The sequence below is a fragment of the Armigeres subalbatus genome, chromosome 1 (assembly GCF_024139115.2).
Source record: "Armigeres subalbatus isolate Guangzhou_Male chromosome 1, GZ_Asu_2, whole genome shotgun sequence".
Taxonomy (NCBI): Eukaryota; Metazoa; Arthropoda; class Insecta; order Diptera; family Culicidae; genus Armigeres; species Armigeres subalbatus.
In genome coordinates, this window is record NC_085139.1 from 186,328,396 (window position 1) to 186,452,618 (window position 124,223).

Below are 124,223 nucleotides of genomic sequence, written 5' to 3' on the forward strand. Positions count from 1 at the left end.
TCTCCGGAACCCAATGTCTAATTGCAAAAACAAAATACAATGGGTTCAATGGCAAAGTCATTGCTTTCGTTTAAAGATAAAATCATGCAAATTGGTTTACAGACGGCTGAGATATTCATGTGATATTATTTTGTAAGTTTTCTGAAAATACACTTCGTGTTCGTATTTCTCACATATCTCTGAAACCAAATGTCCGATTGCAAACAAAATTAAACTTTAGTGTTAAAATCGTGCAAATCGGTCCACGGACGGCTGAGATCTTGATGTGACATTTTTGTAACGCACACACATACGCACACACACACATACATACATGTGCTCAGTTCGTCGAGCTGAGTTGATTGGTATATACGACTTGGGTCCAGTGGATTAAAATGTACTGTCTTAAACTGTAAATCTGTTGATGGTCACGTGCTGCATGTGTGACGGTCGTGTAACACAAATTATTGTAGCATGACAGACAAAAAAAGTCATGAGCTACCGTGACATTTTTCTATACGACATAATATGTGTCACAAATAAAACGAATGGAATATAATTTTGAAGGTGATGAATGCATTACCAATGGAGTTAAATACTTGAAAATGATAGAGTTAATTATACGCTGAGCTCGCTGTTGGTGCTTTTTTTACGCGGATTGTGGGATTTATAAGTTAAATTTCCTATTTTCCGGGTATTGGCCACCCGAAATGAACAATAATTACAATATTATGAAAACTTGATTTGCATATACACAGCAAGTGAAAGATTTAAGAAAGATGAACGGTTTAACGCTAATTTATACAAAATGTTTTTTTTTTCACGCGAGTAAAAACCACTAGAAATCGATTTCGATGAGCCATTTCTTTCGTTTATTTGAAAATTCGCGTTTACTGATTATCGATATTTACACCCAGTTTTTTTTACGCGGTAGGAATTCGTTAATTTCTCGGTTAACCTGAACTTTCACAGCTTTTTAAATACCCCCTGAATTTTCTTTGATTTTTTGTGAGTTTTTTCGTGGGGTTGACTCATTATTTTTTGACGCTGAAGGTCTTAGACGACTAAAACCAAACCGTGTAAAAAAACCTGGGTGCTTTTTCGGTGTGCATCTTTTTCAAAATCAATTAGGACTATAAGCTATTTTACGAGACAGTTTCGATCAGTTGATCGAGTCTTTTGCATCAATTGAGTGAACGGCTCGGCGTTTTGTTTTGGTAAATTTGCACGGCAACCATCATCATTTCGTCATCATCATCATCATTTCGTTTCATTTTCGCAAGTGTTCCCTACCAAAAGTAAATATTAGTGTTTGGTCTCCTGTCATTTCACCCGTATTGTAAAATAGCTTATTTGAAAAAAAATATATATTTTTCAAGAAGTATACTGTTTGGGCTGACGACGTTCGTTCTCACATTAAAAATTCTAGGCTGACATCCAGCGTTGACTACGACTTCAGCATATGTGACTACCATATTATCAATAAACGGATCATTATCCTGAACTGCAATCAAGTTACCAATTATGCTTATATCAATCATTCCGTTATCACGACCTATTGTGCCGTGATCCGGGGGAACATTGATATTTTTTTTAATTGTTTTGTACATATTTCCTCCGTAAGTGGCTTTTCTCATATTTTCAAAACAAGTACTGCTCTACATGTCTAACGTATTAGGCAGTTGTTCTTGATTATTGTATAATTTTAAACTTGTTTTAAAAATCTTTTTTGTGGAGTTTTTTACTCTTCAATTTGATTAACTTTTATCATCAAACGTTTCAATCATTTATCTATGTATAAACCAAGCGTCGGTAAACGCCTTAAGGCAGGCAATTATAGTTGGAATACATCGATTGTTTGTACAAATGCATCATCACCGCTAGTGGAATTAGGGGTAACTGGGGTATTATTAATTATTATTTCAATTATTTATCTATGTATAAAGCAAGCGTCGGTAAGCGCCTTAAGGTAGGCAATTATAGTTGGAATGCATCGATTGTTTGTACAAATGCATCATCACTGCTAGTGTAATTAGGGGTAACTGGGGTATTATGCACCTCCTGGGCAAAACGACTTTTAGGCATATTCGGCGATGTTCCAGGAATATTTTCATTAATGTTTACTACTGGATCGCTAGTTCGAGATCCGAACTACATGCGCTGTAGTAAATACTCTGGAAAAACAAATGCAAATGGGTCGTTTTGCCCCGAGGGTGCATATTACCCCAGTTTCCCCAACCTGGGTTTTCAGAAATAAAAATCAAAATTTTGAAATAAAAAATGTGGATCAACCAAGAAAATTAGATTACTTATCACACAATTATAGATACGAGCCTATTTTTTTATTATTATATAGGTTTTTGGTGCTTTTTTGAAATATATCTAGAAATATCATTTTTTATTTAGATTAGATAATCAAAAACAGGTTAAAAATAAATCTGGATCGAATAGTTGAAATATTGAATGATTTTTTAAGCCTGTAAAAACGTTCTTTTTTTCAGAGCAGCAATAGCTTTTAAATACATAAGAAGTGTCTCATCGTTTGACGATTTATTGTTTTGAGAAATCTTACTCGGGATATAAAATGACGATACACTCAGTACGAAAATGAATTCTCCGGGGTTTGAACCCCCTTCCCTATGAAAAAATTGTTTCATTATAAATTATTTTTTGTTCATTCCCCACCCGCCATAAGCCTTTACGTAATAAGTGTGCGGCCCAAAGCAGCCAAACAAAACAAATTGTTTGTTAATTTACTTTTTTCTCTAAACATCATAGCTTTTATGACTGCTCAGAACATTCATTTTGCACTACCATCATAATAGATAACGATACATTCACAGGCGGCACGAATATTGTCACATGATACGAACGACTCGCGGGTAATACATTCATTGCCATGAATGGCATGTGTCTACAACACTATAATTGTCACAAGAGAATATTGTGCAACATTCTGTCCGGTACAAACAATGTGACATGGTAATAGCAACAAAAATGTACTGTACGAATCACTGCTTGGGTCTCCGAGCCTCGGATAAAAAGTCGCTTTTTCAAGCGATCTTTATGCCCTTCTTAGGATGTAAGAAGGGTAAAAACAACATTTTGTGCAAAGTACATTTCCAGGAGTTTCAATTGGTATTATACACTCGATTTGTTTACATTTGCGTCTACGGACCTTATGAAACAACGGTGTCGAAATCAGCGTTTGAATCTTTGTTTACAAAAGCAGATAAGTCGTTTTGAAAATTTGGTGTTGACTACTTTATCGGCATCCGAATCAATGCATGTCATCAATGATGATAATGATGATAAACAGTGATGACTCCATCAAACAAAAAAAAGAAAATAAATCAAGCAAAATTTTTCATAACGACGTATGTAACAAAAGTAAACAAAACGGGGTTTTTAATACAACGTGACAATCACACGCGGCTTTAAATAATACGCATCGATTTTACTGATTTTAGATCTTAAAATTCTTTAATTCGATCTTTTTGCGAATCGACGTATGTAAAAATTTCTATTTTTGAAGTCTCACTGTTACATACGTCGCTTTAACATATGGGAACTGAGAGCGACCTATGTAACAAAAAAGCAAAACAAAACAAAACTGCAGTTGCGTCAATCGTGCAACTATGGAAAACGGGCCAATGTACACCGACGTACGTGTAGCATACCGGTGTATGTATAATTTTATCGTTTTTCACAGTGAATTTGAATGAACTGAGCTTTGCTGTGAAGCACGCTTATTACGTGTCATGTAATGATGCATGCCAGCGGAAAAAAGTATTGAAAAAAGATTTAGTTTTAAAACAGTTTTAGAAAAAGTTTTGCCAACTTTCTGCAAAGGATTTCTCGAATCCTCATAATTGTTACATACGTCGTTATGAAAAATTATGCTTGAAATCAACTTTAAGAGTTTTTTCAAGTTTGACGGTTTTGGCAGGAAAGTAATTTTGTTCAGTAAATTTCTATAATTTTTGCAATTAAAGCCATTTCAATTGTAAATAGTGCTGTAAATTGAATTGAATAACAAAGAAATCAGGCTCAAAATATAAGGCAAGGCAGTAATCTAGGTAATAAAGGTAGGTGGAATAGAGTCGTGTGGGTCCATTTTATTCTAATTTTCAGAAGCCATATGGTCGGGGTTCAGCCAAAACGCACCAACCGCCAACGAAAAATTACCCATTTTTCTGCCTAAACTTTCGTTTAGCAGATTTATTTAATCGCAAATCGTATCGGATATCCCTCAATCTAATAAATGACGTAAGCTGACCTGCATAGTAGGCGAAAATGCGGGTTGTGATTGTGAACTGCCCATGCGAAATGTCCATACAAATCTTTATTTTAGTTTCTCATGATTTTCTCAACTTGGACAAACAAACTTGGAACTGCTCTTAAAACTACCTGAGGAACTTGACTTGATACATATCGTGAGTCGTCCATAGTTATGTTTATTTGGTTCAACACACACATAAGTTTCGAAGACCATCGTCCTGGGGGGCCGTTCAAAAATTACGTCCAAGGTTTGAGGGGGGGAGGGGGGTCAGAGTTTTGTGACAGTTTGTGACAGGGGGAGGGAGGGGGGTTCGTCTTATGTGACGTCCGTTCACAAGAAAAAAATACTGAAAGCATTTTAGAAACAACTTGCATTTTAAAAACATTCAAACTGTTAGTAAGGGACATAACTCACTATGTTATTGTGAAAATAGTGTACGAAAAAGATAAACCACAGTAATCGCTAAAATATAAATGAGACATGTACGTACAGGGGGAGGAGGGGGGTCAATTATTTGTGACAGTTTGTGACAGGAGGGGGGGAGGGGGGTTGAAAATGCCGAAAAACGATGGACGTAATTTTTGAACGATCCCTGGACTAACTTTATAAAAATGTTTCTCGAGCTTAGTAGCATAACTGCATTGATCGATTGCTCTTCAACGAGGTCTGTTTTCAATAAAAACTCAACTGGACTAAAATTCATAACTATGATTATTGCAATTATCCTATATCGCACTTAAGCACAAAATCTATGGCAAATTGCTGAAAGTTGAAATTAGAAGAAAACAAAGACAGAAACGGATCGATGCAGTTATGTACAATCTTATGATATTGAGCGCGAGATATAAAAGTCTATTCTGTTGTTATTGATACTAACTAGACAATATGTGCGGTCCTTATTACGCATTTGAGCATTAGGTACTTTGTAATTTAAACTGTTTGCAAACTTGACATACTTACATGATATATAATACTTTGCTGTCGCTTTGCATGCTACTGCTATATCGTGTTGCATTACAATGTATTGAACTTCAGCAATGACTTTGACCGCCATTTGTCTTCGCAATGATACCAGGGTTTGTCTTCTTCATCAACAGACTACAATTGGCCCTAATGATGTATCCAGTGGCATTCTAACGCCATGTCTGTTCTAGTGAAACTATTTGCGGTTATTTTAACACATACGTGTATCGATCCCATCTTGTCTAAGTACAATCTCCAATTTTAAGCATAGCATGGCAGCTTTTTTAATTCCTTCCTTTTTTATTTTTTACAGAGCGCCGAACGAGTGTACGAGCAGCAAAAAGAGCATGCTGACAAAACCATCACCGAGATAACCGACTACTTCTTCTCGCTGCACAACGTGCTACAAACGGCCGAACAGGAGGTTTTGGTTTCGGTACGAAACCAATTTCAGAAGCTTCACGCGGAAACTGAAAACGTTCGAAAGGAACTTTCAGCTTCGGAACGCAATTTGACGGTAAGTGATGATGAATTTACTCATAGCTGAAGAAATGTATTCACTATCATTTTTTGTATCAGTCTATAATATAACTATACTCAACCAGCATATCATTTTTACATTCACAGCGTTCGATCGAGCAGTTGAAAACATTCGAAATAGCTCTGCCCAAATCTACACTGTTGTCCGATATAATTAAGGATATGAAGAAAACACTGCACATCGCGCCCGTAACGGCATACTTTGAAGAACCAAAGGAAAATCCATTCCAGTTTCGTGAACGTGAGCCACTTCGAAAAGAAATTCACAAGTACTTCGCGTTTGAATGCAAGCCCACCAGTTACCATCCGCAATTGATGCCATTCTACAGCGAGCAGCCCTTTCCTGTGCTGGAACCCATAAAGTCACCGGATATACCGCATTCACCGGAGCCTACATCCGTTCCGAATAACACCCCTTGCAGAAGCTGGCACAGCAACCGAAAACGCGGATCCGAAGCAGGTGGAGTGTTGAATAAATCCTCGGTTTCTTCGAGCCATTCTGTGAAGGATATGGAAATAAGTCGAATATCGGAGGAACCGGAAAATGTACAGTCGAATGCATCGAGCAAAGAGGTCGAAAATCAATCCAGATCCAAGAATAATGATGGCAAGTCCGCAACTACTCGCCATTCCAGTGCATCGTCACGATCAAGAAAAGCTAGACATGCCGACGAAGGAAGCAGCAGCGTCTCCGTGTATGGAAAAGTTTCCAGTACTACTTCCGTGAAAGTGAGTATATTATTTTTGGGTGTGTTTTTACGTTGGTTCGACGACATTTAGCGGAAAACCTTTTCGAGCTTTATTTTTTTGCGTTTAGCATTATTTTGTGGGGTAAAAATTAAAAGGGAAGGGGTTTCAATACCAGAATTGGAATTAATGGCAATCAAATCATGCAATTGAAAATGTATTGAACATTGTTTCGAACTATGAAAAAACAAACTAAATTAATGATTTTGTGTGTGCGTGAAGTTAAACGATTTACAATGATATGGAAATGCTAATATCATCTTTCAAACTTAGACGTACATGTTCGTGATAGAATTAGAGGCGAAAGTGTAGAATTGATAGTTCCGTTAGGATACGGCAGGCATGAAGAATGTCTTTATATAGAAGTCGATTTGAAAGCGAGCGGAGGGCATAAATTTGTGATGGCACATATCACACGACCTTCCTTCTGCCAAGCTCCCGTATGAGGGGAGGGAAGAATATCAGTGTGGAATGTATTGATGTTTTTTAAAGCTGTTACTAGATCAAATCTAATACATTTCAATTCATGCGTTTTAATTCGCCATAATAATCATTAGGCGATAACAACAAGCCTCACCAACGAGCATTATTTGTTTACTTTGCTTGATAGGTAGACGGTTTGACAGTTCAATAGGTAGCTTCACTCTTTGCGCAACTCTATATAATAGACCTCTACCTTTCCCGTGCTAAATTTTTCGAATGTGCCACATTCAGCTTCTCCTTTTTCTTGAAACGCCAAATCATCACTCGTCCTTTATGATTTATTACCTCTATTATTCAAGCATATATAATTTTGTACGATACTGTATTTTATGCTTTCGTTCGCGCGAAAGCTCTGCAATGGGTTTATATTTGTATTTGATATGGTTGATAGCATTGTTGTTAACGTATCGCTAGCATGTCGTTTCATTCTAAAAAATACTCAAAGAGATTTAAAATTGACCATACTTTGTATTCACAGGAAAAATCTCAAAGTCCAGATGTGGAAATAATTACGGAAAGCAAGCATCGTTCTCCATACAGTCACAAATCACATGGAAATCGACCAGTGCCAGAAAATAAACGTGCCTCCGTAGGTCGTTTGAAGTCTCAAGGATCAACCTGCTCCGACCGTAGCAACTCAAATCAGCCAGGACCATCGTCTGTTTCCCCGGCCGATAACTCTCGTGCTGATAGTAAACTCGTTTACGAGATAAATCCAATCAATCCGGATAACGCAACGTTTATCAAGTATAGCCAGAAGGTCAACGTTACGCACGTGATAAATCCGCACAAATTCTACGTCCAGAATCAGGCCTTCAAGCAAATAGTCAATAAGTTGTGTCGCGATGACGGCGAGGACGCGGAAATTCCCCAGGAAGTCAAAATCGGCACACTGTACTTGGCGCAGCCGACTTCCGAACGACGCTGGTATCGGTCCCGAGTCCTCGGTTGGTCGAAGAAAACCAAAAAATATGAGGTTCGCTTCGTCGATTATGGTCGCACGGAAGAGATTCCACATGAAGCTCTTCGGGTGCTGGAAGAAGATATGCACGGGTTCGACGATGGAGCATTCGAGTGCTCTTTGTACGATATCGTGCCTGCTAAAGGAAGTAAGAAATGGGCTTCTGAAGCGAAACAGATCATGATTGACTTTATCGAGAAGTATGTTTCCGAGTTTTAATTTATATCTAAACATCTAATATTATTTGCTGCAATTATTTCATTCCAGCAAACAATTGATCATGTACGTGGTTCAAACTGAAAAGGGGAAAGCCGACCAGGTGGATCTCGTCATGCAAACCATCGACAGCCCGAAATCGTTGCGTGAGTCTCTGATCTATCTGAACTTTGCCGAACCGGATCGGAAACCGCCTAAGCGTAACGAAGACGCCTTGCGGCGAATAAGTCAGCTGCAGAAAGTCAAGAAACGTTGGATTCAGGATTACAAACGGCGCATCCCAAGTCGGCCCTTGGACAAGGACGATGTGTTCAAAACGAAGATTACGTTCTCAATTTCACCGAGCGAATTTTTCATTCGTAGAAGTAGCTTGCAGGATTCGTACAACAAGATGCAAATCGAACTAGCGGACTATTGCTCCAAGGAGGCCCGAGTTGCTTATTCGCCCCATGTAGGAATGGTGTGCGCTTTTGCTGAGAAGGATCGCGATGAGCTGCTGATCTGGAAGCGAGGACGGGTTGTTAAAGTTGGTGAAGGTAAGTTGATGTCACTATAGTATCTGTTATGTGTAGGTAGACGGAATATGCAAAGGATTATTATCCATGAATTAGCAAAAAAATATCCTCTTTGTATTTGCAATCAATCTCATTAAAGAATAGGAAAACATTATGAATTAATCGTTTTCTTATTTTACATTCGCCATCATATTTGTTTTAGGAAACTGCGAGTTGTTTTCAGTGGATACGGGTCACACATTAACCATATGCTGGCAGGATATTCGTGAGCTCCCGAAGCAATTCATTTCCCCCTTCGAGTTTGCCGTCCGTTGCCGGCTAATGCATGTTCAACCATTTAAGCAGCACAAGTACCGCTGGACGGAGGAAGCAATCCAAAGCTTCAACCGTATCGCTGTGTCGTCATCCGTTTTCCAGCTGATTGTGGGAGAAAAGCAGGACGAGTGCTACGACGCTGCTCTGTACATTTTGAAACGCTTTTCCGACACTTGCGTCAATGCTTTGATGGTGAAGAACGGATTTGCCGTCTCTACGGGACCCGAAAGTGCGGTTGTGGAGCGCTCCAAGGAAGTCGAAGAAGTCCCGGTTAATGCATCACAAGGAAATACCAGTGATGGAACTGCTTCCAATAGCAGAAAATCTGTGTCCGAAAGGCGACAAGTGAGAGTTCGGGTGGACATTCTGCGAGTGGTTAACCCGAACGAGTTCTACGTGAGCCTGGTGAAGAACACTACCGGAATTGCGCGGATGCAGGAAGAAATCCAGAACAAAATGGATGAGAAAATGGATGACGGTGACGACAAAACCAACTGGAAGCAAGGGGAAATGTGTTTAGTGTTTCCAACGACGATGAAAGGTCGTGGTAACGAAGCCATTGGCTGCGAGTGGTATCGGGCTAAAGTGTTGGAAATAGTCGACGACAATAACTACACGGTGTTCCTGATCGACAAGGCGTTCATCATGAACTCGCATTACTCCAACATGAGTACCATTCCGGTAGAATTGAAAGAGGTAAGCAATTTTTACATGTATTTTGTGGAGAAATGCTTCATATTAATAATTATGGTAAACTTGTTCTCTTTATGTATTTTTATATAAATGTTTCAATTATATGATAAAATATCTGGAAATAGTTAACACATGAGGTTAGTAAATTAATGTTTCTAAATTGAGTAGTACATTATGGTTGAAATTTTTATAATTTAAAATTATGGCACGTCGATAAATTGTAGCAAGATTGTATTAGTAGAATTCAAATTACACAAATTAAATTTTAATCCAATAAACTAATGATATCAACTATTGCAGGTACACCCGGCAGCAATTCGTTGCTTTCTTGCTTGCATCAGCCCCACCGCTCAGCAGAAGATCTGGAGCTCATCCGTGATCGACGCTTTCAAGGTCTCCATTGAAAAGTTCAAATACTACTCAATTTCCCTGCACGGACAGAGCGTGAACGATTCCCTGCCCGTGATCCTGTGGGGTATGACAATGGAAAACGTAAAGGCCCTCTCACCACAGATGTACAACTACACAAACATCAACAGTAAGCTCGTTGTGTACGGTTATGCGCACCTTAAGGAAAAGTTTCCACCCCTGTCGGCTGCCTTGTCGGTGGAGGAGGAGCTAATGCGACACTACAAAGCATTCGACAAGTTCATCGAGGATCTGGATGTGGAAATGGTAGACCCCACTGATGAACCGAATTACAGCGAATCGTCGGATGCCTACAATGTAAGTCCAATTAAAAATGCAACTCGTGCTAAACAGTACGTCACGCAAAATTGAATGTTTTCTTGCAATCCTTTCTGTCTCTCCGCGTTTTTTTTCTTCTAAACTAGCGGTTTTTAACCTTTTTCTTGAGAGGTATCGCTTCGAACTTATTCTTTCATTGAGGTCAGAGGTACACCCGATTTTTTTAGCTGTGAATGAAAATAAGCGTAGCTTATAAGATACATTAAAAACGGACCTGAAAACTAACGAGATAGGGGGAATGACGGCTTTGGCAGGTTTTGTTCTATTATTGTCAGGGGGGTTTTCTATAACTAATTATGCTCAAATTTAGGCAACAAAAACCCCCCTGACAATAATAACCTGCCAAAGCCGCCATTTCCCCTATATGGCTCTACAAAATTTTGTCTCAAATTTTCTTAATTCCGTGGAACTGTCTAAGGACTTTTGCAGGCTTCCGAGCCTTTTGAAAGGAAGCTTTCAAGCCTCCTGAAAATAGGATTCCAAGTCTCTTGATAGGAATCTTCGAGTCTCTTGAAAGAAGGCTTTCGAAACTCGTGAAAGGTGGCTTCCGAGCCTCTTGAAATGAGGTTATCGAGTCTCTAAAAAGGCGGAACTTTGAAGGAGGCTTCCGAACCACTTGAAAGGAGGCTTCCGAGCTTCTTGAATGGAAGCTTCCAAGCCTGTTGAAAGAATGCTTCTGAGCCTATAGAAAGGAGGCTTCCGAGCCTCTTGGAAGGAGGCTTCCAAGCCACTTGGAAGGAGGCTTCCGAGCCTCTTGGAAGGAGGCTTCCGAGCCTCTTGGAAGGAGGCTTCCAAGCCACTTGGAAGGAGGCTTCCGAGCCTCTTGGAAGGAGGCTTCCGAGCCTCTTGGAAGGAGGCTTCCGAGCCTCTTGGAAGGAGGCTTCCGAGCCTCTTGGAAGGAGGCTTCCGAGCCTCTTGGAAGGAGGCTTCCGAGCCTCTTGGAAGGAGGCTTCCGAGCCTCTTGGAAGGAGGCTTCCGAGCCTCTTGGAAGGAGGCTTCCGAGCCTCTTGGAAGGAGGCTTCTGAGCCTCTTGGAAGGAAGCTTCTGAGCCTCTTGGAAGGAGGCTTCTGAGCCTCTTGGAAGGAGGCTTCCGAGCCTCTTGGAAGGAGGCTTCCGAGCCTCTTGGAAGGAGGCTTCCGAGCCTCTTGGAAGGAGGCTTCCGAGCCTCTTGGAAGGAGGCTTCCGAGCCTCTTGGAAGGAGGCTTCCGAGCCTCTTGGAAGGAGGCTTCCGAGCCTCTTGGAAGGAGGCTTCCGAGCCTCTTGGAAGGAGGCTTCCGAGCCTCTTGGAAGGAGGCTTCCGAGCCTCTTGGAAGGAGGCTTCCGAGCCTCTTGGAAGGAGGCTTCCGAGCCTCTTGGAAGGAGGCTTCCAAGCCTCTTGGAAGGAGGCTTCCAAGCCTCTTGGAAGGAGGCTTCCAAGCCTCTTGGAAGGAGGCTTCCAAGCCTCTTGGAAGGAGGCTTCCAAGCCTCTTGGAAGGAGGCTTCCAAGCCTCTTGGAAGGAGGCTTCCAAGCCTCTTGGAAGGAGGCTTCCAAGCCTCTTGGAAGGAGGCTTCCTAGCCTCTTGGAAGGAGGCTTCCAAGCCTCTTGGAAGGAAGCTTCCGAGCCTCTTGGAAGAAGGCTTCCGAGCCTCTTGGAAGGAAGCTTCCGAGCCTATTGGAAGGAAGCTTCCGAGCCTCTTGGAAGGAAGCCTGAGCCTCTTGGAAGGAGGCTTCCTGAGCCTCTTGGAAGGAGGCTTCCTGAGCCTCTTGGAAGGAGGCTTCCGAGCCTCTTGGAAGGAGGCCTGAGCCTCTTGGAAGGAGGCTTCCGAGCCTCTTGGAAGGAGGCCTGAGCCTCTTGGAAGGAGGCTTCTGAGCCTCTTGGAAGGAGGCTTCCTGAGCTCTTGGAAGGAGGCTTCCGAGCCTCTTGGAAGGAGGCTTCCTGAGCCTCTTGGAAGGAGGCTTCTGAGCCTCTTGGAAGGAGGCTCTGAGCCTCTTGGAAGGAGGCTTCTGAGCCTCTTGGAAGGAGGCTTCTGAGCCTCTTGGAAGGAGGCTTCTGAGCCTCTTGGAAGGAGGCTTCTGAGCCTCTTGGAAGGAGGCTTCCGAGCCTCTTGGAAGGAGGCTTCCGAGCCTCTTGGAAGGAGGCTTCCGAGCCTCTTGGAAGGAGGCTTCCGAGCCTCTTGGAAGGAGGCTTCCGAGCCTCTTGGAAGGAGGCTTCCGAGCCTCTTGGAAGGAGGCTTCCGAGCCTCTTGGAAGGAGGCTTCCGAGCCTCTTGGAAGCCTCTTGGAAGGAGGCTTCCGAGCCTCTTGGAAGCCTCTTGAAAGGAGGCTTCCGAGCCTCTTGAAAGGAGGCTTCCGAGCCTCTTGAAAGGAGGCTTTGCAGGCCTCTTGGAAGGAGGCTTCTGAGCCTCTTGGAAGGAGGCTTCTGAGCCTCTTGGAAGGAGGCTTCCTGAGCCTCTTGGAAGGAGGCTTCCTGAGCCTCTTGGAAGAAGGCTTCCGAGCCTCTTGAAAGGAGGCTCTGAGCCTCTTGAAGGAGGCTTCCGTGCCTCTTGGAAGGAGGCTACCGAGCCTCTTGGAAGGAGGCTACCGAGCCTCTTGGAAGGAGGCTTCCGAGCCTCTTGAAAGGAGGCTTCCGAGCCTCTAGGAAGGAGGCTTCCGAGCCTCTAGGAAGGAGGCTTCCGAGCCTCTTGGAAGGAGGCTTCCGGGCCTTTTGGAAGGAGGCTTCCGAGCCTCTTGGAAGGAGGCTTCCGAGCCTCTTGGAAGGAGGCTTCTGAGCCTCTTGGAAGGAGGCTTCCGAGCCTCTTGGAAGGAGGCTTCCGGGCCTCTTGGAAGGAGGCTTCCTGAGCCTCTTGAAAGGAGGCTTCTGAGCCTCTTGGAGGAGGCTTCCGAGCCTCTTGGAAGGAGGCTTCTGAGCCTCTTGGAAGGAGGCTTCCTGAGCCTCTTGGAAGGAGGCTTCTGAGGCCTCTTGGAAGGAGGCTTCCAGGCCTCTTGGAAGGAGGCTTCTGAGCCTCTTGGAAGGAGGCTTCTGAGCCTCTTGGAAGGAGGCTTCCTGAGCCTCTTGGAGGAGGCTTCCGAGCCTCTTGGAAGGAGGCTTCCGAGCCTCTTGGAAGAAGGCTCTGAGCCTCTTGGAAGGAGGCTTCCGAGCCTCTTGGAAGGAGGCCTGAGCCTCTTGGAAGGAGGCTTCCGAGCCTCTTGGAAGGAGGCTTGAGCCTCTTGGAAGGAGGCTTCCGAGCCTCTTGGAAGGAGGCTTCTGAGCCTCTTGGAAGGAGGCTTCCGAGCCTCTTGGAAGGAGGCTCCTGAGCCTCTTGGAAGGAGGCTTCCGGAGCCTCTTGGAAGGAGCCTTCCAGGCCTCTTGGAAGGAGCCTTCCAGGCCTCTTGGAAGGAGGCTTCCGAGCCTCTTGAAAGGAGGCTTCCAAGCCTCTTGGAAGGAGGCTTCAAAGACTCTTGGAAGGAGGCTTCCAAGCCTCTTGGAAGGAGGCTTACGAGCCTCTTGGAAGGAGGCTTCCGAGCCTCTTGAAAGGAGGCTCTCGAGCATCTTGAAAGGAGGCTCTCGAGCATCTTGAAAGGAGGCTTCCGAGCCTCTTGAAAGGAGGCTTCCGAGCCTCTTGAAAGTAGGCTTCCGAGCCTCTTGAAAGGAGGCTTCCGAGCCTCTTGAAAGGAGGCTTCCGAGCCTCTTGAAAGGAGGCTTCTGAGCTTCTTGAAAGGAGGCTTCTGAGCTTCTTGAAAGGAGGCTTCTGAGCTTCTTGAAAGGAGGCTTCTGAGCCTCTTGAAAGGAGGCTTCCGAGCCTCTTGAAAGGAGGCTTCCGAGCCTCTTGAAAGGAGGCTTCCGAGCCTCTTGAAAGGAGGCTTCCGAGCCTCTTGAAAGGAGGCTTCCGAGCCTCTTGAAAGGAGGCGCCAGCAAAATAAAAAACTGATATTCCGGCAAAAATGATGTTTGTTAGCTGATTTTCGGCAAATTATTTGCTAATTTTCAGCATTTTTGACAGATATCTCGGCAAAAAACATGTTTGCTGGGGCACGGCTGTGCGGATGTCGGTAAAAGTTGGCCATTTTGCTGAGATCCCAGTAAAAATATTAAGTGTGTACCCTGCATGCCTGCTAACCATCTACGTTTCCTTCCTTTCCTACCTCCGGTTCTTTTACACCATTTCCCCTTTTTTTCCCCACCACGTGGCTACTCACGAACACTGTGACTGTTCCGCTGCTTCACGAACTCGCTGCTGACTACCACCTGTTCTCGCTCCCAGAAGCAGTGGTTGGGGGAGGGATGCGGCCAGCCGACTAGTCCACTCCTTAGATCGTTCTTTGGACCACTTCCGACCGCACGGCGACTCAAACGAAGACAAAACCAGAAACAAAAGCCTCTTTTGATTGGAATTTTGTCTTCCGTTGAAAATTGGGACAAACAGCACGCTCAGACTCAAGCCTTTTCTTTCCGGATTATTCGCTTCGCTGCCTGCGTTTCCTGCCGTGATTCGCTCCCTTGATTAGGCTATGCGAAGCCGCGTTGTCTTACGTTCGGTGCTGTTGCCCTACCCGAGTTCGCTGCTTTTGCCTTGGCCTGGCTTATCTGATTGCGCAGATCCGGACGGTTAACCCTTTGCTTCGCTTATGTTGTTCCTTCGTGCGTTTTCCCGCTAACAGCGTTTCTACTGATTCCGGGGTCAATCGTTTTTGCCCGGTTGTATAACGCATCACTTCGTAGTTGCGATCATGTTGGCCTTTATTTTTTATTCTTTGATTCATCAGCAGACAACTTAGGTCCTAATGATGTTTATCTTAATACTAATAAAAGTAATTATAATAAAGTCTTCTTTATGTTTCCGCACTGGCCTTGTGACAGCTAGCGGTCCAAGTGGGTGACGAACGGAAACGACGCGTTTTGGGTGTGTTGGTTGTGACCGACATATTGCATGACCTTATTGCTGAGATCCCCACGAAATAGCAATCATCCTTGATCGGGATCCTTCAAACTTATTTTTTTTTACCGGGATCTCAGCAAAATGTTAAACTTTTACCGAGTTTCGCACAGCCGTGCCCCAGCAGACATGTTTTTTTGCCGAGATTTCTGTCAAAATTGCTGAAAATCAACAAAAAAAATTTCCGAAAATCAGCTAACAAACGTCATTTTTGCCGGGATATCAGTTTTTATTTTGCTGGGCAGACGGCTGTGCGGATTTTTGCCGAGGTGCAGAATTAAAAACTGAGTGTGTTGATAAACACCCATATAAACCATTAAAATATTCTAAGTCTAAGTGTTTTTCCTTGAAAAAGACTTACACACTTAGTTTTTATTTCTGCAGCTCGGCAAAAATCCGCACAGCCGTGCGCCAGCAAAAAAAAAACTGATATTTCAGCAGAAATGACGTTTGTTAGCTGAATTTCGGCAACATATTTGCTGATTTTCAGTAATTTTGACAGAAATCTCGGCAAAAAACATGATTGCTGGGGCACGGCTGTGCGAATCTCGGTAAAAATTGACCATTTTTGCTGAGATCCCGGTAAAAAAAATTAAGTGTGTAGGCTTCGGCGGTCCGATTCGCAAATTAAAATCAAATTAAACTTAAAAGTGACAGTTCTGAAATTATGAAATCTCCCGCTCATAAGAATGGCTGGTGATACCCAGCAAGACCAACAAAATATCTATCAAAAATGATTCAACATCTTTCAAAAGTAATCTTGCTCTGCGAGCAAGAAAAAATTTGAACTGTCATTTTTAAGTTTAATTTGATTCTAATTCGTGAATCGGAGCAAAGCCTTAGAATAGCTTTTTGAAAACCGAAATCCAAAATCCGCGTAAAAAACGACTTCTCCAAGCCAAAAAACATTTTTTCACGTGTTTTCCGACCTTTTTGAAAAACCGCGTAAAAAACTGCGTAAATCCCGAAATCCGCCAAAAAAACGACCCCAATAATGTAATTCTGATTTCCGTGTTTTTCCTTTCTCAATCATGAAATATACACTGGCCTTAGGCCCGATGCTCACGTAGCGTCTTTTCAACGCTGCGTGCACACGGCGTTAAAAGGACGCATGTGTGCATCGGAAAAAAGCGGTAACGCAGCGTCGCCGCACCGATGCACACCTGCGTTTTTTCAACGCCACGTGCACGCAGCGTTGAAAAAACGCTACGTGGGCATTGGCCCTTAGATCGATCAGATGCATGCATTCACATTTTTCAGTAGGCAGGAGACCTTTCGTAGCTGAGCGATAAGGCGTATGGTTTTGTACGAAGCATACCATGCTGATCCCCGAGCAGCAGAAAATAACTCAATAATACTTCATTCTGTTAGTATCGCGCGAAACTGCCTGTCACTGTGTAACTGACAGTCGAACAATAACGTCCATCAGAACACGTAAACCTATTATATCCAATTACTTACTAATTTGATGGGACAGCTCCTATTCGATGAACCTACGCTTCCAGTCGCCCTGCACGTGTAGCGCCCTCTGGTCCTCTCTAACTACAAAAAGCTATCATGTACGCGGCTCTTCCGGGCCCTCTACTAACGTTCTTCGGGCATACGAAAAACGTGTCCAGCCCACCGCACATTGCCGTGTTTTATGAGCTTAACAATAGCCAGCCCTTTATACACATGCAGGGTTCGGATTTCTCACTCACTCACGCGCCAACAGATCTCTCCACCATGCATTTTATCCGGATAAATTACAGTGCGATAAACTCCGGTGCGAAAAATTGTTATCCTTTTTCCCATGTTTCGCGAAAATCAAATGCTGCTTACTTTGCTTTTCCAAACTGATTGAATCTGATAGAGTTTCCATTTCCCGGTAATTTTCGTGTCCCGGGATTCGGGATGAACTTGTACGTATATCCCGCGAAATCCCGGGATCCCGGGATTTTTCTATGTTTCCTTAGAAAACTTATTTTTTGATTTAAAAACTATTTTTTTCAATGTTCAGGGGTGAAGTTCATATTTTAGAAAGACCAGAAAATACAGATTTCAAAAGTTAATTGTGTTCAACGTAATCGCTTGCTGCGATAAAGGTGAATCAACTCAATTATTATCGGAGTTCGATCATTTAACGTAAGTTAACTCGATAATTTAACGATAATGGGGTTAATAGATTACGCGATTAAAGTTGGTATACGATTTTGACAGAAGCCGAGAATTGGACAAATTGATTGCAGCCTGTTGACCAGAGTTGATTTTGATCGAAGCGATACCGTGACCTGCCCTAATTCCGCGCATTGCCTAATACCGTGGATTTTATCCAAATTGATGAATATAGAGGTACTGTCTGTCATACACATCACATTATTTGGTGAAATACACAAATATATATCAGAAAATGTTAGCAAATTATTATTGTGGGTATTTGTGACGTAAATTAGGCGCTAAAAAATAAATGTGAAAATGTATGGCTCGACCAGCCAAAGTTTGCATCCGCTTAGCAAAACGCTTAAAATTATGGTTATATTTCCAAGTCTTGTAACTTGATTTTTAAATGATATTTACTTCCAATATCTCATTAAGCCCAGTTTTACAGCTATGAAAAATGAGCTGGGTACTGAAATGGTATTTAAATTTCTTGTTTTTGCATTTTTATTGATCAAAACAAATGTCGCGGTATTAGGTCATCTTCTTCGCCAGTAGTGCCTAATACCGTGACTAGGCTATACCGTGAAGTTGATACTCAGAAAAATAAAACGTAACCATCACATTGAATACATAGACCACTAGACAATATCGTATAGGTATTGAAACATTCATATTAAATATCTACGACATTTTATGCGTAGGATTACTAGCGAAGCATCATTCAGATGAATTATATATTGCAATATGTATTACATCCAATACTTCCTCAAAGAGAAACTTCTGTTGGAAGACTTGAAGGTGGTATACATCTAATGAACATACAAATCGTCTTTATTGTGTCGTTCAGCACATACGAATACAATATCTTTTATGCGATATTTACCACAGACTATAGACGTAAATATTTTTCCTGTGCAGTTTCCTTTAGAAATAAAGATAGAGTATTTTTTATCTGAATACAAATCCTCCCATTGTCTTCAAATTTACTTAGACACTCGATTGGATATCATCTATCTAAAACCTAATGAAATGTAAAGCAAATTATTTGAAAAATTAATAAACGCTTTTATTCCGTCAATATAGAGAAATTCCTAACTTCCCAATGAAATGATTCTTTTCCCAGTAGGTATCTGTGTAAAATAGTAAATTTTTATGACGTTTTTTAGTATGTATGACCTAATAATTTAATTGAAATTTGTATATGTTTCAATTATTTACTCATTTTATTGTAAATGTGCTCTTAAGCTCATCATTTGAGCTTGTTTGATAGGGCACGGTATTAGGAAATTTTCTGCGCGGTATTTGGAATCTTTTTCGGAATGTATGCGGTATTAGGCATATTCAAAGTCAAATGTCGAATACTATTTTCTTCATTTTTTATGAGTTAAAATACAAAACATATTTTTACCTTCAAATGTATTTAATATTGATTAAAGGGACATAGTTTTCAAGAGTGATTGTTGCAAAATATATTTCATGTAGTGAATTTATTGTGGACACGTTCTTAACCCCACGGTAATAGGGCATGTCACGGTACACCAAAAAAAATTAGGCAGAGCATCGGGGTCGGCCCAATTGTACTTGCGCATGTGTTAGAAAGTTTGTTGTTCGAATGTCGATTTGAAGAACATGAATTGGATCAAGAATTGTTTTGGAGGCGAATTATCGAAGAATTAGCAAGGCGAATATCAGCAAGTGAACACAATCTCGCTGTAGACGGGAGATGCGTAGGAAGCAGGCGCCAAATAAATGTAGCTGATCTTGTACTGTAGATACTTGTGGTTTAATTAATAGAGAGCTGTAGCTGCTGGAAAAAGTATCAGTCAGTAGTCCTCCATTGAGTGGTATAAGGGAATCTAATATGTTTTGTGAAGGTGTTCTATTAATCTCCGATATTTTCATGTCTATTCCTCGCTTACTAATTTAATAATAAGATGATATCGATTGTGCATCACAAAGAACCTTGGCTCTGTATACATGCCTGAGCCTACCAAATAAATGAATTTGGAAAAAAAATCATTTCTGATGGGATATAAATATATGAGTTTATCACCTCAGTTGGGTTTCGCGTTCCAAACAAATAACTTTTGTAAGAAGAAAAATTACAGTTTGCGAACCGGAAATGAAACAGTATTTTTTGTCCCGGGTATCCCAGGATTTTCGGGATTTCAAAAATAATATCCCGGGAATCGGGAAATCCCGAATTTCCCTAAATCCCGGGATGGAAACTCTAGAATCTGACGATGCGACACGATAAGCAGAAGTTTCAATACAGCAGTTTTTTTCTTAGTTTTCAATTAATTTATGTGGTGGCGTGGTTATAGTGGGCGCTCTAAACATTTTAAAATTGTTTTGGGTTCGAATCCCATTGCAGTCCTAATGTTTTGTAAATATGCTTGTAAAATTTATCTGGAGATTCTACGAGAAGGAAAATTTGTGGATTAAAATTGAATTATCCAGCGAGCCGGCGCTCACGAATTTATCACCCGCCATTCTTTCCGGATTAAAATGTTGTGTGAGAATAATTCCTCACAGTGAACATGAAAATCACACTCCGCATAATGGATTAATCATCGTGATTCATGCGACGTCGTTAGATGTCGTACTCCTGTCACCGCCGAATATTGTTAAAAGACTCATAAGCCTCTTCCACGGCACAGCGTTTAATCTAGTTATTCACCCTTATTCTTGTTTACGTAACGAATCCGCTTTCGAACGAAAGTTGATGCGCATTCTCGTTCACGCCAGCAAAATCAAATGGGGAAACGATTCGTCCGTAAACAAGAATAGGGGCGATTATCTATACCGTCCGTAGTGCTCAGGAGCATATGCAATCTTGTGATAATGGTAACGCTTCTTTGCATACCAGCTCTTCTATTCGCTCCGTCGAGCGGTATATTGAACAGTAAATTCGAGAGTGCATCGCCCTCCCGAAATCCATCTGAAGTTACAATTATTATTATTTATTCAGACTAAGGCCGAAGTGGCCTGTGCGGTATATAAGAGTCTTCTCCATTCGGCTCGGTCCATGGCTACACGTCGCCAACCACGCAGTCTACGGAGGATCCGCAAGTCATCTTCCACCTGATCGATCCACCTTGCCCGCTGCGCACCTCGCCTTCTTGTTCCCGTCGGATCGTTGTCGAGAACCATTTTCACCGGATTACTGTCCGACATTCTGGCTACGTGCCCGACCCACACCGCAGTCTTCCGATTTGGGCGGTGTGAATGATGGATGGTTCTCCCAACAGCTGATGCAACTCGTGGTTCATTCGCCTCCTCCACGTACCGTCCGCCATCTGCAGTGCACCATAGATGGTACGCAGTACTTTCCTTACGGAAACTCCAAGTGCGCGTTGTTCCTCAACAAGCATCGTCCAGGTCTCGTATCCATAGAGGACTACCGGTCTAATGAGCGTTTTGTAGATGGTCAGTTTGGTACGGCGGCGAACTCTATTCGATCGGAGCGTCTTGCGGAGTCCAAAGTACGTACGATTTCCAGCCACTATGCGTCTCCGAATTTCTCTGCTGGTGTCATTTTCGGCAGTCACCAGTGAGCCCAAGTACACAAATTCTTCTACCACCTCGATTTCGTCACCACCGATGCAAGCTCGCGGTGGGTGGCTCACATTGTCGTCTCTTGAACCTCTTCCTATCATGTACTTTGTCTTCGACGTGTTGATGACTAGTCCGATCCGCTTAGCTTCCCTCTTCAGTCTGATGTAGGCTTCCTCCATCTTCTCAAAGTTACGTGCTATAATATCTATGTCGTCGGCGAAGCCAAATAGCTGGAAGGACTTATTAAAAATTGTACCACTCGTGTTAATCCCTGCTCTTCGTATTACCCCTTCCAAAGCGATGTTGAATAGCAAACACGAAAGATCATCACCTTGCCGTAACCCTCTGCGGGTTTCGAAGGGATTCGAGAATGCCCCTGAAACTCGAACTATGTACATCACCCGATCCATCGTCGCTTTGATCAACCGTGTCAGTTTATCCGGAAAACCGTGTTCGTGCATTAGCTGCGGCGTTGTATTCGCGGCATTTCTGCAGTACTTGACGAATGGCGAACACCTGGTCTGTGGTAGAGCGTTCACCCATAAATCCCGCCTGGTACTGCCCCACGAACTCTCTTGCAATTGGTGTTAGTCGACGGCATAAAATTTTGGAGAGTACCTTGTAGGCGGCGTTCAGCAATGTGATTGCGCGATAGTTGCTACAATCCAGCTTATCGCCCTTTTTGTAGATGGGACACACGACACCTTCCATCCACTCCTGCGGCAGAACCTCATCCTCCCAAAACTTGGTAATCACCCAGTGCAGCGCTCTAGCCAGTGCTTCACCACCGTGTTTAAACAGCTCTCCTGGTAGTTGGTCAACCCCAGGGGCTTTGTTGTTTTTCAGCCGGCCGATCTCCTCCTGGATTTCCTGGAGATTCGGAGCCGGAAGTCGTATGTCCTGCGCGCGCTTGCTTCCAGGTTCGTTACTATATCGCCAACGTTGTCTGCCACATCGCCATTCAGGTGTTCTTCGTATTTAATGCTGCCGCCACCTTTGGATCACCTCACGCTCGTTCGTAAGAAGGTTCCCGTTTTTATCCTTACACATATCGGGCTGTGGCAACTTGGAACTTTCGTGCGTTATTAGCGCGGTACAGTTCCTCCGTCTCTTCACGGTCTCGATCTTCCTGCTGACGCTTTTCCTCCTTAAAATCAAGTTTTGTCTGTTCCGCGCCCGTTTGTATCGTGCCTCGTTCGCCCTCGTGCGGTGTTGCAGCAATCTCGCCCATGCTGCATTCTTCTCCTCAACTAACTGCTCACATTCGCCGTCATACCAGTCGTTTCTCTGATCCGGAGCCACCGTGCCTAGTGCAGCGGTTGCGGTGCTTCCAATGGCGGATCGAATATCTCTCCAGCCATCTTCAAGAGATGCTGCGCCTAGCTGCTCTTCCGTTGGGAGTGCCACTTCCAGCTGCTGCGCGTAGTCTTGGGCTAGTCTACCGTCTTGTAGCCGCCCAATGTTAAGCCGCGGCGGACGACTCCGACGCGTGTTGATCACCGTCGAGAGTTTTGAGCGCAGACATACTGCGACGAGGTAGTGGTCGGATTCAATATTCGCACTGCGGTAAGTGCGTACGTTCGTGATGTCGGAGAAGAATTTACCGTCGATTAGAACGTGGTCGATTTGGTTTTCCGTTACTTGATTAGGTGATTTCCATGTGGCCTTGTGGATATTCTTGCGGGGGCAGAAAGTGCTTCGGACTACCGGACTACGTTGATGATGCTATAGTTGAAGAAACGGCCTTTTATCCTCAGCTTGCACATCCTTGCGTTGATTGGCTGCCACCCAATCACGCGTTAGCGCATCTTACCCAGCACTGTGAAGCCAGTTCCCAGCTCGTTGGTAATGCCACAGCTTTGGTAGAAGGTAGCCGCTCGATGCCCGCTTTTCCACACTTTCTGTCCTGTCCAGCAGATTTCCTGCAGCGCTACGACATCGAAGTTGCGGGGATGTAATTCATCGTAGATTATCCTGTCGCAACCTGCGAAGCCTAGCGACTTGCAATTTCATGTTCCAAGCTTCCAATCGTGATCCTTTATTCGTCGCATAGGTCGTTGCCGATTGTATCGAGTCGTATTATTTTCTATGTCGTTCGTAATAGACGAATTTCGCGCCAACTCGACCAGCGGTTGGCAGCACCATCTCAGAATCGAATGAAACTTGGTGTGCATGAAGATATGGTATTTATAAGCCACTCTGCATACTTAGTTTTTCAAAAATTGTCAAGAGTAACATTACAAAAAAGTGTTGTATGGCGGACTGTCGTGAAATTCCCAGAAGTTTTTTGGAAAAATATCCAAAAAATAAAATACCGATTTCTACACTGAAAAAAATTTGTTTTAAAAATTAAAATCGATATTACAAAAAAACCTCATCTCAGAAATCGATGAAATTTTTTCTGCAGATAGGTATTTTAATTATCTTACTTTTCTGGGAATAATGTTCCTGTGACATATTTAAGGAAAAAAAGTTTTTCTAACAAAAACTTTTTTCATGTCAATATTGAGTGAAAATTTATCAGCGTGTTTTATGCCTACAGCGCCAATTATAGGTTCAGTAGCCTATCATCAACCAACGACACATTTTGGAAGTATAAAAATTTGTTTAGGAAGCAATTTAGCATAATCTAACATTAATGTGGACCAACATTTGAAAAGGGTTTATGTTTTATTTGACTTTTTGTATCGAAGTAACTTAAAAACAATTACAAAAAAATAATTACTTTGAAAACGGGCAATGTTGCCGAAACGAAACTGAAGTGATATTTAATTATAATAGTGGAAAAGAAGATGTTGTTTTTCAGCAAAGGCTAACCACTGAACGGTGTAATTTAGAAACCGTTATAAAGCCTGTAAGCCTGTAGCCCCACTGTCAAACCCCACCATATCCTAGGCAGGCGCCACAACTCGCAGATGGCCTGGGGAGGGATCGTCAAGCCCTTGGACATAGTCCCTGCTGCCCCCTGAAGTTACAAATGACGTTGAAATTTCATCAGCAATCGTGTTAGCTTCAAGACAAACGAATGCAAAAATGGTAACTTGACTTTGAAACCTCGCAGTTAATAACTGTGGATTTGCTCAATGAACACTAAGCCAATATGATGAAGAAGTCGAAAAAACGCTTACTGCAAATATATGTCCATTTGATGAACGCAGCTGAACGCAAGTTCAAAAACGCTACGTGGGCATCCGACCTAAATTACCTTCCTCTATTACTATTACTCTATTATATCTTTACTAGTTTTTTTGATCCCATTGGAAGTTAGTTTGGTTGATCCCATTGGAAGTAGCACTTCGAATTGTGTGTCTTTTGTATCGCTTATTTAGTTGTGTAACTTGCTGTGATTATTTTACCATTTTGTGACATTTCATTGCTTTTGACTCGTTGTACTTAGTGTTGTGAAATTTGTGTTGGATGGTCAGTGATAAATATTGCGAATCGATCGTTTATCATCGCTTCCCTGATAGTGATATTGTTGTGACTTGTGACTGTTTTGTTTTGCAATCTATTCGCACTATCCCCTAACTGCACTTTTTCGGCTACCGTACATCCACACTGCAAGTTTAAGAGCATCTCCATCGACGATGTCATCCGCTTGTGATCACTGCGCGAGGCCAGTTAAAGCTGACGACGAGGGTATTACTTGCATGGCTTTCTGCGAAAGAATGGTACACTATAGGTGCACCGATAAAAAACTCAACAAGTCGTTTATCAAAATCGTCCATGAGAACCAAAACCTCATGTGGATGTGTGATGAGTGTGCGAAACTTATGAAGATGGTTCGATTCAAATCCGCTGTTTCGTCATTCAGTGATGTTGTTAACACTATCACTGAGAAGCAGGAATCCGCGCACGAAGAAATTAGGATGGAACTAACAAAACATGGTCAACAAATCGCTCAGCTAACCAAACGCATTGCTGCATCTTCTCCGGTCCTTCAACAACAAAGTGGCTCTACCCGACAACCTCCATTCAAAAGACGTCGTCAAGAAGACATAGGATCGCATAAACCTCTTCTTGGTGGCACGAAAATAGTTCCCGACGCCAGCGTAATAACCGTACCTGAGCCAATTCAACTGTTTTGGGTTTACCTTTCTCGTATCCATCCAAGCGCTAAATTGGAAGCTGTTGAAAAGCTAGTAAAGGATTGTTTAAAGTGTGAGGAAACTGTTAGAGTCATTCCTCTTGTAAAAAGAGGCATCGACACTAGTCGTCTGAGCTTCGTTTCCTACAAAATCGGAATCGACCCCAAGTTTCGAGAAGCAGCTCTTGACATTAAAACCTGGCCCAAAGGAATTTTATTTCGCGAATTCGAAGACAACAGCTCAAAAAACATGTTCTTGCCTCTGCTGAATACGCCAACCATCACGATTTCGCCCGAAGCCGGCTCGTCCCAGTTTACGACACCCTTATCCGGAATAAATCTAGAAGGTTAACTTATTTCAACGAACCTACATCATCTTCACTACCGGGACGCACGCTTGCCATCAGTACTGAGGAAGCCCCTAGTCGACTCATCACAGTCGAGCCATTCCTGCCAGCGATCTTCAGCCGTTCCGGTCCTGTGTTTGAGCTCGGTGAAGGGGTCTTCCGCAAGCAAGTATACACATGAAGGTAACACTTCTCTGCCTGAAAAATCTCCGTATTCCAGCGCTCTCGGTAATATCCGCCCCATAGGGACAATAGACAATCAGGACTTATCGTGTGCTACATTGACCATCAATCCGTTGGTTCCCGTTACTCCTGTTGGTGCCTCTTCTGTATCATCACTGGGACGCACGCTTGCCGCTAGCATCGAGGAAGTCCCGGATCCCCCCCAACGCAGTCGAGCCGTTCCCGCCAGCGTTCATCAGTCGTCCTGGTCCTGCGTTTGGGGCTAGAAATGGGGTCTTCCGAACTCCTGTGTTCGGCAAGTATGAACAACATTCAAATGGGTCTGTTCCTAAAGCTGCACTGTATTCTAGTGAACAATGTATCTCGCATATCTCCACGCCCTCCTATTCGCCCATCGTCGCTTGCTGGCCAGTCGCCTCTGCAGAGTGTCCAGGACGCACCGCAGTAAGCTTCTCGGGAGATTTTTCCAGTCCCTCTATCTCAGTCGCGCCATCTGCTGCCAGAGTTCATCCAAGTCGTCCTGGCCCTGAGTTTAGATGTGGATTGGAAATCTCCCAGCACGTTACTCCAGGCAAGTACCTATGCAACAATGAACATTCGCTGCCTGATTCGGATCTAACTTCCAGCAGTTCTCCGGTAGTATCATCAACCAGGTCGATCGATCGCGACACCGATGATCTCTTGATTTACTACCAAAACGTAGGCGGTATCAACTCAGAAGTAGACAGCTATCGTCTAGCAACATCAGCTCAGTGCTACGATGTTATTGTCCTGATGTTATTGGTACTGAATACGAAGCGTATCGGTGTGACCGAAATCCTGAAAATAGTAGGAAATCTACTGGTGGCGGTGTCATCATTGCTGTACGGCGTGGTTTGAAGGCAAGGCTAATTGAAAATTCCTCGTGGCAATGTTTGGAGCAAGTCTGGATATCCATCCAATTGAAGAAGAGCGCCATTTTCCTTTGTGCCGTGTACATACCTCCAGATAGAACACGTGACGTTGACTACTTAGATACCCACTGCCGTTCCGTCTTCACCGTAGTCGAGGGTATGGCAGCGGCGGATGAGCTTCTTGTCATTGGCGACTTTAATCTTTCCGGTGTTTCGTGGAGACAGTCTCACAATGGTTTCCTCTATCCCGATGGACATCGGTCAGTATTTCACTCGGGTGCTTTGCATCTTCTCGATGACTACAGCACGGCGATGCTATCTCAAATCAATCATGTAGCGAATTAGAATCAACGTTGCTTGGACTTATGTTTTGTGAGCAAGCAAGATGTCGCCCCGTTCATCGCCGCAGCTCCAGCTCCCATGGTTAAGCTCTCGTCCCTCATCACCCTCCTTTAGTTGTCCGAATTCCGGTGAGCCTGGCCAACGAGTTCAATGTATTTCCCGCTTCCGTATCATACAACTTTCAGAAGGCCGATCATCAAAGCATTGTCGACGTACTATCTGATATGCCTTGGGACGCTATACTTGCCGATAATGTCGAAAATGCTGCGTCGACTTTCTCGCATATCTTGGCATACGTTATTGACCGACATGTTCCCAAAAAGTACACAAGAACAGCTCTCTTCCGTCCTGGTACACTCGGGAATTAAGAGAACTTAAAACTGCCAAGAGAGCCGCCTTAAAGAATTACACTAAATACCGCACGTTTTCCTTAAAGGATCACTACGTCAGACTCAACAACGCCTATAAACGGGTCAGTCGTATATGCTATTCCCGATATCAAAGTAAGATCCAAACCAATCTCAAAACGCATCCTAAACTGTTTTGGAATCATGTCAACAAGCAACGCGGGAATCTGGCCTCCCTTCCTCTATGACATTTCAAGGCGAAATGTATCATCGGTATCATCACTGCAGGAGATCTGCAGACTGTTTTCGTTAAAGTTTGCTGACGTTTTTACCGATGAACAGTTTACCGACAACGAAGTACATCACGCAGCAGACAATGTTCCCTATATGGCCATGTACTAGGTGTTATCGACATCAGCGAAGAAATGATCTCCTCTGCTGCATCAAAACTAAAGTCATCGATCAAACCTGGTCCCGATGGTATTCCATCCAATTTCCTGAAAAGACACATTTCCAGTTTGCAGTATCCGTTGCTCCTCCTGTTTCGGCTTTCCTTATCCAGTGGCATCTTTCCTTCATGTTGGAAGATTGCACAAATGTTTCCTGTGCACAAGAAAGGGAACAAACGTGACGTGGACAATTATCGAGGAATAACTTCGCTGAGTGCAATATCAAAACTGTTCGAACTCGTTGTGATGGATCCTCTGCTTTCCCACAGCAAGCAGTATCTGTCTGAAACTCAGCATGGATTCATAGCCGGTCGCTCCACTAGTACTAATTTATTGTGCCTTACATCTTTCATCACGAACAGCATGACGAAAAGAGCTCAAACAGATGTCATCTACACAGATCTGTCAGCTGCTTTTGATAAGTTAAACCACTGCATCGCTATCGCCAAATTAGACAAGTTAGGAGTAAATGGCACTCTATTGGAATGGTTCCGATCATATCTATCCGGTCGCCAACTAACGTTTGCTATCGGCGACTGCAGATCTGATTCCTTTGTGGCTACATCGGGAATACCCCAAGGAAGTCATTTGGGTCCGTTAATCTTCCTACTATATTTCAATGGCGTGGATTTTGTACTCGAAGTTCCCCGCCTATCGTATGCTGATGACCTGAAAATGTTCTTGCAAATCCAATCCATCGAAGATTGCTATTTCCTTCAACGTCAGTTAGAATCGTTTGCCAATTGGTGTAACGTCAACCGTATGATAGTCAATCCGGCAAAATGCTCGATGATCACTTTTTCTCGGATTAAAAATCCCGTTAGATTCGACTACACGCTTTTGAATACCAGCATAGAACGTCTGAGTCATGTCAAAGACTTGGGCGTAATTTTGGATTCCCAGCTGACGTACAAAATGCATATCTCATACGTTGTAGGTAAGGCTTCCAAAACCCTGGGCTTCATCTTTCGGATGGGTAAAGAATTTTCTGACATTTACTGTCTAAAGTCTTTGTATTGCTCACTGGTGCGAACGGTGCCGAACGAATTGAGTCCGTGCAACGACGCTTCCTACGATTTGCTCTGCGTAGACTACCGTGGAGAGATCCATTACGGCTGCCAAGTTATGAAAGCCGCTGTCGGCTTATCGATCTGGAGCCGCTAAGAGAACGCCGTAACACCGCTCGAGCTGTACTTGTTGCAGACATTTTGCAAGGCCGAATAGATTGTAGTGACATTTTGGAACAGATTAATATTAACGTACAGCCGAGAACACTTCGCAATAACGCTATGTTAAGAATGCCATTCCGTCGGACTAACTACAGTATGAACGGTAGTATTGAAGGATTACAGCGTATATTCAACAGGGTTTCTACAATATTCGACTTCAACCTGCCTCGTCAGACGCTGCGTCGAAGATTCAAAGAATTTTTCACATCGCAATACCTAGATAGCTGTTTTAGTGTTTGTGTCCATTTTTTTAAAGTTTTTGACGATATGTATACTTATATTTTTTTTTATTGCCATCATTAGGACATAAGTAGTCTGTTGATGTAGGCCTTAAATAAATAAATAAATAAATAAATAAATACATATCTTCTGATATATGAAGGTGTTTTTGTTTAACAAAATTTATATATTTTTTCAAATTAAGCACGTTGTTATGTCAGGATCAATACCCAACATATTTAATAATTTCATTTTCTTATTTTTACTCTACTTATTCATTAGTATGACATAACGGATAAAGTGACACCCATCGAGCACTGGTTACCGGCTAAATCGAACGACAAGACGATCTTCGTCGGCATCCCGACATACGTAGACAACAACGCAGTTATCTTCTTGCATGATGTAGATAAAGAACGCACACTCAACGCCATGAAAGAGGTGATCAACGCCAAATTTGCCGACAGCCAGGCACTAACGACTGACATATTTTACTCCCCGGGCGATCCATGTTTGGCCAAATATCACTTGGACAGTCAGTTCTACCGAGCGGTTGTACGGAAAATGATCAGTGCGTGTCGATGTAAGGTCCAGTTCGTCGACTACGGTAACATTGAGGAATGCGATGTCAAAGACCTGCGCAAGAACGTTATCTGTGGGAATGTTCCCACCATGGCCAATAAGTACCGGTTAACGAATGTTGCTGCAAAGCAGCACGAAGGGATTTGGTCAGTTGAGGCACTTGACACGCTGCATGCTTTGGTCGTGGGAAAGCAGTGCCAAATTCGCGTTGATACTGATATGGATACAGATCCCGCTGGAGTCGTTCCTTGCTATCTCAAGACGACTGGGGAACTGGCGGTTGAAGTGTCGGATTACTTACTGGAACAAGAACTAGTCATCAGAAAGCGCGGTGTCTTCGAGGAGAAGGTTGACCAGCTTTATGATCCGTATATGAATCTAGGAGGCCCCAGCACCAGCGAAGCTGCAGCATCTACTGGGCGTTTGCGCATTGGTGCCAATTTTACCGTAAAGAACGAAACCGAAGAAGTTAGTGACGAAGAAGTAAGTATGTAGTCATAATCTGGTGTTTGGTATTTAAGCTTCAATCACAACATAAGACACACCTACAGGCGATAGTCTTTCCTTATAGTAAAACTCGTTCACAGCTTGCCTTTCCTCCCAACATGCATTGGAAAACAAGTGCACACTAATTATGCGGGGAATATTTAAAATCCGCTTTCGAAGAGAAGAAACAGATTTTTTCATAATATAATAAAAACAACATATTCAGTTGAAAAAAAAAACATTTTAACGAAAATGTAATGCTAGGTGGATTAATGAGAGTTTCTATTTTGCAGAATGAACATGGTGACGATATACAAGCTCGTGTCAACGAGAAAGAACTGGCCGACTTGCTGGACCAAGTGACAGCCGAGCAGAACCGTTCTGCTGTAGAAGAGGAAGATACTGGCGAAAATAGCTCCGGCATAGATTTGAACAAAGTACAATACTTTTATAGCTATGGTGACATTAAGCTGGAGCCTTGCTCGGGCTCGGAAGAGGAAGGCGAACTCAGCATTAGTGTCAAGAAGACTGAGGAAGCCAGTGACGGGAACATGACGGATGGTTCAAGCATATCATTCAATCCGCATGATTTCGACACATCCACTCAGATTGACCCTCCGCTGGAAATGACGCGACCCACTTTGAATGGGTACCCTGAATTTTGGTTGGACCCGTCCGTAGATGGATTCTATTGTGAGGTTACGAACCTCATAAATCCTTTCACTTTGTTCGTGTTTCCACAGTTGGACAGTCATATCCAACAAATGAAGGAGACTATGGCACGGATACAATGCTACGTCAAAAAGCATCGGAAATGTCCCGACATCGAAGCGAAAATGCCTTGCTTGGCTGTATTCAAACAAGATGGTTTCTGGTATCGAGCTCTAATTGAGGAGTACTTCCCAGACCGAGGTGAAGTGCGAGTTTTATACGTGGACTATCTTAACAAAGAAACGATTAGCGTAAGAGACATCCTGAAGTGCCCTGTTAGCTTGCGAAAAGTACCATTACGCAATGTGCAAATTCAGCTACATGCACTGCAAACCAACATCCGAATGCGCGAACAGGATGTTACGCGAAAATTGGTGGAACTGATCGAGGGTAAAAGATTGTATGCAAAAGTTGTCTCACACACTCCGAAGATCCAAGTTGAACTCTATAATGATGACAGGTGTAAACAGTTAGTTTATCACCAACTGATCAAGGAGAAATACTTCATCAAGGAGAAATGAGCAACGTTTTGAAAGAAGATTTTGTTTGAAGATGTACCTCAATTAATTTATTACTTATGTGACTGGAATGAGAATAATGAGAAAACACCCTGCACTTGTTCTGAACAAAGGCAAACGTATAGTTTTTTTTTCTATACTTGAATTCTATTATTATGAATATATTGCTGATAACGAAATAAAATGAAAACTAATGTATGATAATATCCACTCGACCTAGTAATGTACATATGGAAAGAAATTCTTTTTTTTTCGGGTGTTGTCGGGAGGATTCATTAGAACTACATTCCGCGGTTAGTGTGACATTCATAAAGTTCTATAAACACCGAAACATTCAACATTTCAATAAGGCACCGACTGTTTCATATAATTTATTTAGCTTACACTACCTCAACATTAAAATACCTCCTATTTTTCTATTGATTTTTTGAGTTTCGAGCATTCATTTCATTTATTCAGACTAAGGCCGAAGTGGCCTGTGCGGTATATAAGAATCTTCTCCATTCGGCTCGGTCCATGGCTACACGTCGCCAACCACGCAGTCTACGGAGGGTCCGCAAGTCATCTTCCACCTGATCGATCCACCTTGCCCGCTGCGCACCTCGCCTTCTTGTGCCCGTCGGATCGTTGTCGAGAATCATTTTCACCGGGTTACTGTCCGACATTCTGGCTACGTGCCCGACCCACCGCAGTCATCTGATTTTCGCGGTGTGAACGATGGATGGTTCTCCCAGCAGCTCAGGCAACTCGTGGTTCATTCGCCTCCTCCACGTACCGTCCGCCATTTGCACCCCACCAAAGATGGTACGCAGGTCTTTCCTTTCGAAAACTCCAAGTGCGCGTTGGTCCTTCACGAGCATCGTCCAGGTCTCATGTCCGTAGAGGACTACCGGTCTAAGGGAACGTCCACAAATTACGTAACGCTTAGAGCGGGGAGGGGGGGTTGAGTGAAGTGTTACGATCCATACAAAATTTTCAGAAGCTTCATACAAAAAGTGTGACATAGGGGGGAGGGGGGTTGAAAAAGTCCAATTTTTGCGTTACGTAATTAATGGATCTTCCCTAATGAGCGCTTTGTAGATTGTCAGTTTGGTACGGCGGCGAACTCTATTCGATCGGAGCGTCTTGCGGAGTCCAAAGTATGTACGATTTCCAGCCACTAGGCGTCTCCGAATTTCTCTGCTGGTATCATTTTCGGCAGTCACCAGTGAGCCCAAGTACACAAATTCTTCTACCACCTCGATTTCGTCACCACCGATGCAAACTCGCGGTGGACGGCTCACATTGTCTTCTCTTGAACCTCTTCCTATCATGTACTTCGTCTTCGACGTGTTGATGACTAGTCCGATCCGCTTGGCTTCCCTTCAGTCTGATGTAGGCTTCCTCCATCTTCTCAAAGTTACGTGCCATAATATCTATGTCGCCGGCGAAGCCAAAAAGCTGGACGGACTTATTGAAAATTGTGCCACTCATGTTAATCCCTGCCCTTTATATTACTCTTTCCAAAGCGATGTTGAATAGCAGACACGAAAGACCATCACCTTGCCGTAACCCTCTGCGGGTTTTTGAAGGGACTCGAGAATGCCCCTGAAACTCGAACTACGCACATCATACACAGAAAAAACAAACATTATTTTTACAAATATTTTGAGCTTTCTATTTAAAAAGTAGCTAGTTTTCTTGAAAATAAAAGTTTTTTTTTCGGAATCGAAAGTTTTGCTTTTGGAGAAAAAATATTTTTCGTCGGGTTTCAGTATAAATTTAAAAGTTCATCTTTTCAATCCAAAAACTGATAAACGATCATTTCCCCAGACGAAAACATATCTTCTTTGACAGATAGTAGTTGCGCAAGAAAGAGAGGAAACTTGTTTACACTGTTTGTTTTATACGTGCGCGAAAAAACAGGTCGTTGTGGAATTTAGCACGGTTTTGTGTTTTTGTACAAGTCCCGGAAAAAAGTACGTCGAATAAAAATGGTACCCCTTAATACATCCATCATCATTGCCAGAAAACACCAAACAGCATTGCCAAACGTGTTACAAGGGTTACAAGTCCGTAACGCTGATAATCTTATGATATCAAAAGGTAGGTGTTTTTTACGATAACAAAAAGTGTGGCAGGCGTTTTGATCATATAAATAGAAGTCCAAGTACCGGGGCTGGTTGGCATTGCGATCAAAACGATATTTATTTCCCTTTCTTTTCTTATGCATTTATAGATACATATTATCACCGAGAGGAAATTGATGTTGCAATCCTCACAGATAACTACGAAGCGCACCTTCATCCTGTCCAGGAGCTGAATCACGGACTGTGGAAGGTGCTGCAGCTTGCACCGTCTGAGAAGTGAGGAAAAATGTTAAAAATAATTAAATAAAATGTAAAAGATATTCATTGTTATTCGATTATTTATATTTAAGATAGAAAAATCACTAAAGGGTACGAGGTGGGGAGGGGGGTTTGCTTTAGTTGAAATGAAAATATTTTGCTTTATTTGTTACAGTATAAACATTTGCATTTGACAGTTCTACTATTTTATTTTGAATGTTCAAACTTTTGATTTCAGAGCGGCATGCCACTTTTGGACCATGGTTGTTGAAAAAGTTTGCGTACTTTTATTTTGAACATGCGGTACTCTGTACGAAAAAGAACCAACGCAACTTTTAAATTTACCAATGATTTTGCCTGTCTCGTATATTTTTATTTTATTAATGAATTTTCTTTCTGTGTAGTTATCTGTGAGGATTGCAACATCAATTTCCTCTCGGTGATAATATTTATCTATAAATGCATAAGAAAAGAAAGGGAAATAAATATCGTGTTGATCGCAATGCCAACCAGCCCCGGTACTTCGACTTCTATTCAAAACGCCTGCCACACTTTTTGTTCTCGTAAAAAACACCTACCTTTTGATATCGTAAGATTATCAGCGTTACGGACTTGTAGCACGATTGGCAATGCTGTTTGGTGTTTTCTGGCAATGATGTTTGATGTTTTAAGGGGTACCATTTTTATTCGACGTACTTTTTTCCGGGACTTGTACAAAAACACAAAACCGTGCTAAATTCCACAACGAACTGTTTTTTCGCGCACGTATAATAGAACAAACAGTGTAAACATGTTTCCTCTCTTTCTTGCGCAACTACTATCTGTCAAAGAAGATATGTTTTTTTCTGGGGAAATGATCGTTTATCAGTTTTTGGATTGAAAAGATGAACTTTTAAATTTATACTGGAACCCGACGAAAAATATTTTTTCTCCAAAAGCAAAACTTTCGATTCCGAAAAAAAAACTTTTATTTTCAAGAAAACTAGCTACTTTTTAAATAGAAAGCTCAAAATATTTGTAAAAATAATGTTTGTTTTTTCTGTGTATAGATTTCTAAATTGTATGATATGACATCAAACTGTTTACCTATTTTGTATATGAAAACCAACATCAAAATAAGTTTTCAATTTGCTTTCATCGACAGCAGGAATAGTTTTCGATTTGATGTCTCAGTGATCTTTCTGCGATTTCACAACAACAAAATTAGTTATCAGTTTGCGCTCGAGCTTTGCTCGGGTTTCCTTCCGTCACTATTTTTTTTGCGCTATGCCATGTCATGAAGATGTTAGTGATGTACAATGAGAAAGGGTTCACCAGGTTCCTAAAAGGATTAAGAAACGGTACCAAGGACAATATAGAGGAACCCGGGGCAAAAAGGACACCCTTTGATTTCTCTGTGAAATAGAATAGTATAAGATAATCGATGATCTCTGAACATTCTTCACAGTCTTATAATGTAATGTTCATCTTATTTTGTACTGAAAGTGATGATTAAAGCTAAAAATTGCCGAAAAAAAAATTGCTTGTTGGATCTGGTCAAAAATTATAATAATGACATCACACAAAGTAAGGACATTTTATATTTTTTTAGGGTTATTCGAAGTTGAAACCAAATTTTCAGTAATTACGAATATTTCTAACACAACACTACTGGTTGTGGCTACCTTTTTTGCAAAAATATGCGTTTTAATGCATTATTGACGATCTGGGGCAAAAAGGACACCTCTACCAGGGGCAAAAGGGTCACTCTTTGAATCGCAGTTTGTATTGAACATAACCTTGAACACTACTGTCAAACTGTTGTGTTAGGCTTTCGTAGTGAACGGTCGAGAATGGTACGGGCATTCGGAAAGTGACTTTCAAGCGCAGCGGTAGTTACCGTTATTGCTGGTTGAAAAAATTGCGGTTCGATAAATCAAAATCAAATTTTTCGTATTAAATCGGATAGTGAGAAGAATAAAATAGTAGAGCAAAAGAAAAACCAGTGCGGTGAAATAATTTAGTGAAAGGTTTAACCCGCGTGCAGTTGAAACCGGACGCCATTTGGTGAAAAAAGTGAAATGACGTTATGGAGGGGAAAGGGGATCCTCTGGATCCCGGAGGTGGTACAGCAAGATTAAAAGATGGAGCAAAACAACGAATGAAGTACGAAAACGCAATTAATGATGAAGCGCCATATCGGGTATACTTCGAAATGCGAGAAGGAACACAAGCAGGAAGAAGCAACAAGTTCTCACTGGGATCGAAGTTACGTGCGGCGCAACAGTACAATATCCACATAATCGACATGAAGCAGATTGGACGTAACAAACTCATGGTAATCTTCATCAGGGTAAACTCTATCGTCGAAGATATCAACAACGAGAACGGTGTACACAGCGTTCATTCCAAACATGCTGTAAGCATATCAGGAGTCATCACAGGAATCCCGACGGATATCTCAACGGAAGAAATATTCATGGACCTGGAAAGTGAGACCCCCGTTCTGGAGGTTTACAGACTGAAACGTTATGTTAATGGGGAGAAAATACCATCGAACAGAGTATCCGTTACGTTCCGGTAAAAAAAACTGCCGGATAGGATACGACCATTCTGTTGTCAGACCAAAGTACTACTGGTTGTGCAGAAGCTGGTTTTCTGTGGAAAATGTCTAAGACAACCTCAAAGCGGAAAATTGTGAGAGTTTCAGGAGATATCAGACGTGTGATGATCGTCACGTTGACGAAAACTACGACAATTTTCAAGAACGCGACCAGTGTTTACACTGCAAAAAAACACACCTCACCGGCAGCTTCAACTGTCCAGAGCGACTGCGACAGGAACGAATAAAATACATAATGGCAAAGAAAAATTATACGTACGTCAAAGCACGAGAGATGGTGTCCTTCAGCTCGAATAACATCTTTGAACTCACTGCAGGATATGCCTACACTGGCGGAAATACTAGCAGAAAGCAGCAACCTGCAGTCGGAATATCAGCAAACAAACAAACCGAGAGTACCCATAACTCCGGCGGTAAAGCTGTACGCTGAAAAAAGGAAAAACCATAAAACTAACGCGGTGTTACCAGAAAATGAAGCACAACCAGAATCGTTTAATGGGACACCGATGTTTGGCGTAGCATTTCAAAATGCATACAAAGTACACGAAATAGAGAGATGGAAGAACAGAATGCAACAGGAAGTCAACAAGATAATTGAATCAAGTGTACACACAAATACCAACACAAAGCAATGAGCTTCTATTCGAGCTGGTCAGTGATGGAAACTTAAGCAGTGAAATAAAAGAAAAGTGAAACAAGCAGTGCAAAAACATTTTAAACTGAATCAAACGATTATATAAAGTGACAAAAAGAAGTAAAAAGTGAAAATGAGATCAACCAGTGAAAAACGAAAACAAACAAAAAAGCAACAGTGGAAGGAAATATAAAAATAATACAGTGTAATATCCACAGTTTAAGTAAACATAAAGAAGAATTACAAAGAGTGTTGGTCGGAGAAAAATATTCAGTAGCAGTATTAACAGAAACGTGGTCTCAGGAATTGTACGAGGAGACGGCTCGATACAGGATTTCCGGATACCATAACGTTTTACAATCAAGAGAAGACAACTATGGAGGAACAGCTGTTTATCTGAAAAACAATTTCAACTACAGTAGAGTTCCAATTGAGAACCTGACGGAATGCACCCAAGCGGTAGCAGTTGCCATCCCGAGTAAGGAGCTCGTAGTGGCAGCGGTTTACATCACACCAGCAGCAACGAGTCAGGATTTTGAAGAAGACGTAATCAAAGTGTTCGAGGCTCTCAAGGATTTCAAAAACGTAATCATCGGCGGAGATTGGAACGCGCACCACGTGACGTGGGGGAACGATTGCAGCGATAGAAAGGGGCACATTTTCGTAGAGCTGGTCAACCAATATGACCTGCTAATTCTTAACGACGGACAAAAAACATTTGTGCCAATACAGCTGAACAAAAGGAGTACAGCAATAGATGTATCGTTGAGCACCAGTAATTTGTATGGAGAGTTCGATTGGAAAGTGCTGGATTTCGGAATTGGCAGTCATCATATGGCAATACAAATCACTGATAGAGAAAAGCAGTCAAAGGAAGAAAAATGGATTTATAACAGGAAAATAATAAACTATAACTCGCAATGCTAGGAAATGACAAAATACACTCATGGAGGAATTAACCGAAGAAATAAAGAAGATCTATAAAAACTGCAAACAACGGGATACTAAAACTGGTGGAAAGATGCTTGGAAACGGAAAACAGATGCAAGAAGGGAGTTCAACAAACTTAATAGAGTTAAAAAAAGCAGCGGCATGGTTCCGAAGACGGAAAAAGATGGAAAAAGAAGCCAAGTGAAAGGAATTCATCGAGGAAATAAACCCAATGAATAGCTCCAAGCAGCTTTGGGAAAATATCGGCAGACTAACAGGTAAAACATTTAGGAAGAAAGAAATAAATCCCCACCTGGACGATAAGCAGACAGTAGGAAAATTCTTGGATCTACATTTTATAAGGAACACCTCTGTGGACATGATTGACTTCGGTGGATCATTTGCAAGTTACGATATTCTTGATCAAGAAAAATGGAATAGGATAGTAGGGGATAAAAAACCGAACTCGGCACCTGGCGTGGATAGAATTACCTACGGAATGCTGAAGCAGCTGCAACCCGGTGTTGTGCAGCAACTATTGAAGGATTTTAACGGACAATGGCGTAGGAGTTTCCCTGGAGATTCGCTGAAAACGATAAAGGTGGTCGCAATACCTAAAGCCGGGAAGGATCAAAGTAAACTGGAAGGTAAACGTCCGATTTCACTGGTTCCAACTTGTACCAAAGTTGTGAATACAGCCGTATTGGAAAAGTTAAAAGAAGCCTTGGAAGCAGGCAATGTTCTCCCCACAAGATCGTTCGGTTTTAGAAAAGGACTATCCACGAATACTTGTGTGACGTATGTGGTCAACAAAATAATGGCTAATAAAAGGAAGGAAACTTAACGAGCATAATCTTTGTGGATCTAAGTAACGCTTTTGCAACGTAAAAGTAGATACTTTGAAACAAATATTGTCAGAAAAAAGAATACCACTAGAGTTGATTTGCTGGATCACAAATTTTCTAACTAATAGAAAATAATTTTCATACAAATAAGGAAAAACTTGTAAGAGTCGTCAGTGAAGGTCTTCCACAAGGGGATGTTCTATCCCCCACTCTCTTCAACGTATATACTGCTCCTTTGCATGAAATCCAGATCGATGACGTAGAGCTGGTGCAATATGCCGACGACTTCGGCATCATAGTCACAGCGAAAACAGTAGAAAGGCTGCGAATAATCGGACAAGACTACCTGGACCATTTCGTAGAATCAGCAGCGAAGCTCAACTTGTCAATAAACCCAGCAAAAACTAAATCCATTCTATTTCAAGCCAGTAATAAAACACTGGACTATAAGATAGATGGAACAAACATAGAAACTGTTAGGTCACATGACTATCTGGGCATGGCACTAGATAGATCTTTAAACTTTGGGAGACACACTAAGGAATTAAAAGGAAAGGTCAATGAGAGGCTCAACATGATCAAAGTCATCAGCGGAGTAAAGACTGGAGGGCACCCGGAGACAATGCTGAACGTACACAAAGCGCTTGTTCGAGGAACGCTGGAATACGGCTCTACGGTGTACAGCAATGCTGCAAAAACAAACCTAAATAAGCTAGCTGTTATCAACAATCAGAGTCTACGAAAAGCCACAGGATGTACCAAAAGTACTCCCTTAAATACTCTGTTAGCAATATCTGGCTTAGAATCCATGCCAATAAGACAGGAATATATAACAGGAAAAGAGATCGCACGTAACATCGCACAAAGAACGGCGGTGGGAGAACAGCTAATCGGAACAACCATAGATAACAGATCGGACACGAAAAAGATAAGTTACATGGAAACAGTTTTTCTTAACCACTTTGAAGTATTCGATGCTATAATGACAATCAGGAAGAACTGCGTGAAGTACCCGGATATAATAATCCGACCGACATTGGATGGACTGGTCAAATCCAAAGGAAACACGAACCCAAAACACCTAAAACAACTAGTTCTGTTTGCATTTAACGGCACCTACAAAGGACGCAGAAGAGTCTTCACGGACGCCTCGAAGACAGGGCATTTATGTGGAGTTGGAGTTTTTATTGAAGGATCAAATAAAAGAGTCTCCGTTCGACTTGCTAATGAAATTAGCATCACAGGAGCAGAGCTTGCGACAATTAAAATAGCTATGGAAATTATTTCTAAAGAACAATTGACGGGTTCTGTAATATACACGGACTCGCGATCGGCTTGCGAACTTCTGGAAGCAGCGAGAGACCAACAGGAACGAGAAGAATTATTAGATGAAGTGTTAACAATGGCAGCAGAGTGGGGAGTTTCGATGCAGTGGATACCGAGCCACATAGGAGTGAATGGTAACGATATCGCAGATCAACTGGCAAAGGAAGGTATTACGAACGATCAGCCAATACTAGATAATATAATATCATACAAGGATGTATACTGTATACTGAAACGCCGAAAGTCACTGAAAATCGACGAATGGTACAAGGACTATGCTATTGAAAAGGGACAAAAATTCTTCCAAATTCAACCAGATTTCAGATCGAAACCATGGTTTGTTGGTCTAAAGCTAGACGGGAAACAAGTTCGATTACTAAATCGACTGATGGCCGGTCATGACTGGTCAAAAGTCTGGAGACACAAAATGAAATTAATAGACAACCCAACCTGCGAAACATGCAATCAGATTGAAACAGCAGAACACTTAATTCTGCACTGTGAAAAATACCGGAACGTACGCGTAAGATACTCATTACAACAATACAACAACCTGATAGAAATATTTAAAACGAACAGTGTAAACGAATATCAGAAAATCTTGGATTTTGTAAAGGATGCAGCTTTGGATTTATAAGAACCCACAGCTGTGGTCAGGCGACCGAAGACAAGCAACAGGGCATATAGTCTTGGCAACTGGCCCTTATTCCTGGCAAGTAAAACTTGCCTCCCAGAATGAAGAAGAAGAAGAAGAGAATGGTACGGAAAAGTACAAGCGGATTTCAACGCGGCTCAAATGGCTATACCTCAACATGACCGCGGAATAAAGGTGATGGCCGAGTTCGGCATGCTGGTGAAGCGAGCAGCCACCCAGTAAAAAACACATAAATAAAGTTCTCCTAGTACGGTGTTGCTCGTCAAACGCTGATCAAATATTTGAAGCTTCCGGATCGATAGATTGACGCTTCTGGCTTTGATCGCTTCGAACCAGTGTTTAATCCACAACAGGAGGGTGAGCTGGTTCGGCACATACTCAACATGTAACAACAACTCTTTGGACTGACTCAGGTAGATTAATTACTTTATTACACCTCCATTTCGATATGTGTCCTTTTTGCCCCGGTAGGGTGGCCCTCTTACCCCGGGTCTGTTTTTCAATGAAAAAAAAAAAAAACAAAAATAAATGTTCATATTTTATCCACTTTTATCACATGATTCATATCAACATCGATTTAGTTTTGTAGAGAGCAATCTACATTACGGTTTGCGTACGATAAACGTTTGATTTAGTGGTGTTTCCACCAGTTCAAAATGCTTAAGGGGACCTTCTTGCCCCGGGTTCCCCTTATTGACATAGTATGAGTTGTCGAACAGTTGATTTTCAGAGGTTCTATCGTTGAGCCCGGTTTCGGTAAACGCTTACATGTCATTGCTGTTATCTTAATATCGTGCGGATTTCTTTCCAATGAAGATTATTCTCGTGATTTTATTTGTTTGATAGAATAATACGAAACTTTTATTATTTCTGAATTGAATGTTTACTATCGGTGACTTGTTCAATGTGTTTTTTCTGTATTATGATTTGTAAAATGACGTTTTTACCTAGGTATAAATTCGCAGAAATTTTTTGTTGTAATTATTGCACAAGCTGACATCAGCTTACTGAACGAAATAGCAGGTTACTGCGGACCGACAAACGTTTTGTTTACTAAACCAAAAGAAACCACCATAAAACGCGAAGACTTATTGTTATCACCGTAATAAAAGATCGATATTCTGAAGCTATTTTCCTAAAACTTCTGTGTTAGCAAATCAGTTCTTTTTATATGTTTATCCTTCTTATAATCAGGCTTGCTTTACAGAATGCATATCATACTTAATTTGTAAAAACGAATTTTATGCTAAAATAAATAATGTTATACACTATTTTGTCTATTTTTGATTTCATATCGACGTCTACCGTGAGAAAGAAAACCTTTCATTGTACCAATAATAACTAATTCTTGGATAGTCCCATAATAATGAGAAACCATACAAAATGCAGAAACAAAATTGCTAGGATAATTTAAAATCCAAATTACTGTTTTCCAGTCATTTTTTCTTTTGAAAACAAAAATCAAAATGTGGTTAAAATTGCGTTAGCAATTAATGTAGTAGTACGGCATTTCAACGCGATATTCGAACACGAAAGAACACTACCCCAGGAACTGATTCTTGCTTGGAAAGGATTAGCCTTCCGCTGTGAGCGGATCCCGGGCGTGATGAATTTTGATGTGCTTGTTGTGGTTTGTCTTGGTTGACGATGTTTTGCCACAAATGTTGCACGAAAACGGGCGCTCGCCAGTGTGTATCCGCTTGTGCTCGGTTAGATAGTACTTCCGGTGAAACTTGCGGCCACAAATTTCGCAAGTGTAGTTCTTATCGGTTTCATGTTCACGGGTGTGTCGAATCCAGTTGTACTTGCGGATGAATTGGCACCCGCAGTGGTTGCACGTGTACGGTCGTATGGATTTGTGGGCGTTCATGTGAGTGATGTAGTCCGCCTCACGAACGAACCCACTCGAACACATATTGCACTGAAACGGTTTCAACGTAGGATTGGCGTGTGTCCATCGATGCTGCTTTAGGTTCCAGTTAGTACTGAATACTTTATTGCATATCGTGCAGGAGAATGCCATTCGCTCGTTGGCATTGTGCGTTTCCATATGACGTTTCATGCTGGTTTTGATGTAGGGTTGATTACAGAGTGTGCACATTTCGGTTGCCGTTTCCAACTTCACATACTTCTCTGTGTGAGATAAACGGATGTGTCTGGTGAGACTGTTTTTATGAATGAATTTTTCCCGACAGAAGGGACAACTTTTTGGCTTGTTTTCATGGATTTCCTTGTGCCACTCCATCTTGGCCTTCGATTGAAAAACTTCCCCGCAATGACAGACGAAATCTTTCTTCGAGGGAACTTTATTCAGATGGTGTCGATTGCGGTGCTGAGCTAAGTTTGAGAACCGACGGAAGTGTTGATCACAGTCAGGACACTTTATGGGCGCCTTTCCTGTGTGAACTCTCATGTGCTCGATAAGCTTTTGTTTGATAACAAACTTCTTCCCACAAAGTCTGCATTGGTGATCTTTGATGCCCAAGTGTCTTTTGATGTGTAATGCAAAGTTTGGCCAATGCTTAAAGCTTCTTCCGCAGGTGTAACATTCAGCCGGATGTATCATAAGATGAGCATTGAATAATTTAAATCTATCAAACTCATGCTTGCACGTGCCGCAAACATAAGTGCGTTTTCGACGTACCTCCCCACCACCATTACTGCTCCCCGCCAGAACACCACTAGCTGATCCGGGAACTTCCGCTCCTTCTTGTTTCTGCTCCAATTCTAGTTTTAAAGAACTGTAACTCATTAGCACCGGTTGTGGTTCTATCTTTATTTTCTTAGTCAACAATGAAGTGCTCGACCCTTCCCCAGCCGAAGCTGCTGGAGTAGAAAAGAAACCTGATGTAACGGTCGACGTTGCATGTGCTGATGTAACAGTCGCTGAGCTTGCCCCCAAAACATTAAGCTTCGTTTCCGCCTCGTGCTCGGCCAAAATATGAGTACGCCGTTGTTTCAGTGTTGCAAAAGATTTGGGACATTCTGTACAGCGGTAAGTACGGATTTTAACCAACTTTCTATTGGCTTCTTCATTTGGTTCACCACTGCTACCACTAGGAGCCGCCACATTTCCATAACTACCCACACAGCTGATCCCGTACTCTAACCGAATTTTCGACTTGTCGTCCATTTGTTCCTCCATTTCGTTCCGATTCTCACTATGAGGTGCAAATTGGCTGAAAAGAATAATCTGTTTAATTGGCAGTCAAATATTGAGATTGAATCAAATGGTAAATAGTGAGAGTATTGACGTACTTCCAGAAACCACATGACACGTTTTTTAAATTTTATTCATATTTTATTTTAAAATACGACATCAACCCAAGCAAAGTTGATGTTATAATAAGAGTACCCATTTTAATATGTTCATGTTTTTTAAATTGTTCAGTAGATTGTATCGTGTATATTTTTGTAAAAATCATGTACAAAAAAGCTAGGAAAAAAGTAAGGCGTAAGAATGATGAAACGAAAAATGAATTTCATCAAGTAGGTACGAATTTCGTTTATCTTTCAGGCTTGTTCTAGGGCAGCGATTCTCAACCTTTTTCTTTAGAGATACCCCTTCGAACTTTTGCATTAATTTAGGTACCCCCTTTTGAAAGTAGGCTTCCAAGCCTCTTGAAAGATTAATTCTGAGCCCTTTGAGGGAGACCTACGAGCCTCTTGTACGAACCTTCTGAATCTTTTGAAAGCAGGCTTCCACGCCTCTTGTTGAGAGGCTTTGCATATTGAAAGGACGCTTTAAAGCCTCTTGAAAATACGCTTCCGAGCCTCTTCCGAGCCCTGAAGGTAGAATTTCGAGCTTCTTGAAAAGAGGGTCCCGATCCTCTTGAAAAGAGCTTTCCGAGCCTTTTGAAAGGAACCTTTCGAGCCTTTTGAAAGGAACCTTTCGAGCCGCTTGAAAGGAGTCTGTCGAGTTTTTGAAAAGGAGGTTTACGAGCCACTTAAAAGCAGGCTTCTGAGCCTTTTCTGAAGAGCTTTCTGAGCCTTTTGAAAAGAACCTTCCGGATATCTTGGAAGGAGCCTTTTGAGGTTTTAGAAATAAGGCTTCCGAACCTCTTGAAAGGAGGCTTTCAGGCCTCTTAATACGAGGCTTCCGGGCTTCTTGAAAGCAGGCTTATGAGCGTCTTGATAAAAGGCTTCTGAACCTCCTGTAGAGAGGCTTTCTAGACTCTTGAAAGAAGCTTTCCGAGACTTTTGAAAGGAACCTTCCGAGCCTTTTGGAAGAAACCTTCCGAGCCTCTTAGAAGAAGGCTTCCGACCCTCTTAAAAGAAGGCTTCCAAGCCTCTTGAAAGTTAGTGTCCGGGTCTCTTGAAAGCAGGCTCCCGGGCCTCTTGAAAGCAGGCTCCCGGGCCTTTTGAAAGGAGGCTTCCAGGCCTCTTGAAAGGAGGCTTTCAGGCCTCTTGAAAGGAGGCTTCCAGGCCTCTTGAAAGGAGGCTTCCAGGCCTCTTGAAAGGAGGCTTCCAGGCCTCTTGAAAGGAGGCTTCCAGGCCTCTTGAAAGGAGGCTTCCAGGCCTCTTGAAATGAGGCTTCCAGGCCTCTTGAAAGGAGTCCTCCAAGCCTCTTGAAAGGAGTCCTCCAAGCCTCTTGAAAGGAGTCCTCCAAGCCTCTTGAAAGGAGTCCTCCAAGCCTCTTGAAAGGAGTCCTCCAAGCCTCTTGAGAGTCCTCCAAGCCTCTTGAAAGGAGTCCTCCAAGCCTCTTGAAAGGAGTCCTCCAAGCCTCTTGAAAGGAGTCCTCCAAGCCTCTTGAAAGGAGTCCTCCAAGCCTCTTGTAAGGAGACGTTCGAGCTGCTTGAAAGAAATCTATGCTGACTGTGGAGGACAGGATTCTATTGGATTTACTAATCGCCAGGCATATTATGTACCAAACAATGTACTCTAACCGAATTTTCGACTTGTCGTCCATTTGTTCCTCCATTTCGTTCCGATTCTCACTATGAGGTGCAAATTGGCTGAAAAGAATAATCTGTTTAATTGGCAGTCAAATATTGAGATTGAATCAAATGGTAAATAGTGAGAGTATTGACGTACTTCCAGAAACCACATGACACGTTTTTTAAATTTTATTCATATTTTATTTTAAAATACGACCTCAACCCAAGCAAAGTTGATGTTATAATAAGAGTACCCATTTAAATATGTTCATGTTTTTTAAATTGTTCAGTAGATTGTATCGTGTATATTTTTTGTAAAAATCATGTACAAAAAAGCTAGAAAAAAGTAAGGCGTAAGAATGATGAAGCGAAAAATGAATTTCATCAAGTAGGTACGAATTTCGTTTATCTTTCAGGCTTGTTCTAGGGCAGCGATTCTCAACCTTTTTCTTGAGAGGTACCCCTTTGAACTTTTGCATTAATTTAGGTACCCCCTCTTGAAAGTAGGCTTCCAAGCCTCTTGAAAGATTAATTCTGAGCCCTTTGAAGGGAGACCGACGAGCCTCTTGTACGAACCTTCCGAATCTTTTGAAAGTAGGCTTCCACGCCTCTTGTTGAGAGGCTTTGCATATTGAAAGGACGCTTTAAAGCCTCTTGAAAATACGCTTCCGAGCCTCTTCCGAGCCCTGAAGGTAGAATTTCGAGCTTCTTGAAAAGAGGGTCCTGATCCTCTTGAAAAGAGCTTTCCGAGCCTTTGAAAGGAACCTTTCGAGCCTTTTGAAAGGAACCTTTCGAGCCGCTTGAAAGGAGTCTGTCGAGTTTTTGAAAAGGAGGTTTACGAGCCACTTAAAAGCAGGCTTCTGAGCCTTTTGTGGAGAGCTTTCTGAGCTTTTTGAAAAGAACCTTCCGGATATCTAGGAAGGAGCCTTTTGAGCTTTTTGAAAGAAGGTTTCCGAACCTCTTGAAAGGAGGCTTCCGAGCCTCTTCATACGAGGCTTCCGGGCTTCTTGAAAGCAGGCTTATGAGCGTCTTGATAAAAGGCTTCTGAACCTCCTGTAGAGAGGCTTTCTAGACTCTTGAAAGAAGCTTTCCGAGACTTTTGAAAGGAACCTTCCGAGCCTTTTGGAAGAAACCTTCCGAGCCTCTTAGAAGAAGGCTTCCGACCCTCTTAAAAGAAGGCCTCCAAGCCTCTTGAAAGTTAGTGTCCGGGTCTCTTGAAAGCAGGCTCCCGGGCCTCTTGAAAGCAGGCTCCCGGGCCTCTTGAAAGGAGGCTTCCAGGCCTCTTGAAAGGAGGCTTTCAGGCCTCTTGAAAGGAGGCTTCTAGGCCTCTTGAAAGGAGGCTTCCAGGCCTCTTGAAAAGAGGCTTCCAGGCCTCTTGAAAGGAGGCTTCCATGCATCTTGAAAGGAGGCTTCCAGGCCTCTTGAAAGGAGGCTTCCAGGCCTCTTGAAAGGAGGCTTCCAGGCCTCTTGAAAGGAGGCTTCCAGGCCTCTTGAAAGGAGGCTTCCAGGCCTCTTGAAAGGAGGCTTCCAGGCCTCTTGAAAGGAGGCTTCCAGGCCTCTTGAAAGGAGTCCTCCAAGCCTCTTGAAAGGAGTCCTCCAAGCCTCTTGAAAGGAGTCCTCCAAGCCTCTTGAAAGGAGTCCTCCAAGCCTCTTGAAAGGAGTCCTCCAAGCCTCTTGAAAGGAGTCCTCCAAGCCTCTTGAAAGGAGTCCTCCAAGCCTCTTGAAAGGAGTCCTCCAAGCCTCTTGAGAGTCCTCCAAGCCTCTTGAAAGGAGTCCTCCAAGCCTCTTGAAAGGAGTCCTCCAAGCCTCTTGAAAGGAGTCCTCCAAGCCTCTTGAAAGGAGTCCTCCAAGCCTCTTGTAAGGAGACATTCGAGCTGCTTGGAAGAAATCTATGCTGGCTGTGGAGGACAGGATTCTATTGGATTTACTAATCGCCAGGCATATTATGTACCAAACAATGTTTTGAAATAAAAAAATACACAACTATCAAAACTTTATCAATACATTTTGATTGGAATTGCAATTCGTCCGCCATTACGAATTTTTGTACGAGGTACCCCCTAGGGCCAGCGAAGGTACCCCCAGGGGTACATGTACCCCAAGTTGAGAACCGCTGTTCTAGGGAAACAAGTAGCTAGTAAAAGATGTTTTTCGCCACAGACTTCGAAAAAAGATTCTCCTTCGGCCCAAAAATCTCTTTTTTGTCTCACCCAAAAGAAAAGTACGAACCCTGCTTGTTAGATTTTTTCTTTACACAGGGCTGGTAGCGATCATTGTCACTCAAAATAGTAACTTTAGTGTCCGACGCTGACGAAAATATACCAAATAGTGACTTTTAATTGCAGAAAAAGTGACTTTCGATTCGACAAAAAGTGACGAGAAGTGAATTAAATTATAACTGAATAGATTAATAGATTAATAGAATTAAAATATAACTGGGGAGCGAGAGGCAAGTTATTGAAAAAAATACAACGTAAATAGTAACGTCACTATAGAGACACACAGCACTAATCCGCGTCACCTGTGTAAAGTCTAACTCCTTGGATATAAGTGGTACAAAAATTATTGTGGAAATAAATGGAAAAAGACAATTACTTTTGATCAATTTGATCAATAATTGATCACCTGTCATAAGACGACTTCCCATTTAATTTCACCCCGAAACGTGATCCCAACAAAACCGAACACTTGAATACTTACAAGCTCATGCCATGCGATTGGTGTCCTTGGTGATAAGAAGAGGCATGTGCTAAATGATGCGAAGCCACGGTGGAACTAGACGATGGTCCTGCTATATGGTGAAGATTATTGTTACTGGTACTGCTGCTGCTGCTGTTGTTTAGCGCACTGGAATGACGGTTGCTCAAGTTCCAACATTCCTGTGCGGTCGACAGATCGTACGAGCTCGGGTAGATTGGAATATTTTCATGAACTGGATATAACTGAAAAAAAAAAGAGTTTGAACATGAATTATTACTCCCTGACAAATATAGACACAATGTGGTAGACTTCATTTACTCAGAAGTTACTTTCGTCAAACGTATGTCTAATAACCAAGTCATACTTTTGCTGGTCACCTCAATTAATAGTAAGATGTCTTGATGAGCCTTCCTTAGCTGTGCGATATGACGCGCGGCTACATAGCAAGACATAGCGTTAGATACGTTAGATTCCCGGTCATATCTAGGAAATTTTCGAGTTGGAAATTTTGTCGACTTTCCTTAGCATAAATCAGTATCATCGTGTTAGCCTCATGGTATACGAATAAAAAAATGGTAACTTGGTCTACAAACCTTACAGTTAACAAATGTGGAAGTGCTGAATAAACCTTGAGCTGCGAGGCGGCAATGTCTCAGTGAGGACGTAATGCCAACAAGATAAAGAAGATGCCTTGATGTACCATCCCTAGTCCAAATCCCTTGATCCCTAGTACAAACTTAGCCGTGCGGTAAGATGCGCGACTACAAAGCAAGACCATGCTGAGGGTGGCTGTGTTGGATTCCCGGTCCCGGTTTAAACCATTTTCGGATTTGAAATTGTCTCGACTTCCCTGGGCATAAAAGTATCATCGTGTTAGCCTCATGAATCATGATATACGAATGCAGAAATGGTAACTCGGCTTAGAAAGCTCGCAGTTAACCCTTTCCCGCTCACGACTTTTTTCAAGGATTTCAATAGGAAGGAATCATCTTTGAGAAAAATGCTAGAACAAAAGTTATTTGGCATAGCTTTAATTAGTGGAAAACGAAAAAAAAAAGTTTTTGATTGTAAATCAATAGTTAATTGATTGTTTTCAAAAGTTTAACTATTTGTTCTCAAAATTTATTATATTTGCAATCTAATGGAACTATTAAGATGTGCCAAATATTGCTTCTTGTTGTTGAAACAATTCGATGAAAGTTAGAAGGTGCAAAATTTGATGGTGCTCTACAGACACCATGGGCGGGAGAGGGTTAATAACTGTTGAATTGCTTAATGCGGCAATGTCCCAGTGCGGGATGTATAAAAAAAATGTACAAATTCTTATTCTGTATGTAGTTTTTTAGTTTAAATTTTTTACTTCACGACCCGGACCCAGGAAGATCAACTTAAAATCTTGAACGTTATAGGAGGTACAACATTTGCAGACATGATTAACGCTATATCTTCTACTTCTATCTTGAATTTTCATGAGCATGAATTGCATGAGCCGGCATATCAATACAGTGCCTTCCCGATTTTGGCAACACGACCGGATTTTAATGTTGCCAAAATGGGGATGTTGCCAAAAACGGGAAAAAAATTTCATACAAAATTTCAATTTTTTTTGGTTTGCATGATTGAAACTAAATACTTAGAATATATACTACAAAGTATGTAGAGTGTGTTTAAGTGATGCACGTGCATCATAATTGACATTTTTGCGATATTATTCATAACTCGGAGATTGTAGTTCAAACAAAATTGAATCAAACTCTAGAATGGTAATCAAACGATAATGTAACTAATTAGCCAATTTCACAATACACATTTAATAATAAATAATATTTGAAATTAACAATAGCCTCGGCCACGTCCTTACAAAAATTTGTGGTGATAAAAAAACGTTTCTATTGTAGTCCATTGAAGTGCTGACTTCAATCTGACATCTCATATAAAATTTAGTCCACCAAAAATACTTGTTTTTACGGATACAAGATGACTTAATGTGCTACAAATTTCGAATTCTTATATAATGGATTTTGATGTTTTAGAAAATGGTAACGGAAATATCCATTCTGTGCATTGGTCAAACGTGTCCAATGTAGTGTGAGTATGGGTGTAGTTACTCGACTCACTAAAACCAAATCCCTTTGCACTAGTCGGTCTCCTAGCACTCAACCCAGGAATATTTCAGACGGCAATGATTGATCCATGAGCACAATGTGCACCTCGCACTACGAGTGACAGTGTGACCAAGTGGAAGCTGGAAGACCATTTGCGGCATGCCGCCTCTGACACTCGACAACAGCAAATATACTATACTAACAATATGATTCACTCTCACGAAATTTTGGCGACACCGCATGTGGCGCCATCCGTGCCCAAAAGGATCGATACACGCTGAAACGAAACTACCCAAAATATGAGGATCGGTAAACACACACACTTCAAAATGTCATCACAACAAAAAATAGGGATGTCTTATGTTTTTTGTGCACATAATCGATTAAAGTTAATCGAATACCAACGGAAAATCAAATGTTGTAGCAAAATTTGGTAGACATTTTTTACTAATATGTATAACAAATTAGATGCTGCGCGTTGAACCGCCGGTGCACCATATCGATACACGGTGAAACATTTGGAAAGCTAAGAGGTTGCTGTTGAAGTTAATACTTAATATTCTGCATTCACATCTCGTTTTATACTCGCTCTCTGTTCTCACACTTTTTTGCCGGTTTTCATCTTACATTGGCCCAATTCTGCAGCTCGTTTGGCTGCCATATATTTTTAATTTTTTGTTGTTTTAATTTAAAAAAAAATTAGAAGCATCAAATAATACGGTTTTTGGGAAATTTGACAATAAAAAAGTCAAAAAATCGACTGAGAGAAAAAAAATCAAGGTTATACTCAAGGATGAAAATCTTCGTTTTACTATCAGTTGCATAGATGTTTTGATCAGACGCTCGACAATGCAGGCACGAATATCTCGCAGCATGCTGTCAAACTTCCATACCAAATTATCCACCCGATCCTTTACAGCCGATTGATAATAGAACGTAAAAAATGAATATCTACCGGGGTTGAAATGATTTTTTTTTAATTGCGGTTGATTTGCACCGATGAATGATTATTATTTTACTTTGTATACTAAACAGATTTATATCTTCAGGGTGGCCACTGAAATTCGATTTTCAAATTCCCGGGTTTTTCCCGCTTTTCCCGGTAATTTTTGTCAAATTTTCCCGGTTTTAATTTAACTTAAAAAAAAATCATGGAGTTTTTATTCTTTAACTAGATATTTTATTTTTTGTAACGAACCTTTAAGTTAGATACATGAGATTACCAGCAACGTGTTATGCGAAAATGGTTTTTATAAAAAGGCATACTGAAATTGTGCGCTTCGTTACCATTTAGTTAGTGTTAACCGGCATTTAATCAATATCGAATTGTAATTCTATATTGGCACCTAATTACAATGATTTAATTTTTTTCTTAGAACTTGCAACTTTGCAAAACATTCGTATTTTTCTCTTGGATGCACAACTTTCGTTAGTTTCTGACAGTGCCAATGGAAATTGCATGCCAGTCTAATAGGGTTCTTCCTTCTTAGAGCATAAAGTTCACATAAAGTAATAAAGTTATAGTTATAGTACAGCCGACATCTTTTTAATGCTCAGCTCTTGAACGTCCCCATTCAATATTAGTATATTGAAATGTTCTAAGCTTTGGAACCTATTAATTATTCCCCGTGTAACAAATTAGAAAACTGTCTTGAAATATCTTTTTCACCAGCATAACCTTCTATAATATTAGGTTAGTTGTGGAAAAATACTAAACTAAGGATATTTTACTCTTCAGAATATTACAGATATATTCACGAAGTATTAAAAAATTACCATTTTCAATTATTTGTAGAATTTTCAAATATAATTCCAAACAACTCTTGAACATGTGTTAAAATATATATTTTTACAATCTTCATTTTTTTTTTCGAATTGTGTGCAATTAGAAAATACATACAAATAACACAAGTGCAAAGGCAAGCTTGGACATTAGATTCGAAAGAATGAATATTTCGATATTCGATTCTATGCTTTTATACCTTCCTGATAAAATAATATTTATTATATATGGCCGGGGTTCTACCAAATCACACCAAGCGCCAAAAAAATACTCATATTTTTGCCTAAGTTTTTGTTTAATTGATCACAAATAGTATAGGTCCTATACTATAGTATATCTCTCATCCCCATAACTGAGGATATCCTACAACAAATGTACGCATGATCTGATTTGAAATAATTTCCCTTTTTCTTTTACGTACAAAATATCACACATCAGTCAGAAAGCTGCTTACTCGAAATTGGACCAAAATAATCAAGAGACAAGTGGATCTAGAAAAAAAAAACAACTACTAATTTTTTACACATTATGTACTAAAATCAAATAACTCAGTTAGAATGCGATTGAATAACTTATGTAAATGTAAGTTGTCAAGAATTATTTTTTTCCCGGTTAATGTTCTGAATTCCCGGTTTTCCCGCTTTTTTTCCCGGTGACTTCAATTTCCCGTCTTTTTCCCGCTTTTCCCGTTTTTCCCGGTTCGGTGGCCACCCTGTATCTTTTAAGAATCTGACTTCAAAATGTTAAATCCATGCACTGCAGTATGAAATGATATACATATTTTGAGATTTCAAATTGAATATCAATGTACTAAACTGAAGATTGATTTTGACACCGCACAAAACAACGCTGACACCGAGATTCGACGCTTCCTGCTGTTCGTGTACATACCGTCCTATTCATTCGCACATTCAAATTTGTGAAATACTGGCGACTAGATTGTATGTTGGATGTCAACTATTTGAGTGTAGTTAAAATGACTTTTTCTGTCTCCGGGAAAGTATCAATTTGAAAAAGACATTTTTATATTATATCGTACAGGAGCTCATGCATTTTTACTATTTACATATATGAATTTTGCGAGCATTTAGTTCAGACTACGAGCTTGTGACATGTCTTTGTATTTTCTTGTTCACATTTCACGTGTCGAAAACATAATTTTAAACTACTGACAAAGGTAGTGTTATAGTCGAATGACATTTTGTCTGCACAGCTTATCATCCGTTTATCAACTCCCGATGAACATTTTGGTTAACTTAGTGACAAGCTAGAAAATAATTATTTATTATTAATTTTTACTGAGAAAAAATGATATCACGCTCTAAAAATACTCAATAAATTTACAAATATGAAACATTTTGTATCTATTTATTCATCTGTTTATTCACAAAATTATTTTAAATATCCCTTGTCACTTTTTAACTCACATTTCAAAGATTGTTTTTCTGATTGAATCATGCTAGGATATAAACACAAAATACAACAGCCGTGAAAAACCAACACAATCGCACTCAAATTTATTTAGAATGTGGCAGTAATCCAGCTGAAATTTGACAGTAGGACAGTAAAACCTAAATGAAAATTTTGAGTAAAGACGGGTTTATGAAACTCACGAGGCTAGATCTAAAACGCAATATGAAAATTCGGAATTTGGTTGACTGCAAACTAGCTATTCTGCAAACTGAATTGATCACACGGTTTCAACATATACGAACGTAGAAAATAATTCAAGTTCTTCTGGGGGGAATTCGTTAATGAATCAAATTTTTCAGCTTGAACAGTTGAGAAGCAAAGCCCTCCAAATTGCTTTAATTGCAGTAAATAATGCAATATGTAAATGAAACTAAGTTTGGCCACCGAGGCCATATGATTTCTTTTAAGGCCGATACAAATATTTAAGGACTATTTTGTCTCCCCCCCCCCTCGGATTTTTTTAAAATAAATAGAAATAATATTTTCAGAGGGCAACAAAATAAAATTCGATTAATTTTGAGGTATTTAAAACATTCTTTAGCAAATTCGAGGAGTTTTTTTGTTTTTTTCATCCCATCCCCTTGACCTTTCGGATACCAGTAGGACAAAATGTTAATTAAATATTTGTAACGGCCTAATTTGTTCACCACGTCAAAATATAAAGCTATAAAATCGTTTTGTATGCCATATTGTGGACCTGATCTCATTATCAATATGGCTATCTTATCTGCAAAAAATCTGCACTTTATTATGCCAACACTTTATCAAAATTCAAATGACCATAACTCTGTGAAATATCAATAGATTTCTTTGGTTCTGCCAGGGTTCGAAAAGAAAACTCATCTTGTTTTGGAAAATTTATGTTCAAAGCACTGAATACCGGCAAGAATGTTATCGATCATTTAGTAATCTGCGTTCGATCACTTATTAGTTTGTCAATAACTTACTCTAGAGGCTAAATTTAAAAATGTGTTGTATAGTGGACTTCTAGTGCGAAGGTTTTTCTACAACTAACAAGTCGATGTTTGAATTTAACTTATAACGGAGCTATAGCGCTAGTAGCAGTAACTTATACTAAATGATAAAAAAATTTCAATCCAAAATTTAAATCATTTAGTAAGTTACTGCTACTAGAGCTATAGCTCCGTTATTAGTAAAATTAATTGAACGAACTGTTAGGCAGAGTTGTAGATAAACCTTTGCTCTAGAAGTCCACCATACAACATATATTGAAATTTAGCCTCTGGAATGAGTTATTGACAAACTACTAAACGATCAAACGCATATAACTAAATAATCGATAACATCTTTGGATACCGGAGAAGATCAAGATTTTTAGTCACATTCTTGAATTGATGATTAGGAAGCCGCTAGGCCTGTGACAAATTAATCTCGAAAAATCTTGCAAATCCGTTAAATCACTGCAGAGGATGCAGAGAATAGCTCGACTATTTTTTATTCAGTGAAAGCATGGATACAAACCCATCCATAGATATAAAACTGAAATTCTAACTCAAAAGGAAATTTAAGCATTTAAATGAAAGGCACTAGAAATATTAGTTCTGGAATCAATATTACGATAACATATTTTGATTATATTAGAAAGATGAAACAAATTTAGCAAAAAATATTTGGCAGGTGAAGTTGCGAATACCTTCCTGCTTAACTAACGAAAAAAGTAAGAACTGTTGAGAACATCCGCATGTGATGCAAATTTCTGGTGGTTTACTAAAAACTAAACATTGCTTTCCACGCATATATGTTAGCACCTGGATGCTGGCGACTATGGATAAAAAATCTGGCAAAAAACTAGCTAAGGCTTGCAATTATTTTCGACCCAAAAGAAATTGAATCAATATTTTCTAACGCGCCGCAAGCATTTTCTTGTATGCGGAACAGCTTCTATTGGAGCAGTCGGATCACAATTTATTTTTCTGTCGATCTGTTGATGATCGATTTATTCAGAAAAGTATGGACATCCCTGCACTGTCGTATGAAAACTTTTAAACAGTATGACTGTCACTGTAAATTGGCAGGAAGATTAGCTAGAATAAACAAGAAGAAAACACGTTTAGATTCCTCTTTGCTCGCTAGATGATGTTGTTATCACCGGCAACTGGTTCGCCATTTCGTTGTATGGAAAAGCTCGAAGTGAACCATATTGTTAATATAATATATTTGACAACAGTCAACCTACGGACATACTGGTGCTCGCTGCAGGTCATCGCACTCCAGTTCTCCATGCACTACTTTCATTATTTTAACATTGAAAAGATGGATGAATCCTACATCAGACTGAATAGGGAAGCAAGCATGGGAAGCAGATCTGACTAGTCATTAACACGTTGAAGACGAAGTAGGCTTAAGAGAAGACAACGGCCATTTACCACGAACTTGTATCAATGGCGACAAAATCAAGGTGGTTGAAGAATTTGTGTACTTGGGCTCACTTGACCTCCGATAACGGTACCAGAAGACAAATTCGGAGACGCAACGTGACAGGAAGCCGACATACTTTGGACTCCATAAAACACTCCGATCGAATAGAGTTCACCGCCGTACTAAACAGACTCCCTCATTAAACCGGTGGCGATAGTCCTCCTTGGACACGAGATGTGGACAATGGTTGTGGAGGACCAACGCGCTCATGCCCCAGTAACATACAAGTTTTATAATAGTTTTATAGAAGCTTTGTAGAGCAAATAATGGTTTTCATGACCGTTATAAAACCCAAAATGTTTCTTGGGATGGAAACGGCATTGGACGTGTGAAAAAGAGAAAGTATCAACGCCTCCCATTCAGTGTGCTAGAGTTCCAGACTCATAGAAGTCTTCATTTCTAGAATGCTTGAATGGCTTCTTCTATCAGCGTAACCGCAACGACGCTCATTGTTGTGTTACCAAGTGATTCACGTTACTCAAAAGGCTTTCATTGGTGAGCGTTAAAAATCATTAAACGGTGAATCAAGTTGGCTAAGATTAACCCGATTTTTTCTCATGATCTGTTTTTTTCAATGCCTGCGAGAGCCTTACGGTTATATGTTACCAAACTCTTATCATTACTGTTGAACTGTTGGAAAACAAGCTGAAATCAAAAGGCTCGTTATGCAATTGGTTCTGAAAATAATCGCTAGATAAATTTGCGTCAATTTTAAATAATAATACTCTTTGAAATAACATTGTTTCTTATTATCTATACGGGAATGCAACAGAAAGACGGAAAAAAAATAAAAAACGATAGTTTCTCGACTGATACTAGAAAAGAGGCGCATAATGAGCAAAACGACCTGATGGCTATATAGCGTGTTTAGAAAATCGAATTTGCTAATCATTAGCCTTTCTGCGAGCGTGTACTCACACGCACATTTCACTCACACTTTTACTCAGTTTGTTTGCAACCACGAGCTGTTGTCACGGCAAAATCAAATGGGATTGTTTGCAATCACGAACCATGCGTTTGTGTTGGTGAGAAATGTCGGCAAGACCCTAATAAGCAATTAAACCTACTGGGGCTAACACTGATCCCATATATGGGTCACTTTGTAACAACTATTAGTCACTCAATTTTGCATGTTGATCAAATGAAATGACCCATATTAGTGTGTGACCCATGATTGTGGGGTCAGTTTACTTGGTCCTGGATCACTCATGCAGTATCGGTTGCATTGTGATGTTAACAGCGGGCTTCGTTTAATAGGTGTTGTACTATGTACAACGGTGTGAGTCAGCTTGTCGATGACAAAATCAGTGCGAATGCCAAAAATACGACATTCTACTGTGGGCTGGTTAGATTAGGATAGTGTGAATAAGGGCATGGAAAACGTGAATAAAAAGAGTAAAAAAGTTCCAATAGAAATTATTTGCAATGAGCGGTAATACGGTGGTGGTTCATTATTTCAGTGAAAGTGCCCATTATTCGTATAGAGCCCATAATACGCATATAAACCTTAATGACATTCACTTTTGGTTTTGTTTATCATATTACATATTAATAAAAAGGTTTTAGCTCTGAAAAGTAATAAAAAAAATATTTTCGAGGCTGTTGCCAAAATCGGGAAGAAAATGTTGCCAAAAACGGGTGTTGCCAAAATCGGGGGTAGACAAAAACGGGTGTTGCCAAAACCGGGATGGGACTGTAGTACGATTGTGGGAAATAAAATAAGTTTTTCAATTGTATAATTTAGTACCGTGATGTGCCCTAATTTCGCGCGCGCCCTAACTTCGCGCATTATAAAATCATTTATTTTTTTTTTCAATTTTTAGGTGCCAGTCAAAATTGAAAAATCTGGAGGATTACAAAATATCATTGTTGTTGAATGTTCTTCACGAAAAAAAAATTGAAAGACAAACTTGGTTTAGTACACCAAATAAAATTATTTCCATCGACCGCCATATTTGCTTGTGCTTAGAACAGCGACGAAGAACATGACCCAAGTAAACAAATGATTTTACTGTACAAAACTGACTACTTTTTGGAAATATTTGTATCCATTATGCTCTGTTGGATATGTTTATTTGTCATTACTATTGAAAAGTGTAAAATTTTATGTATTTTGTGTTTATTTAGACTTTCGCTTTGTGCGCGAAATTAGGCAATGAGATTAATTGGGGCGCCTAATTTCGTTTATTGTTGTTGCGTAGTTTCATTTGCAACATTCTAATGAAACAAAAGCAATATAATACACAGGACAGTTTTACACTGAATAGAACCCGAAGAGTTCATTCACATGCGCTTTTTATCTAATTTTCAGGCGGATAACCACCGACATCGACTAATGTTGGACTAAAAAGGCCGAATCACAAAAGGCCGAAACCACAAAAGGCCGAACAAAATCGGCAGACCAACAAAGTGGACCGGAGCGAGCGCGCTCACTTTGTTGGTCTGCCGATTTTATTCAGACTTTATTTATTCAAATACTTAATATTATTTAGAATATTCGAATTATTTTGTGATTTCTTAGTGAAGTCTTGTGAAGTCAGTTTCTCTTAAATTGGGAGAAAATGATATGCATTGAGGAACACCGCGTTACCGCAAGTTATACAGCTTTTGGTCAAAAGCATAATAATTGAAAAAGTCTATTTTGTTTAGCTTCTGATGTCGCAATTAGATCATGAGTAGTGCGCATCATTAGCACAATGCACAACCATGCATCATGAAGCGCACAACTCCTACATTGATGCAAATCGGCAATTCGATTCTGTGAGCTTGCATTAGATTTGGGAATTTAACTTTTCCCAATACAGGGTGTCGACTCAAATTTGGGAATAAAATTCCCTGACTTTCCCTGACTTTCCAGACCATTGCTCAAAAAATTCCAGGTGTGAAAAATGTCTTTTTTTTCAATTCATAGAAGCGTATAAAAATCTCTGAGTAGCTCTCCTGAGCTACTGGAAGCCTAATCACTTCTAGAAACAGAACATTAAGGATTTGTAGAATATCGTAGGTAATTCTGGTCGTTCACAAAGATTCTAGTAAATGCGCAGAACTCCTGAAAGTTTTGCATAATTCACACCTTTCCAAAATTGACTCCAATTAATGTTATAAGTTTTCTGGTGCCTTCATCCACCATTGGGAATTCTTACGGAGTTCCTGTAGTCACAATAGACCTCCAAGACTACTGACAGACTTCTTCAAATCGTTGAAGTTTTCATTATCTTTCTGGAAATTTGTGTGAACTCTTGTATCTTTTGACATGACTATCGAACTCTTTCCAAACAATCGTGGATAGAAATCCTTCTATCTACTTCTAATGCCGTTAAAAATCTCACAGGTTAGGTATTTTCGTAAACATTGAGAAACTTCCATTGGCTCTCAAGTAAACTTACGGAGTAAGAAATCTTATTCACTCTTTGTGGAGCTTATGGACTTCCAAAATAGCTACGAACTGTTTGCAATCTTTCAGATAATCAAGAATACAGCGCTTACAGTAAGCCTTGCAATACTTTAAATAATTTGGTCTAAATACACTCAGGTCGTTTAATTTTTGTCGATTTTGGCCTTCGGTTTAAATAAAGCAGGACCGTTACCGTTGCCGTTGAATATCCCAAAACAATAGTTTTTGTTTGTGGAGAAGTTAAAATTAAACTTAATAAGGAACATCTAAAATAGTTTTTCGAAGAACTCCTGGAAATCCCTTCACGAAGGCATTCAATTCAAATTTGAGTAAATACCATATAGGGGTAACGGCTCAAACCTTGGCCCATTATGCTACGGTTGAGCACATTTATCGTTATAAATCTTTATATATTGCATTTGCAACCAGAATTATTCCACCAGCCGGCTTGCTTACATTTGGTTTTGACGCCAAATAGCAAAAAACGACGAGGAATGTCCGCAATATCTCATTTAAACCAGCGAAAGTCTCGAGAGAAATGGACACAAGGTCGGCATCCTTGTCCCTATCATGTGGATAATTTTCAGCCCACTTGGGACGAGTGAGTGTTGATTTCGAACATACGAGAGATAAAGATGGGTTGCTGTTTATAGTACCAGTCATTTTGCTTGCGTTGAATAAAGGCAGCATGCAAAACAAATAGAGAAAATCAAATCATCTTATTGAGCGTGAATTCTAATTGGTTGCATGTAAAATACTACCACACTATTGCGAGAGTGCGTTTCAGATTCCCCCAATAGCACGCTTACCAAGGACATGCTAACGAAAATACTATTATATGAATCATTTATTTCCCAAATATTTACCATATTTGCAAGTGAAGAAGTTTAGAAAAATGAAAACTGTATTAAAAACTGCAATTGCAAAAAGGCTACATGTTCTAGCCCTCATGTTGTGCCTTCAAACAAATTGCATACGTTAATTATTGGCTGCCGCATAATTTTGAGATTTACTGCTAGTTGAAATAATAGGAGTGGTGTTGCTCTCGCTCTCGCGATACTCTCAAAGAAACTTTTTTCCAAAACGTAAACAATGCTTTAGGTGGGGATGGTGCATAACGCACTATTGAAGAAAGCCAATTGTAAAACTTATTCTAGGCAATTCCTTGCTTTGTACTGTGCATAAACAGTTAAAACTGTGCCAACTACCTGATATTATTACACAATTATTAATAAATACAATTAAAGGATGCTTGTTTTTAACTCTGCCTGCATTGAAATTTCATGATTGGTACGTGCGTTTGATTCCACTCCTCTCTATATCGATCAGCTGTTGTGAATCCTCTCAAAACTCTCACGTGTTTCAACTTCCCGAGTTAAAACAATACTTTTCGGTATCATTTTACAGATCAAAATACTTTTTGCAAGCAATAATAAATCTAAATTATGATGAAGGTATTTGTCAAGTAATTTGACTTGAAATTATTCTCATGAAATGACGTTGAAAGTTTATCTAATAAAACATATGATCCATTGAATCTTTCCATTATTAAATGAGAAAATGTTTGTAGGATTCGTGCGAAAGATGATAAAACTAAATATTCTTACACTAATTAAATCATTTATTTGCGAAATTATGAAGAAAATGGTGTATCGAACCAAGAAAGGTTGATGCTTGAATCGCTTTCGCTTGAATCGTGTTTGGAAGCCGTAAGGTAGGCAATTATTTTTGGTATGTTCTGCGAATGAAAGCGATTATATCGTGATTCGAGAAAAGCATCATGAGGGCCCATTTACTACGTGGTGTTTTAGGTAGTGGGAAGGTTCTTGTCTGAGCGTTAAGGACTTTATAAATTTTAGAACCCTACCATACATGAAGCATTACTAGAGGCTTGGTTCGGGTTGAGTTTAACGTTATGTAATTTGCGAATGAAACTTAACCTGTTTTTACAAAAATTCTTGGCATCCTAATCGCAAGCATCGGATATTCTATCTGCAGCTTTCAGTTATTTTCTCCAGTACGGGTTATTGGTGAGAATGTTTTGATTTCAGAGTTTCACCTATACTAACGTAGTGCTACAAATCGAAAGCGCATGCCACCATTTGGCTACTGGTGTCCCCAGTATTGTCCAAAAAAATTTTACGTAATTATGTCGCTATACTAATGAAAATTGTGAAATAAAAATGATAGCTGACATAGTGTGGTTGTTATCCATTCATCTGATGTGCGAAAGCAGGTATGTTCATTCAGAAAACTCTTTTATGGGGCAAAAGAAAAACTCTAACACAGCCAGCCTGCATAAGTCAACGAAACATGGCTGCTAATAAACCGAGTCAAAGTGATTTTTCACGCAAGATAATTGCTTTTAATAGTTTAAGAAGTGTATAAATCTAGAGTTATGAAGCAGATATATGTTTGATACACTTTTCTTAAGAAGTGATGGTTAATATCTCTCTACAAATCGACGTATTATCGCTGAAATATTGATTAATTTGCGTGATGAGCCAATGTTACATCCAGGGCCAACATTACCGCCGGTTACCCTAATCACCAAGTTTTTGGAGCGGAGCTTTTGAAAAAATCTACTGAACATCCATGTCCAGGAGCTGCAGGATACAAACTATCGAGACAGCTTTTTAAATCCTTTGGGATTTTTTTATGTTTCAGTGAGAATGCTGGAGTAGTTTCTGAACAATATTCTCATAGACCAACCAGAATATTTCCTGATAAAATTGTTTTATAAACATCAAAAGCAACTAATGTAAAACTGAAACATTACCATTAACAACATTATCCTCCCTCTACGTCCGAGCATGATTATGGAGTATCGAGTAACGTTTAATTGATACCTTCGACACCTACATGAGGTAGCAGTGGTCCCCAGCATGCTGATTATCAAGGGCCGCACATCAATTTTTAACTGTTGAAGCGGGCCGCAGTACATTTGCAACATTTGATATTCATTCCATATTTAGTTTTCTCTTCCTATTGGCATTACATCCCCCACTGGGACATTACCACCTTGCAGCTTACTAGTCTCTTAGCATTTCCACAGTTATTAACTGCGAGGTTTCTAAGCCAAGTTACCATTTTTGCATTTATATATCATGACGCTCAGAAGATGATACTTTTATGCCCAAGGAAGTCGAGAAAATTTCCTAGACCGGACGGAGAATCAAACCCAGCCACCTTCAGCATGGTCTTGCTTTGTAGCACGGCTAAGGAAGTTCCCTTTATTGAATTCTGGGTTTTTATCGAGGCTTCATATCCGTTTTGTATTTGATCAAACATATTTTATGTTTGTCCATCTTTTACGAATAACATACTGAAAAGAGATTTCATTCTACAAATGTTATCGCGTGGCTGACTTTAAGTTGTTTTTACGGTAGCAGACTTAAGACAAGAAAATTCTTTTCGCAAAACAGAAACATCAGTTCAGTAGGTAAAAATTATTCTAAGCTACTTCACACATGTTAACCGATTTAAGGATTAATCGGCTAACATGTAAATCGGCTCTCTGAACTAGGTATATGGCACAGGTTCCCAGACTACAACGAACAAATTGTCAAGATGGAAATATTTTCCTATTATGTGTGGCTGATCAATGGGCCACATGTAGTGTATTTTCTGAAATCCTCCGCGGGCCGCAAGAAAAGGGTTGGAGGGCCGCACTTTGGGGATCACTGAGGTAGACCATATGATGTTTTTATCCACTATCATTCTCTCTACATGACCATTAATTTGACCACCTAAGGATTTTATTGGCATAAGTGTCCTTATTTTAGTATACTGCTCGAATAAAGAAAAATACTATAAATTTTCATTACTGAGCTTTGTGATTTTTTTCCCTGACCTCAATTAAAATTCCCTGACTTTCCCTGACATTCCAGGTCCAAAATGAAGTTCCCTGACTTTCCCTGACTTTCCAGGTTTTTCGGGTAGTCTACACCCTGCAATACTACTGATAATGATTACTACGTCAGCAAAGGAAGAAAAAAGAGAGCTCTTGGATTACTCCGTTACTTTAAAGTGATAATGTGTATACGTATGTTCAATGTTCATGCTTTCTTCACTGCAATGAAGATTGATCTATTATGCAATATATAAGGAATCAAATTGACTCTGTAAACACCGTCATACAATTTCTTTCAATTGAAAGATTAAGCTTCGACGTTGAACTGACGTTAAATACCTCAACTAAATAAGATTGATTAGATCGCTGCTAGTAGTTGCAAAACACGTGGACAAGTTTTTCTTAATGGGGCAGCATAATAAAAGTAAACGTAAATTTGTGAATATTCCAAGTTCTCTTAATTGAAAGATTGAAACTTTTGTAATGATTCGGCCTTTTGTATCATTCGGCCTTTCGTGGTTCGGCCTTCTGGGTTTTCGGCCTTTTGTGGTATGCTAGAACATTTTCGGCCTTTTGTGATTCGGCCTTTTGTACTGATCCCATCAAAGCCGATTTGTAAAATGATGCTAAAATGTGCGATGTGTAAAATGATGCTAAACTTAAGATAAAACTACAGCAGCTTTTTCGATAATGTATATAATATTGAAGTTGTCTTGTATAAAACACATATTTGAAGATGTCCTACACTCTGAAAAATCTTCATGTCATATTTACCTGAAAACAAATGTGGTTATCATCCACCATACTTTTCACGTAAGAGTGACCTGAATGGCATGTAACCTGAACAAAATTTTACCTCGTTGAGTTACGTGATTTATCAGGTGAATCTGACTGGATTTTCCAGTACTAATGACGTGAAGTTTGAAAGTAGTTACGTGTTTGATCAGGTGAACTTTACGTGATTTCTACGTACTGGTTACGTGAAAATTCAGTAAAAGCTATATGACATCAGGTAACCACTACATGGTTTGAAATATATTGCGAAATTGTTTTTTAATAAATGCAAAATAAGCTATAGTGACTGCCTGCAGCCGTAAACAGGAGACTTCTTTGCATTGTTGATGCACTTGATGCGTTGAACTGCATTTGATGCAGAATGATGTTTTTATCATTAGACAAAAAATGCTGTCATTCGGCCATTGCGCTTCGGGAAAACACTGTTGGAGAACAAATCAGTTACTGAAAAATGTCGAATAAAATTTATTAGATTTGTAGAAAAAGATGAAACTAGTTTCTTTCTCAAAAATTGCTGCTATTTCCGCTGTTAAATCAAGCAAAAAGTAGTTCAGTCTTGGCAGTTGAAATCTGGAATAGAAATGTTCTACTAACGCTACCGAAAACGGTAGTTATAGGCTTCATGTAGCTTCATCTTCTTCCATATTACTTTCTACGAATCTTATAAATTTTATCCGACTTCCGCTGATTTTTTTCCAAGGAGGGAACATGCAGGTTCGGAAAATCCCCGCCTAGTTGCACATGAAATATCGCTTACCTCTGCAAATCTTCTAATTATGTTTAGGTTATGTGTCTTTTATTCTTACGTGAGTATCAAGTCACTCTCACGTGAAAAGTATGGTGGATGAGAACCATATTTGTTTTCAGGTAAATCTGACGTGAAGATTGTTTACAATGCTAGTTTTCCGCAAATATCGAAGCTGCAATCACACTAACACAATTTCACTTTAATTGTTTACGAGTACATACAAACATATTCACCAAGATTTTTAGTAAAAGTTACGTGAATTTCAGGTGAACATTACTAACATCACGTAACAATCGTCGTTTGTTCAAGACACATCAGTTACGTGATTTTTCACGTGAATATGACGTGATGATTATTTAGAGTGTATGTAAGAGATAGCGGAATTTAAGACTTTCTTTCATGACGTCTCGAATTTTATTTTTTGTACACCAGCTAAACATTGCTCATACAATGCCTTTTTTCTTGAAATATGGTTTATATTTCAGAAGAAAACGAAGTTTTAGGAATTATGACTTGTGTCAACTAAAATTCATGAAGTAAAATCTAAGCAAAGCTCCAGGGTCGAAATATAGGCACATACCATTTCGACTAAGAAATGGGTCACTGACGGCTGTCTGATACCGTTATCTGCATATTTTGAACAATGGATGCATGCTTCTATTGATTAATTGATTATATATCATCAAACCAATAACGATATTCAATTCCAAACATGAGCGAAGTTAGGAACACTTTTGCGCGAAATTTCCTATTTTCTTGCGCGAAATAAGGAGCATACAACGGTCTCGGGGGCAGCAGGGACTATGTCCAAGGGCTTGACGATCCCTCCCCAGGCCATCTGCGAGTTGTGGCGCCTGCTTAGGATGTGGTGGGGTTTAACAGTGGGCTCTGTTAAACCTCTATAAAAAGCTGCATGTATCCGCAAGTAGGCTCCGCCAAAGCGACCGTGTGCCGCTCAAAGTGCACAAGCCCAAGTCCTAGTGTTAGGTGGAACGCTAAACAGCCCTGACACGATGGCCCTCCGGCGAGACAGGAGGTTTGCGCAGGCCCAATAAGCCGCCTGGAAAACCAATAATTACGAACAATATAAGAGATAATGCGACTCGATATAATCGGCAAAGACCTAGGCGACGAATAAAGGATCACGATTGGAACTGCAAGTCGCTAGGTTTCGCAGGTTGCGACAGGATGATCTACGATGAATTACATCCCCGCAACTTCGACGTCGTGGCGCTGCAGGAGATTTGCTGGACAGGACAGAAAGTGTGGAAAAGCGGGCATCGAGCGACTACCTTCTACCAAAGCTGTGGCACTACCAACGAGCTGGGAACCGGCTTCATAGTGCTGGGTAAGATGCGCCAACGCGTGATTGGGTGGCAGCCAAACAACGCAAGGATGTGCAAGCTGAGGATTAAAGGCCGTTTCTTCAACTATAGCATCATCAACGTAGGGAAGACCACACGAAGGGAGACCCGACGACGAGAAAGAAGCGTTCTACGCACAGCTGGAGCAGACATACGATGGATGCCCACTGCGGGACGTCAAAATCGTCATCGGTGACATGAACGCACAGGTAGGAAGGGAGGAAATGTATAGACCGGTCATCGGACCGGATAGTCTGCACACTAGAGTGATTCAAATTTTGACTTTTTTGCTCCCCTATGCTTAAGGTGACTCGGGGAAGCACTACACACCGTGTTATTTTTCCTATCTTTTGACTCTTTCTAGCATTATCACCTCGTAACTTTGAAGCGGCGTATTTCGGTTTTCAGTTGTTTGATGTAACTGTAAAAGTATCAGCACATAGATTGCGAGTAAGCACGCGCCGCTGATACTTTTTCAAAATCATATTTGTTGTAGGAAAAAAATTAAGCATTCAATGATGAAAATGATGACGATTTGATGATTGTTCGTGCTTCCCGTATCCCCTTAAACGATGGCATTTGCCATTTTAATAATCGTCCTAAATTTTTAGCTAATTTGGATGTAATTTGACTGAGCACAAGCAGTTTGAAACTTGTATGAAAATTACTATGAAAACAATAACTTTTGTGAAAAACCGTTCCCCATCATTGCCCATTAATCTCTAAAAATGTATGAATACGTTAGCAATATAGGAAATTTACCAAGGGAAAATATCGTCGTTGTTGCTAAACGATTTGATGCTGGCAACAAAAGTTATTAGGGAAATACTGAATTGTGGGAAATTCAATTTAACAAAGTCAGATTGCTTCGCAACAACAACTAGCTTTCGGCTTAGGATCTATTCTATGATGGCGATGCGTTAAATATATTCAAATAGATTCTGGGCTGCTTCACGAAACGATCCTTTACATAAGTGGCAATTCTCATAGTAATTTTCATATAACCTTCAAATGGCACGTGCACAACCAAATTACATCCAAATCAGCTAAAAATTTGGGAGGACTATTAAACTAACAAAAACAATCGTTTAAGCACAGGGGAGCGAAAAAGTCAAAATTTGAATCACTCTACTGCACACCGTATTGAATGACAACGGCCAACGATGCATAAACTTCGCAGCCTCCCGCGGAATGGTAGTCCGAAGCACCTTCTTTCCCAGCAAAAATATCCACAAGGCCACATGGAGATCACCTAACCAAGAAACGGAAAACCAAATCGACCACGTTCTAATCGACGGTAAATTCTTCTCCGACATCACGAACGTCCGCACTTACCGCAGTGCGAATATTGAATCCGACCACTACCTCGTTGCAGTATGCCTGCGCTCAAAACTCTCGACGGTGTACAACACGCGTCTCTTGAAGATGGCTGGAGAGATATTCGATCCGCCATTGGTAGCACCGCAACCGCTGCACTTGGCACGGTGCCCCCGGATCAGAGAAACGACTGGTATGACGGCGAATATGAGCAGTTAGTGGAAGAGAAGAATGCAGCATGGGCGAGATTGCTGAAACACTGCACGAGGGCGAACGAGGCACGATATAAACAGGCGCGGAACAGACAAAACTCGATTTTACGGAGGAAAAAGCGCCAGCAGGAAGATCTAGACCGTGAAGAGACGGAGCAACTGTACCGCGCTAATAACACACGAAAGTTCTATGAGAAGTTAAACCGTTCACGTAAGGGCCACGTGCCACAGCCTGATATGTGCAAGTGCAAGGACATAAACGTGAACCTTCTTACGAACGAGCGTGAGGTGATCCAAAGGTGGCGGCAGCACTACGAAGAACACCTGAATGGCGATGTGGCAGACGAAGATGGCGGTATGGTGATGGACCTGGGAGAACGCGCGCAGGACATAATTTTACCGGCTCTGGATCTCCAGGAAATCCAGGAGGAGATTGGCCGGCTGAAGAACAACAAAGCCTCTACCGCGCAATCACATTGCTAAACGCCGCCTGCAAGGTACTCTCCCAAATTTTATGCCGTCGACTAGCACCAATTGCAAGGGAGTTCGTGGGGCTAGGGACGTTCCGATATTTCCGATATATTGGAATATCGATATTTTTGTTTCGATATCCGATATTTTTGTATCGATATTTTGCTTTCAATATATCGGTCATATCGATATTTTTGCTTTCGATATCGATATATCAAAGTAACACAAAAAATATCAATTGAAATGTATTTTGTGAGATAAAATGCAATTTTCAATTTGCAAAAAAGAGCTAACCGCGGTGGAGGTTGGTACTCGGATTCTGATGGATTTTCCGTAAACGTGACCTTCAAGTGGTCTTGTTGTGTAGGGGTTCTTACGACTATCTAGAGAGTATGAGGTTGAGGGTTCGAGTCCCTCCAAGACACGTGGATTCTTTTTCGCAAATTTCATATCAATTTATCCTTTTCGAAGCATGCAATTATTTAGAGAAAATGGTTCAAAATGGATTTAAAATGCCGTATTTTTAAAGGCTAAGGTGATTTTTCTCAGTTGCGCGGGTGGTGTGAGATGTGCGCTGCCATCACAAATAGTTTTGGCAACTCAACACTTTACATTGTCGCCCCGTTGTGCAACATCTGTCATACTTGAATCCTTACGCGAATACAATTTTATGTTTGACGTGTCTTTATGTTAGATTAGATAAATTAAAGAGATTTGTGGAATCGAAAAATTGGAAAACGTATGAAATATTCCTTTCAAAATTCAAAAGAATACCCTGTAGAAATTAAAGAGAATTTCAAGCTCAAAATATTTCTACGGGTTTTCTGATGAAAATTTTGATTTTTTTTTTCTGATGGCAATTTTTGCGTAAATTTTGATGAATGCCCGTGAAAATCTAAAATAATTTTCTGCCGAAATTCAAGGGAATCAAAAAGATAATTTCTCATAAATGTTTAAGAGAATTTCCTTTTTAATGTCAATAGATTTTCTCGTGATAATTATGAGTTTTATTTGAAAATTTAATTAAAAAAAAACTTTCGTGGAAATTCTGAAGAGAGAATTTTATGTTGTTAAGAATCAAAACCAACCCCAAAGCATTCAGGCCGATAAGTTTATCCTCTGTAATGCTCAAAATTATGGAAAAGGTACTATGCGAGTACATAAATCACAAATTTATGAAAGCAATGCCTTTGTCAAAAAACCAATTCGCTTATCAAAGTGGAAAATCTACGATCTCGGCACTACATACGGTAGTTCAAAAAATCGAAAAAACACTTAATGCAAAAGAAATTGCTCTTGTAGCATTTCTTGATATTGAGGGCGCATTCGATAACGCTTCTTATTCGTCTATAGGGTCAGCAATGTTGAGGAGAAAATTCGACCCATGCATTGTTACCTGGGTACATGCTATGCTAGCTAATCGGAAAATCTCCTCTGAGCTTAGCGGTTCATACATCACTGTTAAAGCAACAAGGGGGTGTCCGCAAGGCAGAGTGCTTTCTTCTTTGTTGTGGTCACTGGTGGTGGATGAGCTTCTAGACAGCTTAGAGAGAAGAGGCTTCGAAGTGGTTGGGTATGCTGATGACGTTGTCATTATTGTACGAGGCAAATTCGAAAGTGTTATCGTGGAAAGAATGCAATCTGCCCTAAATCACAATTTTCCTGGTGTCAAAAGGATCAACTAGGCATAAATCCTACAAAAACTTCCATTATCCCTTTCACCAAACGGAGAAAGGTACAACTGAAACCCCTTTTCTTGAATCAAACACAATTAGTTTATTCAAGTGAAGTAAAATATCTAGGTGTCATACTCGACGCAAAGCTTAATTGGAACTCTCATCTCCAATCAGTTGTGCAGAAAGGTCTCAATACACTTTGGGTTTGTTCAAAACCCTTGGTAAAAGATGGGGCCTAAAACCAAGTATGATCATGTGGATATATAAAACCATTGTCCGTCCCAGGACAACTTACGCTTCCCTTGTCTGGTGGCCTAAAACTAATGAGGCTGCTGCAAGGGCTAAGCTCAACAAAATCCAACGCACCGCTTGCATAGCCATCACTGGTGCAGTTCGTAGTACACCCACTTTGGCCCTAGACGCAATGCTTCACCTGCCCCGGTTAGATCAATTCATAAAGCTGGAAGCGGAAAAAAGTGCTCTAAGGTTAAAGAGAACAAAAACACTGCTGTCGGGAGACCTTACGGGTCACCTCAGTATATTAAATGAATTTGCCATAAATCCCGCAATAGGAATTTGTAGTGACTGGATGGAAACGGTAGTCAATTATGACTTACCTTACGATGTGTTCATTCCTTCCCGCCAGGAGTGGGAAGGAGGTGGACCCAGCGTTCCAACAGGCTCTATAAATTTCTTCACAGATGGTTCGAAAATGAATAATCTGACATGATCCGGAATCTATGGCCCTACAACAAAAATTTCTGTCCACTTAGGACAGTGGCCCACAGTATTTCAGGCGGAAATATATGCAATATTAGAATGCGTGTTATTATGCCTGAGGAGAAAGTATAGATTTGCAAAAATATGTATTTTCTCTGACAGCCAAGCGGCACTTAAGTCGCTTAATAACTACACTTGTAACTCAAAGCTAGTGTGGGAATGCATTCTGGCTTTGAAAAACTTATCCATACGCAATCGAGTCTACCTATATTGGATCCCAGGACATACGGGTCTAGAGAGAAACGAGATTGCTGATGAGCTAGCCAGGAATGGATCTAATGAAAGGTTCATTGGCCCTGAGCCCTTCTGCAGGCTCTCAGACTGCTCTGTAAAAATGGAACTGAACAAATATATGGTCAGTCAAATCACATCAAACTGGAATGCACTTCCCCATACGAGCCAATCCAAAAGGCTCGTAACGATTAACCCCAAGAAAACCCAACAACTATTAGGTCTCAACAAAAGGGATCTCAACATCTACACCGGTCTAATAACTGGACACTGCCCCTGCAGATACCATCTACAAAAGATCGGAGCAATCCAAACATCAAATTGCCGCTTCTGTGACGAGGAGAGAGAAACATCAGAACACATCCTCTGCTATTTTAGTGCACTCACCCAACGTAGGTTCAAAGTTCTCAGCAAGCCCTTTTTAGGGCCTGCTGACATATGGATCTTATCCCCCAAGGACGTGGTTGGCTTCATAAAGCTAGTCTCGCCAGAATGGGGGAGTCACATACTGTAACTCAGGATCTCTATTCATCAATAATAGATGGTCTTGAGTTCAGTCGATACCAAGGTATCTCAGTGACAAACATGTTACTGAGATAACTTGCGTATTTCACAGCAAAAGGGTATATCACAATAGTCCTAAAATCTGGACGCAGTGATCTTCACCCGACAAACGAAAAAAAAAAGAGAGTCAAAATAATCCGAGGAGAAGTGTAGGAAAATTGTCAGTGGAATTTTAGAAAATTTCTCGAAACTGCAGTTGATTGTTTTCGAAATAGTTTTCGGAATTTTTCGGCAATATCATACCGAAAACGCATCCGCTACCGGTTAAAACTATGACGAACGCCGCCGCCGATGATTGTTGGACTGGCACACTCTAGATTGGATTTTGTATATTTGATTTAAAAGTTAGTTTTATATTGGTATTGATATGATTAGGAATTTGGGAAAATTGTCGCTAATTACGAAACATCGATAAAAGTACATGAAATAACGCACATTTTTGTAGGATGTTATTGTGGTTGTTTGGATGTGCTCCGTTAGTCAGCCTGATACGCAGTTATTATGTAGTAGGATGCGTTTGTCGTGAATTTTACTGTCCATTGTCCAGGGCCTGTCAAGTCCGTTTAGCTGGTCAAGAAATATAATATAAGCACTTACCCTATTCCATGATAACTCCATGTCCCCGTTACTTTCTTGTTCTGAAATTTCACCTTTTGCGGGCATTTTTTCATCGGTCCGAATATTCAAACTTTCGGCCGATGGCGCGCGATCCATGCTGTCAATTCGACTGGCGTGGCTTCCACTGCCGCTTCCCCTGCTGGTACTATTTTCCCCAACGCTGTTGGAATTCGTTTTGCTGCTGCACATGTCCAGGTCCATGTAGGAGTTCTGATCATCGAACGGAGTGTACTGCGGGCTGAATTTCTGCACCCACGATAGCGGAATCTGTTCCTGTGGGATCCCATATCCACTGATTGGTACATAATCATCATACTCTTCGCTATATTCAAGGAATGTTGGTTCGGCGTTTTCGACATTACTGTGCGCTGCACTGTTGCCACTGTTACTATCTGTTGTGGTTTTAATATCTCTCGAAGGTCCAGCCTCAAGAAGATCTCTTTGATCATTCTGGTATGTGATATTGTTAGCAGCGTGTAACGATGTGACCTCAGCATCGAGTTCGGTTTTAGTTATCTTATGTTCGTTTTCATCGCCTCCATGTTCATCTGTTGACATTTCTTCTTCACTTCGTGTAAGCTTTTCGACATGTTCAATTTTGATGCGACTTTTGAGTTCTTCGGATTCGAAGACTTCTGATGCACACGATGCTGTCACGTTTTCAGTGTCACTCGACACTTGCGCTATATTTGATGGAGAGAGTGCATAAATTCCTGTTATTTCTATATTGCTTCCACTGCAACCAGACTTTTGCTCCCCATCTTGCTTCACGATAGTTGTAGTGCAATTATCATTATTGATTTCCAAATTTTGTGCGATTGCATCGTGTATCGCCATCGATCTCGAGTCACCAGGAAAATTGTTCAGAACACCACCTTCGTCGTCGATGAAAGTGATGTTGTAGCATTCGACCTCAGTGGTGGTGGTCTGAACGATTTCTTGTTTGGTCGCGGGTGTAATTACATTCTGATCCGAAGCATTTTCATTTGCATTCAAAGTTGGGCTTGGTACGGCTTTGCAGTTACTGCTTTCACTAGTCGAAGAAGACTGACTGAATACTACCGATTCTGTCACATTATCTTTCTCGATTTTGGTGGTGATATAGGTCGTGAATGTTTTTGACGTTGATGGCTCGTTAAAGGCCACATTGGAAGCGGATAATCCATTGCCATCTATGGATGGGGTAAGTATCTGTAAATAGTAAAACATAGGCCTTTAAAATGAGATACCGATTTGTTTAAAAACGGTTCATTGGTTGTTTTATTGTACGGAATTGTGCGAAATGGAGCTTATGTAGTTTTTTATATAAATGATTTCAATATGATCGTTCAACTGTTCAAAACGGTCACTTACCTCTGACGATTGCTCGTGAATGGGGATGATGTACTTGGTTTCCTCTACTGACGCCGATAGATCATCACCTTCCGATGCAGCTTCTTCTTGTTGGTGATAGTTGTTCTGCTGAGATTCCTGTTTCATGGAATCGGTTGCATTGTGTTCTGTTTTGGGTACCACTGGCGCAAACGCTGTAGGAATAAGAGGAGGGGTTGGTGGAGGTGCAGGCGGAAGGGGAGTTTTCAGCTTCACGGTCAACTTCTTCGGCGGTTTATTGAACAAAAGCCCCGATGAACAGGTTGTAATTTGCGGAGGTTTTCTTACCACTTGGGGTTGTTTCTGAGAATAATCATGTGTTACATTCTCCGCTCTCTGGATCTGATTGCTGCAAGTGGCGGTCTCTGACCGGTGTGAAGCTTCAACGAGTTCTACAGTCGGATCAGAGTTGGTATGCACGATTGCAGTAGATGCCGGCTGTGGTGATTCTAACGGAGTAATTAACGGCGATGAATGAGGAGTCATTCGGATAACACTCGTTATAACCGAAGGAGTTGGAGTTGTTCTGGAAGCATTTTGTGACGAACCAGCTTCTAACGCATCCTTATCTAAACGATAGGCATCGTTGCTTGCTGCCTTTACTTCCATGGATCCCACATAGCATTCTTCTTCTTCGTCTGTGCAATTTTCTTCTTCATCGTCGTTAATAATTTCGATGTCGTTGACATTATTGAGATCAATCGGAGGCATGTTGCTACCGGCATTAATAATAAGCTCGTTTTGGCAATTGTTGTTCACTACGGCGGCGGTTGGCTTCGTGCTAGTGATTAGAGAAGCCGACATCTCATCTCCGTTGGAAGGACCACCGTTGTTACCAGCAACATTGGTTGTTTTGTTTTTGCTATTCAGATTCAATATAATATCTTTAATGCCTTGCGACAAATCCGTCGTCACTTTCACATTACTCAGTACCTTCAGGCCACTGGTTGGTCTTTTTCGGGAAGTAGGAATGCTACTTGACGAAGCTCCCGAGTTATGAAACTGCGAATCGACGATCAAATTAAACTTATTGCACTTCTTAGAACTGCCGATGCTACTGATCAGCATCGGTTTTGGCATCTCTTTGACGCCGAAACATCCGCGGTTATCGTCAAAGGTTCCGTCCTCATTCTCTACTATTTCAATAGTATCAGCTTTCGAATCATCATGAACGTTTGTTTCTTCGTATGACTCTTCCTCTTCATCGATTGTCATTACATAGTCCTTCCGTTCGTCTTCCTCTTGCATGTGTACGGATTGCTCCATTTCTATTTCTTGCTTAGATGTCGATGCAGGTTGCATTTCTTCGTCGATTTGGACAACCCTCGGTGGAGATTTAACGATTTTTTCAATAACCATGAAGTCACCCTCGTCATTTTCCGTGTACTCTACGACTTTTTTTGGATTTTCGGTGACTAAAAAGTTTCCATCCTCCTTTTCAGTATATTGAGCTTGCAGGATATTTTGGTCATCGAAATTGCTAGTTTCTAATTCTATCTGTTCACTTGGTTGATGAATTCCGACATCAGTCTGTTGTAGCTCAAGAGACGGTGGTCCAGTGGGCGGAGCATGGTAAATGTGTTGTTGTTGTACTGCAACAGTAGGTGTGGGATGTGCTACAACCGACGTCGTTGGAGGATTTGAACAGAATGCAGGTTGTTGAGATTGTATAGTAGGTTTCTGCTCATATTTCGGAGCGTTACCGGTCATTGAAGCTTGCTGCAGTTGTGAGTTTGCGGATATTGTTGATGTAATTGCAGTACTATATGGGGGAGGAGGGCCTGAATAACGCTCGTTGGTGTAACGAGGATAGAATGAGGGAGCTATTTGCCTCCTGGGCATCAAACTTCCACTCCCTCCTCTGTCATGCTCTATAAACACATTTCGCCCCTCAATTGTACCAGAAGGATACACTGTAGATGTTCTGGTTGACATTCCAAGTCCACTACTATTACCGCTGGTCTGCGGTATTTGCTGGACATATTTCGTGCTGCAACTTTTGACGATCATGACATTGTTTATTGGGTAACCCATATCGGAAGCTTTGACAACAGTGATTGCAGTTGGAATGGCGTTTGGCACCATTGGTGCTGGTGGTGGCGGAGGAGGAGGTGGAGCTGCCTGCTTAATAGGCTCATATTTTGTATTGTATTTTAAATCGACGGGCTCGTAACCACTGGTGTGAAACATGAGGGCATTCGGTGGCGTACGGGGTCGTGAGCCGGATGCTACCGCCATCATTGCCAATTCCATTGGTGACGATACGCTATTGGCAACTACTGGGCTGGCAACTGTAGGTGTTGGGGCCGGCGTTTGTGCTTTGGTAGCCATCGACACCAAAGCTTTGATGACTTTGTCGGTAGGATGGGTCCCAAGATGTTCCTCCAGGCTCATATCGGCCCGGAGGTAGAGGGTACATACAGGACACTCGAGGAGTCCCATTGTGACCGATGGTTTGTTCTGCTTCACTGGCTAAATCGTAAGTAACTCTGCGCACATAAAGAACAGCTGCGGTTCTGGGTGTTGGAGTTTTTGTTAATATTTATGTGGCGCCTCTCAAGTTAGCGTGTAGAACGCGGTATTTTTTCGTGTCAGCTTCATCACAAAGAATGTCTGATGACACCAGTCGATGTCTGAAATGAATCAAAATTTAAAAAAATAAATAAAAATATAAACAATATTTGTATAAATTTTTAATTTCAAACAGCATAGACTATGACCTAGGGCTTGACGACCCCTCCCATGCCTCCCGTGCGATGTGAGGCTTGCCTAAGTTGTTGTGGTGGGAATCGGTAGTAAGTTTTGTTAAACTGCGTGTATCTGCAAGCAAGCATTACCAAAGCAACCGTGAGCCACTCGAAAGACTTTAGCCCCAGCCCTGGGTTTCGGTGGGACTCTAAACCGACACAAAGTTCGTTAAAAGCTACTTGGCTTCGCCGACGCCATTGATATTATCACACATAACTTTGAGAAGATGGAGGAAACCTACACCAAATGAGAAACAAAAGTGGGTCGGGCCAGTCATTAACACTACACGAAAGAAAAACACTCAGGAAAGGACAACGTTATAGCCACCCACAACGAGTTTGTATCGGTGGAAACGCGCACTTGGTATAAGTCCTGCGTCTTACTTTTGGTATGATGCAGATAGAAGACGGTAGGGGACCATCACATGGCATTATGAACACGGGGGAATTGGCCACCCCCAATATTCTAGTTAATTTAATAATTTTTGGATTTCTCGTACACGTATGGGATCAAAAGTTATGGCCAAAATACGATTTATAAACAAAAAACACGCTAAGAAAATTTCACTAATTTTTTTTAGTTTATCTAATGTACGAGAAAGGCCCAAACACCGCTAGGTGGATCAATCAGGGTTATTTTTTTAATCATTATCGATGCAGCGAATTCTGAAATCCTTTCATAAACAACTAATTTATAGCGTTATTTTCTTAAAGCATAAATTTGCAAAACAGTCCAAATGTTTTCTAAATGATTGAAAATTATAAGTTTTACTAACAACCCTTCGATTGGAAACAAGGAAACAAGGTGGCGTATTCGCCGATCTCTTATTGTAGTATTTCTAAGTTTTACATCCCAAAAAAAAATTTTTTACTTTGCCATTTACTTTGCGCATAACATAATTCTATTATTTACTGTAATAGAAACTGTAACAGTGCTTTGGCATCCAATGTGATAAAGTTTTGTGATTTGGACACCCTACCTGACACCTAAGAAGTTAGGGGACGCTTTCATATCGTCTCCTTTTCGTGTTACCAAGGAGTGTAATTGTCGCTGAAAAAAGCAAAAACAAGCAACAAAAGAGAATAGCGATACTTCTTTGCCCTCATCTGCGGGTGTCCTACGAAAGGCTGAAACACATAAGGCTGAACTCAAAAATCTGAAATCTCGAAATGCTGAAAGGGGTGTTCCACGAAAGGCTGAATCACATAAGCTAAAAACTCATAAGGTTGAACACGAAAGGCTGAAAAGTAAAAATCTCACATAAGGCTGAAATAACAAAAGGCTGAAAAATCGTGAGAAATCAATATTAGTGGAAGAATTCAATTTTGACGTTAATAGGGGCACAAACTAAAATGATCCGAAACCTTCTTGCGACTTCTTGCTGTTTCTCCCTTTTTTCTTCTTTTTTATTCCATTCTTCCTTTTCCTTCTTTCTTCTTCAGCTCTTCCTAATTCCTTCTTCCTGTTTCTTTCTTCATTATTCGTTCTACCTTCTTTCTTCTTAGCTCTTCCTCCATAGTTCTTGCATCATCAATCCTCCTTTCTTGTTCCTATTCCCTTCTTCCTTCATTTTTCTTTGTTGCTCTTCTTCCTTCGTTCCTTTTGCTTTATTATTCCTTACTTTTCTTTGTTTTTTCTTTTTTTTTCTTGCTTCATTCATTTTCTTGTTTTTTCTTCCTTTCTGTCTTCTTTCTTTTACCTTCTTCCTTGTCCTAGTTTCTTCTTCCTATTTTCTTATTCTTTTTTCTCTATTCTTTCTTCATTCTACCTTCTTTCTTCTTTCTTTCAACCTTTTTTCCTGTTCATAGATTCGTCCTTTTTTCCTTCTTCCTTGTACATTGTTTCTTCATTTTCTTTATTCTTTCGTTGTTTTCTTCTTCCTTCATTTTCCTTTTTTCCCTTCTTACTTTTCTTTTTTCATCATTCCTTATTCTTTCTTCCTTTTTCATACTTCCATTTTTATCCTTCCTTCTTCTGTCTTCTTCCTATTTTAATCCTGCTTCATCATTATTCTTTCTTCCATCTTTATCTTAATTTTCCCTTCTTCCTTCTTCTATGTTATTTCTTCAATCTTTCATCTTTTTTCCAACTCCCTTCTTCCGTCTTCCTCCTTCTTTTTTCCTTCTTCCTTCTTCTCTCAATTTTTATTCTTTATTTTTTATTCTCTATTCTTTATTTTTTATTCTCTATTCTGTATTCTTCATTCTTTATTCTCTATTCTCTATTCTCTATTCTCTATTATCTATTCTTTATTCTTTATATTCTTCATATTCTTTATATTCTTTACGATGACGAAAAAAGTGACCAAATGGTGACTTTTGTATTAGCTGAGGAGCATTTGTATTGTTACTGTTTAACTCGTAGTAGATCGGAAACTATCGTGTTTTTTTCAAATCTTTATTAGAATGCTATCAGAAATCGAGAAAAGACAAAAATTACAAAAGCATGAGAATTATTACTGCTGGCCGTGTGCATCTTCACCGTAACTAGGGAGAGGATGGATCTTAGCAGGGGGCAACCGACTTGGCGATACCATCATAAATGCCACGAAGTTGGATATTGAGGAAGGTATAAGTTGGGACATCCAGCGGCTAGCAATATGACCATGGTAAACCTTATTCCGTAACACACCACGTAATGGTATTTAGCCAGCGTCACGGGTAAAGCAAGTTCTACAGCAGGCCTGCCCAACCTTTTCACGCCACGGGCCAATTTTTAGAATTCACACTTGCTGGCGGGCCAGAAAATATTCGGTACATGACTTTTTTTTGAATTTTCAAAATTATCAGTTTTTTTTCATTATCTAAAAAAAACTAAACTCGATCGTTGCATGAGGAATCCATTTGAAACATTTCAGGTAAATTATTCAAATCGGTAAACGGTGTTGATAAAATGGGAATTTCGTTACTTTACCAGCATATTTGCATGAACTGTTTCCAACAGGATGATGGAAATGTACCAGATTTCAGCAACCCACTGTGCCAAAATGCTTCATGTTCAAGTAATTGAGATGTTTGGCGATATCTGCTAGAAAATCCAAGTCACTCATCTATTCAGGATCATTCAGCTCGAGTGAATAATGAACTTCGCAATAATACAGGAAGTCTTCGTATTCGTCATTTCCGTCAACATCATTTATAATTGGTTGGGTTGAGATCCCTAACGTTGATAACGTTGATTGTCTTAATAACAAACGTCAATACTTGAGGTATATTGATCGTTTTCGCATATCGATTCTATTGGTGAATATGCAGTATGGCAGGGAATATCGCCATATCTTTGTGATTGCTTTTCCATGCTTAGAATTGTCACAACGCCATTGTTATTTCCTGTCATTGATTGCTGGTGCTGCATCAATCGTAAGGTCACTTAAGTTTTCCAAGGAGAAAAATAGTTCCTTCGCACAGGTCATATCAGCCCTCAAGGTTTCCCGTTAGTTGTTCCCTGCATAGGGTTCGAAGCTGCCAATTTCTCTGTCACTCGAAAAAGACCATCAATTCCTCTTATGATCAAAGCCAATTTTGTCACGTTTCTATTAATCTTTATTACAGAAGCTTGCAGCCCTGGGCTGGCTCACCTCTATGCCACGTTTTTCACGTCAGTATTTTCATCGTTAGCGAGAGAATGTCACGTAACGTAGCTTTCAAATCTTCTGCGAGAACTTTTACTCTTCACCGTGTTCCGCGCAAACTAATGCTTCTGAAGGAGGCTATTTCCTTGAGACTTACGATGTTGTAAACAACAACCGAAATGCTTTCCTTAACAAGCTCTCCGTCCTGGAAAAATTTCATCCGTTTTTCCAAAATCCTACTAACAGCAAAACTGGCCCGTACTGCATTTTCAGACTGCGTATTTTTTGAGTGAAGAGAGTTTTGTTTCTATAATCCATAGTACCAATAATTAAAATCAATGAATGTAAATGTAGGGGCCCTCCTTAGCCGTGCGGTAAGACGCGCGGCTACAAAGCAAGACCATGCTGAGGGTGGCTGGGTTCGATTCCCGGTGCCGGTCTAGACAATTTTCGGATTGGAAATTGCCTCGACTTCCCTGGGCATAAAAGTATCATCGTGTTAGCCTCATGATATACGAATGCAAAAATGGTAACTTGGCTTAGAAACCTCGCAGTTAATAACTGTGGAAGTGCTTAATGAACACTAAGCTGTGAGGCGGCAATGTCCCAGTGTAGGGATGTAATGCCAATAAGAAGAAGAAGAAGAAGAAGAATGTAAATGTGCCCTACCTTTGAAATTCTACCATCTTTTGTTTCGTACCTGAGCCTTCTCAAATATCATATTCCATAGAATGCTTGGATCCAGATTTTATTCTTTCAATATAGCAAAACTTTCTGAACAAATTGAGCAAACCGGTCTTCCTTTTTTTCAACGTGAACGTAAACTACTGGTGCCAATCTTTATTGGAAACGTTTCAAGATTTGATTTAAAACTTACGTATTAAATAATGAATAATAAAAATAAAAAAAGAGCTTCCCGAGCCAGCTAGAAAAACTGGCGGGCCGAATCTGAGTTTATTTTTCTTACGCGCCGCGGGCCACAAAAAATGAAGCCGAGGGCCGCATCCGGCCCGCGGGCCGTACGTTGGGCAGCCCTGTTCTACAGCATTGTGGTAAAGAAGTTTAACATGAGTCCGAAGTTTTTCGTGAAAGTGCAGTTTGTGTATGAAAAAGGCAGAATGAATTATAACAAATTTTGCGCCGTCTTTTACTACCGTTCAAAAACTATTGTCTCGTCAAAATATATTCACAAAAGTTTCACCATATATAGATGATTCAGGTGCAAGACAGTGTGAAAGAGTGCTAGAATGAAGCCCAATCCAAAAGGCTTTCGCTAATTTTTATGTAGTTAGACGCGTGAACATTCGTTTTGGCACGTTGAAAAAAAGCACGGTTCTTCGGTAAAAAGCAATAAATCACATAAAATGATCTAATCAATTACTAGAGAGAGAATTATTTGGAATCACAAACTTTATGAATTTTTATTACGACAAATTGTTAAAAAAAACTTAAAGGATTCAAAATTTTGATAACATTTTTGAAATAGGATTTTTAATGATTAAAAATAACATTTTTAATTGTAACAAATTTAATCCTTTTACCATTTATATCAAAAACATTGACCAGAACTCATATATAACATGAATTTTGCCACACCTAAGTTTCCTAAGTTCAAGTTTCGTAAAATGTGATCCAAAATCTTGAATTTTATGCAGAAATTGCTTTGGAAAACTCTGAATTTTTTTTCAGAAATTTCTGCGGTTTTTTTTTGTGGAAAACCTTGAGGAAATTTCTAGGATTTTTTTTCAGAAATTGTGCGGAAAATTCTTGTGAAATCTTTCTCCTGGAGTCCCAACGGAAATTCCAACAGAAATCCGATGGCGAATATCAGCACAAAAACTTCCGGAAAATCTTTCATACCATAAATTCAAGGCAGAATATTTTGTACACATTCTTGCTGTCTTTCTGGAATTTCCGCGGGATCCGCACGTCAATTATTTTAAAAACTTCTCCGCGAATCCCTGAAAAAAAATCTTCTTCAAATACAAGCGGATTTTTTCATGAATTTCGGTAGAAATCTTTTTGGGAATTCCTGCAGATATTGTTTGGTGAATTCCTAAGTAAAACCTTCCGAAAATTATTTACCAAATTCAAGGCGAAATTTTTCACAAAGATTTTGGGGTCATCGCTACAGAAATTACAGTGAAAGTTTCTCCAATAGAGTTAGGTTAGGAAGCTTTTTATAACGAAGGTGGATTTTTCTCCAGATACAGGGAACTTACCCTACTTAGGAAGTAGTGCGCTGGATTCGCCTAATAATGAGCTAAACAACACATCAATTAGTTTGACAGATAAAACTTCAGAAGAAAGTTCGGTTCGGAAGTCCCGACTTCTAATGCGGTGCTACGTCGACAATATCATGCTGTTTTGTTCGTCGTAGGGGGATTAATCAATCAGAAACTAAGAAATATCTCGGAATTATGTCAAAATTGACGTGACAAAAATGGATATTTAGAAACGATGAAAAATGATAACAAGTGAAGTTCTTACCCTAATAATGCTTGTTAAACGAGAGTATAATGCATTCAATAATGGCTTGGAAATATCCAAAAAAAATGGGTAAGCATAGACATCAAATGTGGAGTCCCTTCTCAACGACATTTTGCTATCGAAAACAAAAGCCTACGCTCCTTATTTATTAAATTTCCACCCAAAACTAAATCCGCGCGAAGCTTAAAAACCGTTATGTAAATCCGCATCAAATCCGCGAAAACAGCAAAAACCGCGAAATCTGCGTAGTCGTAACAATCCTGCGCTTTATAAACGGAGTTGCCTAAACGTAAGCCCAAGCTTTGCTGTATGGTCTGCATACAGGCCTCTCGATCCCGAAGTCCATGGTTCGAACCCACTCTGCCTTTTATAAGACGGCCTTGGAGCAATTTCTTCAACTTTATATATTTTGCTAACAGATTTGCATTTGATTTGGTTGATGATAATGGTAGGTACAAATGATTTTTATTGTAACTTTTTTTTGCAAACGGTGCACAATGGGGAAATTCGATTTCAAAGGTGGAAAAAAATGATAACTTTCTTCACGAACAACTTACAGAAGAGACCAAAAGCTTATTCGAAAGGGAATTTTGCAAAGAATTCAGTGAGTGCTGTTTCATGGACGTGGAACGCTTCTGTATGTAGCTACTGAGCTCGTTTTGCCCTAATGCCCCATATATCGCGAGTTTCCAAACTATTTGTCATTTTATCTTTAAGACATTGTTCTAAAATTGTGTTTATCTCTTCACTATGGATCCACAGAAGGGCACTAAATATAACCAGCTCAATAACTACATACAGAATCTTATCTGTGAGCCGCTCGTGAGAAAAGTTATCCTATTCTGTATAAAAGGTTACATTTAATTAGCTGTATGACCCCTAAATCCCCTATAATTCAATATTTTTAATAAATTATATGATTATTTGTTATTTTCATTATATCATTGGAAAATATCAACTAAATTAACATTACTACATCATTTCCTTGCTCAGAATCATTGAGCTATATAATTTCATAGGGGAATTTGGGCAAAAAGGTAAGAAAAAAGAGTATCTCCCATCACCTCCTATCTATGATCACATCAAGACTCTTAACATATGACTATTCTTGTCTAGTTGTGCTATCGGGTATGGTTTGGAAATGTTTGGTGCTATTCAAAAGTTTTTTAAGATCGTTTTTTACTCAATAAATGATCAAATAAAACATTTGTGAAATGATTTATTTCATTAATTTTTGTTCGGCAAACATTTGTCAATATCTGTTCAACACTTTGAGACGATAATATCAACATTTATCTGTAAATATTACTATTTTTTTTACAGAATACATGAAAATTGGACATAAAGCCTGTCCACGTTTAATTTCGGACACTGAGATGATGACCAATAATTTTTTAGTCATTTCATCAATTTGTACGAGAATGAAAACATGCTGAAAGTACATAAAGCGGAGATGTTCAGCTGTGTGTAAATTGTTCTTCTCAATGGTTTGTTAACATTTTTAAAAATCGTATTTGGAGATGGTGTCCGAAATTTAACGTGGACAGGCTTTAAAATGCACTTTGATGCTTATTTGACCCCAAAATCCCTTAAATTTCCAACTTTCACCAACAAAATATATTTAGTGCCCTTCTGTGGATCCACAGTGAAGAGATAAACACTATTTTAGAACAATGTCTTAAAGATAAGATGACTAATAGTTTGGAAACTCGCGATATATGGGGCATTAGGGCAAAACTAGCTCAATAACTACATACAGATGCGCTCTACGTCCATGAAACAGTACTCACTGAATTCGTTGCAAAATCCCCTTTCGAATAAGCTCTTGATCTCTTTTGTAAGTTGTTTGTGAAGAAAGTTATCAATTTTTTCCACCTTTGAAATCGGATTTCCCCATTGTGTGGTGGTGTAAAAATAGTGACTTTAGTGGCCATTTTTCGAAAAATAGTGACTTTAGTTACTTTTGGATGCAAATAGTGACTTTTTAGTGACCAGGCTCAAAATAGTGACCAAGTCACTAAAAAGTCACTCAACATAGTTGTACAAGATATCGTATTCTTTATATTCTTAATATTGTTTATATTGTTTATATTCTTTATTTTTTATTCGTTATTCTTTATTCTTTATTCGTTATTCTTTATTATTTATTTTTGATTTTTTATTTTATTTTTCTTATTTTTTATTCTTTATTCATCATTCATTCATTTTTCTTTATTCATCATTCATTCATTATTCTTTATTCACTATCCAACCACTCAACATAGTTGTACAAGATATCGTATGATTGGGATTCATTCCATCCCCTCAATTTCAGCCTTTCGATACATTTCAGCTTTCCGATACTTTCAGCCTTTTGAGACTTTCAGCCTTTCGGGATTTCAGCCTTTTGAGTTCAGCCTTATGAGTTTCAGCCTTTCGTAGGACACCCGCTGAAAGGCTCAAGGAAGGCTGAAATGTATCGAAAAGCTGAAAATGAGAGGATGAAATGAATGCCAGCCATATTATGAGTTGTTATATCAACCAAGTTGAGTGATTGAATAATCAATAAAGAATAAAGAACAAAGAATAAAGAATTACGAATAAAGAACAAAGAAGAAAAAATAAAGAATAAATAATATAGGATAAAGAATTAAAAATAAAGAATAAAGAATATAGTATAGTGAAATAGAGAATTAAGAACAAAGAAAGAAGGAATAAAGATGAAAGACGAAGGAACAAGAAAGAAGAAACAGGATATGAATAAAAAGGATGAAAGAAGAAAAAGAAGAAGAAAGAGAGAAGGTAAGAAGAAGGAAGAACGAGAAACGAATAAGGAAGAACGAACTAAGAAAAGGAAGAAGGCGGAAGGGAGAAAGAAGAAAAAGGGGAAAGAAAAAAAGGAAGAAAACAACAAGGAAAAGAAGGTAGTAAGAAGGAAAAAAGGAAGCATGAAGAAGGAAGAAAAAGATCAAAGAAAAATGAAAGTGGAAGAAAACAGGAAAAAGAACTTGTCATAATACGAGTTTGTACAATCCCATTGAATTCCACCACTTAATTGTATCTTGACAGATACGTATTTCGACCTCAACAGTAAGGCCGTCTTCAGTGTCTCGTACTTGACTCGACTACGAGACACTGAAGACGGCCTTACTGTTGAGGTCGAAATACGTATCTGTCAAGATACAATTAAGTGGTGGAATTCAATGGGATTGTACAAACTCGTCTTATGACAAGTGAAGACATTCCACTAAAAAGCTCAAAATAATTTTCTTACGAAAAAGAAGTAAGAACAAAAAATGAGGAACAATATATAAAATATATCAATATGGTAATACCACATTAGTTCCTAATTACAATAGTTTGATTCTTTTCTTAGTTGCAAAACTATTGTAATTTGCAAAACTATTGTTAGCTTCTGACAATTGATATTGCATGCCAGTCTAGTGTGGTTCTTCCTTTTTAAAGCATAATGATCACAGAAAGCAGTAAAATAGTATCTTAGTACAGCCGAAATATTTTTGATGACTATTTCAAAGAACATCTTCCTGAGTAACTGATGAAAAAATTGTCGCAATGTTATGTGAGGAAAGACACAATTCTCGAAATCTAATTAAATCGATGTTTCCAACTTAGAGAACTTAACAATGCACTATGGTCCAGGATACAGATTTACGCGGAAAGATGAATTTTACGCCAAAACTATATTTTTTAGAAAAAACTGTTGTTCCACAAAATTGTTCAAAATAGTAAGGCCATCATTATGGTTTTACCAAAAAATAGGGTGGCCCATCATATAAAAAAAAAATAGGAAATATTTTTTTTATTTCTTGGAATATTGACATGTTATGTTCTACAAAGTTGTAGCGTAGCTTATTCCAATCAATTTTGCTAAAAAACTTTTTCTGTAGCTCTTAAGTTGGCTGATTTAGAGCAATTTTACCTAATTGGATTAGGGTGTACCTCAAAAAAACAGTATTTTTGATCTATTTTTTTTGTTTTAGATTTCTCGAAAAAGTCGTCTTCAGGTGACTTTTAGAGCTCAAAAAAATGCAACTTTTGATGGGTAAATATGCACAATATCTTTTTCCAATCAAAAGTTAAAATCGTTTTTCTGTCGAAATTACATTTTTTTCATAAGCTGATATCTCCGGTTAGGGCAGACCAAAAAAATATGTTTACACGGCATTTGAAAGATAAATTAATATTCTTTATTATGTCAAAAAATTGGGGGTATGTTATTTTTTTATCTCAAGTTTTACCAATTTTACTAAAACCATGTTTTTTCAAATAAATTAATATAACTCGACAACGGAAAAAGATACAGACGATATTCTTATAGCAAAACACGCGTTATGAAAAGCCCCAAAAGTCTTCAGAAGATGACAATTCATCTTTCCGCGTAAATCTGTATCCTGGACCATAGTGCAATGAAGTAAGTAAAGTAGTGTAGAACCTCATCATAGTTATTGGTATTGCCTTTCTAAAAATCCACAAAATTATAAAACAACTAATTTGAACACAGATTTAACCCGAAGTCCCAAATCTTTGTTTCCGACTAAAATCATTATTTTGTTTTCTAAAATAGATTTAAGTACATTTTGGGCAATCTTAACATTTGATTCGTAATGTTCGGCTTTACATTTTTAATTTCTAAAAATTTCTTTTTTTTTGTTTTCTATCCATTGAATTGAAACCTTGAATCTATTATAAAGAAGTTCGAACGTTCCTATTCAATATTAGTTTTCACATTTTTGAAACTTATTCTTTATTTTTCAAGTTAAAAAATATCTTATACCGTGGACCCCCGATAATTTGAACGGTACCTCATTCAAATTAACGGGGTTCATTTTTAATTTGAGCTTCTGGTTACTCAATTTGCATTAGAAAAACTGGTTTCTGGCTGCTCTCTTTGCTGGTTTGTTTTGATTCTGCGCTCCGTTTCACGATGTTCCATTTTTCTTTTCTCGATTCCACGTGCTAAATGACGTTTGAACCATTTTTAATTCAGATTAGAAACGTTCTAATCTGATAAGGAAACGTTCTAATCTGATTATCTAAAAGATAAGTGTTCAGATTAAAAACGGTCATATTGTCGGGGGTCCGCGTAGCCTATTCAGATAACGCTATTTATGACAATAAATATCATGATGAAGAGTAACTTGATGTCAATCCCCGACTGAGTAATAAACATTGAAGAGTATTTTTTTCCTTATATCGACTTCATTAGACACTTTGAAGAATTTGGATGTAATTTGACGAAAATTTATTTTTTTCCCGATACATGTCCTGATTTCCCGTTTTTTTCCGTTTTTTCCCAGTAACTTCAATTTTCCGTCCTTTTCCCGCTTTTCCCATTTTTCCGGTTCGGTGGTCACCCTGAAATAGGAAGGAACAAGGAAGATGAAAGGAATATTTATGGAGGAAGAACGGAGGTAGAATGAAGCAGGAAGAAAGCAAAAGGAAGAAGGGATAACAAGGATTGAAGAAAAAGGAAAAAGTAAGAAATAAAAAATAAAAATAAAAATGAAGAAGAAAAAGGGGAGAAGAAAAAAGGGAGACGGGATTAAACCACCCGACTTGGACATTAATTTACAATGTTGTGAAAACTCATATGTGAATATGTACATTATGCGGAAGATATTGCTTTGGAAAATGTATTGGAGGTAACAACTTTCCCTTCGATGGGACTCGAACCCACGACCCTACAGTACGCTAGACGAAGTGACTTAGTGACCAACGATGACTAATAAAGTGACTTTCAGTTGCAGAAAAAGTGACCAAATATTAACTTTTGTATGAAGTTTATAATCAGTAAAGTTGCATTGGTATTATTACGGTGTTATTCGTAAACTGAAAACTAGTGATACTCATGTTTTTCTTTTGAAATCCTTGTCTAGAAAGCTATCAGAATTCTAGAAAAGACAAAAATGAAAAAAGTCTTATGATTACTATTACTGGCCACGCCTATCTTTACGGTAACTAGCGAGAAGATAGAACTTAGCAAGAGACCACCTACTTACGAGCACCCTCATAAGTTGGTATCACGGAGTTTATTCGTTGGGTTAGCCAGAAGCTAGCAATGTGACCATGATAAATCATATTTAGTCACACACCACAAAAAGGTGTCAACTCGGCTTCGCAGAAACAGGTATTGTGTCGCCAGCACTAAATTGGTTTTTGACGTTTTACTTCCGAACTTACTTCCGACATCAAGACAATCAAAACAAAATTTTAGTTCGACACCAACACATTGTCGGAAGAGCGCTCGGAAGTGCGGAAATCGACTTCCAAACTTCAATTTAGTGCCATCGACAAAATAATGCTCGAGTTTGTGACAGATAACACTGTGTAGTGCTGCATATTTATTTTGGTTTTCGATATGAATTTCGTCGGAAATGGGCCTTGCTGCCAGTTTATCAGCGTCATACAAACAGTTTTGGACTAAATGCACAATAGTGAGTTACAAGTTGTTGCACAACTTGTTTATAGTTGTTTATAATTTCAACAACGATTTTGAAGCAAGTTCTACAGCATTGTGGTAATAATGGTATACCATAATCTAATTGATTCCTAGACAGAGAATTATTTGTGTTCACAAAGCTTATGAATTTTCAGTAGTTAGAAAAACTTAAAGAAAATAATGAAGAAATTTTTAAAATACGATTTTTTCAGCAACAATGGAATAGGTATTTAAGATACTTATTTTTCAGGAATATAACGAATAATTCAAATTCAAAATTATATGCAATATACTGCGCAGTAAACAGAAATAATTCTTTGATGAGCTTTAATAGAAAACTCTGTAGAATAAGTTTCAAAAACACAAACATCTAATGGAATTTAAGCTTCAAAAGCGCGTACAAATTTATTGAAGAATCTATGCAATCTTCGACTGAATCTTTGAAGAAATTTCTCCTGGATAATATTATAATTGGGATTTCAAAAACCGTATTTCTGCAGATTCTTTAGTGTTTTCACTTCTAAAGAAGTTTCTTGAAAACACCAGGAAAAAAAATGTCGAAAGAGCTCTGTGAAAACAATTGCGACGGAACTATAGAAGGTCTTCTTCTTCCAAAAGGTTATGCCCTGAAGAAATTTAAGAAGAAGCTTATCGAGGAGCATCCGCCTATTTTCCTCTATATAACTTGCTATCATGCAGTATTATTCAATTTTATTTTTATATGGAAAATACTGATTTAGCTCAGGGCTCTTCGTAGACGAAAAATCATTGATAATTATGTTGGTTAATAAACTTGGCTATACATATGCACAGCACATGTTTATAATGGACAAATTGATAATAAGTTTACGAAAAGAATCCGCGTATCTTAGTGGGACTCAAACCCACAACCTCTCACTCTCTAGAAAGGTGTGATAACTGCATCCGAATACCAACCGCCACCATAGCTTTGTTTTGTAAATTAAATATCTTTCGAATGCTTTATTTGCCAATCCATTACATGTGCTTTATTGTTGTACATCCGAGTACACATTGATAATTGTCGAGAACTTCACACTCTACAGATTCTCAATAACTGACTAAACGGATTGTGTGTAGAGCGAAAATGTGGATATTATTTGTGATACTTATGTTTATGTAAATTTTATAAAAGGTTTTAATTTCTGAAACTGATAAAAATAGATCAATGAATTCCCAAGTTTCTAAAAACTTTAAATTTGTTGCCTTTTTTAAACTGTAGTATACTTTTTACAATGATAATATTGTCATGCAATAGACACTTCTTAAGGGTATCTTGATTGAGTATGTATCTATTGTACCTTGATTGAACGATGCACGGTATACCTACAACCGCGGCACATCTTGCTGTTATAACACACTATCAGCCGAATTCGTGAGAAGAGAAAAACACACATACTCTACTGTTCGCACTTTTTTGGGACTCGGTATCAACAGCAGCCACAGTACACAGCAGCATAGAGGCACAATCAATAATCAATATCTCAAAATTGTTATTATACCAAGTAGCATTTCTTCATTATAGAGGCGTCCAATTATCACCAGGAAGTTCACATTTCTTATTATAATTTGAAGCACTATGATTCACATGTTGAAACCGTTCGATATTTCATTCACTGAATTTTATGCATCTAATATCATTAGTATCGCGGCAAACGCTGTTCCAGAACGAAGTCGATGTCGGTGCGACGGCGACAAAATTGATATCCACATACAACAGTCGTACAAGAGTACGGAGAGCAACCGGGTCTATTACTCTAGAGTTATGGCAAAGCACCGAGAGTAAAGGAACGTATCTTCTGACCCGGTGATGGAACCAATGTCTGACGATGCTCAGTTTAACCAGGCACGAATGGTACGAAGTAAATACTTTGTACTAGAAATGATTTTATTGTGCTCCACTTTAAATAGTGCTACAAAAATATAGTATTAACTGTAATTAGTTTCCAATGACATAACAATTTTCTAATTTAGTTAGTTAGCAACAGTTAGCAACATTATCATATTTTCAGAGCATTAATTGATCATCATAACAACAAACGGGGAACAGCGACGAAATCAGCTAACCGTCAAATCCTGCCGTTTCCGTCACTGTTCCATTGCATGGCGTGGAGCTTTAATCAACAAATAATGTTCAAAGCCCTAGGAATGGAAACCATGGATTATTTAGTTATTATTTCTTTTGTGTTACCTATAGTACTATTCTTGAATTTTGCCTACTCGATCTTCAACAATATACCAATCGACTGGGTTCGTAAAACTGAACAAATGTATCTTTGTATGTGCATGAGTGGTATGTGTGTGCACTTTTGATATAGAACAACTCAATCGATTCTAGTGTAACAGGTATCATTCGACGGAGAAACTTCTTGTGGATATTATTGTTTTTATTTATCATAGTTTGTTATAGTTTTCATAAAAAAAAACAATAAATTTTGAAGAAAATTATTTAGCTCTTTTTTAGTGGAATGTTTGCACTGTCATAAGACGAGTTTAGCACAATTCCATTTATTCCACCACTTCGTAATACCTACTTTTAGATATACGTATTTCGACCTCAACTGGAAGGTCGTCTTCAGTGTCTCGTACTTGACTGTTCTTTGAATTTTTACTCAATTAAGCCGTGGCGTAATCCATTACTCTCATAATTGAGCAGCGTATATAAACGCTTCAAAGTGTTTAATCGCCAAAATGTAGGCAATTAACTTTGGGATTATTTCCATATTTCGGCATCAACATTTCAAAAGGGCGAAACTGCTTTTGTAAACAAGTGCTTCTCACGTCGCTGGTGGGCTAATTTGTGCCGACCCACGCAATCCAGCGCCTTTGAATGAAAGAGGAGGATTCACTGCTTCTATCAGTGGTGTTGGATAGCGTGGTTAGGCTCTAATTAGCCCACCAGCGACGTGAGAAGCTCTTGTTTACCAAAGCAGTTTCGCCCTTTTGAAATGTTGGTGCCGATTTATCGCACCAAGCCAAATCCAACAGATGGATTTGAAAAAGGCATTATCACCACTGGGGGATAAATTTGTTGATAAATGTTTCATAGTCTATAATACCTTATAAACAAAAGCATGAGATTACCAATCAAGGAGAACGATTTTCGATTCTCAAGACAGTTGAGACTCTTTCACTTTCACTTCAAACCGTTTTTAATTAAATTGCTTCTAGAATTTTTAAAAGGAGTTTCAAAATTTTCTACGTATGCTTCCCCGTGTATTTTTTTTTCGAATATCATCTTTATGCTTCTTCTTCTTCATGTAACGTTTGTTTGCCAATAGCTTTCTTTTGTACTACATAAGATGGTGGAGGCACCTCTGCAAGTGTTGTTTTGAGAAGTGTCCGGCGCGAATCGAACTACAGACAAACTAGGTAAGCTTATTCACGGTTGCGTATGAGAAGCTCTGGTTAAAACAGAACTCGTCATCTCCTAAGGCACACTCTATTTTGTTTCTAAAAAGTTGACTAAGAACCGTTTCGACTGATGTCCAATTAGTCCTTTTTCTTAATTTTCATGAACATTAAACTTGCTATGCCACTCCTTTATTTACCACACTCTAGAACACTTCTAGAACATTAATAACGTGACTTTGTCGATGACTATTGAGTTTTCACTAGTTGCGAATTCACATTTTCCAAATACTCAAAGGAATATATGTGACAGTAGGGCACTGCAAGCGCGGATTGCTAGAAAAAATTCTTCTTGTCTCTTCAAGTCTTGACGTTAGATCACCTTGTTGACAGAGAAATTCAATCAAATTTCAATGAAGGTGTGATTGAAAAAGAGCACCATGTATCGCGCACATTTTGCTCGTTGCATAACGAAACGTGTATATCAATCATGTGGTTATCGTTAGAGCTTCTCGTGCGCGTCGAAGCTGGTCTGAGCTAATTTATATTTCTAGTTTTTGGTATCCTGAAGGCAATTCTCGGGATTTCGGAATTGTATCATTCCGGAAGCTTACAGTATTTATAAAACTAAGATAAAGATTCTTGAGGCTCTGATTTTGGTAAAGATTAATGTTGCTAGGAGTCGAATGCTAGTGGCTCGTACCCGTTCCAACAGAGAGCGGTACAGTGTAGCAAGGGCAGAAGAGAAACGAATCCACCGCAGAAAAAAAGACAACACGAAGAGAGTGTGATAGCTGAAGCGCAAGAGAACATGGATAGAAACGATATGCGGAGGTTTTACGCAACTGTCAATGGCGCGCGACATAAGACTGCGCCAGTACCCGCCATGTGCAATGACCGAGAGGGGAATTTTCTGACAGACAAGACTATGGTGGCAGCCAGGTGGAAGGAGCACTTCGAAGATTTGTTGAACGGTGAAATGAAGGTGTATTAAGGAGCAGGATGGACATAGTCGGTGAGGGTTAAGCTGCGGAACCACCAAAGCTGGACGAAGTTAAGAATGCTCTAAACGAGCTGAAAAACAGTAAAGCTGCTGGGAAGGACGAAATCCCGGTCGAGCTTCTCAAACACGGAAGTGAGCAGCTGCATCAATCAATCCACCACATTATCCAGAAAATATGGGTGTATGAAGAACTGCCTGCCGGCTAGTTGGATGGCCTCATATGCAAAATCTATAAGAAAGGGCACAGACTAGAGTGTGCCAATTACAGAGGGATCGCCCTTCTGAACTCGGCGTACAAAATCCTGTCGCGTATCTTGTTTAACAGACTGAGACCGCTTGAGGAGTCCTTCGTCGGCGAATACCAGGCAGGTTTTCGTGAGGGCCGATTAACGACGGATCAGATGTTTAGCCTGCGGATGATCCTTGATAAATTCCGGGAGTACAACTTGCAGACTCATCATCTGTTCATTGATTTCAAAGCAGCGTACGATTCAGTGAAGAGAAATGAGCTGTGGCAGATAATGTCCGAACATGGTTTTCCGGCGAAACTGATTAGACTGATACGTGCAACGCTGGATGGCTCGAAATCAAGTATTCGGATTGCAGACGGAGTGTCAACCTCGTTTGTGGCTTTAGACGGATTAAAGCAGGGCAGGGCAGGCACTTTCGAATTTATTGTTCAACATTGCACTCGAAGGCGCTATTAGGAGATCTGGCGTGCAGAGGAACGGCACTATCATCACACGGTCGCATATGCTCCTGGGTTTTGCGGACGACATCAAGCTTATTGGAATCGATCGCTGGCTGCACGCGGTGTAATCGGACCCGGGGACCCTGACCGTTCGGGGAAACTGGAGGAACATCGCCGAAGACCATCGATTATGGAGCTCTACAATACGCCAGGCATAGGTGCATCGACGCTGTAGCCAACCAGGTATAACTTGATGTCAGTAGCGATAGAAACGGTAAATCCTTTTGAACAATCTCTTGACTTGGCAATTATTCTGAAACAATGAATGATTTGATTCGGAAATTCGTCCAGAAACTCAATGGGATATCATTCCAGGACTTTTTTTGTGGAAAATTCCTCCAGACATTCCAATTTCTTTGTGATTTCTTCCAGAAATTCATATGGAACTTGCTCCAGAGTTGCTTGTGAACTTCCTTCAGGAGTTTCCTTGAAAATCCCTTCAGCATTTCTTAAGGATGTTCCTTGAGGAGTTACTTTAAAAAATCCTTTGAAAATGCCTCCTCAAGTTCCTTCGGAAATTGATCCATAAGTTTATTTGGGAATTTCTCCTCGACTGAGTCGAATGACTATGACAGTGACAGTTAAAGCATTCCACTAAAAAAAGCTTACACTTTTTTTTTACCGCATGGAAATTTCTCATCAGAAAATGGAAATAATTTGGAAATTCTCCCAAATGTTGGTTATGAACTTCTCTCAGGAATCGCTTAGGAAATTCCTCCAGAAATTCTTTCGGAAGTTCCTCAAGGAATTACTTCGGAAATTTCTTCGAATATTCTTCAAAGAATTCTTCCTGAATATATTGCTCCAAGAAATACCTCCTAGAATTTCTTAGGAATCTCATCCAAGGACTCCTTCCTGAAGTCTTCCAGGATTTATTTGGGAATTCTTTTGGACAATACTTCAGATGGTGCTTAATTTTTTCCTCGGGAACTATCAGAGAAATTCCTCTAGGAATTCTTTCAGCAGTTCCTCAAGGAGTTACTACTTAAATTCCTCTAGACACTTTTCCAGGAACTCCTTTAAAAATTGATTCAAAAAAAATATTTTTGGAATATCTCCAGCACGCAGAGAAAATCTACCTTTTTGAACTAAAAAATAAAATTATTGAAATATTTTTTAGACCCAAATATTTTATTTTTAAAATCAAAATTAAAATATATTTAATTCAAAAAATTTCATTGTTGTTTCTATTGCAATCCATTGTAACTAGTTTGTGGAGTGAATATTTGAAAAAATTACAAATATAATTATTGTGATTTTATTTTTCACACGAAGCCTACCCAAAAATAAAATAATTGATAATCACAAGAAATTTTATATAACATTTAAAATAAATTTTTGATTATAATATTATTGTTTTTTTGAATTTAAGAAAAATATTGTTGAAAGCAAAAATTTTTCTTTTTGGATTAAAAATATTTTTTGTACAAACAAAAAAATATATTGTAAATTCAACAATTTTTATTTTGAGTGCTGTTGTGGAACATTGTAGAAACAACAATATTTTTCGTCTAATCAAATCTGATTTTTTGTTGAATTCAACAAATAAAATTATTAGCCGGGGAACAATGATAATTTTTGTTGTTTTTATACATAATATCATTGAGTTTAAAAAACATTTCTCTGCGTGAGGAATTCTCTCGGAAATTCCTCCTGGAATTTCTTCGAAACAGGCATGAAGTAGTCGGATGCCATGTTACTATCCGTGGAAAAAGCATCAGCATTGCTTCTGTATACATACCGCCGAATGCGACGGTGCGATACAGAGATCTTTCGGCTATCTGTTCAGCTATGCCTGAACCACGGTTGATCCTAGGGATTGATCGTTTCTTCTGCAAATAACCAGTTTTTCGTGGGAAGTATTCACGGAGAATTCTTTTCCTTGGGGAACTTCCGAAGGAATTTCCAAATTATTTCCTGTAGGAATTTTGGAGAAAAAAAATTGTAGGAATTTCCTAAGAAATTTGTGGAGACATTTTTTAAAACACTTTCTGAGAACCTAGGGAACCTAGGAGAAATTTCTGGGGCAATCCACGAGGTAAAAAATACATTTAGTGGAATGCTTTAACTGTCACTGTCATAGTCAGTCGACTCAGTCGAGGAGAAATTCCCAAATAAACTTCTGGATCAATTTCCGAAGGAATTTGAGGAGGCATTTTCAAAGGATTTTTTGAAGAAACTTCCGAAGTAACTCCTCAAGGAACATCCTTAAGAAAGAAAGAAGGGATTTTCAAGGCCAAAATATCTGATGCTTAATTATTGAGTACCTTCATCGGGATGAGAATGGGTCATAAATCTTCCCGACAGCCTGGAGAGCGGATAATAAAATCATTGAAAAAGGTCTCATGTAATTTGGTTATGTTGCCCTCAGATACATTCAATCTATTATACAGGCATTCCAAATAGTTGAAACAGTGAAAAATCTTTCAAATCGCTCCAGAAAATGCAAAACTGAAAGTGACATTATATGGTTAAGGCAGGTATTTTCGTCTTTTCGTCATAGTCTCGAAAACCAATAAAGGAGACACTTTTTTGACAAACTCATTCGTTTCAAATCTTAAGCTCAGGAGATACGTTCTGCTATAGTGGAGCTCTAGCGAATGGATGTTGCTTTCGATGGTTTTAGCCCCTATGACGATGGACGGAAATACCTGCCGTGTCCCTACTAAGAGTAGAAGGAAATATTACCGCACAAGTTATAAATCAAAGCTTCATTTTAAATTCAATTCAATTCAAATACCACTACGAACCACTGGGAAAGTACCTTATGTACAATGCAAGTTGTTGCAATAAATCAGTTAAGGATAAATGACCATAAAAAAGTAAGTTTTAAAGCGTATTTTTCATACAAAAACAATGTATTTTCCCAGTTACTTCAAAGCCCATAATCCGATCTGGCTCATTTTGGGACAGAAAACAATGAAAAATTATTACCCGTTGACTGTAATTTGTTGAGAGTAAATTAGTTAAGGATAAGTGCCTCAAAAACGAGTGAGTTTTTGAAATGCATTTTGCTAATAAAAAAATACACATTGGCCGTATATTCTGAGCCCATAGTCCATTGTAACCTATTTTCAATAAGAAAAAATAAAATAGGATTCCCCGTTTAACTTGTTGCGAGTAAATCTGATAAAGATAAGCGCCGGAAAAATGAATGAGTTTTTGAAATGCATTTTGCTTACGAAAAATTGTATTTTGGTCATAATATCTGATTCCACGTCGAATGCAACTTGTGGCGAGCAAATTGGTTTAGGATAAGAGCCCGAAACATGAGTAAGTTTTTGACATCGTAGCAACCTACACTCAGCCAAAAAAACTTAGGAAATCAAAATCACTTACACCCAAAAAAATCTGCACGTTCTTTCCACCTGAAAAAATACGTAAATTTTTTCCACCTGAAATTCACGTAACTTTTACCTGATTTTCCGATAGAAATTTCATTCTATGTGAAAATCAGGTAAGTTCTACCTGAGTTTTGGATAGAATTCACCGGACACGTAAGTTTCACCTGAATTTTCTGAAGCATTTGCAGCTACGTGTGCACGTAAAATGTACCTGAAAATTCAGGTGGAAATAACGTTCAGATTATTTGGAGTGTAAGAGCCCCGCACATTAACGATTGCACCATGACGTCATCGGACACCATATGAGGGCAATGTTTACATTTTTTTTACCCGTGTTTAAATGGGAGTGACTTCTCATGAGGGCAATGTTTACAATTTTTTTTATATGGAGATTTTGACTCGTGCAATGGTCAATAGGATACGTTTGCGTTGCGTTTGACACATTTCCCATGGGAAAACTGTCAAACGAAACGCAAACGTATGCTATGTGCGGGGCTCTTTATGATTTGGCACCACAATGAATATTTGTGAAAATCATAAGTTTAATGAAAAGATATTTTAGTTACTAGATAAAGATTGTCGCTGTCGTCGCTGTCCGGAACATCTTTTGCTGGCGAGGATAGGGGAGCTAAATGTCAAAGAAGGAAAATCCATACGATTTGACAGGTATGTACCACACATGTTTCGGACAGCAGAACAAAGGGAACAGTAGCGACAATCTTTATCTAGTAACTAAAATATCTTTTGTTTAATGACTCAACTCTGTTTTGGCTACTTACAATTTTTATAATTCTACTTATGAAAATCATTAGGAAAAATTATTGATGTTATAAGGGAATATGAAAATTAATTATAAGTGAATTTTATGAGTTTTAAAATAAAAATAATATAAAGGTCGGAAGAATTTGTAATGAAAATTGTAATTCTGAATGCATTCATATAGAGATAGTTTGGTTTGTACGGAAAAAAGATCATATGTTTTCAAATGATTTGAAATTTAATCTGAAATTCATGTTTCCATGCCCAAACGAAATATCCAAACAAATGTAAATATCAATATTTTCAGAAAGGCATTTTTTGTTTGTAAGAATGTGCGTGTCATAAACTTTTGAACATTTCCAAGATCTCCAATATGCATTGGTGTTGAATTGATGTTTATTTTTTTCGATGAAACGCACAAGTCTGAAAAATAAATCAAAATAATGAAAATCATTAAATATGGAGATAAAAGGAATTTTGTAAAATGTTAGCATTCAAAAGGTCCGAGAAGAAATCAACGAATGCTCACTGCTCCATCATCTCCATCGTAAACTCAATATTTTTCCTCAATATCAACTTTTATGTCAATCATAAGTTACGGTTATGGCTTTCACAAGCCATTTTAATAAACCGCATAAGTATCTAATGAAACCAAATAAATGCTCATTCATAAATTGTAACTTATGAAAATCCTAATTTATTTTTCCTACGTGTACTGGTGTGAGGCAATCATACCATTCCATCGTAGCAATCTTGGCTCTTTGACATTTGTATTTTTCTTATCATTCTCAAACTAAACTCTGAATAAACCACACGTTATTTTAACCGAGCTCTGCGTTCATTCATAGAAGGTTATGGGCACCTCTACGAGAGAAGCTGTGTGTGGTATCCCACAATTCAACGGTGGTGCAGGATTCCAGCACTGGAGTTTCCGTGTCAAAATGTTTTTGGACTCCGTCGGCGTTTTGAATACGTTAACTGATGATGCTCCGGAAGCTGTCGATGAGAAGACGAAGTTTGAAGAATCGGACCGGAAGGCCAAGTCGTACATCGTCAGTTTCCTTGCAAACGAAGGTCTGGCGATTGTATGTGAGAAGAAAACGGTCAAGGAGATGTGGAAGGCGCTTGAAAACACTTTTGCGAAGCGGTCGATAAGTACTCAAAATCTGGTGAGGAAGCAACTCAATCGTTTGAAGCTACGGGATGGCGATTCGATGAGAGCGCATTTGCTGGTTTTTGAAGACTTGATCCGACAATTGAAGACCGCCGGAGCGAAGATCGAAGAGGCTGACCTGGTCATCTCCCTGTTTCAAACCCTTCCGGATATGTATGACCCTTTAGTGACCGCCCTTGAGAATATTCCTGAGGAAGAGCTGAGTTTGGAAGTTGTGAAGCAGCGCTTGTTAGCGGAAGAGCTCAAACGTTCCGAACGTCACGAAGACTCAGGTGAAGTAAAGTTGGCAGCGTTCTCCGGAGACAAGCCCCGGAAGCCAATGAAGTTTCAAGGCAAGTGTCACAAATGTGGCAAACGTGGACATTTGAAAAAGAACTGTCGACAAAAAGGCGGAGAAGCTAATTCGGTAGATCAACGTGAGCAACGAAATGTAAGTTTCGTCGCAAGCCGCAAGAACGAAGGATTACGAAGCGGAAAGGTTGTGTTCAAGCTCGACTCGGGTGCCAGCGACCACCTCGTGAATGAAATGCAAGTATTTTCAGAAACTCGCAAGTTGAAGCAACCCGTTTAGATTCAAGTAGCCAAAGACGGAGAAGTACTGGTGGTCAAATTTACCGGCACCATCGTCGGAAGCAGCAACAATACGCCGTTGACAATAAAGGATGTTCTCTATGTTCCTGAACTGCGAGACAATCTAATGTCAGTGAAGAAACTGGTGAAGGCCAGCGTTGTGATGATTTTCAATGACTCTGTAGCGATTCTGAAGAAGGGCGACGAGATCATTGCTACTGCGAAGCTCAAAGGTAACCTATACGAAATTGAGGTGGACATTCCAGTGGTTTCGGCAAATTTGTGTCAAACTGAAGCGACCACTTTGTGGCACCGGAGGCTGGGACACCTTAGCCAACAAGGAATGAAAGCAATCGTAAGTAACAACCTCGTTGATGGCGTTGATTTCAAAGCAGACAAGCTTGAATTCGGCGGCGCCTGCGTCCAGGGTAAACTTTGTCGTGACCCTTTCAATGGCACCCGTCAGAACCTCAAGGTCACTGGAAAGATGTGTGCGGGCCAATCGAACCAACGGCGTGGGAAGGATCGAAATATTTCGTTTCCTTCATAGACGACCATACTCATTTTGCAATGCTGTTCCTAATGAAGAGGAAGTCGGAGGTGTTCAACATGAAGATATCTAAGATAACAATTGATCAAGGTCGTGAGTATCTATCAAATAGCCAGAAGCAGTTCTATTTGCAGAAAGGGATCCAGGTCGAATCGACCGTTGCATATACGCCGCAGCAAAACGGCGTCGCTAAGAGGTTCAACCGAACCATAGTTGAGAAGGTCCGCCCGCACGATGCTGATCGATTCGCATATCCCTAAAACCATGTGGTCAGAAGCTGTCCTTACTGCTGTGTATCTGGTAAACCGAAGCCCTACCGTCGCTTTGTCGAGAAGTCTAACCTCGGCTGAATGCTGGTACAACGAGAGGCCAAGTGTGGAAAAACTTAGTGTTTTTGGTTGCAAGGCATTTGCATGGATACCCGGCCAACACAGGAAGAAGTTGGATGCGAAGGGTGTCGAAGTTGTAATGGTTGGTTATACTCCCAACGGTGACCGTTTTTGGGACAGGAAGTCAAGACGAATCATCATCGCACGTGATGTCAAGTTTCATGAAACATGTTTCCCGTATGAAGTGAACCGCGAAGAGCATGAAAAGCTTCTATTAGTCGTTTTACCACATAAGCATGAAGAGGAAGGAATTCAAGAGGCGAATCCGATAGATGAACACCCATTGCGTCGCGAGGGCACTCCCGTTCAAGATGTTGAGTAGCTGCCGGATGACGCATCCCTATTACAAGCTAGTTCTCCGGTTACTGATGGCGAGGACGTTTTTGAGATGAATCAAACCGGGGCGCTCCCTTCGCAAAGAGAACAACTCGAGTCCGATGGACAAGCGACGTTGAGGCGCAGCGAACGGGAGCGCAGGCTCCCCGGTAAGTTGTTGAATTTTTTCACCGGTTACAGAGCAACTTCTGTTGGCTAGTATTCTACAGATCCTCAGTGCTACAGCGATATCGAGAGAGGAGACGATCGAGCCAAATGGTTACAGGCTATCGATGACGAGTTAAGGTCCATGGAGGCAAACGGTGTGTGGAGATTGGTAACCTGCCCGCGCGGTGTGAAGCCCCTAAAATCCAAATGGGTATTCCGCGTGAAGGAAGATGAAGATGGACACACAGCCCGTTATAAGGCCCGACTGGTAGCGAAGGGCTTCCTGCAACGTCAAGGGGTGGTTTGAAGAGACTTATGCACCGGTGGCGAAGTTATCCACCATTAGGACCGTACTGGCAGTAGGTGTACACAAGCAATTCCATTTTCACCAGATGGACGTGAAAACCGCCTTCCTACATGGAAATCTCAAGGAGGATATTTACATGGAACTCCCCGAAGGCGTGCAGGCTCCACCGAACATGACATGCAAGCTACTAAAATCCTTGTATGGGTTGAAGCAATCACCGCGTTGCTGTGATGAAAAATTCAACAGTCAACTAATCAAGCTGGGTTTCCGTCGGTCACGTCACGACTATTGTCTGTATATCCGTTGCGATGAAGATGATGAGCTGTACAACGTGCTATATGTCGACGATTTACTAATCGCGGGGAGGAAATTGGAGTCCATCGACCGGTTGAAGAAGCAACTTTCGACTGTTTTCTGTATGACCGATTGTGGAGAAGCACGTTTTTTCCTGGGAATGAAGATCGCGTACGACCGGCATGAAGGAACTCTCCAGCTTTCGCAGCAGGCGCACGTGGAAAAGGTCGTGAATAATTTTGGATTGGCCGTTTGTAATCCCACGAAGTCACCCATGGAAAAAGGACTGCAACTACAACGAGAGGGGAAACCTACAAGAGAACCCTACCGGGAGCTGTTAGGCAGCTTAATGTATGTTATGCTCAGCGTTTGCCCGGAGATCTGTTTCCCAGTTGGGTACCTGGGTCGGTATCAACGAAACCCCACGGACGCTCACTGGCAAAGTTTAAAGACAGTCGTCCGCTACCTCAAAGGAAGTGCCAACACTGTACTGACGTTCCAACGCAACAATTCTCCTTCGATAGTTGGGTATGCCGATGCAGATTGGGCGGCGAACAACGAGGACCGGAAGTCTGTATCCGGATATTTTTTCAAGGTTTTTGGATCCACAGTATCATGGTGCAGCAAAAAGCAAACTACCGTAGCAATTTCCTCAAGTGAATCGCAGTACGTCGCATTGAGTGCAGCTACTACCGAAGCCCTTTGGTTAGCTGGAATTCTTTAGGAAATGAACGTGAAGAATCCCGAAACACCTGCGATAATTTATGAAGACAACCGAGGATGTATCGGCATGGCCAACAACTTGGAGACGAAACGAACCAAACATATTGGCGTGAGACATCATTTCATCAGAGATCATATCGCTGAAGGACGAATCCAAGTAAAGGCTGTCGGTACTCAAGATCAATTAGCCGATATTTTCACCAAGTCCCTGGATCCCGGCAGATTTCAAGAATTGCGACGGAATCTAGGACTGAATGATTGAGAGGGGATGACATCGTAGCAACCTACTGGTGTGAGGCAATCATACCATTCCATCGTAGCAATCTTGGCTCTTTGACATTTGTATTTTTCTTATCATTCTCAAACTAAACTCTGAATAAACCACACGTTATTTTAACCGAGCTCTGCGTTCATTCATAGAAGTTTTGCTTATATAAAGCCTGTCCACGTTAAATTTCGGACACTTGGATAATGTCCATGTGATTTGTCGCCATTTAATGAATTTGGATGAGAGCTGAAACATGCTGAAAGCATCACATGAAGTGTAGAGATTCATCTGTTATAAAAATGGATCGTGTCAGTGGTTTGTGATTTTTTTTAATTCGCATTGGAAGATGGGTGTCCGAGATTTAACGTGGACGGGCTTGGCCATAACTTTTGAACCCATCGTGCGATTGGGTCGATTTTCAATAGGAAACAATGGTACAGGATTTTTCGTCCCATGCAACTTGTTGCAAGTAAATCGATCGAGGACGAGTGCTTGAAAAATGAGTTAGATTTTTTTTAGCACACATTAAACTTTGCACACTAGTCAACAATGAACGTTTTAAAGAAAGTAACTTACGCAAAAGAAACATAACTGAATCATATTTTTACTCGCAATATTCTACTAAAATTAAATTTTGTTCTCAAATCACAGAACAATGAAGTAAAACTATATTATGTATCTCCCTGATGTATGATCTTTGCATATTCAAATTTATTATATTTTACCACGTGACCCTACTTAAGATTTCATAAAACGAGATTTCTCGTCCTTGTTTTTATGTGTAGTGTGTTAAGCTACAACACCCATCATAGCATATTCAGGCTACATGTTTTTTCACTAGTAGATAAGGAGTATCTTGATGTCAAAATTTGCATATATTATTTTCATTAACCATATCAGGCGATAAAGCTGTTAATCTGAACAGGCTATTAGGTACAACTTACAACACTTCAATCAATAAAGGTATGTGCAATTAATTTTTATATCTAATGGTATAACGCAACCACTTCAGGATTTGGGCGTACATCAGTTTGTAAACAAACAATAGAAAGCAAAATAGTTTTATAATTATCGAAAACCATAAGTTACCAATAAAATCATGTTTAGATGACGAGCTTGTAACATGTTTTATGGTTGTCATTATAACTTGAATAACATGTTATTCAGTCCATGATCTAGACGGCTCATAATTTCTTTAACACACACAAGCATGTTCTGTTATGCGAAAGCAGACATACAATGGGGCCCTCGATGGCTTTAAGGAAAATCGATTGTATCAGCAATTTAAGCACACTTCTTAGGCATAAGAAATATAAATATGCACACAGGAATTATTTCATTTCACAAACTGATAATTGTCTTTGGAAATTCATTGTGCTTACAGCAACAATTTACACATATCAAAAAAGGGTTCATAAATCAGAGATATTCGAAATCGCAATGGTCCTTTATCAAAAGCATTTGTGATTAAACAGTTATTTACACGACACCTATTCGCATTTCACTAGACACTACATACGACGATCACCTTTAAATACATCACCAGAAAAATGTCCGTGGTCAGATTCGTTTAGCAAGATGCCACCGACACCCATTTCCCATTTCGGAGGAACTGTCTCGAGGCGGAGCACCGTGATGTGGGTATCTGCGTAAAGCTTTTTGCGGACCAAAGAGACTCACTGCTCTGCTGCTCACAATCTCAAATCGAATCGAATCGGCTGGTCTGGTTCTTCCGAAAAGTCAATACACAACTCACTACCATCAAGCAAAGCTATACTGAAGACTGCAAGCGCTACTTTTGTATGAAGAATAGGGTGTCCGAAAATTGTTGAAAGTAACATGTTTATTCCCATGGCTATATTTAATTGTACATCTGAAATACTTTTCTGTAACAAATCGATTTCTACTTGCATTTTGAATTGCGACTAACATTTTACTTCTTCAGTAGATTTTTACTTTACCTGAATAGAGTGATACCCACTAGGTTTTCGTTACATTGATGCCAAATTGAAAAGTACTTTCAATGATTCGCGTGAAGAACATCATACATTAATCATACCCTGTCGGTTACTCCTTATTTTATTACAAATTCTATATAGGATTGCAAGATATGCAATAATTCAACAGCTATGTAAACTATTTCGCATACCATGCTCCAAAAATAGCAATTTGTAGTATCCGATAATGTTCACACATCTTATTTTCATTTTAAATGATATCAAGTGAAATCATTTTAGCAAAATTATTTTGAGTACAAAAACATCAAAACACCGCACTTTGCGTTTTTAATTAATTACCAGTGATTCAATTAATATTAAAAAAGGTGGGCTGGAATAATGGCAGATGAATCCAGGCGCTTTAGTTTATACATCCGATTGCCTTTCGATTACCTCCCAAGCCATTTATAAATACCTTTCCATAAGATACAGCACGACAGTCTTGTTTTCAGACACCCTAACGATTGAGAACCGATGGAAACCACCAACACTGAAGAATAACACACTGATTCGGCACAAATACCCTCGCGAGACGGAAAAGCATCCGTCCGTAGACATGAGCCTCAGCCAGCGCAGTACCAGTGGCCATCAACCAGCAGCAGAAGCACGGGAGCAGAGAAAAAAAAAAGTCAAAAAATGTCAGTCAGGGTAACAATCGACCCGATTGGAAAAACGCACTTTTTTGCACCGAAATGATATTTTCGAACGCGGAAAACTATCGCAAGCACTTCAACTTATGTTTAATTACAATTACGTACCATTTTAAATAGGATTACGATGATTTAACTATTCAAATGAAAGGAATTTGTAGTCAGCCATTAATGTGCGAGAGAAACCAACAATTAGACATATTTTTATTATTGACAGAGTTGCCAGCTTGCGTGAAATGCGACTTTTCAAAGGGGTTAACTGCAGAGGGTCGAAAAATGAAACGAATGTGCGGAACAGGCACATTTGGTCGAAATAAATTTAGCATTAAAAATCTTTCTTTTTACAACAAAAAATGATTATAATATTGTTGGTTTCATGAATTTTGCGAGTTGCGAGTTGTGTAAATTGTTCAAACCCAAATTTTAATCACACTCACCAATACAGCTAAAGATATTTTGACGTTTCAATACAAATACAATACAGACACAAACATCAAATGAAACTGTTTTCACAGCTGTTGCGTTTTTGAGATACTTCTTCTTCTTCTTTGGCATTACATCCCCCACAGGGACATTACCGCCTCGCAGCTTAGTGTTGATTAAGCACTTCCACAGTTATTAACTGCGAGGTTTCTAAGTCAAGTTACCATTTCTGCATTTGTATATCATGAGGCTAACACGATGATACTTTTATGCACAGGGAAGTCGAGACAATTTCCAAACCGGTATCGAACCCAGCCACCCTCAGCATGGTCTTGCTTTGTAGCCGCGAATCTTACCGCACGGCTAAGGAGGGCCCCTTTTGAGATACACAACGTTGAAAATTTGGTAAGTGAAATACAAAGTTTTACCTGTGGCTTGTACATCATAAACAAAAACATTGGTGTTGGAAGTATGCGTGAAGAAAATGCTTGTTTAGGACACAACTGTCACATTTGTTTGATCGTATGGACTGTAAGAAAAAAAAATCTCGCAGAATCCAGCCTATAGGGCTCACCTCTTATTTTTCGAGATTCTTACAGGAGACAAGACATCAGGAATACCTACGGATTTTTTGATCATTCTTTCAGGAATGCCTTTTTTGAAATTGTCTTTGATATTTTTTTAAGGAATTTTCCCGCTAGTCTTACATAAATTTCTTCTACATTCTAACCCAATCCAGTTGTTTTACTAACCGGTTCTACGTGGTTCTACAACGATCTTGTCAGTAATACCTTTTTGCTAATTTCTTCAGAAAATTCTTTCAGAAATCCTCCAGTAATTCAACCAGGTATATTAGACATTCCTACTTCTCGTAGGTACTAACTATACACACAGCAAAAGTTATTGTAAATTGCATTGACGTAATTTACACGATGTAACGAAAAAGCAATGTAAACACTAACAAAATATTTCGATGGGATTAATTTTACGTGCAAATGGAAGTACGATGGAGAACGCGCTCAGATCCATTTGCTAGAGGATGGCAGAGTTAACATCTACAGCCGAAACCAGAAGAACAACACCAGCAGACATCCGGACGTCATTGCCCGGTTGGGTAACACACGTGGCGAAACGGTGAAAAACCGTGATCCTTGGTTGCGAAGCTGTAGCTTGGGATCAGGAAAAGAAGCAAAGTCTACCCTTCCATATCCTCAGCACTCGCAACTCATCTGAAACCGACCTGCGAGTTTCGAGTAAGAAGCCGCTTTCGTCGCATCGCAAGGTCATATTCACGATGGCTCTTTGAACTGTCTAATATTGCCATTACATGTCAGAGCTGCGGATAGACCGATCAGGACAACGCATCAAAAAACAAACGAAAATGGTCACTGAATTTCACTGGGTCGCTTCAGCTGTTATATAAAAACCCATCTGTGGGCATAATATTATGTTATTAATATAAATTCATATTATATAATAATAAAAATAAGAAAACAAATGAATATCAAGCCAATACAACAAAAATTAATTTTAAAACGAAAATGCCACGCTATGCAAATTATTAAATAATTTTCACCAAAATATAGGTATTTGTTCAACACCATGCAATACGCACGGTTTTACCACAGACAAACAGACATAACACTCGACAAATATCCATCGTTCACTGATTTACTGATCAATTCAAATAATCATTAGTTGGCCAATCGATCACTCGTGGCGCGCGCATCGGATTTGCTCGTGTTTGACGTTTGCACACTACTGCCATCTGGTTCGTGGTTTGCCCAAATAACTAAAATCAACAGATGTCGTTAGTGTTTGAACGACGATGAATTTGATGAGTGAATGTTCTATGTGTTATGTCTGTTTGTCTGTGGTTTTACATCACATTCTTTTACATCGTTTAAATTACATCTGCTTATTTATTACATCGAAAGAAATTATATCGCTCTTGTTTATTACACAGCAAGCTCTCGAGTACATCGTACAATGTAATATTAAACAAGCGATGGATTCAATGGGTTGCAGCGATTTCGATGAAATATTCAACAACATTTTTTGCTGTTCAGTTACAACGAACCTGTCGCTATAGTTATAGCTATAGCTATAGAACTATAGTTTTCATCGCACATTAGATATACAATCCATCGAGCTTTTTGATACCGACACCGGATAATTGCAAGCCATGCATAAATAAGATTATTTGGATCCCCTTGATGTACAGCGTTGCATGTGTTTACTGCAAACAGGAATTTTCCGAGCATCCAGTGCAGTGTTTCGTTTACAATACTGCTAATAATAAAATAATTGTTAAGGTTTGAGGGAAGCTCTCTCACGGTAGAGCGCTATTTTCGTACTAAAATGTTTATAACTCGGAACTGGGAACGAATTTCGCTTATCCCAACTGACAATCTCTTTGAAATTTCTCAAGGAATGTTCCTACAAAATTTCATGGACCTACTATTTCCCAAATTTGAATTAAGCTCTAAATACTGAACAATTGTACAAATAAAATTTTCGCTTCTCAGTACCTCTCTCCGATGATTTTAGGCACAAAGGAACCGAATTTCGCAAAACCCAACTGACAAAAGTTTTGAATTTTTCCAACGATCATTTTGATGTAATAAAAAGTATATGTCACCGCTATAAATTTTGCAGGAAGCTCTTTTTACTTCAACCAAGTTTTATAAATTCCATACAAAAGTTACCATTTCGGGAGAGCAGCCAACAGAATATTTTCTTGTGGCGCACGGCAGGAAAGGAGCGACGAGAGCGATAGAAAGTCCGTCAACTTTGTATCTAGCGTGACACCAGAAAAAAGCGTATTCCTATTTGTGAACACGGGGATACCAAATATATAAATTGAAATCAAATATAGGAATGAGATGAGATAAATAATTGAAAATAAATAAGACAAATCAAACAAATAAGCCAAATTAAACAAATAAGACCAATAAGACAAATAAACAAATAAGACAAATAAGACAAATTCCTTCGAAAGTTCCTCCTGGAATTCCTCCGGAAGTTCCTCCAGGAATTCATTCGGAAGTTCTTCCAGGAATTCCTAAGGAAGTTCCTCCAGGAATTCCTTCGGAATGTTCTTCCAGGAATTCCTTCGAAAGTTCCTCCAGGAATTCCTTCGGAAGTTCCTCCAGGAATTCCTTCGACAGTTCCTCGAGGAATTCTTTCGGAAGTTCCTCCAGGAATTCCTTCGGAAGTTCCTCCAGGAATTCCTTCGAAAGTTCCTCCAGGAATTCCTTCGTAAGTTCCTCCAGGAATTCCAGGAATTCCTTCGGAAATTCCTCCGGCAATTCCTTCGGAAGTTCCTCCTGGAATTCCTAAGGAAGTTCCTCCGGGAATTCCTTCGAAAGTTTCTCCGGGAATTCCTTCGGAAGTTCCTCCGGGAATTCCTTCGGAAGTTCCTCCAGGAACTCCTTCGAAAGTTCCTCCAGGAATTCCTTCGGAAGTTCCTCCAGGAATTCCTTCGGAAGTTCCTCCAGAAATTCCTTCGGAAGTTCCTCCAGGAATTCCTTCGGAAGTTCCTCCAGGAATTCCTTCGGAAGTTCCTCCAGGAATTCCTTCAGAAGTTCCTCCAGGAATTCCTTCGGAAGTTCCTCCAGGAATTCCTTCGAAAGTTCCTCCAGGAATTCCTTCAGAAGTTCCTCCAGGAATTCCTTCGGAAGTTCCTCCAGGAATTCCTTCGGAAGTTCCTCCAGGAATTCCTTCGGAAGTTCCTCCAGGAATTCCTTCGGAAGTTCCTCCAGGAATTCCTTCGGAAGTTCCTCCAGGAATTCCTTCGGAAGTTCCTCCAGGAATTCCTTCGGAAGTTCCTCCAGGAATTCCTTCGGAAGTTCCTCCGGCAATTCCTTCGGAAGTTCCTCCTGGAATTCCTAAGGAAGTTCCTCCGGGAATTCCTTCGAAAGTTTCTCCGGGAATTCCTTCGGATGTTCCTCCGGGAATTCCTTCGGAAGTTCCTCCAGGAACTCCTTCGAAAGTTCCTCCAGGAATTCCTTCGGAAGTTCCTCCAGGAATTCCTTCGGAAGTTCCTCCAGAAATTCCTTCGGAAGTTCCTCCAGGAATTCCTTCGGAAGTTCCTCCAGGAATTCCTTCGGAAGTTCCTCCAGGAATTCCTTCGGAAGTTCCTCCAGGAATTCCTTCGGAAGTCCCTCCAGGAATTCCTTCGGAAATTCCTCCGGCAATTCCTTCGGAAGTTCCTCCTGGAATTCCTAAGGAAGTTCCTCCGGGAATTCCTTCGAAAGTTTCTCCGGGAATTCCTTCGGAAGTTCCTCCGGGAATTCCTTCGGAAGTTCCTCCAGGAACTCCTTCGAAAGTTCCTCCAGGAATTCCTTCGGAAGTTCCTCCAGGAATTCCTTCGGAAGTTCCTCCAGAAATTCCTTCGGAAGTTCCTCCAGGAATTCCTTCGGAAGTTCCTCCAGGAATTCCTTCGGAAGTTCCTCCAGGAATTCCTTCGGAAGTTCCTCCAGGAATTCCTTCGGAAGTTCCTCCAGGAATTCCTTCGGAAGTTCCTCCAGGAATTCCTTCGAAAGTTCCTCCAGGAATTCCTTCAGAAGTTCCTCCAGGAATTCCTTCGGAAGTTCCTCCAGGAATTCCTTCGGAAGTTCCTCCAGGAATTCCTTCGGAAGTTCCTCCAGGAATTCCTTCGGAAGTTCCTCCAGGAATTCCTTCGGAAGTTCCTCCAGGAATTCCTTCGGAAGTTCCTCCAGGAATTCCTTCGGAAGTTCCTCTAGGAATTCCTTCGGAAGTTCCTCCAGGAATTCCTTCGGAAGTTCCTCCAGGAATTCCTTCGGAAGTTCCTCCAGGAATTCCTTCGGAAGTTCCTCCAGGAATTCCTTCGGAAGTTCCTGAAGGAATTCCTTCGGAAGTTCCTCCAGGAATTCCTTCGGAAGTTCCTCCAGGAATTCCTTCGGAAGTTCCTCCAGGAATTCCTTCGGAAGTTCCTCCAGGAATTCCTTCGGAAGTTCCTCCAGGAATTCCTTCGGAAGTTCCTACAGGAATTTCTTCGGAAGTTCCTCCAGGAGTTCCTTCGGAAGTTCCTCCAAGAATTCCTTCGGAATTTCCTCCACGAATTCCTTCGGAAGTTTCTCCAGAAATTCCTTCGGAAGTTCCTCCGGAAATTCCTTCGGAAGCTCCTCCGGGAATTCCTTCGGAAGTTCCTCCAGGAATTCCTTCGGAAGTTCCTCTGGGAATTCCTTCGGAAGTTCCTCTGGGAATTCCTTCGGAAGTTCCGCCGGAAATTCCCTAGGAAACTCTGCCGGGAATTCCTTCGGAAGCTCCGCCTTATTTGTTTTATTTCTCTTATTTGTCTTATTTGTCGTATTTGTTTTATTGGTCTTATTTGTCTTATTTGTCTTATTTCTCGCTTAACTTTTCAAAAGGACCTAAGTAACATTTTTTTTTCATGAATTAATTTGAATACTGCAATCAATAGCTTTCATGTTGTTCTGTTGATTGCGCTATTCAAATTAATTCATGAAAAAAATGTTACTTAGGACCTTTTGAAAAATTAAGCGAGATTTGTCTTATTTGTCTTATTTGTCTTATTTGTCTTATTTGTCTTATTTGTCTTATTTGTCTTATTTGTCTTATTTCTCGTATTTGCCTTATTTCTCTTATGTCTTATTTGTCTTATTTGACTTATTTGTTTTATTTGTCTTATTTGTTTTATTTGTCTTATTTGTCTTATTTGTCTCATTTGTCTTATTTGTCTTATTTGTATTATTTGTCTTATTTGTCTCATTTGTCTTATTTGTCTTATTTGTCTTATTTGTCTTATTTCTCTTATTTGTCTTATTTGTCTTATTTGTCTTATTTGTCTTTTTTGTCTTATTTATCTTATTTGTCTTATTTGTCTTATTTGTCTTCCCAAGTAACACCAAGCATTACAATATTGCACGTATATCAATCACAAATCGACATGCTAAATGCTAATTGCATTAGATCAGTTTTAACGATGTAAAGTTGCATTTATTTATCAACTGTCAGACAACGATACTCTAAATCAGCAATACGAATGCAGCGATGCATTACTAATGCTTTATTTCAACATGTCAAAGTAATGAACCATTAATTCGGTCTTATAATTGCCCTTTTCCACTTTAAGTCAACTTTTAGGGCTACGTTTTTTACAGCATATACAGCTTCATGGTTACTTGGGTTATTTGTCGTATTTGTTTTATTTGTCTTATTTGTTTTATTGGTCTTATTTGTCTTATTTGTCTCATTTGTCTTATTTGCCTTATTTGTCTTATTTGTCTTATTTGTCTTATTTGTCTTATTTGTCTTATTTGTCTTATTTGTCTTATTTGTCCAGCGCTACTGTTATCACCCAAATACTTTTCAAAGCTTGTGTGGAAACCTTGTACAGAAATCCTCGCAGACGTAAAAAAAATTAATTATTTTATTTATATATTCCCATTTATGTTAACAATTAAACATCAGATATGGTTTTCATTTTCCATTATATGATTCTTATAATAAAACTGAATCATTCTCATTTAGAGTGTGTATATCGATTATTCACGCATTGAATGAAAAGTATAAGTTTCGCTTAATGGCAAAAATGTATTAAGCGAAACTTATACTTTTGATTAGGTTGTATACAACAATGTTATAACATTGAAAAGCAGCCGTCAATTTTGTTCATCCTGCAGCCAAAATGCTGTAGAATAGTGTCAACTTTTTGTGTTATTTAACATAAAACCAAGCTTAAAAACTATAAGGATAATGTGGTAATATAATATTTAGATGCATCAATCTATTATTCTAATCAATTTTGTTGTTTTTATAGTAATGTAGAACGAATCTCCTGGATATTTTGCCAAGTGGCAATGGCAAGGCCAAATACTCGTCCGTATATATACTCCTTTCTCTTGTACGCGCTCAAAATGGATAGGATTTGTTTTCATCGGGAAACGCTTCCGAAGCAAATCCTATCCCCTCCGTGCGCGTGCAAGAGAAAGATGATTAACGTCAGCAAGCCTTATGGATGACACAAAAGATATTTTAGTTGCTAGATAAAGATTGTCGCTTCGGTTCCCTTAGTTCTGCTGTTCGGAACATGTTGGGTACCAAGCTGTCAAATCGTATGGATTTTCCTTCTTTGACATTTAGCTCCCCTATCCTCGCCAGCAAAAGATGTTCCGGACAGCAACGACAGCGACAATCTTTATCTAGTAACTAAAATATCTTTTGATGACACCAACCTGATTTTAAACGTCTCGTGAAAAGGCCTATTGCAGCTGGACCTTAAAAAGGCCTCGGCTATCAAAATCTTCTGAAGGGCCTGAAGGGTGTCGTTTGTCAAACTGGATGTGTCATCCATCTTTGTTTTTGAGAGAAAACCGCAAGCACAGCGTTCCAATCTGAATCCAACAGCTTTCGTGAAAAATATTTTAAGTTTTATTTGTGCAAGATCGCCGATAATCACAGAAAATGGGTGACAAAGATCAAAGCATCATGGATAAATCCATGCGATCTGTGTTCGGTAAGTATGAAAAGCTTAATTCCGAGATAAACACCTTTTATTTTTGATTTCCTTTACAGTTGGAAATATACCTTACGAAGCTACGGAAGAGAAATTGAAGGATATTTTCAGTGAAGTCGGACCGGTTATTTCCTTAAAGTAAGTATCTGCATTTGGACAGTAATAGCACAAAATAATTGGGTTTGAACTAATGCAAAAGCGTATTATGGTTTCAGGTTGGTGTTCGATCGCGAAAGTGGTAAACCAAAAGGTTATGGATTTTGTGAATACAAGGACCAAGAAACGGCACTTAGTGCAATGCGTAATCTCAATGGTTACGAAATCGGAGGTCGTGCGTTGCGCGTGGACAACGCTTGTACGGAGAAATCACGCATGGAAATGGCTGCATTATTGCAAGGTCCGCAGATCGATAATCCGTATGGGGATCCGTGTGATCCATTAATGGCCCCGGAAATAGTAACCAAAACTGTAGTTTCATTGCCACCGGAGCAGATGTATGAATTAATGAAACAGATGAAAACTTGCTTCCAAAACAATCCGGTGGAGGCACGTAATATGTTGCTTCAAAATCCACAGTTGGCTTACGCACTTCTCCAGGCTCAAGTGGTCATGAGAATTGTTGATCCGGCCACTGCTGTTACTTTTTTGCATAAGGCAAACCAAATGCCTCCGATACTGTCAGGTGATTCAGTAAGCATTCCACCGTCGCAACATTCTCCGATACCCATGCCGGTTCCAGCTCCGATGCCAGTTCCTCCTGTAGGAGGATCTTCGTCATTTGCTCCTACTGCAGGGCACGATATAGATCTGCGAAATGTAGATCCTCGCATTTCACGTCAACTTAATTTGGATCAGGATATGCGTTCGATACCATCGACAGGTGGAAGCATGCCACCCCCAATGGACAATTTCAACAATCAACGTGCTGCGCCACCGCGTCCAATAGGTCCGCAAGCTCCTCCACCATCCAATCCATTTCCAGTTGATCCACGTCAACGCCCAGCGGATCCCCGACAAGGTCCGAAAGATCCACGCCAACAAGCAGGTGGATCCAACCGCCCACCGGCACCACCATCGTCATCATCAATGGCAGCTGCTAGCGCTGCGGCTGCAGCTTCATCCAACGGTATTCCAAATGATGCATCTGATCAGGAAAAAGCTGCTCTCATCATGCAGGTTTTGCAGCTTTCGGATGAACAGATTGCAATGCTGCCACCGGAGCAACGCACCAGTATTCTGGTGCTCAAGGAGCAAATCGCTAAAAGCACTCAACGCTAATAAGGCATTATGCTTGATAAATAAACATCAGATGATCAAACTGTAAAATTTGACATAATGCAGTCATATATGTGTAGAGTGGGGCGTCATGGTCATTTTTTCAAATCAATGGTTTTTCGAAGCCATTCTGGGTCCTGAACAACTGTGCAGAATATGGGACCGATTGGTTGCTTCCTCGCTTGCCGCATCGCGTTTGAAGTTTGTATGGAAATTAGTATGGGAGAACGTATATTTTTGTATTTCTACTACTACAGGTTTCAGTTCATCGTAAACCAAGTGGCACATTGCGTTAAAGTATAACCCAAAGGATGCCGTAAAAGTTTGCTGAAGAAGGCACGTTGCTGGACTTCCACGAGAAAAGTTATAACGCTTCGAACATTGAGTGTTCAAACCATATGCAAAAAATCGTTTATTCTGCCAACACTGCCGTACTACGTAGACCAATAATTTAACCGAGTGTTATTTCAAAATAATCGATCTCTAGGCAGGGTGGCCAGTGGATATTGGATTTCAAATTCCCGGGTTTTTCCCGGTTTTCTCCCGATATTTTGCAAAATTTCCCGATTCTAAAAAATATATACCTCCTTGCGGAGACGAGCCTACCTAGGGGTAAAAGTCTCCTTAATAAAGATAATAAAAAAATACCTTTTTGAAAAAAAACATTAAAAACCCACGAATTTATAAATACAGGGTCCGGCAATTAAAGTGCTCCATTACAATAAACAGATAAATTGATCAAAATAAAAATATCAGTTTTGTTCAATTTCACAAGAAAACATATCACATTTAGCAATTTCACTACACGCTCATCTTTTTCATCCTTGAGCTTAACCACTCGTCGCAGACGATCGAGGAACGCATCGTACGAGGCCCGTAGGTGCTCTTGTGGTATTTTATCAGATGCCACCAGATGTCGCTTCAGGTCTTGCACAAAAAACATGATGTTCTAGAGCAGACGTAGCCTCCAACATACTCCAGATAGTGACATTCATAGAGTTCAGGTCCGGCAAACTAGTTGGCGCCCTTAGCTCGTATGAAACATGAAAAACACTTTGTTGGATTTTCATTACATTTTGAGCTCACGTCTATTCCTGTCGTAAGACCCAACACCTAGTATCAATATAACGACATGTCCACGATTCGACGACGTTTTGAAGAACTTGTTCTCAATGCGTATTTTGTACTATTATTTTTATTCAATTTTGTAGCTCAATTGCCCGACCTGTACCAAAACTAGAAAAGACTTTTCATGTAAACAATTATACTGCAATTGCAAAATTATGGACCGATTAATTGAATGTACACAATTTGGTTTAAATCGTGCACGAGTTCTGAGATTTTCAGTTTTTCCAAATTATCTTGGTTGGAAATTTTATAACTGAAATATATGTTATCACAAACTAGTATTAAACATTTCGGATAGAATCATTTAAACTTTTTCAAGTAGCAATACAGCTATTTTTTTGATTTCTTTAGGAAGCTTACCATACCATGCATACTATCAATTTTCGTAATCACAACTCTAGTGCATCTTGTGAAAGACTAATTTGATTTTTTTGTTGAATACCCAAAACCTCTAAAACAAGATTATTGTGGGAAATGAAGGCGTTTTTCAGCTTTTTTTAATGACTTCTGAAATGTTGCAATTTTTGAGAAAATGGAAAGAAATACTAAATATATTCATGACAATACATAAATTACAAATTACAAATTGGACAAATTGGACAGCCTAAAAGGAATCGATTTCAATTATCAAAAATTAGGTTAGGTTCAAATCAGATCAAATTAAAAAAATAATTAAACACGCTCGCAGTAAAATTTATATTTATAATTCATTTCTAGGGTCAATACATGATACATGAGAAATATAATTAAATGATGTTTGAGATTGCTGCACTAATTTTTACAAAGAGACAAATGCAGATTATGAAATTTTCCCGGTGGTAATCAAAATTCCCGCATATTTCCCGACATTTTCCCGGTGATTTTCAATTCCCGTTTTTTTCCCGGTTCTCCCGGTTTTCCCGGTTCGCTGGTCACCCTGTCTAGGGCTTTAGAGCTAATGGGAGCTATCCGGAATTATTTCACAAAGAAAAAAATCCGACAAGAAGGAAGATGGGTTTTGCGCTTCGATAACCGTAAGTTGTCCGATAGTGCTGGCAGAAACATTGATTTCTTGCATATGGTTTAAACAATCAATTTTCGAAACGTAATAGCTTTTTTTGTAGACCTTCCAGCTACGTACCTTCTTCGGTAAAGTCTTTCGGCATCTTCCAGACTATATGCTAACGTATTGAGTCTCGTGATTGATAATAAATTGAAGCCGCTAAGAGCAAAAATGTAAAAAAGTACGTTTTCCCATACTAATCTCCATGTAAATTTAAAACGCGATGCGGCATGCGAGGTTGCAACCTATCGAGCCCATATTTTGCACAGTTGATTGGGGTCCCAAAACGATTCAGAAAAACCTTGATCTCACTTGATCGGACAAAGTTTGCGTTTTTCCATACAACTGCGCCCCACTCTAATGTGTATGTTTGTGTGGCGCCCGTGCATTATTTGTTTGAGAACGCGCCAAACCATACATCACAGGCACCTTTGATTGCATGCGTAAGTTTTCCATGGCAATCCATGAATCCCGAATTTCACAACGCAACTCCCAATCTAGGATCCTAGCTCCCAATAAATTAACCAAAAACTATACAAAAGTTCATTTAATTATTGTATAATTTTTTGTGGGATTCGTGGCCGTGCGGCTAGCGACGTCAATCTCTAGACGCATGTGCTATGGAGTGTGGGTTCGATTCCCGCCCCGGTAAGGAGAAAACTTTTCGTAAAGCGAAAAGCTCTCCACTGGTCCACTGGGTGTTGTGTAAATGTCCTGTCCGTTGTCTCATGCTAAATGTTTAAGTGTTCAGTCTGTGCGACCTCTGGTCGAAGACGGTGATCCTGTCTTTTTTTTATCTATTGCATTTATTTGACAGGCTCAGGCGTAATCATCGTATAATGCTCTGTAGAATTGATCTTCAACATATCAACTAGCTTTGTTGCAATTCTGAGCTTAATCGGGCATACCGAAATAATTTATGGTACGAAAGAGTAACGGTGGTCTATTTTCCTATACAGGGTGTTTGTTTCCTGAGTGTGCATATTTTGGGGGCAGCTTGGGGACCCCAAATCATGAAAAAGTGCCCATGGAACATAGGGTCGGAAATCACTGCTAAGTGAGTTATTCAAAATTCTATGTTTTAATTTTTGGTCAACTTTACCAACCTCTATCTCATTAACCATTGATCGTATAATCTCAGTCAGCACACAGAACGAAAGCTTAAAGTCTAAGCTTTTTGAGCTTCGTTGACCTTATGTTGATAAAAGTGGTTTTAAGTACAGTAATTATGCAAACTTTCGAAAAAGTGTCAAAAATAACGTGCTATTTTCTTATAATTTAGTGATTTTTTCATCAATACATTCGATATTATGAAAAAATTTCTTCTACAAAACATTCTTATGCTTCTTTGCTTTCAAAATGTCCTTTGGTGGAACATTGTATGATTTGTAGTTTACCCGTAATTTTCAATTTAAAATAATTAAGAAAAATCATCGAACAGCAATTTTCATCGCGATGTTTGCTTCAAAATGTTGGTTGGCAACCCTACCTGTTCGGGCGTTCGTTGCCTGCACGTGGTGCGATCGTTTGTAAACACCATGCATGCCACTAATGCCGTGCAGAAGTGAGCTTCAAAAAACAATGGATCAGCTGACAGAAAAATTGGTTATTTTTTAACCAGGGCGTACATTGTTTAAAAAAACTCGCACGCTTGTGTGATTAACTTTGAAGAGCGTAAGTGTTAAATTTGCAAACTATCCACGCTGTCTGCTGTAAGGCTTATCTGTTAGAAGCGGCCATAATTTATTTACAGGTAATGCTTTGTCCTCAGTAATGTACTATCATGTTTATTTTGTTTTCGCCCAAATCGGATGATACCCTGATAATAAAATCCGACGCATGTTGGCAAACGTTTGACGAATGACTTCGTGTTTGACTTGGTTGCTTCTGGTAGGGTGGAAAATTTTCATTCAGTTGTAGTCGTCCTGCGGTGACGATATGGCACGATTTGTTTATGCGGGTGCTTTACTTTTTTGGAAGTATTTTAATTTCAGTTATTCCGGGCCAGGGACATTTTGGTGTATTCTTAAATTAAACAAAATGGTATTTATGGAAATCCGATTAAGAGTCGTCCGTGGGTACTTTCGGGAGGAGTAAATTTCTGTGAATTCGGTTGTTTTAATGAAACTAAAATCCACTTTTTAGAAATACGATTGAATCTCCTGAGAGTCTTTGTGGGTTTTGGGAATCCGGGTGCATGTGGATAGATTTATAAGACTCTGGATGGATTCTTGAGAAACCTGCGTGGATTCGTAAAAATCCGGAAACAATGAGTTTTTGGTGAAATTTTCATTTTTAAATTTCCGCGTTCAAAAATCATGGGACCGAGGAGATTCTTTGTAAATCCCGGAGGATGTTTGGAAAAACTCTAAAAATTCTTTGGGAATTAAAGAGCATTCTTAAGAACCAGAGAATTCTAAGGAATCCCGGAGGATTCTAAGGAATCCCGGAGGATTCTAAGGAATCCCGGAGGATTCTAAGGAATCCCGGAGGATTCTAAGGAATCCCGGAGGATTCTAAGGAATCCCGGAGGATTCTAAGGAATCCCGGAGGATTCTAAGGAATCCCGGAGGATTCTAATGAATCCCGGAGGATTCTAATGAATCCCGGAGGATTCTAAGGAATCCCGGAGGATTCTTACCGGAGGAAGAATTCCTTAGAATCCTCCGGGATTCCTAAGAATCCTCCGGGTTCTCCTCAGAACCCATTCCTGAGAATCCTCCGGGATTCAAGAATCCTCCGGGATTCCTTAGAATCCTCCGGGATTCCTTAGAATCCTCCGGGATTCCTTAGAATCCTCCGGGATTCCTTAGAATCCTCCGGGATTCCTTAGAATCCTCCGGGATTCCTTAGAATCCTCCGGGATTCCTTAGAATCCTCCGGGATTCCTTAGAGTCCTCCGGGATTCCTTAGAATCCTCCGATACCTTAGAAGCCGCCGGGATTCCTTACAATCCTCCGGGCTTCCTTAGAATCCTCCGGGATTCCTTAGAATCCTCCGGTTCATAGAATCCTCCGGGATTCCTTAGAATCCTCCGGGATTCCTTAGAATCCTCCGGGATTCCTTAGAATCCTCCGGGATTCCTTGGAATCCTCCGGGATTCCTTAGAATCCTCCGGGATTCCTTAGAATCCTCCGGGATTCCTTAGAATCCTCCGGGATTCCTTAGAATCCTCCGGGATTCCTTAGAATCCTCCGGGATTCCTTAGAATCCTCCGGGATTCCTTAGAATCCTCCGGGATTCCTTAGAATCCTCCGGGATTCCTTAGAATCCTCCGGGATTCCTTAGAATCCTCCGGGATTCCTTAGAATCCTCCGGGATTCCTTAGAATCCTCCGATTCCTTAGAATCCTCCGGGATTCCTTAGAATCCTCCGGGATTCCTTAGAATCCTCCGGGATTCCTTAGAATCCTCCGGGATTCCTTAGAATCCTCCGGGATTCCTTAGAATCCTCCGGGATTCCTTAGAATCCTCCGGGATTCCTTAGAATCCTCCGGGATTCCTTAGAATCCTCCGGGATTCCTTAGAATCCTCCGGGATTCCTTAGAATCCTCCGGGATTCCTTAGAATCCTCCGGGATTCCTTAGAACTCCGGGATTCCTTAGAATCCTCCGGGGATTCCTTAGAACGGTTCCTTAGAATCCTCCGGGATTCCTTAGAATCCTCCGGGATTCCTTAGAATCCTCCGGGATTCCTTAGAATCCTCCGGGATTCCTTAGAATCCTCCGGGATTCCTTAGAATCCTCCGGGATTCCTTAGAATCCTCCGGGATTCCTTAGAATCGTCCGGGATTCCTTAGAATCCTCCGGGATTCCTTAGCAGCCGCCGGCGTTCCTTCGAATCCTCCGGGATTCCTTAGAATCCTCCGGGATTCCTTAGAATCCTCCGGGATTTCTTAGAATCCTCCGGGATTCCTTAGAATCCTCCGGGATTCCTTAGAATCCTCCGGGATTCCTTAGAATCCTCCGGGATTCCTTAGAATCCTCCGGGATTCCTTAGAATCCTCCGGGATTCCTTAGAATCCTCCGGGATTCCTTAGAATCCTCCGGGATTCCTTAGAATCCTCCGGGATTCCTTAGAATCCTCCGGGATTCCTTAGAATCCTCCGGGATTCCTTAGAATCCTCCGGGATTCTTAGAATCCTCCGGGATTCTTAGAATCCTCCGGGATTCTTAGAATCCTCCGGGATTCCTTAGAATCCTCCGGGATTCCTTAGAATCCTCCGGGATTCCTTAGAATCCTCCGGGATTCCTTAGAATCCTCCGGGATTCCTTAGAATCCTCCGGGATTCCTTAGAATCCTCCGGGATTCCTTAGAATCCTCCGGGATTCCTTAGAATCCTCCGGGATTCCTTAGAATCCTCCGGGATTCCTTAGAATCCTCCGGGATTCAGTAGAATCCTCCGGGATTCCTGAGAGTCCTCCGGGATTACTTAGAATCCTGCGGGATTCCTTAGAATCCTCCGGGATTCCTTAGAATCCTCCGGGATTCCTTAGAATCCTCCAGTTCCTTAGAATCCTCCGAGTTCCTTAGAATCGATTCCTTAGAATCCTCCTTAGAATCCTCCGGTTCCTTAGAATCCTCCGGGATTCCTTAGAATCCTCCGGGATTCCTTAGAATCCTCCGGGATTCCTTAGAATCCTCCGGGATTCCTTAGAATCCTCCGGGATTCCTTAGAATCCTCCGGGATTCCTTAGAATCCTCCGGGATTCATTAGAATCCTCCGGGATTCCTTAGAATCCTCCGGGATTCCTTAGAATCCTCCGGGATTCCTTAGAATCCTCCGGGATTCCTAGAATCTCCGATTCATAGAACTCCGGGATTCCTTAGAATCCTCCGGGATTCCTTAGAATCCTCCGGGATTCCTTAGAATCCTCCGGGATTCCTTAGAATCCTCCGGGATTCCTTAGAATCCTCCGGGATTCCTTAGAATCCTCCGGGATTCCTTAGAATCCTCCGGGATTCCTTAGAATCCTCCGGGATTCCTTAGAATCCTCCGGGATTCCTTAGAATCCTCCGGGATTCCTTAGAATCCTCCGGGATTCCTTGGAATCCTCCGGGATTCCTTGGAATCCTCCGGGATTCCTTGGAATCCTCCGGGATTCCTTAGAATCCTCCGGGATTCCTTAGAATCCTCCGGGATTCCTTAGAATCCTCCGGGATTCCTTAGAATCCTCCGGGATTCCTTAGAATCCTCCGGGATTCCTTAGAATCCTCCGGGATTCCTTAGAATCCTCCGATTCCTTAGAATCCTCCGGGATTCCTTAGAATCCTCCGGGATTCCTTAGAATCCTCCGGGATTCCTTAGAATCCTCCGGGATTCCTTAGAATCCTCCGGGATTCCTTAGAATCCTCCGGGATTCCTTAGAATCCTCCGGGCTTCCTTAGAATCCTCCGGGATTCCTTAGAATCCTCCGGGATTCCTTAGAATCCTCCGGGATTCCTTAGAATCCTCCGGGATTCCTTAGAATCCTCCGGGATTCCTTAGAATCCTCCGGGATTCCTTAGAATCCTCCGGGATTCCTTAGAATCCTCCGGGATTCCTTAGAATCCTCCGGGATTCCTTAGAATCCTCCGATTCCTTAGAATCCTCCGGGATTCCTTAGAATCCTCCGGATCTCAGGATTCTTAGAATCCTCAAGGATTCCTTAGAATCCTCCGGGATTCTTCAGAATCCTCCGGGATTCCTTAGAATCCTCCGGGATTCCTTAGAATTCTCTGGTTCTTAAGAATGCTCTTTAATTCCCAAAGAATTTTTAGAGTTTTTCCAAACATCCTCCGGGATTTACAAAGAATCTCCTCGGTCCCATGATTTTTGAACGCGGAAATTTAAAAATGAAAATTTCACCAGAAACTCATTGTTTCCGGATTTGTACGAATCCACGCAGGTTTCTCAAGAATCCAACCAGAGTCTTATAAATCTATCCACATGCCCGGATTCCCAAAACCCACAAAGACTCTCAGGAGATTCAATCGTATTTCTAAAAGTGGATTTTAGTTTCATTAAAACAACCGAATTCTGAAATTTACTCCTCCCGAAAGTACCCACGGACGACTCTTAATCAGTTTCATAAATACCATTTTGTTTAATTTAAGAATACACCAAAATGTTCCTGGCCCGGAATAACTGAAATTAAAATACTTCCAAAAAAGTAAAGCACCCGCATAAACAAATCGTGCCATATCGTCACCGCAGGACGACTACAACTGAATGAAAATTTTCCACCCTACCAGAAGCAACCAAGTCAAACACGAAGTCATTCGTCAATCGTTTGCCAACATGCGTCGGATTTTATTATCAGGGTATCATCCGATTTGGGCGAAAACAAAATAAAAATGATAGTTAATTACTGATGAAAAAGCATTATCTGTAAATAAATTATGGCCGCTTCTAACAGATAAGCCTTACATCAGACAGCGTGGATAGTTTGCAAATTTAACACTTACGCTCTTCAAAGTTAATCACACAAACGTGCGATTTTTTTAAACAATGTACGCCCTGGTTAAAAAATAACCAATTTTTCTGTCAGCTGATCCATTGTTTTTTGAAGCTCACTTCTGCACGGCATTAGTGGCATGCATGGTGTTTACAAACGATCGCACCACGTGCAGGCAACGAACGCCCGAACAGGTAGGGTTGCCAACCAACATTTTGAAGCAAACATCGCGATGAAAATTGCTGTTCGATGATTTTTCTTAATTATTTTAAATTGAAAATTACGGGTAAACTACAAATCATACAATGTTCCACCAAAGGACATTTTGAAAGCAAAGAAGCATAAGAATGTTTTGTAGAAGAAATTTTTTCATTTTCATTATAAGAAAATAGCACGTTATTTTTGACACTTTTTCGAAAGTTTGCATAATTACTGTACTTAAAACCACTTTTATCGACATAAGGTCAACGAAGCTCAAAAAGCTTAGACTTTAAGCTTTCGTTCTGTGTGCTGACTGAGATTATACGATCAATGGTTAATGAGATAGAGGTTGGTAAAGTTGACCAAAAATTAAAACATAGAATTTTGAATAACTCACTTAGCAGTGATTTCCGACCCTATGTTCCATGGGCACTTTTTCATGATTTGGGGTCCCCAAGCTGCCCCCAAAATATGCACACTCAGGAAACAAACACCCTGTATATTTGGGCTGCCCTCATGCAAACTTCGAATCAAATGCGCCAACTTATAATAAGGACACACCTGTGGTACTTGTACCATGATGGTACAAGACGACAACAAAATTATTCCACATAAAAAAATAACAAGAAAACGAAAAAAAAGTCAAAAATGAAAATTTTAAATTTAAATGGAAAATGATAGCAAAGAATGTTAAGAAAAAGCAAAAAATATGAATATATCTAACATATTTATCCAGTAGTGAATTTAGCACAAACTTTTGGGCTTATTCTACGAGTGGAGTGACGTGAGATTGCTCGAATGACGTGAGAAGAGTCGTACAGCC

The 124,223-nt window shown here is 40.1% G+C and overlaps 4 protein-coding genes across 7 annotated transcripts; 3 read left to right on the forward strand and 1 right to left on the reverse strand.

The window, feature by feature from the left end:
* Positions 1-3,895: 3,895 nt before the first annotated feature.
* LOC134205597 (tudor domain-containing protein 1-like) lies at positions 3,896-31,628 on the forward strand. Its single transcript, XM_062680976.1, has 9 exons — positions 3,896-4,067; positions 5,538-5,741; positions 5,852-6,493; positions 7,473-8,155; positions 8,223-8,707; positions 8,889-9,697; positions 9,995-10,420; positions 29,408-30,190; positions 30,487-31,628. The coding sequence occupies exons 3-9, from the start codon at positions 5,927-5,929 to the stop codon at positions 31,423-31,425; spliced, it is 4,692 nt and encodes a 1,563-aa protein (XP_062536960.1). The 5' UTR covers positions 3,896-4,067; positions 5,538-5,741; positions 5,852-5,926; the 3' UTR covers positions 31,426-31,628.
* A 6,666-nt stretch (positions 31,629-38,294) lies between these two features.
* Positions 38,295-41,130, forward strand: LOC134206823 (uncharacterized). Its single transcript, XM_062682554.1, has 3 exons — positions 38,295-38,562; positions 38,889-40,253; positions 41,078-41,130. Exons 1-3 carry the CDS (start codon positions 38,295-38,297, stop codon positions 41,128-41,130), a joined length of 1,686 nt encoding a protein of 561 aa, XP_062538538.1.
* Positions 41,131-41,860: 730 nt separating this feature from the next.
* On the reverse strand, positions 41,861-105,634 carry LOC134205599 (uncharacterized). 4 transcript variants are annotated; one of them, XM_062680978.1, is made up of 5 exons: positions 105,500-105,634; positions 73,495-76,145; positions 72,121-73,332; positions 48,319-48,560; positions 41,861-43,920 (listed from the first exon to the last, which is right to left on the reverse strand). In XM_062680978.1, exons 2-5 carry the CDS (start codon positions 75,952-75,954, stop codon positions 42,315-42,317), a joined length of 5,520 nt encoding a protein of 1,839 aa, XP_062536962.1. In that variant the 5' UTR covers positions 75,955-76,145; positions 105,500-105,634; the 3' UTR covers positions 41,861-42,314. The 4 variants fall into 4 exon arrangements, with proteins under 4 accessions (XP_062536962.1, XP_062536964.1, XP_062536961.1 ...); XM_062680980.1 differs by lacking the exon at positions 105,500-105,634 and adding an exon at positions 105,157-105,303; XM_062680977.1 differs by lacking the exon at positions 105,500-105,634 and adding an exon at positions 104,273-104,444.
* A 7,513-nt stretch (positions 105,635-113,147) lies between these two features.
* LOC134209106 (cleavage stimulation factor subunit 2 tau variant) lies at positions 113,148-114,644 on the forward strand. The gene is made up of 3 exons (XM_062685087.1): positions 113,148-113,318; positions 113,378-113,456; positions 113,534-114,644. Exons 1-3 carry the CDS (start codon positions 113,267-113,269, stop codon positions 114,594-114,596), a joined length of 1,194 nt encoding a protein of 397 aa, XP_062541071.1. The 5' UTR covers positions 113,148-113,266; the 3' UTR covers positions 114,597-114,644.
* The last annotated feature ends 9,579 nt before the right edge of the window (positions 114,645-124,223 follow it).

Coding starts and splice junctions, on each gene's coding strand:
- LOC134205597 (XM_062680976.1), top strand. CDS start 5,927: ATGAAGAAAACACTGCACATCGCGCCCGTAACGGCATACTTTGAAGAA. Junction 6,494..7,472: donor CCAGTACTACTTCCGTGAAA/GTGAGTATATTA, acceptor TTGTATTCACAG/GAAAAATCTCAAAGTCCAGA. Junction 8,708..8,888: donor GGTTGTTAAAGTTGGTGAAG/GTAAGTTGATGT, acceptor TATTTGTTTTAG/GAAACTGCGAGTTGTTTTCA.
- LOC134206823 (XM_062682554.1), top strand. CDS start 38,295: ATGATTGACTTCGGTGGATCATTTGCAAGTTACGATATTCTTGATCAA. Junction 38,563..38,888: donor GGATCAAAGTAAACTGGAAG/GTAAACGTCCGA, acceptor TCTAACTAATAG/AAAATAATTTTCATACAAAT. Junction 40,254..41,077: donor AGATCAACTGGCAAAGGAAG/GTATTACGAACG, acceptor GCTTCGAACCAG/TGTTTAATCCACAACAGGAG.
- LOC134205599 (XM_062680978.1), bottom strand. CDS start 75,954: ATGGGACTCCTCGAGTGTCCTGTATGTACCCTCTACCTCCGGGCCGAT. Junction 73,333..73,494: donor TTCACGAGCAATCGTCAGAG/GTAAGTGACCGT, acceptor TACTATTTACAG/ATACTTACCCCATCCATAGA. Junction 48,561..72,120: donor TGGAGTTATCATGGAATAGG/GTAAGTGCTTAT, acceptor TTTTTTTTTCAG/TTATATCCAGTTCATGAAAA.
- LOC134209106 (XM_062685087.1), top strand. CDS start 113,267: ATGGGTGACAAAGATCAAAGCATCATGGATAAATCCATGCGATCTGTG. Junction 113,319..113,377: donor ATCCATGCGATCTGTGTTCG/GTAAGTATGAAA, acceptor TTTCCTTTACAG/TTGGAAATATACCTTACGAA. Junction 113,457..113,533: donor GGACCGGTTATTTCCTTAAA/GTAAGTATCTGC, acceptor TTATGGTTTCAG/GTTGGTGTTCGATCGCGAAA.